The sequence below is a fragment of the Carcharodon carcharias genome, chromosome 13 (genome assembly GCF_017639515.1).
Source record: "Carcharodon carcharias isolate sCarCar2 chromosome 13, sCarCar2.pri, whole genome shotgun sequence".
Taxonomy (NCBI): domain Eukaryota; kingdom Metazoa; phylum Chordata; class Chondrichthyes; order Lamniformes; family Lamnidae; genus Carcharodon; species Carcharodon carcharias.
Window position 1 is genome coordinate 140,820,018 of NC_054479.1, and position 121,896 is coordinate 140,941,913.

Below are 121,896 nucleotides of genomic sequence, written 5' to 3' on the forward strand. Positions count from 1 at the left end.
AGGCGTAAGGGGCCAGAATTGGGGGATTGTACAGGCTGCTCCCGCCGCCTGTTAAATCTGAGCAGTGGCGAGATGAAGACCTTAAAACAGGCATTAATTGGGCCGTGGGTGCGTAGCCTGTAAAATCACAGTGAGGCAGGCATGGCGCTTATTTTACGCTTCTGCCCACCTGCTTTCCCACTCACATGTGGCCCATGGAAACCATTCGTCCAATCTAGCAACAAAAAGACATCGCTTCAGTGCTGTTGCGTGTGCGCTTATAAAAACCCTAAATATCATTTAAAATGAGTAAAATATTTTTTAAATTATAACTTCCACTGTAGAAAATACATTTCTATAACTTTTAACTTAAATAAACGAGCACTTCAAATTGCTAGGTTCGTAACTAAAACGCCGATACCGTTAAGTTAATACAACGCCCAATATCCTGTAAAATCCTGCAGATGTTGAAAATCTGGAATAAGAACTGAAAATTCTAGAAATATTCAACAGGTCATGAATCATCTGTGGAGGGAGGAATAGAGTTAATGTTTCAGATCAATGACCCTTAATCAGAACATTCCGTATATATCCCACTTTCAACATTTCATATTAGTTCATTATGCTACAGTAAACTTTGTGTTATCTGGTACCATGCCAACCGTAATACTCTACTAGCCTGAATTTCCATGCGCTCTACTCTCCAAGAACTCGCTTTAGAACCTTCTCCCAAATCGATGCTTTCTCTCAGACACTTCTGCAAGGGTTTGCCTCCAGGGTTTCAAACTCTCCTTCCGATGTTCCTCTCCCCAGGTCACCACATGCATTCAAGCTGTCCTCCAAGCACTCTCTCTCAATGACTCAGCTGTCAACAGTACACCATTGTTTCACATGCCCATAGCAAAGAGTTACTGACCTTCAGCTGTCTCTTTGGACCTTCTGGCCTCTCACAAGCTGATCTCACTTTAAATCTGCTTTCTGCAGCTTTTATCTATTTATATCTGAAGCTTGGAGCCTGCTTCTCTGCCCCTCACTCTTAACTTCACTTAACAGGACCTTTTCCAGTTTCCTGTCTTTTCCTTTGACGAGAAGCCCTGCTTGGGACTTCATCCTGTTCTACCCTCCTGGATTTTGGCATCTTTTCTTTAGCTGGTACTGGCTACCTGTCCTCTTTGCTCCAGTCTCTACTGGCAGCAACTTTCAAAGCCCACTGAACTCAGTTTCCAAATCAAACTGCTGTTTCTAGTTTCTTCAGTGTGTGTCTGTGGGAGGGACCTGCCTCTCTGGACACCTGTTGCTGGGCAACAGCCCAGTTTCTCTACTCTTGTTTGATTAACTTAGCTGCAACCGTCATAAAACTCTTATTAGAAAAGCAGACACCTTTTAAAGTGAAACTAAAACTCAATTTGACCTTTCTTAACACACAAATAAAGAAATGCAAATCAAACATAAATTTTAAAGCTAAAACTCATTCCTACCACCCACAAATACCAATATAGCTTTACTTAAGCTATCTCCATTTTCTAACAATTGCAACAGGTGACTTTTAGCTTTTCTGACCTATGTTGATCATTTGCTAATTTTGTAATCCAAGCGAATAAAAAAAACTTGGAAATTTAGGATCCATTTCTACAAACAAATCGCCCCATTTCTGTTTCCGGCCTTCAGTTTGCAATTGCAGAATGGGGAACGGAGATGATGGGGGTGCAGAGGACAAACTGTGCACAAGACTGATGCGACGTTAAGCCATGGCAGCAGTTCATGGAATTCCCTTTTCAAATTTACTAGCCCCAGGGGTCAGCCAATGGCACAGGTGGAGCTGGCTGTGGGGTGAGTAATAAGGGGCAAGTAGCGAGGAGCAAAACCAGGCCTTTTTTTTTTAGTGCAGAAGAGACGATCAGGTAAGCAGCTGAGCCAATGTCCTATCACGAGCATATTCCTGTCAATTCAGCAAAACTTATATTCACAACTGTAAAGTGGTGGAGTTAATTTCCAGCAGTTATTTTAGTATCGTAAAAGGTACTAAACCAGGTTTTTAAAAAAGGGTTTAGATTTTTGCTCCCAAATTTCATCCACTAGTTAAAGCTTTTGCATGACACGGGCACACTTGCTGCTAACGCAGAAGCGTTCCACGCACAGCATTTTCCGTTTCTACTGGGTCATGGTATTCTAGGAATGAAGGCACCTCGCCAAGAAAAAGCAAATTGAAAAACAAGGATCAACTGAAAAAAATACTGAGAGAGTTTCAAAGTTGAAGTTGGAGCCTAGTAATTGCTGTTCTTTCACTATTTAGAGGTTACTAAAAAGATTTTTTTGGAATAGTGATGTCTGCTGTTTACGTGTGATTTTGGTGCTTTTCAGTCTGCAGCCAATGAAAAGAAAGAAGCTCTAACTTTCCTACTCAGTATTTCAAACAGCAACTTGGAGTCTATTTATACTCTTAAAGTAGCACTGGAGAAGCAGAGGCAACTGCTTACTGTGCAAGATTACCGTAGAAATTGGACACTGTAGAGTGAGTGACATCAGTTTCACAAGCTAAGCATTGCAAATTCTACCGAACAGTTAGGGAGAGGTGGCACCCGTTGATGGGACTGCTGGCCAGCCTATCCTTCTTCTCCTTCTTCCACCATCCCCTGCCACTCAGTCACAAAGCAGGCATGCATTGAGGCAGCTCCAAGATACTGCGATAAAAACAAAAAAACTGCGGATGCTGGAAATCCAAAACAAAAACAGAATTACCTGGAAAAACTCAGCAGGTCTGGCAACATCGGCGGAGAAGAAAGGAGTTGACGTTTCGAGTCCTCATGACCCTTCGACAGAACTTGAGTTCGAGTCCAAGAAAGAGTTGAAATAGTTGAAAGAGTTCAACTCTTTCTTGGACTCGAACTCAAGTTCTGTCGAAGGGTCATGAGGACTCGAAACGTCAACTCTTTTCTTCTACGCCGATGCTGCCAGACCTGCTGAGTTTTTCCAGGTAGTTCTGTTTTTGTCCAAGATACTGCTGCTGGGCAGTAGAATTGCCTAATTTATTCACAGACATCACTGGGGTTCCCACAAGGTGGCGGTGGTGAGTCACCTTCTTTTCCAGAGATTATAGTCACGTGGATTATAGTTTCTTGCAGCCCTTTATTTGATACCTTCGAGTGGCTGGTTAGACCATTTCATCAGGCGGTTAAGAGTCACCCACATTGTTGTGTGTCTGGAGTCACGCGTAGGTCAGATAGGTGGGATAAGAACAGCAGATTTCCCACTCTTAAAGACATTAGTGAACCAGCTGGGCTTATGACAATCCAGTAGGTTCACGGTCACCATTACTGACACCAGCTTTTTAATTTCACGTTTTTTTTAATTAACCCAGCTTAAGTTCTCCAATCGCCCTGGCAGGATTTGAGCCTCTGAATCATTAGTCCAAGCCTCTGTGATAGTTCTGCAATATAACCAACGATGCTACTGCATCAGTCAACTTTCTGTAGGTCTCAGGAATCCTGTGTCTGAACTAGACTTGTCCACAGTCCTGATGACTGAAGAGCCTAAGCAAGGGTTAGATGTGTGCACATTGGCCTGGAATTCTTCTCATTGGGGTAATGCCGCAAGTCTGATGGATGGGGTGATCCCCACTGTTTCTCATTGCTCAGGTTAGAGAATAAAATAACCCTTAATTTTCAGGGAAACATCAGTAAAATGGAGACTTCCCCTTTCTCCTTTAAGCGGGCAGGATAGGTTTTACTGAGGATCACCAGTGGCATATTAAGTAGGGGCAAACTGAGTTGTGAGATTTTCTAGAGTGAAGATCAATTCAAAGGTGTCCAAAGAGTCATAGAGTTATACAGCACAGAAACAGGCCCTTCAGCCCATTGTGTCCGTGCTGGTCATCAAGCATTTATCTACTCTAATCCCGTTTTCTAGCACTTGGCCCGTAGCCCTGTATGCTATGGTATTTCAAAAGCACATCTAAATACTTATTAAATGTTGTGAGGGTTTCTGCCTCTACCACCCCCTGAGGCCGTGTGTTCCAGATTCCAACCACCCTCTGGGTGAAAAACCTTTTCCTCAAATCCTCTCTAAACCTCCTGCCCCTTACCTTAAACCTATGCCCCCTAGTTATTGACACCTCCGCTAAGGGGAAAATTTTCTTCCTATTTACCCTATCAATGCCCCCCATAATTTTAGATACCTCTATCAGGTCCCCCCTCAGCCTTCTCTGCTCTAAGGAAAACAACCCTAACCTGTCCAGTCTCTATTCATATCTGAAACGCTCCAGCCCAGGCAACATCCTGGTGAATCTCTTCTGCACCCTCTTCAGAGCAACCACATCCTTCCTACAGTGTGGCAACCAGAACTGCACACAGTACTCCAGCTGTGGCCTAACTAGCGTTTTATACAGCTCCAACATAACCTCCCTGCTCTTATATCCTATGCCTCGGCTAATAAAGGCAAGTATCCTAAGTCCAAAGTGACGGAGTGAATTTGTGTGTAGTGAGCAAGGTGGGAGGGAGGAGCAGTACAACAGGCTCTTCAGCTTAAATCTCTGAACAGTTAAATGTCTCCATTTAACACTTAGGCTGGAGTTATGCAGTTGAAACATGTCCTATTAACTTACAGCTGCTTATAAAGGATAGCCAGAGATGAGGGGACGCATTAACCACACAAGACAGATGATGTTGTATGGTAGCTATAAAAACAAAAAAACTGCGGATGCTGGAAATCCAAAACAAAAACAGAATTACCTGGAAAAACTCAGCAGGTCTGGCAGCATCGGCGGAGAAGAAAAGAGTTGACGTTTCGAGTCCTCATGACCCTTCGACCAAACTGAGTTCTGTCAAAGGTTCATGAGGACTTGAAACGTCAACTCTTTTCATCTCCGCCGATGCTGCCAGACCTGCTGAGTTTTTCCAGGTAATTCTGTTTTTGTATGGTAGCTAGTTGTGTATTGAGGTTACTTGTACTGTTTCTATTGTCACGCTGGCTGAGGTTGTGTAACTGATGGCACTTTGCTTACCTGTGTGGCTCTACTTCAGAACAAGCAGTGAGTTCACCAAATCAGCCATGGGGCAGTATTGATAAACCAGTCAAAATATTTAACAAAATTGTTAAAAAATATTCATATGTGGTGTTTCTTCAATTGAATGAGCAATACACTAAAAGGCATGTCTGGATTCAACTAAATTTAATTTTGTATTGACAGCAATATAAATTAACAGATAGAAGAACTGAGAATACTCAATTAAAATCAAACAACAAAAGGACAGAATCGATGACAGTCAGCACCCAGCTGGACACGTCACAGGCATCTTTAATGAGAAACATTCTTTATATTATATCACAGCACTGTTTTATTACCGCACTAAGGATTAATACAGGTAGCAGTGTATACTCTTAAAGGTCATTCTGAAATAAGTAAGGTGCATTCAAATTACACTAAACATGACGAAGTTATATTTTATAAACACAAATAATTAATTAATCATGAGGATGCATGGATGCAAATTTGGTGTAAACCTCCTGCGTTCTCCACTGGTTACTCAGAGCCAAATCCCAGACAATTCTACAGATTGAGTCTCTCTCCCTGCACAAGACGTCCTTTGAAATTCCAGACATCCTAGACAGATGAAACCAAAGAGGTATCAGTACTGGTTCCCTTCAGACCTGACTGCAAGACAACATGGTGCTTTGGGATTGTCATAGATGCCACGTCATGAGGGGTGGGGAGAGGATTTAGACAAGTATGCATACTCATTCTTTATTATTATTTTGTTTGTGATTCCTTCCCTCTCCTTCAGTCTTATGGGGTTACTATTGCTAGCTAAGTCCCCTGGTTCGCCCCTCCTGTCTCTGGAGAAGCAGGCTGCGTTCTCAGCACCTCCTCCAACGTCAGAGCTGAGACCCTGTAATGCAAGTGTGAACCCATATCAAGAGCTTCAACATACAGCAGCAGCACTTTGAAACGTAGAGAAAAGTCAATGAGAGCAAAAATCCTAAGCTGAGCAACCTCATCGTACAAGCAAAACAGTTTTAGGGTGGGGGGGAGATTTATTCAGGATCACTGTTACAGAAGGTTCACTAGGCTGATTCCTGAGATGAAGGGCTGTCTTTTGAGGAAAGGTTGAGCAGTTTGGGCCTATACTCATTGGAGTTTAGAAGAATGAGAGGTGGTCTTATTGAAACATATAAGGTTCTGGGGGGGCTTGACAGGGTGGATGCTGAGGGGATGTTTCCCCTTGTGAGGGAATCTAGAACTAGTGGGGGCTGGCTGGGTACAGTTTCAAAATAAGAGGTCTCCCATTTAAGAAGGGGAGGAAGAGAAAATGTATTCTCTCATGGGGGTGTCATCAGTCTTTGGAATTCTCTTCCCCAGAGAGCAGTGGAGGCTGGACCATTGAATATATTCAAGACTGAGTTAGACAAATATTTGATTGACAAGGGAGTCAAGGGTTATGGGGACGGCAGGAAAATGAAATAGAGGCCAGAATCAGATCAGCCATGATCTAACTGAATGGCAAAGCCACATGGTCTAATCCTGCTCCTATTTCTTATGATCTTAGAGCCAGAGTTCTGGAATTTCACAAGTAGACTCCAGACGTTAACACTGGGGAAAACACAGTAATTACATTCCGCCTATAGAGATCTTCAGTTTGATTTGTAAATATGATCTAGCTCCTTCTTTAGTCAATGTGGTAGTGCCATGTTCAGCAGTGTTGTCCAATAGGAATTGCTCACAAGCCACATGCATGCTTTTAGAACCTTGTTTTGCGAGTAATGCTTCAAGAGACACTACATCTCTATTTGTTGACTTGAGGGCATGTTGCTTACGCTGCTGTGTATTAATATTCAACAAAGAACAAAGAAAAGTATAGCACAGGAACAGGCCCTTCGGCCCTCCAAGCCTGCGCCGATCATATCGCCTGTCAAACTAAAACATTTTGTACTTCCGGGGTCCGTATCCCTCTATTCCCATCCTATTCATGTATTTGTCAAACTGCCTCTTAAACACCACTATCGTACCTGCTTCCACCACCTCCTCTGGCAGCGAATTCCAGACACTCACTACCCTCTGCGTAAAAAACTTGCCTTGCACATCTCCTCTAAAGTTTTCTCCTCTCACCTTAAATCTATGTCCCCTAGTAATTGACTCTTCCACCCTGGGAAAAAGCTTCAGACTATCTACTCTGCCCATGCCACTCATAACTTTGTAAACTTCCATCAAGTCGCCCCTCAATCTCCGTCGCTCTAGTGAGAACGATCCGAGTTTCTCCAACCTCTCCCCATAGCTAATAACCTCCGGACCAGGCAGCGTCCTGGTAAACCTCCTCTGCACCCTCTCCAACGCCTGCATATCCTTCTGGTAATGTGGCGACCAGAGTTGCCCGCAACGATAGCAGCATTTTTCTCTGTGTAGGGGTGCAGGGAAGGAATCCTTACAAGTGTGCTAGAAGTTGCATCAGTCTTCAGGATTGCGTTAACATTTTCAGAGAGTCCCCCACATAGAAACTTTGAAAACTGATGCTTTCAAGCCGTGGCTGTTCATGAGGTGAAAGCACAGGTTATCAAGACAATAGAAAGAACTTAAAACTTGTAGCGACTGTTTTTCTCTGCAAGATAGTTTGTCAGTCTGACAGGAAAACCTACCGCCATAGTTATGTCTGCGTCAACGCCATACTTATTATGTGCTATCTCAAGAAGCTCTTGCTCAATATTTTCCTGGCTGGTGCCCTTTACATCAATGTAGTAGCACTCAGAACTTGCGAAGTGGCAGGAGATTGCCTAGAAATAGGAATGCAAACGCAGAGTGCAGTAATATCTCATAAGTAAACGTACAACCACACAAACAATGACAGGCAGGTGAAGATCCTCTAGTACATCCTGCCCGACTCACATGGTTCTGTTCCCTTGGGTAGAACAATATATATACTGCCCACCCCACCCAAAACTGTGTGATCTCCTGGGAAAGATGAGAAATTGGAAACACCAAGGCCAACTTGGGAGGGCAAATTCTGGGAAATTCCTCTCTGAGCCATCAGAACTAGCTCAGGAGATCACGGGCCCTGAATGCTGTGTCATACCTACCGTTTGTAAGAGGTGATCTCCGCCCCAGTCAGACACAGGTCCAGCTCGTGGTTGAATGATTCCAGCGTCCACTGGACAAGGTGCCAGCCTGTTCCAGAGGTTCAATATTCTGTGGGAGAAGGACCACGACCTGACATCTCACCTCAATCTTGCCCTAAAGGTTATCCTAAGATTAACAATCCCAATGGAAGTTACATGATCCACTGGCATTAAACTGCAAATGACGAGACTGGTGTTCGAATCCAAGCAGCCAATCCCATTTCTATCAGGCGCATTCAAAAACTTCCTGAATCACTGCCCATTCTCTTTCAAAGAAGAGGATTAGCAGGCAACTTGCTACCAGGCTTCTGATGATGTCCTTCAGTTCCTGGCTGCTCGGAGGTGCTTAACAGTACATCAATTAGCCTTTCAGCTATTATTTCATCTTTCTGTGCAAACACAGAATGCAATAACTGCTGTAAAAAAAAAAGTATTTTTCAGTTCCGTGGAACAATAGATGGAATTTCAGGATGTGATCCCTACAACATGAATGAAAATTCCTGGAACTCCCACAAAAGGATGGAATATGACTTATTCAATTCCCTGTAAACCACTGGACCTGAACATTACACAGAAGACTTGACTTATAAACTGGAATTTTTTTCATATATAAACATCAACCAACTCAGAAAATCAAAAGTGGGAGAAATTCCAGCCCAACAGCCCTCCTGACAAACGCATTTGAGAGTTTGGCAGTCAGTCATAACAGATCAGCGATGATCCAGGTTCAAGTTGTGGGGTTAGCTGGTTTTGCACAAGACGGTGATGGAACTTCTCTCCATCTGCTACATGAAGTGTGAGAGAGATCTGATCCATGACCCCCCCCCCCACCCCCATCACAAGCGGCCCCATACCTTTCGGAAGCCTTCAGTCCGATTTGTTCCCGATCCATGGATGAGCAGGGGATGGAAGAATACTGTGTCACCCTTCTCCATCACGAGGTGAACCCTGGGATGATTGTGTTCGTAATCACATATGCCGTGATACATCTTATTGACACCATCCTGAAGATACAGTGGATGGGAAAACAAGCATATTACACTTATAGGTAACAGGAACCACTTATCTTCAGATAGGATTATATGAAGTTGGAGGAATCACAATTTTGGATGTTTATAAGTTAAGTTAGAAGATACTGTTTGTTGAAAGCCTGAGATGAAGCAACTGCAAGGAACAGCAATTTTTTGATGGTTGCAGAAACATTCATAATTCTTGCACCAAAAGTACAAGATTAACTTTTATTAGGCTAATGTAGAACACTAAACTTTTAGTTAAAAATATAACTAATGAATGAGATTTCATAATTAGCAGTGGGATCTTAAAGTAGAGTCATGCTTTAAGCCAGGATACTAATTATCCTTCTTGGGACGGTTTTGTCAAAGGGCAACTAAAGCGGTATTTTATCTCAAGGTGGGAAATCTCCAGTTAAGTGATGCCAGTAAAGGAGAAAGGATCATGCAACAGAAACTATTCCATTATACAACTGAGGAAGTAGCTGAAATGCTTTATTACTGCTGAGTGCCCGACAATCCTCCAAATTCAGTCCCAAATGAGGGAGCTATAGGCTCTGTTCAACACTCTGCTCAAACCTACCTCCTTGTGAACAAATTAAAAAGTTGTTCTGACAACATCTAGGGAGGTCACTATTGGACGGACTTCCAGATCTAAGGAGGAGTGCAAAAATACAGTAAAGAGTCCTTCACCCCATGACGTTATCCCCAGCTCAGATGAAACTAGGAACGTATATTCCCGCAGAAATTAATGAGCGTGAATTGCAATTAAAACTGGGATTTAAAGACTCCAATAGTCTTTCGAAGCTCTGCCTGTAGTTTTGATTTGAGCTGGCTGAACGGCTAGCATGTGGTTCCGGTTAATGCCAACGGTACAGGGTTCAATCCCCATTCCAGCTGAGACTGACTCTGGGTCTGCATCCCTCCCCCTACCCATTGTAAAAATCATGACACTTTGCTGCGGTTCGGTGAATAATCCCAAGGACCTGACTTTGGGCAGGGAACTCAAGGAGAAGGAGGAGTGCAAAATCATTTTCACATGGTTCATCTCTGACACTTCCCTTCCCTTCCTTGACCTCTCTGTCTCAATCTCTGGTGATAGACTGTCCACCAATATCCACTACAAGCCTACCGACTCCCACAGCTACCTCGACTACAGCTCCTCACACCCCGCTTCCTGTAAGGACTCCATCCCATTCTCTCAGTTCCTTTGCCTCCGTCGCATCTGTTCCGATGATGCCACTTTCAAAAACAGTTCCTCTGACATGTCTTCCTTCTACCTTAACCGAGGTTTTCCACCCACGGTGGTTGACAGGGCCCTCAACCGTGTCCGGCCCATCTCCCGCGCATCCGCCCTCACACCTTCTTCTCCCTCCCAGAAACATGATAGGGTCCCCCTTGTCCTCACTTATCACCACACCAGCCTTCGCATTCAAAGGATCATCCTCCGCCATTTCCACCAACTCCACCACCAAACACATTTTCCCTTCACCCCCCCAGTGGCATTCCGCAGGGATCGTTCCCTCTGGGACACCCTGGTCCACTCCTCCATCACCCCATACACCTCTAGCCCCTCCCACGGCACCTTCCCATGCAACCGCAGAAGGTGCAACACCTGCCCCTTTACTTCCCCTCTCCTCACCATCCAAGGGCCCAAACACTCCTTTCAAGTGAAGCAGCATTTCACTTGCACTTCCCTCAATATAGTCTACTGCATTCACTGCTCCCAATGCTGTTTCCTCCACATTGGAGAGACCAAACGCAGACTGGGTGACCGCTTTGCAGAACACCTTCGTTCTGTCCACAAGCATGACCCAGACCTCCCTGTCGCTTGCCATTTTAACACTCCACCCTGCTCTCATGCCCACATGTCCGTCCTTGGCCTGCTGCATTGTTCCAGTGAAGCTCAACGCAAACTGGAGGAACAGCACCTCATCTTCCGACTAGGCACTTTACAGCCTTCCGGACTGAATATTGAGTTCAACAACTTTAGATCATGAACTCTCTCCTCCATCCCCACCCCCTTTCCGATCCCCCTTTTTTCCAATAATTTATATAGATTTTTCTTTTCCCACCTATTTCCATTATTTTTAAATGTATTTCCATCTATTGTTTTATCTCTACCTTTTAGCCTATTTCAATACCTTCCTCCCACCCCCACTAGGGCTATCTGTACCTTGCTCATCCTGCTTTCTACCCTTAATGTCACCATTAGCACATTCCTTAGATAATATCACCACTGTCAACACTTCTTTGCCCTTTTATCTATGACAACTTTTGGCTATCTCCACCTATCACTAGCCCTCTATCCAGCTCTACCTGTCCCACCCCCCTTAATCCAGTTTATATTTCAACTCTTTTCTATTTTTCCTTAGTTCTGTTGAAGAGTCATGCGGACTTGAAACGTTAACTGTGTTCCTCTCCGCAGATGTTGCCAGATCTGCTGAGTTTTTCCAAGTATTTTTGTTTTTGTTTTGGATTTCCAGCATCCACAGTTATTTGCTTTTATCAGGAAGAAGGAGAATGTTTATATCAGCCACTGCACATTCCTCAGGATTATGTAAACTGTTGTTACAGTGTTGATACAACCATGATAACATGGTTGAAAACCATGTTACAATGAGCAAAGAAGGAATATCGAGGTTTTAAAAATCAAACTATTGTACAAGTAACCAAGTGCTGTGTTGCAAATTTAGCTACTGTTTCCTCAGTTATCACATCTATATTCGTTTTCTTAATCTGGGATTCAACTGAAATATTAACATGCAATCTTCAAAGACATAAGCTCCTACATTTACTAGTGACTTTTGTACTGAGGTTTATAAAGACTAAGTACATGAAGATGAGAGACTTCAAAGCTGAGAAATGGTACATTTAATCTACTTCTTATACCTGGTGATTTGCTGCAAGCACTGGCAGCATAGGAGAGGTACAAAGTAAACCCAATTTCCTATCACTCACATGACTGTGATCTTGCTGTGGGCACTAAACAACTCCGCACCCACCCAACTCAAATAAAGTTGCTAAAACCTAAAGAAAGTAAACCTTCATTAATTTGACTGATTGTGCTGCTCCTTATATCTTCTGTTATTCAATCCCCCTAATAGTTTCTTCTATTGCCTGAAATACATTTTTTTTCCCCCCTTTTCCTTGGGCCAGGATTTTCAGCTGGGTGTGTGGGCACGTGCCAACACGCACGAGCGTGACATGGCGCACGCTGACATCGGCCGAGTATCCCGCCCTCATCACACCCTTGCACGATATTTCGGTCGGCGGGCGGGTAATCCCGGGAGTCAGCAGTGCGCCGGCCGGCAGTTAACGAGGGCTGTTAAAGCCGTTAATTCATTCATTAAATCGAATTTTTCCCTGCCCGTCCGACCTTGGGGTTGGGGGGTGGGCAAAGTAGGCCGAAGCGGCCTTTGCATTTTTTGCGAAGCCTCATCCACGGGCCGGGTTGAGATCTCGGCCAGCGGTTAAAAAAGTAAATAAAAACCTTTTTGACGCTCATTTTTGACATGTCCCTGCTCATGTGAGAGAGTCACAGGCGGGGCGCATGTGTTCACCTCAATTTTAAAACCTTTATTTTTAATATTAGAGACCTTCACCTCCGTGGGACAAGCTCTGTGCCTTCAGGGAGCTTTCAGTGTGCGCACCACCCCCCACCCCGCGCAATGCGCTGACTTCCACGCTCGCCCTGCCCCTCCCACCCAGGCAGCGCCGAGAGTTTCAGCCGCAATTCCCGCTGGCTGCCCGTTAATTGACCGGCGAGCATGAAATCGTGGCCGGGGCCTGATCCTTGCAGAGCCAACCCCCCCACGGAGGGGGAAATCCCCCACCTTGGTGTCTTTGGGACACGCAGGACCGGATTATACACTGAGGGTGGGCTCCCTTCACCCCCAATGTAAATGTTGGGGGCGAGCCCCACTTTAATTTTTCGGCTGACGGGGTTTTTAATTATCAGGCGAGACTTTGCCCCCCACCCACCCCCCCCCCCCCACCCCCCACCTCATGGAGCTGTCAGCCAATTGGAGGCCAGCAGCGCTGCGGGGCTGGTGGCGCCATCGAGAAGGCTTTGAGCATTGTAGCTGGGACACCCCAAGGTAAGTCAGGAATCTTGCCGAGGCTGGGCTGGCAGACCCCAGAGAAGTGGGGGGGTGGTGGTGGAGGCGTGGGGTCATGTTAGACAGGATAAGGTGGGGGGAGGGTGGATGTGGGGAGGGGAAGCTGCGGGGGTGGGGTGTTACGAATTGGCACTGGCTCACTCACGACCCAACACCCCCTCACCCACCACTGCAACTTTCAATGGCCGGCATGTGCCAGGCCAAACATGCAGGGCTGCACGTTAGACAGGTTTCGTTCGCTGCTTGTCAAAGCTGAGCGGTAGCAGGTTCAGGCCCTTAAATGGATATTGATTGCTCACATAAGGGCTTCGAATGGGCCCACGGACGAGCAGCCCAACCGACACTTATTCTGCCACTGGTAAAACTGTGGTGGGGCCAGGCATACTGCCAATAACACAGCGCTCTATTCTACAGTTACATAAAAACAAAATACTGCGGGTACTGGAGATTCAAAATGAAAACAAAGCACAGGAAAAACTCAGCAGGTCCAGCAGAATCTGTGAGAGAAAGTAAGTTAGCGTTTCGAGTCCAATGTGTCTCCTTCTCAGAACAAGACGTTCCAAACACCATCTCACCATCCTGAAGAAGCCGCATTCAACTCGAAAAGTGAACCCTGGCTCTCGTTCCACAGACGCTGCCAGGCCTATTGAGCATTCCTGGCACTTTCTGTTTTCATCCCCTGGTTCACTCGGGTTCACCTGCCTCCTCCCCCCCCATCTCCGGCTGGCCCAACCTCTTCTCATCTGTCATTCTAATCTTCCACACCACAACAGCAGACCGTTTCTGTTGAAGCATTAGCATTCTGCACCCGACACTCCCATATCTGCTTCTTTTTTTCAAGAATGAAGGGCTTTAGACCAAAATAAATCAAACCGGGAAAAAAAAGTTTTGCAAAACAAAAATAAAAATGAATGCGTTTCTAACAACGTCTAATATTTTGTTGCACTTTCTGTGTGCTTTTACTGTGCAATAACAGAACGGTGTTATTATTAGTCTTCATGGTCAATGCCTGAATCACCAGAGTGTGAGAGCGTGTCTCGTCTCAAAAACATTATTGTCAGGTTTTTTTATTCAGCTCCCACACTCCCCTCCGTGGGCTCCCTTGACTTTGTATCATCGCCCCGCCCCCACCCCCCTCGTTTTTCTACCCAGTGTGATTTTCTTTACGTGTCATGTATTTGCAGGATAAAAATTGGCATGCGAGCAGCATTGTCGCCTAGTACATACACTCCACTCAGGGTAGTCATGCTGCTTCATCGTGCCCCTGTGTGTCCCTGGTAGCACAACCAGGCACCCATTGCTGCGGTCCACTCTCTCCATAGCAGTCCAGGCACACACGATCTGGTCCGCAGGCCTAAATGGGAAATAATGCAGGTCCTGGTGCAATGGGTGACGAGAGGTCTTCTTTCCTGAAAACGCACACACGTACCGACATTACTTTTACATCGCTGACAAGCTTTTATTGTCCCTCTCGTATCCCAGTGAGTCATTGCCTCGAGATTTGAGGTTCCCAGAATATGCCCTGAGATTAGCACAACTGCACGTGAACCACTGAGATCGACCACGTGCGGGGGAAAAAACAATTGAGAAAGTTTTTTTTAATTTTTATTCGCTTCTCTCTTTATACGTTCATGGGATGTGGACATCGTAGGCTGGGCCAGCATTTATTGCCCATCTCTAACTGCCCTTGAAAACTGAGCGGCTTGCTAGGCCTTTTCAGAGGGCACTTAAGAGTCAACCACATCGCTGTGGGGCTGGAGTCACATGTAGGCCAGACCGGGTAAAGACAGCAAATTTCCTTCCCTAGAGGGCATTAGAGAACCAGATGGGTTTTTATGACAATCCACAAGGGTTTCATGGTCAGCATTAGACTTTTAATTCCATTTTTTAAAAAATCAAATTCAAAATTTCACCATCTGCCGTGGTGGGATTCAAACCTGGGTCCCCAGAGCATTACGCTGGGTCTCTAGATTACTAGACCAGTGACAATACCACTACACCACCACCTCCCTGTTTTAATAATGACTAACCAAATGAGAGCTCACCGTAACATAACATTACAACTGGATTGCAGGTGTTATCAGAAAATTGAAAACAATTCTACAGACAAAGGGGTCAGTATTAAATTAAGGAATTAATTGTTTCAATGCCTCAAAGATTTACAGTTGAAAAGTTTTCTGCTTATGACAATGGAAGAACAAACTAATTACTTACTTAAGAAAATTACCCAAGGGCTGTAAACTGTCACTGCACTAATTTTAAATATCCAATTAGCAAACCTTCACTTCTCTTACCTGTGTCAGGAGGCTTGTTGATTAGCATGGTGTGCATTGCCATGATGTTAGGGCCAGTAAAGCACTCCACATATTTCAAGATCTAAAAGCAGAACCATACTAAATTGAGAAGGAACTTCATCTAAAAAGACACATTGTACAGGTTACATTTCCTGCCACTAAACTGGCTGTGAAGCGATTCAGTTGGGAATTTAAGGAACTAGATAAACCCTTGAAGACAAAAAAAAATAAGCGTACAGCACAAGAGCAGTAAAGTAGTGTTAGATCGGATTCTGCTGATATACAGTTATCCCACACAATGGACTGACTGACAGAATCATTAGAAATTTCAGTTCTGCCACAGAGAAAATAGTAGAAGCTATTATTAAAGACGCTGCGGCAGGGCACTTAGAAAAATTCAAGGCAATCAGGCAGAGTCAACGTGGTTTTGTAAAAAGGAAAATCATGTTTAACCAATTTATTGGAGTTCTTTGAAGGAGTCACATGGATAAAGGGGAACAGGTGGATGTGCTGTACTTAGATTTCCAGGAGGCATTTGATAAGGCGCCACATCAAAGTTTATTGCAGAAAATAAAATTTTAAGGTGTAGGGGGTATAATATTGACATGGATAGAAGATTGGCTAGCTAACAGGAAACAGAGCATAGGCATGCACGGGTCTTTTTCGGGTTGCCAGGATGTAATAAGTGGTGTGCCACAGGCACAGTGCTGAACCTCAACCTTTTATAATTCATATAAATGATTTGGATGAAGGGACTGAAGGTATGGTTGCTAAATTTGCTGATGATACAAAGATAGGTAAGAAATTAAGTTGTGAAGAGGACTTAAGGAGGCTGCTAAGAGAGATAGATAGGTTGAGTGAGTGAGCAAAGATCTCGCAAATAGAGTATAATGTAGCTTAATGTGAAATTGTCCATTTTGGCAGGAAGAATAAAACAGAAGCTTATTATCTAAGTGAAGAGAGATTGTAGAGCTCTGAGATTCAGAGGGATCTGGGTGCCCTAGTGCATGAATCATAAAAGGCTGGTACACGGGTACAGTAAGTAATTAGGAAAGCTAATAGAATGTTATAATTTATTGCGAGGAGAGTCGAATACAAAACTAGGGAGGTTATGCTTCAGTTATACAGGGCACTGGTGAGACCACATCTGGAGTACTGTGCACAGTATTGGTCTCCTTATTTAAGGATGGATGTAAATGCGTTAGAAGCAGTTCAGAGAAGGTTTACTACACCAGTACCAGGAATGGGTGGGTTGTCTTATGAGGAAAGGTCGGACAGGCTAGGCTTGTATCCACTGGAGTTTAGAAGAGTAAGAGGCAACTTGATGAAACATATAAGATCTTGAGGGGTCTTGAAAGGGTGGACGTGGAGAGGGTGTTTCCTCTTGTGGGAGAATTAGGGGTCGCTGTTTAAAAATAAGAGATTGCCCATTTAAGACAGAGATGAGGGGAAATATTTTCTCTCAGAGGGTCATGAGTCTTTGGAACTCTGCTTCAACCGCCTTTAGAGGAAGAGAGTCTTTGAATATTTTTAAGGCGGAGGTAGATGGGTTCTTGATAAGCAAGGGGGTGAAAGGTTATCGGGGTTAGGCGGGAGGTTACAATAAGATCAGCCATGATTTTGTTGAATGGTGGAGCAGGCTCAAGGGGATGAGTGGCCTATTCCTGCTCCCAATTTGTGTGTTTGTATTCATATGTAGAATGTTATGTAAATGTTTCAGATTATTAATAAAACAAAGCTTAATGTTTCTATTAAGAATGGTCATACATATACACACACAATAGATCGATATACACATACAGATATATGATATATATGCACACAGATATTCTAAGGTCTCTTTCATTTATTAATATTTTTAAACATATTAAACATATTCTTTATATTTAGCCTCGAATGCTTGTCTCTCACCTCTGGCAAGCAGCAGTACTTAAACAGTACTTCATCATTCTCAAAATTTTGGATCTTAGAAACAGCCTGTTGATCCTGAACATATTCCATTTTAGTAGCGCCTACATCCCTCATTATCGTTAACATTGGAACCTCAACTTCCCTCCGGCAGATCCTCTCAAACTCATCTCTATAACAAAGGCAAAGAATTTTTATTCCAAGGCATAAAATGTGACAAGGTGTTATATAAATGCAAGTTTTCTTTCTTTAAAGCTTAACATCTTACCTGAAGAGTTTAATATCTTCATCAGAAACCAACTTCTTAATAAGGAGGAATCCATTGTCCTCATAGAACTGCCTCTGCTCAGGGGTGAGAAGTTGGCTTTCCAAAGTGTAGCTAGGAATAAAACATCATTTCAACTAACAAGACTTAGTGCAATTTATTTTTAGATTACAAATTGCACAAAAAACAACATTGTTTTAGGTTGGTGCCTATCACATGATATTGAATATTTTATCCCGTAGTTACTCTGGGATGATCAGGCCATTTTTCAGGGGTATTAGTTGACTAATCCAAGTACAAGAGTCCTTACACTGCAGCAACATGATATTTTACTCAAAGAGGGTAAAATTTCCAAAGACGTAGAGAGACAGAGGAGTAAAATATACACCTCTCCACTCAAGATTCCCACCAAAAAAGTGGGTGAAATTCTTGTTGTTGACAAATTTGGTGAAACAAGTCAACTTGAACATCAAGCTTTCCAACAGCAGGAATTAAAACTCCAAAAATCAGTTCAACGCCTTGACACGCTCACTCAACGGGTTGCTGGGAACTCTAGTTCACCATCCTCTGAGTCAGCAGTGGGGCCTCATTAAACTGCTTGACACATCCTATAAAAACTCTTCAATCATTTTCTTCCACCCCACAACACCCAATTAGACCAAAACTCAGCAAAAAACATTACATTCCTTTACTGGCTAATGAGCGTTCACCAGCGGCAGCAGTAAAACAAGGCTGCACAAGAAAACAGAGTGCAATGCAGCAGAACCGGGACACAGCGCTTACACCAGAAGGTTTCAATCTGTTCTCATCAAGCTTATACTATTTTCTTTAGATTTCTACAACAATTTATACCTCAAAACAACAAATCAAAACACAAGCACTTCTTTTGTATTTTGCAAACCATACTGGTTAAAATCATTAAATAGGAACAAACGTCACCAGACCTTAGATAATATCACCACCTTCAACACCTCTTTGTCCTTTTGTCTATAACATCTTTTGGCTATCTCTACCTATCACTGGCCCTCAATCCAGCTCTACCCCACCCCCCCCCCCTTAAACCAGCTTATATTTCACCTCTTTTCTATTTTTACTTAGTTCTGTTGAAGAGTAATACAGACTCGAAATGTTAACTGTGTTCCTCTCCGCAAATGCTGCCAGACCTGCTGAGTTTTTCCAGGTATTTTTAGTTTTGTTACCAGACCTTTAATGCCCAGCTAATGAAATGGAAAGTATAAAAACACTTTGCAGCTCCCATCAGCCTTTAAAACTGCATTAAAACTACTGATTTTTGGCCAACCCAATCCATACGTCGTAATTGTTCATATCAATCTTTTAAAAAGTTGTTCTTGGCATGTGAACACCGCTGGCAAAGTGTTGCCCATCCCTGATTGCCCTCGAAAAGGTGCCGGTGAGCCACCTTCTTGACCACTACAGCAAATGTGGGGCAAGTACACTGCATTTTCTGTCCGGATTTGATACAGTCGAGTGCCTTGCTAGGCTATTTCAGAGGGCAGTTCAGAGTCAATCAGGGTGCTGTGGGTCTGGAGTCACGTGTAGGCCAGACTGGGTAGAAACAGCAGATTCCCTTTCCCTAAAGGGCATTAGTGAATGCTGGGTTTTCAAAATCCAGTAGTTTCATGACCATTATTAATGAGACCTAGTATTTAATTCTAGATTAATTAATTAATTGGATTTAAATTCCACCAGCTACCATGGTGGGATTTGAACTCATGTCTCTGGATCATTAGTCCAGTAACATTCCCACTATGCTAGCACATCCCTACAGTGTTGCATTACTACATATTATAATTTTGTACATTATCTTTAAAGGTGGCCGAATGGCTTGTATCTCTAATAAAATTACTATAAAGAAATGCAATGAACTTTAATACCATTTTGGATTCTTTTTTCACATTCTCTTATTTATTTTACAGAACCATCTTATTTAAAATGGTGAGAATCGATAACATTCTGGGGGAAATTACCTAGTGGAGTAGAGTGCAAGGCAACTGAATTATGAATAGAAGCACTCTTTGGAACCAATGTCTTTCAGTGACTGCCATTTCAACTGTGAATGACATAGATGATGCAGCATAGAAACTGGCCATTTGGCCCAGTCTGTCCATGCTGGCAACCTTCAATCCAGCTTCCCCATACTGTTGTACATGATGACTTTCCCATGCCAAATCCCCCAATTGCAACTTCAGCAGTTGCTCTTTCAAAATAATAGTAAACAGAAAAAGCCAAAGCAGTATTCTATTAATTAAATTATACTAATCATATTATAATTCCTTGGCTTTTTCTACTGTTTTAAGACAGTAAAGTCTGCATTTCTACGTCAAACTGATTTTTTTGGAGGCAGGCAACAATCAGGGAGTTTAAAGTCTATGTTGTTTGTGGTTCTGATTTGGAGAAAGCAGTATCTGGACTAGAGTTCATGACATTCCACATTTTGTGCAAACATCCATTTGAATTCAGGTGCTAAAAATCCAAAATGAGAGCAGAAAATGCTGCAAACACTCAGCAGATCAGTTAGCATCTGTTGAGAGAACACGTAGAAGTTAACATTTCAGAGGCAGACCCTTGATCAGAATAATTCTGCACTTGAAACATTAATTTATCTGTTCTCTCCCCTGATGTTAAGTAACTTATTGAATGATTTGCTGCATTTCCTGTTTCTGCTGAAGATCATTGTCATTGATAATTCTGCACCTCCTACCACAACCTCGTGCTCAAATGCTATTGCACAACTGTAAAAATACTGTTGAGAGTGAAGGAAGGCACTGACGTACTGACTTAGAGTGGGACCATGGAGTAGATCAGGTGACCCATCAAGCCAGCTCTGCCATTCTATATGATCATGGCTGATCTTGGGCTTCAACTCCACTTTCCTGCCCATTCCCCGTATCCCTTGACTCTCTGAGAGGCCAAAAATATATTCAATGATTGCTCACTCAAAACCCTCTGGGGCAGACAATTCTAGAGATTCCCAACCCATTGAGCGAAGAAATTGCTCCTCATCTCAGTCCTTAAATGATCCACCCCCCCATCCTGGGACTGCGCCCCCTTGTTCGAGATTCCTTAGCCAGGGGAAACAACCTCTCAGTGTCCACCCTGTCAAGTCCCTGTACGTTTCAGTGAGATCACCTCTCAGTCTTCTGAGCTCCAGAGAATATAGGTCCAATTTATTCAGCCTCTCATCACAGGATAACCCTCTCACCCCAGGGATCAATCTAGTGAACCTTTGCTGTACTATCTCCAATGCAAGTATATCCTCCCTTAAATATGCAACAGCAGTCCGGTTTGTACTAATCCTGAAGGAAGCAACTCCTACTTGGGCACAATTCCTTAACTCCTGGACCTCCTACACCTCAGCCAATTAACAGTACCTATTTGATCCTCACAACTGAGCCAAATCCTGTTCAAACTTTATAACATCAGATTGCAAATTTATAAAACATAGGTAATAATATTAAAATAAACTGGACTATTGCACATGTAAGTGTGATTATTATTCTGTAATGGCAGAAGTGGAAATCCTGGCTGATTCTTCACCTGAATGGCAAAGAAAAGCCGCTTTTCACAGCTCACTGCCAAGCCAATTTTATTTATTATTCATTCGTGGAATGTGAGCGTCGCTGGCTGGGCCAGCATTTATTGTCCATCCCTTGTTGTCCTTGAGAAGGTGGTGGTGAGCTGCTTTCTTGAACCGCTGCAGTCCATGTGGTGTAGGTACACCCACAGTGCTGTTAGGGAGGGACTTCCAGGATTTTGACCCAGCGACAGTGAAGGAACGGCGATATATTTCCAAGTCAGGGAGGTGAGTGGCTTGGAGGGGAACTTGCAGGTGGTGGTGTTCCCATCTATCTGCTGCCCTTGTCCTTCTAGATGGCACTGTTAAAGAAGCCTTGGTGAATTCCTGCAGTGCATCTCATAGATGGTACACACTGCTGTTCCTGTGTGTTGGTGGTGGAGGGAGTGAATGTTTGTGGATGTGGTGCCAATCAAGTGGGCTGATTTGTCCTGGACAGTGTCAAGCTTTTTGAGTGTTGTGGGAGCTGCACTCATCCAGGCAGTGGGGAGTATTCCATCACACTCCTGACTTGTGCTTTGTAGATGGTGGACAGGCTTTGGGGAGTCAGGCGAGTTACTCGTCACACTATTCCTGGCCTCTGACCTGCTCCTGTAGCCACAGTATTTAGATGGCTAGTCTAGTTCAGTTTCTGGTCAATGGTAACCCCCCAGGATATTGATAGTGAGGAATTCAGCGACGGTAATGCCACTGAACATCAAGGGGCAATAGTTGGATTCTCTTGGAGATGGTCATTGTCTGACACTTGTGTGGTGCGAATGTTACTTGCCACTTGTCAACCCAAGCCTGGATATTGTCCAAGTTTTGCTGCATTTGCACATGGACTGCTTCAGTATCTGAGGAGTTGCGAATGGTGCTGAACGTTGTGCAATCATCAGCAAACATCTCCACTTCTGACCTTATGATGGAGGAAGGTCATTGGTGAAGCAGCTAAAGATGTTTGGGCCTAGGGCACTACTCCTGCATTGATGTCCTGGAGCTGAGATGACTGACCTCCTACAACCACAACCACCTTCCTTTGTGTTAGGTATGACTCCAACTGATCTCCAATTGTGATCAGTTAATTCAGCACGGAGATGTGACTGAACTGGAACCCCTGTCTTTTTTTTTTACTCATTTACAGGATGTGAGCTTCACTGGCTAGGCCAGCATTTATTGCCCATCCCTAGTTACCCTTGAGAAGGTGGTGGTGAACTGCCTTCTTGAGCTACTGCAGTGCATATGGAGTAGGTACACCCATAGTGCCGTTAGGGAGGGAGTTCCAGGATTTTGACCCAGTGAAGGAACAGTGATATATTTCCAAGTCAGGATGGTGAGTGGCTTGGAGGGGAACTATCTGCTGTCCTTGACCTTCTAGATGGCAGCAATCATGGGTTTGGAAGGCACTGCCTGAGCAGCCTTGTTGAGTTTCTGCAGTGCATCTTGTAGATGGTACACAGTGCTGCCACTGTCCATTGGTGGTGGAGGGAATGAATGTTTGTGGAATGGGTGCCAATCCCCAAGCAGGCTGCTTTGTCCTGGATGATGTCAAGCCAAACTGTGTGTATGGCTCAGCATTGCAAACATTTACCCGTTAATAATTACAGTATCAGGTTCAGCTGTAATAACCCATGTGGTCAAATAGAGCAGAAGAAATGAGTACCTACACTCCTACATGAGGAATGGTTAATCTGGGCAAGATGATCAGCACCATGGAACTGTGCTCCAGCATCAGCCACCACCTTCAACAGCAAGAAGATAATGGGAGAAGTCTGGAGGGGAATTTTAACCAGGGGGCCCCAAGTCAAATTCTTCCCACAGGTAACAATCAAATACACATTTCCTCAAATGCTATAAATGTAATGCTTCTCGTGAAGACTACTTGTGCACTGTACAGAAATATTCCAACTTTAGAGGATTACAGTAAAGTAAACTGGCCCCAGCTCACAGAGATACATCCACCATCCCTCAACTAATCATTAAGCAAATTTGTTATCAGATGTACAGACATCCACAGCTGAGGATAAAAGATAAAGCAAAAACTGGAGAGAATCAGAGTGTTTACTGCACAGGAGGTGGTAATTTGGCCCATCATGTCTGCTGGCTCTCTGTAATACTCATCTAGTCTCAGCAACGGGAAATATTGAGGGGGCCGTGGGAAAGAAGAATAAATACCGTGTCTTGTAAGAAAATGTTTAACAAACTTCACCCTCGACATGTTATTACTTGCTTGTGTTCTCCACTAATACTTATGGAATTCATAAAGATATATATCTATATACAAATGCAATTTAGACACAGAAGGGGCCTGTGGTACTGTTGCTTTTTTTCTGCAGCCTTCACCTTGAAAGATTCTTGTGCAGTAACTTGCTGAAGGGCAAGTTCATAACGATGTAGGGAGGGCATCTGTGACCTTCATGAGTGGCTCAACCAATTAATTAGATTTAAGAAATGAGAAAGCAACAGCGGAGTGATGGAGAAGGTGCGTTAGAATCAAATCAGGTACAGATGAGAACTAAAGGGAGTGGATTGAGAGAGAGAGAGAGAAAGGCTGAAAGGAAAAATAAGAAATAAAATGTAGAATGTAACATTTTTAGAATCCCCAAGAAGAACTTACTGCATTCTTGAGCTAGACTGAACATTTTAAATTGTTCCCTTTCTGGGCCAGAAAAAATCATCAGCATTACATTAACAATTATCTTGTCATTTAAAAGGTACTTACACTATTAATTATAACCTTTATATTTTTGTGCGTGTTTAACAGCTAATTAATGGGCAAATCCAGCAAGTTCTTACAACAGAATGACTGAAGCTCAGATGTTGTTTGTGCAAAGTGAATGGCAGTGGAATGTAAATTGACCAGCAAGTTCTGGAAATTAGCAACTTAGAGCGTTATCTCTTACTGTCCTGAATTTGCTGGCTAATTTGCATATTACCAGCGGTCTGGATAAGAGTCATGCTGATGCCAGCAAGATTTGGCCCATTACTTACTTGAGTCTTCTAGAGGAAGCATGTGTTGTGACTTCACCTGATGTGGGGAAGGCTGTCTGAGATATGGATGAAGGAAAATAAATCAGCTTGAGATTTGATGAGATTTTGTTTGTTTAGTGCAGTTTTTTTGACACTTAAGGTGAATAAAAATGTGATCATTCCTGGATGTAAGAAAGCAAATTTATTTATTTTTTTTTACACAGCAAGCAGTGATCTGGAACGTGCTGCCTGAAAGGACAGTGGAAGCAGATTCAATAACAAAAGAGAATTGGATAAATATTTGAAGAAGAACATTCTGTAAGGCTCTGAGGAAAGGTCAAGGGAGCAGGAATAGTTGGATGGCTCTTTCAAAGAACCAGCACTGACATGATAGGCCAAATGACCTCCTTCTGTGCTGTATCATTCTGTCATGAGGTTTGTTTTTTTTATATAACTTTACAGTGCCAACTGGATCAGCGACCAAGTAATTCAGGATCAGGTAGATTCTAGCCACATGTTAACTTCCATCCTGAATTCGATGACACAACCTCCTTCCATCAAACAAGGAGAAAGAAGTTGGACTTTCTGTTAGCCTAGCAGCAAGCTACACTGGGACATTCAACCCGCATCCACATCTCACCACTTCAATGTAAACAAAGCCAAAGTCCACTTCACTTTGGCTTCAGGTCGGTGTCTTTGGGTGCAGGTTGGGACTGCGCCAACCATTTTGTACTAGAAACAGGTGGGGAAGAGCGAAACTGATGATGTAGTTATAATGTCATTGGACTAGTAATCCAGAGGCCCGGGTGGGGATATGGGTCCAAATCCCACCACGGCAGCTGGTGGAATTTCGTTTCAATTAATAAATCTGGAATTGAAAGCTAGTGACCATGACAACTAGCATAAATTGTGAAAAGCCCATCTGGTTCATTAATGTCCATTCGGGAAGGAAATCTGCCATCCTTACCTGGTCTGGCCTACATGTGACTCCAGACCCACAGCAATGTGGCTGACTCTTAACTGCCCTCTGAAATATTCAGTTCAAGGGCAATTAGGGATTAGCAACAAATGCTGCCCTTGCCAGTAAGAGCCACATTAGATGAAAGAATATAGAAAAAAAATAGCCCAAGTTAAATTTCTCAGCCCGAGATCATTCCCATGACTATCAGAGGGTTGAAGTGAGTCTGAGTCCAAAGCTCTCTGAGGAGCAAGGCACAAAGCTGAAATATAATGCATAAAGAAGCAAACAAAAGTAACCAATTTGTGTATAATCAAATTTGTAATATCATTGCAAATTCTTTGGAAAGAAGTTGAACATTTATATAATACTTTTCAGGACTTCAGGATGTCTCAAAGCTCTTCATAGCCAAGGAAGTACTTCAGTAGTCACTGTCCTAATATAGGCAACATGGCAGCAAACTTGTACACAGCAAGATCTCACAAACGACGACAAAGTAAAGGCCAGATTAAGAGTCCTTTGTAGCCTTGTTGGTTGGTAGCACCTCTGCTGAGTCAGAAGTTAATGGGTTCAAGTCTCACTCCAAGACTTGATCACAAGATCAAGGCTGACATTCCAGTACAGCGCTGAGGGAGTGCTGCACTGTTGGAGGTGCCATCTTACAATCATATATAGCACAGGAGGAGACCACATATAGAATATTGTGAGCAATTTTGGGCCCTGTATCTCAGGAAGGATGTGCTGGCCCTGGAGAGCGTCCAGAGGAGGTTCACGAGAACGATCCCAGGAATGAAAGGCTTAACATATGAGGAACGTTTGAGGACTCTGGGTCCATACTCAATAGAGTTTAGAAGGATGAGGGGGAATCTGATTGAAACTTACAGAATACTGAAAGGCCTGGATATAGTGGACGTGGGGAAGATGTTTCCATTAGTAGGAGAGACTAGAACCTGAGGGCACAGCCTCAGGGTAAAGGGAAGACTTTTAGAACAGAGATGAGGAGAAACTTCCTTAGCCAGAGAGTAATGAATCTATGAAATTTATTGCCACAGAAGGCTGTGGAGGCCAGGTCATTGAGTGTATTTAAGACCGAGATAGATAGGTTCTTCATTGGTAAGGGGATCAAAGGTTATGGGGAGAAGGCGGGAGAATGGGGTTGAGAAACTTATCAGCCATGATTGAATGGTGGAGCAGACTCGATGGGCCGAATGGCCTAATTTCTGCTCCTATGTCTTATGGTCTTATAGAAGGAGGCCATTCCAGAGACGTTAAACCAAGACCCTGTCTGTTCTCTCAGGGGGACATTATGATTGTTGTGGGAGCTTGCTGTGCACAAATGCTACCATGTTTCCACACTGCAACAGTGCTTTCGATCAAAGTATTAATTGGCTACAAAATGACTTCCTGTAGTCATGAAAGATGTTACAGAAAGGCAATCATTTTTTTTTAAATGATTTAGCTTGAGGATAAATGTTGGGAGAAATTGATCATTTTAAAACAGTGTCACAGGTTCTTTAACATTTATCCAGAGGGCATTCGGTTTAATTGTTTGCTCGGAATGACAGCAGCACCACCGACTGTGCAGCACTCCCACCCTCGGTACACCGGGTACTGGAAACTTTCAGCTTTCTAACTCCGGGTGACAGTGCTGCCCACCGAAAACCACAACCGGATCACAATCCCGGCTGCGACCTGCGTACATCGCACAAGTCCTACCTGCTGAGTTTTTCCAGGTAATTCTGTTTTGGTTTTGGATTTCCAGCATCCGCGGTTTTTTGTTTTTATCTCTGTGTTTAATTGACTGCCACTGCTCTTCAAGAAATGCCTACCTTGAAGAAGTTTTGTCCGTCTCTGCGACAAGATTTCTGTATCTCTCTTTTGCCTTGCTCACCTTCACTGCTTTCCATTTCTCTCCTGGTGTTTGACAAGGTGTTTACTAAAACCCGCTTTCACAGGCATATCTCCCTTTTCAGTGCATTCGTTTAGACAATATCACCAACTTCAACACCTCTGTGTTCTTTTGTCTGTGACATCTTTTGATGATCTGCTCCTATCACTGCTTGCTTGTCCCTACAACCACACCCCCCACCCCCCTCCCCCCTCCACTTCTCTCCCCCCACCTTAAACCTGCTTATATTTCACCCCCTCTCCTTGGATTCTGCTGAAGGGTCATGAGGACTCGAAGCGTCAACCCTTTCCTTCTCCTTCAGACCTGCTGAGTTTTTCCAGGCAATTCTGTTTTTGTTTATTTAAGGACGTGTCCTTTCAGAAATGATGCCTAAAAGCATCAGAAAGCGCTTCAAGTGCCAGCAGAACGGCCGCTAACATTCCCTTCCCTAACCCAACCCAACCCTACCCTTGACATAACCTTCTCAGCATTTATAGCCAACCGGTGAACGGGTTTATTTTTTTTTTTGAGGGGGGTGGGGGGTGTGGGGGGGAGGAGATGGCCCTCCCGGTGGAATATCTGCGTTAAAATTCGGGCGGAAGAGCCGCGGGGAACCAGGAAAAGGGGCGAGCGAGAGAAATAACACCACCCCCCCCACCCCACCCCAGGCGAAAATTCATTCAGAAAAAGGATACAACTCCAGGGTTCAGATGTTGCAAAATAACTTTCAGCCGGGCAGCCATTGCATAACACACACACAGACAGAGAGAGAGATGCCCAAATGTACAGCTCAGCTCAGCTCAGCTCAGGGAGAGGCTTTACTCTGACAGCTCACACAGAGACTGAGCCGCCCCTGGAAGTTGCGTACAAAACGCCTTTCCTCCAAAAATGTCAATGGACAAACACATTCAGACAAGCCGCGCCCCTTTGGCCGCAACCCTGTACCTGTTAGCCTATTTTGAAAGGCTGTTCTCTAATTGCAAGAATGCGACTGACCCCAGGGCAACTGTCGGAAAATTCTGCAAGAAAAAGTAAATTTTTAGAAAAATCTTTCGCTCTAGTGAAATTCAGCGTTATAAACTCACAAGTGGAGGTTGCTAAATGAAAAAGACTTGCATTCCAGTTCTGTCGAAGGGTCATGAGGACTCGAAACGTCAACTCTTTTCTTCTCCGAGTTTTTCCAGGTAATTCTGTTTTTGTTTTGCATTTCTGTAGCCCCTTTCACAACCTCAGCACGTTCCGAAGTGCTTTAAAGCATTTTTGAAGTGTAGGCACTGCTGTAATGCAGAGGAGATGCTGCAGCCGATTTGCGCACAGCCAGCTCCCAGAAACCGCAGTGTGATGATGACCAGATAATCTTTTTGTGGTAAAACAAAAACAGAATTACTTGGAAAAACCCAGCAGGGTTTGGCAGCATCGGCGGAGAAGAAAAGAGTTGACGTTTCGAGTCCTCATGACCCTTCCGCAGAACTGATTTTGTTCTGTTGAAGGGTCATGAGGACTCGAAACGTCAACTCTTTTCTTCTCCGTCGATGCTGCCAGACCTGCTGAGTTTTTTCAAGTAATTCTGTTTTTGTTTTGGATTTCCAGCATACGCAATTTTTTGTTTTAATCTTTTTATGGTGTTGAATGACCCCAGGACACTGGGGACAGCTCTCCTGATCTTCCTCAAAATAGTGCCATAGGATCATTTATATCCACCTGAGCAGATATCTCCAAGAATTAGCACCTTTACCAATGCAGCCTTCTTCTTTCATTCCTTAAATAAAAGTAAAGTACTGCGGATGCTGGAAATCCGAAATAAAAGTAGAAACTGCTGGAAAAGCTCAGCAGGTCTGGCAGCATCTGTGGAAAGAGAAACAGAGTTAACCTTTCAAGTCTGTCAAGCGAACCCTCTTTCGTTCTGAAGACATCATATAGACTCAAAGCATCTAACTCTGTTTCTCAAAGCATCTAACTCTGTTTCTTTCTCCACAGCTGCTGCCAGACCTGAGTTTTACCAGCAGTTTCTGTTTTTATTCCTTCAATCCTACATGAGGAGGTCAGTCTCAACTCCATGCTACACAGGAACACCCACAATCCTGGGGTGGGACTTGAACCTGCAACCTTCTGGTGGAGAGATTAGAGTGTTCCCAGTGGAGCCACAGCTGATTTGAAAATGACTTCAGCTCAAGAAGGAGCAGCCCATTATTTGACCAGGAATAAACATAGATCAGTGAGATAACAGTGAACATTTTAGCATATTCACCTAAAATTCCCATATTTTGCTATTTTGCCAAGTGTTAACTCACTTATTACAAAAAGGTAAATGTCTCTGCTGAAAATCCTTTATTCATACAATTATCCCACAGTGTAATTTCAAGGTTATTCACAGAAGATAGATACCAGCTACCGTAGGTGGCAGTCTCACCTGAGAGTCAGAAGGTTGTGGGTTCAAGTCTCCCTCCAGAGACTTGAGCACAAACTGCAGGCTGACATTCCAGTGCAGTGCTGAGGGAGTGGTGCATGGTTGAAGGTACCATCTTTCAGATGAGATGTTAAACCAAGGCCCTGTCCACTCTTTCAGGCAGATGTAAAAAAATCCCGTGGTGCTGCTTTGAAAAAGAGCATGAGTATTCTCCCTGGTATCCTGGCTAATTTCTATCCCTCAAATACTTTATCTTGCCTTTAACACACTGCTATCTTGCCTTTAACACACTGCTATTTGTGGGAGATTGTTGTGCAAAAATTGGCTGCTAAGCTTCCTATATTACAACAATGACTACACTGCTAAAAGGAAGTACTTCATTGGCTGTAAAACACGTTTGGAAGTCCTGACGTTATGCAATATGCTAATTTAATGCAAGTCTATTTCTTTTAGCGGTACTGAAGTTAATTCAAAAGTGTCATTGGCATAGTGTCATAGACATAGTCCTATTTTCCATCAATCAATGACATATTCTATTTGTAGAAGAAATCAATTACTTCAATGTTAAGTGAGCTGTTCAGAAAGTAATTTGCAGCACAGGAGGTGGTTATTTGGCCCATTGAGTCCATGCTGACTCCCCGTGGACCAGTCTGGTCAGTCCCACTTCCCCATTCGGTCTCCATAGCCCTTCGAGTTTATTTCCTTCAAGTGCTCATCCAGATTCCTTTAGAAGCCAATTTTTGTTTCCGCATCCACCACCCTCATGTGCAACAAGTTCCAGGTCACTATCACTTGCTGCATTAAAAAAAAAGTTCTTCCCCCTGCAGCACTTGCCAAAAACCTTAAATCTGAGTCTCCTCACCTTTGTAGGATCAGCTAATGGGAAGTTTTTCCTCATCTACCTTATCTAAGCCTATCATAATCTTGTACACTTCTATCAAATCTCCCACCAATCTCCTTTGCTTCAAGGAGAACAGCCCCAGCCTTTCCAACACAACCTTGTAACTAACCCTCCCCCCACCCCCCCCCAATCCCTGGAACCGTTCTGGGAAATCTCCTCTGCACTCTTTCAAGAACCTTCACATCCTTCCTAAAGTGTAGTGGCCAGAATAGGATGCAATACACCAGCTGGGGCCTAACCACAGCTTTATAGAGGTTCAGTATAGTTTCCCTGCATGTGTTGCTGCACGTTTACTGGTTAGATGTAAAATGATGCATTTTGAGAACTCAGGTTTTACTCTTTCCCAGATGGAGTATAATGTAGGAAAATGTGAACTTGTCCACTTTGGCAGAAGGAATAGAAAAGCAGTAAATTATTTGAATGGAAAGAGACTGCTGAACTCTATGGTACAGAGGGATCTGGGTGTCCTGGTACATGAATCACAAAAAGTTAGCATGCAGGTTCAGCAAGTGATTAGGAAGGCAAATGGAACATGGGAATTTATTGCAAGGGGAATCAAGTATAAAAGTAGGGAAGTATTGCTACATCTGCATAGGGCCTTAGGTGGACAGCATCTAGGGTACTGTGCACAGTCCTGGCCTCCTTCCTTAAGGATATAATCACAATAGAAGCAATTTGGAGAAGGTTCACTGAAATGATTCCTGGGATGAATGGATTATTATGAGGAAAGGCTGAGCTGAGTAGGCCTACACCCATTGCAGTCTAGGAGAATGAGCGGTGATTTTATTGAAACATCTAAGATTCTGAGGAACTTGGTAGGTGGGTGCTGAGAAGATCACAGAATCAATACAGTGCAGAAGGAGGCCATTCGGCCCTTCATGTCTGCATTGTCTCTCCGAATGAGCATTATGACTCAGTGCCATTCTCCTGTCTTTTCCCTAACCCTGTACGTTATTTAAATAGAAACAATCATTTAGTGCCCTCTTGAATGCCTTGATTGAACCCGCCTCCACCACACTTCCAGGCAGTGCATTCCAGACCAAAAGTTTTTTCTCACATTTCATTAGCAAATCACTTTAAACCTGTGCCCTCTCATTCTCGATCCTTTTACGAATGGGAACTGTTTCTCCCTATCTAATCAGCCACATCATGATTTTGAACACCTCTATCAAATCACCTCTTAGCTATCTCCTCTCCAAGAGAAACAATCCCAACTTCTCCAATCACCTCATACCTGAAATGAATCACCTCACACTTCTCTGCATTGAACTTTACCTGCCACCTATCTGCTCACTCCACCAACCTGTTTATGTCCTTTTGAAGTTCTACGCTATCCTCCTCACAATTTACCAGTTTTGTATCATCTGCAAACTTTGAAATTGTCCCCTGCACATCAAGATCTGGATCATTAACATATATCAGGAAAAGCAAAGGTCCCAATACCGACTCCTGGGGAACTCCACTACAATGAGATAAAAGCACAAAACTGCGGACGCTGGAAATCCACAACAAAAACAAAAATACCTGGAAAAACTCAGCAGGTCTGGCAGCATCTGCGGAGAGGAACACAGTTAACATTTCAAGTCCGAATGACCCTTCAACAGAACTAAGTAAAAATAGAATAGAGGTGAAAGATAAGCTAGTCTAAAGTGGTTGGGGGGTGGGGGGGGGGGGTGGGGAACACAAGTAGAGCTGGCTAGAGGGCCAGTGATAGGTGGAGATAATCAAAAGATGTCACAGCCCTCTATCCAGCTCTACTTGTCCCAACTCTCCTTAAACCAGCTTATATTTCACCTCTATTCTATTTTTACTCCCAGAGTGCAGTGGAGGCTGGGTCATTGAATATATTCAAGGCTGAGTTAGACAGATTTTTGATCTACAAGGGAGGCAAGAATTATGGGGAGCAGACAGGAAAGACAGTTGAAGCCACAATCAGATCAGTCATGATCTTATTGAATGGTGAGGTAGGCTCGAGGGGCCAAATGAGCTACTCCGAATTTTTGTATTCCAGTGTTTGTCTGGAGCTTGAAAAATGAGGCCACATCACAACAGGTAAATCTAAATGGTAACAGTATGCGGAATAAGTTTGAGAAACATTATGGGGTACTGTGGCCTACTAATTATTTTACTGGGCTTGTAATGCAGAGGTCTGGGCTAACCATCTGGTGACACGAGTTCAAATCCCACCATGGCAGCTGGAGAATTTAAATTAATAAATCTGGAATTAAAAAGGTACCGTCAGCAATGATGACTTCAAAACTGCTGGATTGTGGTAAAAATCCATCTGGTTCACTGAAATCCTCTAAGGAAGAAAACCTACCCTCTGAAATGGCCTAGCAAACCACTCAGTTGAGTTCAAGAATGCGGCTCAAGTACAATAAATGCTGGCCCTACCAGTGACACCCACATCCCATGAATGAACAAGAAACAGTAACTTCTAGTCTCCTGGCAGTACTAATTTTGCCTGTCAAACAGCTCCACTTTTTGGCGCCCTGTTGTATTGCATCTAAAAGATGGGTAGCTGCAGAGTCAGTGTGGGAGAGGGATGCACCCGAATTTTAGGAATAACTGTACCACCTATTATTAAACAATGTTCTCTTTAGCTCTGAAGAAGAGTCATACGGACTTGAAACGTTAACTCTGTTCCTTTCTCCACAGATGCTGCCAGACCTGCTGAGCGTTTCCAGTATTTTCTGTTTTTATTAAACTGTTATAGATTTTATTTTAAAACGCTTTTAGTTTGTCATTGCTGTTGACTGTACCTTTCTCTATTGATCTTCAATTGTTTCTTGTCCAACTTTTCTAACTTTTTCCTTCATTCCAATTTTTCTCTCCCACTGTTCCCCTGTTGTGATCCACTTCATTAATCACCTGTATGTGCCTTTCTCTTGGCTTCACTCCTCTTCACCCATTGTTACTATCCTTATTTGCAATGATTGGGTAAGCTTCATTCTTCTTGTCAAGTCTTTTCCATACTCAAATTTTTTTTTCCAGAATGATTCTAAGATAGACATGGTTGTTTTAAAATGGGTGGGTTTCCCTGTTGCAGGGCTGCAATATTTAACCTTGGCCCTGCAATATTTAACCTTCACCAAGAGTTGTGGACCCCAGCCTTTTCAAAATGTATAGGTCTCAACTGAGCTGCTTCAGTATTGCAAGGTCATTGTTGCACAATTATCGTGATTGGCTGCTATTTTTATTTGATGCTAACTGCACCTCACAGCTGATATTTAGGAATGCTGCATGCTCCTCAATTGAGTTTCTAAAATGTCTTTGTCACACTGCAAGCATTTCGCATCTGTGGTCACATTTGTGTATTTTCCATGCCTTTCTACTTGTCAGTTCTTCATTACCCTTTCAAAGAGTCCCTCTTGTCCTCACATTCCTTTTCACTAGCCTCATCACTTGCTCAATCTTCCATTTCACAATGCAATTCCAGTACCAAGTGCATTTTCCCCTCCCTTCTCTACTCTTTACAGACATTGGCCCCAGATCACTCCTGTCCACTTCTCCATACCCTGTAAAATATTGCACTGCCTAAACTACTTATATTAATAATGTAAACTCTGTCCATTTGCTTATTCCCATACCATGGATCAGCATTCACATCATACACCCCCTGTCAGTACCCAGGTACCCCTGGGGAAACTAATGAACCTACCTCATAAAGTCATAGTCATAGAGGTCTACAGCACAGAAAAAGGCCCTTCGGCCCATCAAGTCTGCACCAGTCAAACAAGTACCTAACTACTCTAATCCCATTTTCCAGCACAAGACCCATGGCATCACAAATGTACATCCAAATACTTCTAAAATGTTATGAGGGTTTCTGCCTCTGCCATCCTTTCAGGCAATGAGTTCCAAATTCCCACCATCCTCTGGGTGAAAAAATTCTTCCAAATATCCCCTCTAAACCTCCTGCCCCTTACCTTAAATCTATGCCCCCAGTTATTGATCCCTCCACCAAGGGGAAAAGTTCCTTCCTGTCTACCCTATCTATGCCCCTCAATTTTATACACCTGAATCATGTCCCTCCTCAATCTCCTCTGCTCCAAGGAAAATAACCCCAGTCTATCCAATCTCTCCTCATAACTAAAACTCTCCAGCCCAGGCAACATCCTGGTAAATCTCCTCTGCACTCTCTCCAGTGCAATCACATCCTTCCTATAATGCGGATTCCAGAACTGCACGCAATAACCCAGCTGTGGCCTAACCAGCGTTTTATACAGTTCAAGCACAACCTCCCTGCTCTTATATTCTATGCCTCGACTAATAAAGTTAAACATCCCATATGCCTTCTTAACCACCTTAACTACCTGTCCTGCTACCTTAAGGGACCAGTGGACATGCACACCAAGGTCCTCTGATCCTCGGTACTTCCCAGGGTCCTACCATTCATCGTGTATTCCCGTGCCTTATTTGTCCTGCCCAAGTACATTACCTCACACTTATCCAGATTAAATTCCATTTGCCACCTTTCAGCCCACCTATATCCTCTTCTAATATAAGGTTATCCTCCTCACAATTTACCGCCCCACCAATTTTCATGTCATCCGCGAACTTACTGATCAACCCTCCTACATTCAAGTCTAAATCATTTAAATATACCACAAACAGCAAGGGACCCAACACCGATCCCTGTGGAACCCCACTGGACACAGGCATCCAGTCACAAAAACACCCCTTGACCATCACCCTCTGCTTCTTGCCACTCAGCCACTTCTGGATCCAATTTGCCAAATTGCCTTGGATCCCATGGGCTCTTATCTTCGTTACCAGCCTCCCGTGCAGGACCCCATCAAAAGCCTTGCTGAAGTCCAAGTAGACTACATCAAATGCATTGCCCTTATCCACACACCTGGTCACCTCTTTGAAAAATTCAATCAAATTGGTCAGACATGACCTCCCCTTAAAAAAACCATGCTGATTGTCCTTGATTAACCCCTGCCTCTCCAAATGTAGATTAATTCTGTCCCTCAGAATTCTTCCAATAGTTTCTTCACCACTGAGGTTTGACTGACTGGCCTGTAGTTCCCTGGTTTACCCCTTCTTGAATAGCAGTACCATGCTGGCTGTCCTCCAGTTCTCTGGCACCTCTCCTGTGGCCAGAGAGGTATTGAAAATTATTGCCAGTGCCCCTGCTATCTCCTCCCTTGCCTCACTCAACAGCCTGTGATACATTTTATCCGGGCCTGGAGATTTATCTACTTTTAAGCCTGCCAGACCACTTAGAACCTCCTCCCTTTCTATGCTAATTTCTTTAATTATATAACAGTCCTTCTGCCTGATTTCCATACCCACGTCGCCCCTCTCACTTGTGAACACCAACACAAAGTATTCATTTAGAACCCTAACTATGTCTCCTGGCTCCACACACAAATTACCACTGTGGTCCTTAATGGGCCCTATTCTTTCTCTAGTTATCCTCTTACTCTTAATGTACTTGTAAAATAACTTTGGATTTTCCTTTATTTTACCTGCCAATGTTTTTCAATGCCCCCTTTTTGCTCTCCTAATTTCCTTTTTAAGATCCCCCCACACATTCTATACTCCTCCAGGGCTTCAGCTGTTTTGAGCCCTCGATATCTGCCATAAGCCTCCCTTTTTCTCTTTATCCAATCCTGTACACCCCTCAACATCCAGGGTTCCCTGGATTTGTTGGTCCCACCCTTTATCTTTACTGGAATATGTTGGCCCTGTGCTCTCCCTATTTCCTTCTTGAATGAGTCCCACTGCTCTGAAGCAGATTTACCGAAAAGTAGCTGCTCCCAGTCCACTCTGGCCAAATCATATCTGATCTTATTAAAATCGGCCTTCCCCTATTTTAGAACTCCGGGGCAGAATTTTCCTTTTGATGTGGGGAGACTCGCCCAACAACACCGCGCGCCATTGCGATATTTCGCTGGGTGGGCATGCGATGAAGTCCAACGCGCGCCTGCCATTAATTAACAGGCCAGTTAAGGCCCTTTAGTCTCCAATGGAAGCCGATTATTCAGCGCCCATGCCATAAGACCAAAAGACCATAAGAAATAGGAGCAGAAATAGGCCATTCTGCCCATTGAGCCTGCCGCGCCATTCAATCATGGCTGATAAGTTTCTCAACCCCATTCTCCCGTCTTCTCCCTGTAACCTTTGATCCCCTTACCAATCAAGAACCTGTCTCTCTCGGTTTTAAATACACTCAATGACCTGGCCTCCACAGGCTTCAGTGGCAATGAATTCCATAGATTCACCACTCTCTGGCTAAAGAAGTTTCTCCTCATCTCTGTTCTAAAAGGTCTTCCCTTTACCCTGAGGCTGTGCCCTCAGGTCCTAGTCTCTCCTACTAATGGAAACATCTTCCCCACGTCCACTCTATCCAGGCCTTTCAGTATTCTGTAAGTCTCAATCAGAACCCCCCTCATCCTTCTAAACTCCATCGAGTATAGACCCAGAGTCCTCAAACATTCCTCACATGTTAAGCCTTTCATTCCTGGGGTCGTTCTCGTGAACCTCCTCTGGACCCTCTCCAGGGCCAGCACATCCTTCCTGAGATACGGGGCCCAAAATTGCTCACAAAATTCTAAATGTGGTCTGACCAGAGCTTTATAAAGCCTCAGCAGCACATCCCTGCTTTTATATTCTAGTCCTCTCGAAATAAATGCCAACATTGCATTTGCTTCCCTAACTACTGACTCAACCTGTAAGTTTAACCGTAAGAGAATCCTGGACTAGGACTTCCAAGTCCCTTTGCACTCCAGATTTCTGAATTCTCTCCCTATTCTTCACAACAAAATGCATGACCTCACACTTCCCCACATTGTATTCCATCTGCCACTTCTTTGCCAATTCTCCTAACCTATCTAAATCCTGCTGCAACCTCCCTGCCTCCTCAATACTACCTGTTCCTCCATCTATCTTTGTATCATCTGCAAACTTAGCCAGAATGCCCTCAGTTCCTTCATCTAGATCATTAATGTATAAAGTGAAAAGTTGTGGTCCCAACACTGACCTCTGCGGAACTCCACAAGTCACTGGCCGCCATCCTGAGAAGGACCCCCTTATCCCCACTCTCTGCCTCCTGCCAGACTGCCAATCTTCTATCCATGCTAGTACCTTGCCTCTAACACCAAGGGCTCTTATCTTACTAAGCAGCTTCCTGTGTGGCACCTTGTCAAAGGCCTACTGGAAGTCCAAGTAGATAACATCCATTGGCTCTCCTTTGTCTAACCTACTCGTTACCTCCTCAAAGAATTCTAATAGATTTGTCAGGCATGACCGACCCCTTGATGAAACCATGCTGACTTTGCCCTATTTTACCATGCACTTCCAAGTATTCTGAAATCTCATCCTTAATAACGGACTCTAAAATCTTACCAACGACCAAGGTCAGGCTAATCGACCTGTAATTTCCCGTTTTTTGCCTCACTTCCTTCTTAAACAGGGGGGTTTCATTAGCGATTTTCCAGTCCTCTGGGACCCTCCCTGACTCCAGTGATTCCTGAAAGATCACCACTAACGCCTCCACTATCTCTTCAGCTATTTCCTTCAGAACACTGAGGTGTAATCCATCTGGTCCAGGTGATTTATCCACCTTCAGACCTTTCAGTTTTCCTAGCACCTTTTCCTTGGTAATGGCCACCATACTCACCTCTGCCCCCCGACTCTCTTGAACTTTGGGGATGTTACTCGTGTCTTCCACTGTGAAGACTGACGCAAAGTACCTATTCAGTTCCTTCACCATTTCTTTGTTCCCCATTACTACTTCTCCAGCGTCATTTTCCAGCAGCGCAATGTCCACTTTTGCCTCTCTCTTCCCTTTATATATCTAAAAAAACTCTTGCAATCTTCTTTTATATTCATCTTAAGCTCCCTTATCAAATCTGCCTCATTACACATCACTAAATCTAGAATTGCCTGTTCCCTAGTGGGCTCCACCACAAGCTGCTCCAAAAAGCCATCTCGTAGACATTCCACAAATTCCTTTTCTTGGGATCCACTACCAACCTGATTTTCCTAGTCTACCTGCATATTGAAATCCCCCATGATCACTGTAACCTTGCCTTTCTGGCACGCCTTTTCTATCTCCTAGTGTATCTTGTGCCCCACATCCTGACTACTGTTTGGAGACCTGTACATAACTCCCATTATGGTTTTTTTACCTTTGCGGTTCCTCAACTCTACCCACACAGATTCTACTTCATCTGACCCTACATCCTTTCTTGCTATCGATTTAATTTCATTTCTTACTAACAAAGCAACCCTACCCCTTCTGCCAACCTGCCTATCTTTTCGATAGGATGTATATCCTTGGATATTTAGCTCCCAGTCCTGATCTCCTTGCAGCCATGTCTCCGTGATGCCCACCACATCATACCTGCCAATTACAATCTGCGCCACAAGCTCAATTACCTTATTTCGTATACTGCGTGCATTCAGATACAACACCTTCAGTCCTGTATTTCCCGTCCCCTTTCACATTGTCGTCCTTTTATCTGATGTGCTTGAAGTTAGATTCCTAGCCCTTTCCAAACACTCTGTCCTATTTTGTGTTCTGGAGACTTTAATAGCCTCTCCTGGGCTCTCCTTTCTTTTCAGTTTTTTCATAATTTTCCATGAAGTCGAATCCATCCCCCAACACACTAACCTGCTGCTTTGTTTCCCATTAGTCATACTTCTTGGAGTTTTACCCTTCCCTACCTCCCTACCTTCTAGTTTAAAGTCCTGTTGACCACCCTATTTACCCTTTTCACTAGAACATTGGTCCCAGATCGGTTCAGGTAGAGACCACCCCAACAGTACAGATCCCTCCTGTTCCAATACTGATGCCAGTGCCCCACGAAATGGAACCCCTCTTTCCTGCACCACTCCTTTAGCCACATGTTTACTTCCCTTATTCTCACTTCCCTTATTCTCGCGTCCCTATGCCAATTTGCACGTGGCTTGGGTACTAATCCGGAGATTATAACCCTTGAGGACCTGTTCTTTAATTTAGTTCCTAGTTTTTGATAATCCCCAAACAGGTCCTCTTTCCTAGTCTTACCTATGTTATTTGTCCCGACGTGGACCACAACAGCTGGATCCTCCCCCTCCCTCTCCAATATCCTTTCAAGCCGGTCAGAGATTTCTCTCACCCTGGCACCGGGCAGGCAACATACCATGTGGGACTCTCGATCCTGCTTATAAAGGATGCTATCAATTCCCCTAATTATAGAATCCCCTACAACTACCACTTGTCTTTTTGCTCCCCCCTCTTGAATGGCCTCCTGTGCCACGGTGCTGTGGTCAGCTGGCTCATCCTCACTACAGCCCTGTTCCTCATCCACACAGGGAGCAAGTACCTCGTACCTGTTGGACAAGGTCAAGAGCTGAAGCTCCTCTGTTCCTGAACACAGGATCCCTCCACCTGCGTCACTTGCAGTCACACCCTGCTGACCCTGAACACTGACCGAATTTGAGGTACTTAATTTACTGGGTGTGACCGCCTCCTGAAACAAAGCATCCAGGTAACTCTCCCCCTCCCGGATGTGCCGCAGCGTCTGGAGCTCGGATTCCAGCTCATCAATTCTGAGCCGGAGATCCTCCAGCAACCAACACTTGCTGCAGATGTGGTCACTGCGGCTCGCAATGGGATCTGCCAGCTCCCACATCCTACAGCTAGAACACATCACCTGCCCAGCCATCTCGACTTAGTTAATTAATTTATTTTGGGTTGGTGTACTGGAGCAACGGGCAGGCGGGTAAGAGACTTTTCTTTTAACCTCATTCACGGGTGGGATAAGATGGCTCAGTGAGGTCGTCAATCTGTTTTGTGAAGTATTTATTGGAGAAAGTATTTTAAACTTGCCTGTGTGATCTGCAGTACTTCAGAACGCCTACCAGCAGCTTTTTCTGGACTTTGAACCTTCAGGACAGCACTCGGAAGTGAGGAATCTTTTGCGGGCCTATAGCTTTCAAGAAGCCTCCCCTTAGCCCAGGTATGGGATCTGATCTGTCCACTGGAAGCAGATCCTCTGAAGAGGATGGGAAGGCTAGGAGGAGGAGGAGCTCAGGTGTGCACAATCAGCCTCAAGGGGAGCCACCTTTAGGAGTACAGGCACAGGCACAAGGGGCGCAGGGCCAAGAGTAGTCCAAGGTGCAAGGGGCCGCAGAAGATGCCACTATCCTGCTGCCAGGGTATACAGGCGACAAAGCAATTACCTCAATATGACTGAGTGCAGTGCCAAAGGAGGCTCCAACTATCAAGGGAGACAGTGAACTATATCTGTCAGATGATTGGGCCTGTGATCTCCCCTAACTGTGCGGCTCTGAAGGTCACAGCTGCCCTCAACTTATATGCCTCTGGCTCATTCCAGGGCTCGGTGGATGATCCTTCCCAATCCGCTGTCCACACTTGTGTCAAGCAGGTTACAGACGCTCTGTTTAGACGGGCATTGACCTTCATCCACTTCCGCTGCGACCAGGCAAGCCAGACACAGTGAGCCAGAGGCTTCACGGCCATTGCTGGCTTCCCCCGTGTCCAGGGTGCTATAGACTGTACACATGTGGCCATCAAGGCACCAGCAGGTGAGCCCGGTGCCTTCGTCAACAGGAAGGGCTTCCACTCCATGAACGTGCAGATAGTGTGTGATCACAGGATGCAGATTCTACAAGTCTGTGCAAGGTACCCAGGCAGCTCCCACGACGCCTACATCCTCAGACACTTCCAGGTGCCGGGGCTCTTCAGTGCTCCAGCCCGGCTGGATGGATGGCTGCTGGGTGACAAGGGCTATCCCCTCAGAAGGTGACTCATGACGCCTCTCCACCATCCAAGAACAGAAGCTGAGCAGTGGTACAATAGGAGCCAGGGCACCACAAGGGCTGTGGTGGAGAGAGCCATCGGTCTTCTCAAGATGCGCTTCCGATGCCTGGACCGCTCAGGGGGCGCACTCCAGTACCCCCCAGATCGTGTGTCGGTGATAGTGGTTGCATGCTGCGCTCTCCACAATCTGGCGCTGGAAAGGGGGAGCACAGTGGACGATGAAAACATCGACGCAGCGTCTACACACGATGAGTCCAGCACTGATTCCGAGGGTGAGCATGCACAGGGAAATGCTGAGGGGGTAGACACTAACCCAGGGCTACTCCAACGAGGCAGGGACACCCGGGATGCTTTAATCCAACGAACTTTCAGCTAGCACAACACAGATGGATCACCAGGACCAGCCTTGCCTGGCGCCTCGATACTCAACACCTAAGTGCAAAATCTGCCAGGTCATTAGCAGGAACTAAGGGCCTTGGACATAAAGTTGAATGTCCAAAGAAACACTCTTGACACTTATCTTAAACGTACACATGCAGAAGAAACCAGTCAGCCCCCACACATCTGGCATTTAATGTGTGAATCAGAAGTTCTCACAATTTTTAAACGCTAGTGTAAATAATCAAAAATAAATCATAAGGACCCAATCTCGGGCCAACACAAAAGCACCAGTGAAAGACCCATGGTGTGCCTAAGGTGCCTAATGCTTTTGTTTCTGGATGCTAAGTCTTGGTGCTGCCCCCTCACTTGGAGTGGCGTCTGAGATGACCTGCTGACTCTACTGTCCTGTTGGCCTCGATGACCTTGGCGGTTGTCCTCTGGCCCGTGGATCCTGTGCTGGCCCCGCCTGGGAGGGAGTGGCCAGTTCCACAGCTGGCATCTCCCCAGTCATCGCAGCCCCACCGGATGATATGGACACTGGGAAAGGGGTGGAGGAGCCGGAGCGCCCTGAGAGGAGCCCACAGAGACGACAGGCAGCTGCTGCGCCAACATGAGGTCGCTTCGGACTGGGAAGCTTGATGCCCACACCATCACCCACGCTGGCGGTGACCAGTTGAGGTCAATGCCGATGTGAGGGTTTGCTGGTCCGAGCGTATCCCCAGAAAGCCCTGCCTGGTCTCCTGGAGTACGGTCACCACGAGATTTGCCACTCTCTCCATGGAGGACGCATGGCGCTTGGACATGTGGCTCATTGTTTCAGTGAGCGTCCACATAGACCCCTCCACCACGGGGACCGAGCCAAGCATAGCTTCATGTATCTCCCCCAGATGCTCCCGCACACCCGGCCGCATTTCCTGCACCTGCTGCATCGCGGACGACTCCAGACGCACATCATCAGGCACCGACTGAGCATGTGCCTGGTCCCCTGCAGTCCTCTGACTGCTAGCGCCATGGGCACTCTGTCTCTGCCAGCTCCTCCAGCGAGTGTGAAGTGCCCTCACCACTGTGCCCAGGGACAATTCCCAACAAGGTGCTAGTATCCGTGCTGGTGCCTGCCTCGCAGACATGTTGTGATGCTGGAGAGACTTCAGGGCCCTCAGGTGTGAGAGGGGGCATCTGCTGCTCCTCCTCCTGGCCATGTTCGGGTGATGTTGAAAGGAAGAACAAGAATGGTGGATCAGATAGCGTGCACACCCTAACAAACATCAGCCCTGTCCCCCCGGCTCATTCTGTGCTCAATCTTCCAGAAAATTGGTGGGGTGGTAAATAGTGTGGAGGATAGCCTTAGATTACAGGAGGATAGATGGGCTGGTCATTGGCAAATGGAATTTAACCCTGATAAGTGTGAGGTGATGCATTTGGGCAGGACAAACAAGGCACAGGGATACACGATGAATGGTAGGATCCTGGGAAGTAACAAGGATCAGAGGGACCTTGGTGTGCATGTCCACTGGTCCCTTAAGGTAGCGGGACAAGTAGATAAGGTGGTTAAGAAGGCATATGGGATACTTGCCTTTATTAGCCGAGGCATAGAATATAAGAACAGGGAGGTTATGCTGGGAATGTATAAAACGCTGCTTAGGCCACAGCTAGTTTTGCATGCAGTTCTGGAATCCACATTACTGGAGGGATGTGATTGCACTGGAGAGAGTGCAGAGGAGATTTACCAGGATGTTGCCTGGGCTGGAGAGTTTTAGTTATGAGGAGAGATTGGATAGACTGGGGTTATTTTCCCTGGAGCAGAGAAGATTGAGGAGGACATGATTGAGGTGTATAAAATTATGGGGCATAGATAGGGTAGACAGGAAGGAAGTTTTCCCCTTGGTGGAGGGATCAGTAACTAGGAGGTATAGATTTAAGATAAGGGGCAGGAGGCTTAGAGGGGATGTGAGGAAGAATTTTTTTACCTAGAGGGTGGTGGAAATCTGGAACTCAGTGCCTGAAAGGGTGGTAGAGGCAGAAACCCTCGTAACATTTTAGAAGTATTTGGACGTGCACTTGCAATGCCATGGCATACAAGGCTCTGGGCTAGTGCTGGAAAATGGGGTTAGAATAGTTAGGTACTTGTTTGCCTTGCATAGAGATGGGCCAAAGGGCTTTATTCTGTGCTGTAGACCTCCATGACTGTATGACTCTATGACCCAGCAATGTTGCAGCAATAATTTAACAATCATCAGTGCCAAAGCTGTTGGGAGGACCATGTGGACCTCACTGTTGACCTTAAATACCTGGCCGTGCCACCCCAGCCTCACCGACACCAATAGACCTGGGTGCAAGCCGCCTCTCCAGCTCAAGAGCCTCCTGCTCGAACAGGTTTAATATGGAGAGGTGTGCCTGGTTGCCTCCAGTTCTCACATTTCGGAGGCATTGTGAGCATTCTTCTCCTGAGAAAGAGAGAAGAGCATTCATTAGGGCAAATTGCACATGGACTCGGCACGCACATGCCACACCCCAACCAGAGTGCGGCATATCAGGCCTTCAGTGCCTCCTCTCCCCGCTGTTGCTGATCACTCAAAGATGCTAGGCCTGCTCCCCAACCCCCAATGCCCCCTTGAACACATGCTGCGTACATCACATTAGGAACCACATGGTATTTCCTCCCATAGCAAGGAGATGCAACCACGTGCAGATGGTTCTTTGCCATGACACCTTGAGGCTCCCCGTCCACCATCTCATCACCATGAATAGGACATGTGTTGGAGTTCTCAGTATGTGCCTAACTGCATCTCCTGCAGGTTGCCCCCAAACTAAGAGCAACACAGGGCACGGTGGAGAACTCATCTTCTCATAACCCACTCAGGATGACCTCAGCATTGACACTATCTGCTTGGCCACCCAGCGAAGGAAAAACGCCCTACATGATTCAATGCAGTCACGACAGTAAGGCTTGGCATTTGGGGGGGGGGGGTGGTGGTGGGAGGGAGCGGTGGCCTCAGTGGGTAAGGTTACCTGCTGGGTTAAATGCCCGATGCCAACATGGTACTCAACTGCCACAGCGCAACAAATCATTGAAGTGCTTACGGCACTGGATCCAGGTGCATCGCACCATGTCACGGGAGCTCACCACCTCCGCCACCTCCTCCCAGGCACGATTGGTCATGTGGGGGGGCCTCCTCCTCCCATCTGGGGGGGACCAACACCTGCTGTGCTGCCACCTCGCGGGCAGCAAGGCATTCATCAGAAAAATGAGGGGCGCATTGGTCCCTCGCTGGCCTACCCTGCAGCCTGGCCTGCTCCTCTGCCTTGCCCTCCAGCCTGGCCTGCTCACCCGAATCCCTCTGGTGCGCCCTGGAACTGGCCATTGTGAGCAGCCTACAAAAAGGCTGCCAGGCCTTCTTTTAAACAAACTGTTGAGTCGCCATTGGAGCCGGTGGTTTGGGCACGCCTGCTGCCACCTGCACCCTCCCGCTATCCATGGGAAGTCAGCTAATATGCTGGATGCGCCTTAATTAGCCAACCTGTGTAAAATGCTGGCACGGACCCGATTGTAGGCAGCGATTGGGTCAGCGCCCACCCCCTCTCCCCCCAGGGAAACGGAAAATTCTGCCACTGGTCTCTGGCCTACCCTTGTCCTTTTCCATAAAGGGTGTTGAAACTAATGGAGTTATCACTATCCGCAAAATGCTCCCCCACTGATACCTCTACCACTTGGCCGGCTTCATTCCCTAAAATTAAGTCCAGAGCCACCCCCTCTCAGTTCTATGCACAGGATTAAAAAGCACTCCTGGGTGCATTTTAAGAATTCCGCTCCCTCTAAACCTATCACACTATGACCACCCCAGTTAATGTTGGGGAAGTTGAAATCCCCCACTATTACTACCCTATTATTTTTACACTTCTCTGAAATTTGCCTACATATCTGCTCTTCTATTTCTCTCTGACTGTTTGGGGACCTATGGTACACTCCCAGCAATGTGATTGGTCATTTTTTATATTTATGTTCTATATGGCTTCATTGGAGGAGCCTTCAATGATGTCATCTCTTCTTATTGCTGCAATTGGTTCCTTGATCAATATTGCAATACCCCTTCCTCTTTTACCTCTTCCCTGTCTCGCCTGAAGACCCTATATCCTGGAATATTGAGCTGCCAAACCTGCTCCTCTCTCAACCGTGTCTCTGTGACAGCAATGACATCATACTGCCATGTGTTAATTTGTGCCCTCAACTCATCTGCCTTATTTGTCAGACTCCTTGCATTAAAATAAATACCATCCAACCTTGCCAAACTCCCTTGTGCCTTAACTGGCCTTTAATTCCCATGCCTTCCAGACTCACTTGCTATCTCTTCTAACTTTGGCTGTGCATCTGCCCCCTGCTGAACCTCCTCTCAGGATACCATCCCCCTGCAGACTGAATTCCAAGGGAAAATTAAAGGGCCCAAAAAGAGCTCCTTTGCAGAATCCCAGTCCCCCCCCAACCCCCACCCCAGAACCACCAGTCTCAACATTGAGCAGTCCTCTGGCTTTATGGCAATAGGGCATGCTCTCCAAATCTTGCCTATAAGAGACTCATATTGAAACTGAAGAAGCTGGTCACTATTACATTAAAGCTTTGCCCTACTGTGCTACTCCCCTCATGCCAAACACAGTCCTCTAAAACATATCCAATCCGATATTGCCTATGCAGCCACCCTGCCATCAGCCATATTCTGAGACAATTTGGGTCAGCGGTTTCCATTATGCAAATGTGTACATCCCATACCATTCTATCAATCAGTCCCCAGAACTCAGAAGACTTGTGCATATGCTTCCCATAATCTTCTTAAACACGTTTACTAGACAGGACAGCCTTCTCACTATTAAGAAGGCCAAGCACAGATTAAACAAGTGAACAGGACGCTCAGTAGAGTGCATACTGCCGCCACTCAACATTATTACAATTACATAGCCCTTCCTGGAGGCTTTTCCCAGCCTGGTTGATGCTCTAACTGCAAAGCTGAAAAAATAAATCTTTTTATTAAGAGCTTACATCTCACTGAGGACGCTTCTGAAAACTCTGCACACATTTTGACAGCTGTGACAAATTCCTGACTACAGCAGCTGAGTCAACCCACAACATTCAAAATAAACCTTCAACATTCTAAAAAAGAAACAATTTGCCCCATCTCCCAATGTTAAAGGGTGCCATAAGAAATTCCAGGATTCAGATCTGCATCTTCACCAAAAATTAAGCCAGTTCTTCCTGGGCCATATCCTATCAGTGTACCAAGTTTTGTTGGAGTCTATCCATTAATGTTTGGGATATATTGTTTACAAACAGACTAACAAACAGGTGAAGACATTACCTCCGTCCATCTTCAGTGGCGGAGATAATGACTGCTCTGCTGAACAGCCTCATTGGGTCTGCTCCTTTATATAAAAAAAAATTCAATCATGGGGTGTGGGCATTATTGGCAAGGCCAGAATTTATTGCCGATCCCAAAATGCCCTTGAGAAGGCAGTGGTGAGCTGCCTTAGTGGCTTGTTTGGCAGGTAAGAGTCAAACACATAGATCTGGAGTCACATATAGATCAGACCAGGTAAGGATGACAAGTTTCTTCCCCTAAAGGACATTAATGAACCAGTTAGGTTTTTGCAGCAATCCAATAGCTTCTTGTTCACCATCACTGATATCATCTTTTTATTTCAGATTTATTTAACTAAATGAATTTAATTTACAAACTGCTACAGTGAGCTTTGAACTCACATCTCCACAAATTTGTCCAGGTCCTCCATTGCTAGTCATAACATAATCACAATGCCAGCATACTTCCACTTCTCTTCCCGTCACTCCAGCCTATTTTTGACTTTCTACTAATCTCTCTATGACATTTGTGTAACAACTCTTCAAATTTTTATGAAGAACCCGTTCATAGGTTAATAAATCCATTAGCCACCTCTTTTATGAGTTATTTGCATATTTCTAGTTTTTCATTCACTATTCATTCCCCTCTTTTATTTAGTTCTATTAAGTTACAACCACAGAGAACTGTGGATGCTCAGTCATTGAATATATTCAAGACAGTTTGATAGATTTTTGGGGACTAAGGGAGTTTCCTAACAGCACTGTGGGTTTACCTACACCACATGGGCTGCAGCGGTTCAAGAAGGCAGCTTATCACCACCTTCTCAAGGGCAATCAGGGATGGGCAATAAAAGCCAGTCCAGCCAGCGAAGCCCAAATCCCATGAATGAATTAAAAAAAAGTTGAGGAAGATCAGCCATGATGGTACTGAATGGCGGAGAAGTCTCAACAGTCCTGCACCTGTTTATGTTATTCCATTTACTTTAATCAGTTTGACGCTAGCTCATTCAAAACATTAGCCACTTTTTTCAGTTACTCTCAAACCTCTTGGTTCTTAGATTTCCAGAAATTGTATTTTTCTTCAAATCTCATATGTTTACATATAAGGAACACACAAACAAACTCAGAATCTAAACTAAGTGTGCTGATCTCGATTGTAATAGTGCTGATGTCCATTCCTCCAGCACAAAGTTCAAACCCCTTAGGTCATAACTGAGTCGAAACTTACCATTTATCTTACAGACTACAAAGGGACTTTAAAGCAAAAGCTTCTATGGCCCAGGACCAAAGTTTCTATAGCAAGAAGATTTTAAAATCTGTTCTGAGAAAATCATTCCTTTGAATGAGATAAATAGAACAACCTCAGTAGTATTTCTCACTGACCTATTTAAGACATATCAAATGTTAAATGCAATCTTCCATTTATAAGAAGGTCAGTAGAGGATGGTGATCAATCTGATACCTACAAACGTGTCATTGCTGTGTGTGTCAGGCTTAAGGGCATTAAAATGGCTGCAAACATGGGTAAAAGAAAAAACTAAATTATGATTGTACACTTGCATTTGTGACCACAATTTTCAGATTTTATTTGAGATCAGAATTAGTGATAAGTACAATCTTTTCCACTCTTTATTTGGTCTCTTGATTTACAAAGGTGCTTGAAGCTCAACGTGGAGCAAACTGCCAGCATTTGGTTTTCCAAAATCTTCAACAAAATACTGGTCTTTTAAGCAGCTTATTTCAGACAAAAAAACCTTTTAAACATTTGGCTTGCCAGAACTCCTATGCAGGTTGCTGCAGTCCTTTATCCAGCTGCTCCTAAGCTTACAAAGGAGGCTGACTTTTTTGTAAATTGAAACAAATTGCTAAGAACAATTCTGTATTTATTCTCAATAGATGCTTACATCCAGATGGTGTAGATTCACTGCCACTAGACGGCTTCTGGATCATCCACTTTAAATGTGGTTCTCTTCAAACAGGAGGTAGGATTCAGTCTTAATGCTTTGTATAGATTCTTTTTATCTTTAAAACTTTACCTTTTTCAGAAAACAAGTAGATCTGAATCCACTAGATTACCTTTCACAGATTCTATTTGAGAAACTTCAAAGAAAGGTTAGGTTGATTTTTAAAAGGTAATTTTACTATTAGATTCAAGAACTGCAGTATTAATAGCAAGCAAAATTATACAATGGAGAATCTACTGGATTACCCTTCTCAAAAAAACCTACCCAGAATTTAAGATCTCTAAGGCACAGCCATTTTTAAAAAAAAACCAAACATCATACCAACTTTTTCCTATAGCTTTTACGCTATTTAGATGAACATGGATAGCATTCCCTGGAATGCTCTTGGGCATTTTTCCCAGCACTGATGTTAAGGCAAATGGTCTCTACAATTCCCAGGTTTCATGCTTCATTCCTTTTAAAAAAATTGAGGCAGCATTCAGTCTGCTGCAGTCCTCAGTTATTTTGGAAGATCAAAAAAATAAATAAAGCTGCACCAACTTCTTTTCAATTTTGCTTAAAAATTATGGTACGCATAATTTCATTCCTCAGGTTCTCTCAAATACCACTTTAAGTGTCTGGCTTAGTTGACATATTAAAAGGCATAGCCATCAGCACCTGTAAAGAACAAAGTTGAATTCCTTGGACAAGGTGTGCTGAAAGATATTGACTGGTACCATGCAAGCAGCAAACTGGCACTAACTTGAGAATTACAAGATTCAAAAAATTAAAATATGAAAACAGTTCCAACCCATGGGTGTCAACCAGAAAAACACCAGTTGCATCAATGCACAAGTTTTAAAAAAACAAACTATGAATAAAATCAATGTAATGATCCATAAAAGTTTAAAATAATACTCAAGAGATTTGTATCATGATTAACTCACTAAATGGGCTATACTAGGAGCATGCAGCATTGTTCCTTAAAAGCAAAACACTTTAGATACTGGAAATTGGAAACAAAGGGAAGGTAGCATCTGTGGAGAAATAAGAAAAATGTTAACCATTCAGGAATAACACTTTGACAGAACAGGTGATGGGCTGTACCTGAAATATTACCATTTTACCTAACTGAGGAAATGCAAACTCTCTCCCACAAATGGGTTCAGTGTCATCTGACATCAGTGCTTAGTGACATCAAAAAACAGATCACATTTGCCCCCACGTGTGCTTTCCCAGAGGTATGGTACACCTGAAAATCCCAGAAAGGTGCAGAGGATGTTGAATAAACAACTAGATCCTAAATTTGTTAACACCTCATGCAAAAACTGATGTAAGCATCTAGTTTCACATTTGCCATGTGTTGATCCTGTATTATTTCTTTTCCACTTGGCTATCTGTTTGCTTACATTTTGTTAATTCTGGAGAGCTTGAAAAGTCTTTTTTGGGTGCCTATCGTTGCTATCATAGGACAGGCTTATCACTTTTTTAGGGAAATAATAATAATGGTAGAGCAAATAGGCGAAGTAACCTTGTGCTATTACAGAGACACCCTTCAGTTGTTCATGGCAGGACATTAACAGATGTCATAGAAAACTTCAGAGCACATAGACAGCAATACCCTTCTATTTGAAGAGAACTGTTTTTTAAAAAGAACTTAAAATATTCAATTTCTTAAGGACCCAAGTTCTCAAATATGGATGTACAAACACAGACACAATACATACTTCACCATGAAGTTAGCACACATTAGAACAAATAAATCTGTTCTGCTCAAAAAGCTCTACATGGAATTCTGAACCAGCCCAAGTCACAGCTATTTTATTGCATTACTGCGTTGCTGCATTACTGCGTTGCTGAAAATTGCCATAATGAACAAATTAATCAAAATAACTTAATGCGAGAGTGGTAGGGAGATAGGAAAAATAAAATCAACAACCATTTCAACAAATCTCCAATTTAATAAACTGGGTTATTGTGCTATGTGAAATTTCTATTGGGAAGGGGAGGTGGTGAAGCAGCAAATAAAAGGCCCCAAGTAACAAAATCCCAGTCTTAATACACTTTTAACATATACAATACAGAAACAAAGGCATGTGCTTACAAATAAAGTAACATACAAGAAGGCAGGAGGAGGGTGGGGAGAAGAGGAAAAACTTCAAATATTCATCAGAATATTACGTTAAACTTCAAGATGTGACACCGGCAATATAAATCAAGTTCAACAGAATAGCAGGGAATCAATAGAGCATAATTAAAAAAATAAAAGCTAAGCAGCATTATGCTAAAGATTATTTGTATTTATAGAAAAGCAGATGCAGATATCACTTTACAAAATATAAAATGTATTAAACACTAATAACCACAGCACATAATGTCAACATAATTGATTATTATATTTTAAAAAAGTCATAGTGTAGTTCAATCTGAGCTTCAATCTTAGAGTATTTTACAGTAGCCTTTCGTTTGGTCTGCAACATTTTCTGCATGATAAAACAGTGAACCACAGTGTAAACTAGCACATACATCTGTGTTTGCTACAAAATAATAGAAAACATACCATGATAACATTTTGTTTAAGATTTACCATATTGGAAAGAAATATTTCTCTTCCAGGTGAAGTGCTGGCCATGCGGATATAGCACAGGGGACCTACTCGTTTTTACAGACAGATCAACTGAGTAAAGTCAACACTAACATTACATCTTAACTGTGTGTGAAAAAACATTACAAACCAAAGACCAAATGAAATCATGCAAACTGCTGCATTCCATTAATCGTTATAACAACTGTAACTCTTTCTGAAAAGCTTTCAAGGCAACAAATTTGCTGACAAGTAGTTTTCATCTAATATAGTGACCAGACAAATGAAATGCTGCTGCACTGCCGTTGGTAAGATGTGCTCTACATGAAGCACTTTAAGAGAGCCTATGCGGCACAGACAGTAAGTGTCTAAAGATTCAAAATGAATCAACAGTATTGGATATTAAGTTCTCAACTTAGAAGCTGCCTTAGTATTAGGTGCATCTTCAGTTAATGTAACAGAAAAACAAGGCAATGGATTTATTTTTATATCCACGCATGATCTGCCAAAAGGCCGACACTAGGCAGACAAGTTAAATTTACAAAGTTGCTTGGGATGGCATCAGAACTGCAATAAATGTCATCTTTTTTATGTGCATTTTTTCTTTTAAGATGTGGCACCAGGAGTTGGATTGACATTTTGTGTTGCAACTGTTGGAGCTACTTCGATGATCCGTGGTTTGTCTATGATCCTGGCACTACGATTGCCCTTCTCCACTATCCCAATTATCCATGCCTGATAACCTTCGCCATATTTTGGTGATTTTATTTCTGCACAAAACCGAGCTGCTTGTTCCCTTGGAAGACAGATCAAAAGGCCTCCTGCAAGTAAACATGTTTTACAAGTCAGCATCTTATGCCACCATCAGAACATGGTGATAGCTAAAGCTGAAGGAGTATCTGCTCATGCAATTATACGGTCATTATAAGTGGGCTCTCTGTATCTACCCATTGGTTATGGGATGCCAAGAAACAGAGAAAGTTCCTGCTCTCACTCACCATTTCGGGATCCCTACCAGGAAGCTTGCAAGCGCAAACATGAAGGAGGACAGTGTTGGGCTCAGTTGCAAACCCTAAAATTGAAGAGTACTCATGTTTCTCCGGGCTTACATGTGAACAGTGCCCCTTTAGGGCACTAGAGGATGGCCAGCACCGACAAAATTATAATTCAGCAAATGCTCCACCTTCAAGTGAGCAGGTGGAGAGTCAGGAAAAGATTAAAATGTGACTCATTAAAATGAGTCCGTACCACTGATTCAGGTACCACACCAAAGGTCCAATAATTACACAAGTATCACAAAGGCAAGCTCTATGAGTTAAATAACCAGGCAATGTACAATCAGATAAATTTCCCTATAAAAATGCAGTGATACTGTTGGAAAAAGTGTGACGCTAAAAAATTAAAATCAACACAACTTTCAATTTTTTCAAGTCTATAGAAATAAGATACTGGCATTTAAATAGCTCTATCAAATTGTTAAAACTTCAGTGTGCTTTATATTAATTATTTTTTGGAGTACAGTGACTATGTAGACAAATGTGACGGACAATCTGTACCTTTAAGATCAAACAAAAATAAGTTGAATGACCATTTATTCTGTTTCTGACAAAGGGACTTTTGGCCAAGGCACCAGAATTCCGTTCTTCAAACTGTGGGATGTTAAAGCCATGGCTCAGTTGGTAGCCCTCACACCTGAGTCTCAATTCTCACTCCAGGACTTGAGCACCAAAATCAAGGCTGACAGTCCAGTCCAGTACTGAGGGAGTGCTGATTACCTGGTCATTTTCACATTGCTGTTCATAGGAGTTTGCTGTGTACTAACTAGCTGCAGCATTTCTTATATTACGACAATGGCTACAATTCAAAAGTATTCATTGACTAAAGCACTTTGAAACGCCGGTGCTCGTGAAAAGTGCTATATAAACACAAGTCTCTCCTTTACAGGCAAACAGGAATTCAAACAAATTCGTCAGGAGTGCCCTGGGAGAAGAGGGGGTGGGTGGGAATGGCTAGATTATGAACTTAAATCCTGTTATATGGCCAGAGTCAACTAAGCCAAGCTGACACTCAATTACCGCACATTGCAGAAACGTACATGCCAGTCTGCCCAGCTGTGTATGGCATGCTTCGTAGTTTCCAGGAATATAGTATGAATATTAAAAGTCACACATTTTCAAAAATAATATTCATAAAAATTACCTGAGGTTTCAGGGCAAGTGCCATGCATCAACCCAAACATATTCCCACATGCCTTGCTCACAGCTGCCATTTTAGCAAGGACAGGCAGGTTATGGATAACAAATGACACTTCATTTCTTTGCTGTTTTGCCAGGTTCTGAGCGTGCCCAAGAATCCCAAAGCCTGTAATATCTGTGGCTGCATGTGCATTGAAGGTGTGCATAAGGCCAGCAGCTGCAAAACAGAAAATGATGTCAGAAATACTGCTGCATTACCAGGCATATATTGTAACCTGTTTGCAGATATGTTGCAGACTTGAGTATATATAATATACTTGAACATTTAAGCAAATCATAAATTGACTTTAGACAGGACTGTCAGTATTGGTTTATAAACGTCACATGGGAGATCCTTTGCAATGCTGAGTGCCTTTGCAACTCACACCTGTCCTGGGTGGCTAAAATTCTATGGCTAAGTAAAGGATCAAAAATAAGGACATTAAACAGCATATAATTAAAAACAAATTAATTGAATAATTTGAGAAGGGGTTGTTACTGTTGTGATTGTGCTAAAAACTTCATTTTAATCAAGCTGCTGAGCTACAGCAAAATCTCCACATTCACAGAAAAAGCAACATTCAAGATTTTTTTCTAAAATGAAACATCCATTGTTCCTGCAATTTGATTAAATTGGTGGCTTGGCTAGTTTCTCAGATGGATCAGCAGATAAATGTAGTACTGAACTACACAGGAAAGTAATTTTTAGAAAGGGTATGGAGTTTGTGGAAAAAGGCCATAGATCTTCCCAATGTTTAACTAGGGGAAATTCCAGCTGTCCAAGACTGATGTCAGGCAAGTACTCTGACAGCACAGAGGCAGAGCTTGGTGCCATCAACACGCATATGGAAGCTGAACTCATATGTTTGGAGTCTATTAAGAAGTACCATGTGGATAAGGAAGAGGAGAAGGCTAAGGTTTCGCAGGGTACTCCAGAGACAATGGTGTTCAGGTGAGAAGAAAAGATGATGTCCTGGCTACAATCAGATAGGGAAGAGTGAAACCAAGAGCAGACTATAACACTGAGCATCACAATGGTGGAAATACAGAGTATGGTGCAGCCTCAATGGTGAAGGCTGCAGAGAGGTAGAAGAGGATGAGGAGGGATAGAGCAACATGGTCATGCAGTTTATCAGAGAGGATGCCATTTGTAACTTTGATTATAGCCATTTCAGTATAGTGGCAGTGATGGAAACCAGAATAGCTGAGACTCAAACATGGAGTTGCAGGAATGAAGGGCATGGATTTGGGAGGCAAACACAAATTCAAGGACCTGAGAGGAAGGGGAGGTTGGAATTAGATACCATGCAAAGCCAGATGAATCAAAATCGCTTTGTTTTTTTTTTAAAAAAGTGTGATTGATGACAGTGGTTTTCAAGGAAGGGGGACAGTATGAGCAAAGAAACCGTTTACAATGTCGGTTAGCATGGGGGCCCAGAAGGCAAGTTTAGTGGTCAGTATTTTATTGGGAATTGGGTCAAGGGAGCAGGAGGTGGATCTCATGGGTAAGGTGAACTCAGAGCGGGCTTGGGGGAAGGCAGGAAGGAAAGATAAAGATGTAAGTTCAGGATCACGGCAGGAGAGCCTTGGGGGAGCTTTGATTTGCTAGGCAACAGGAAGGGCGATATATACTAAAGGCAGCTAAACAGATTACCTCCATCCTAGTGATGAAAGGGGCTCATGAGCTCCCTGCTCTAGCCATTGGAAGTGATGTTAGCAGGGACAGGGGATTGTTGGTAATGAAGAAATAAGGTGAGGGTTATCTCCAGTCGATTCTGGAGTAGAATCTTAGAAATTTACAGTCCAAAAAGAAGGCATTCGGCCCATTCCCAGATCGAAAGAAGAATCATATCAGACTCAAAAGCGTTAACTCTGCTTCTCTCTTCACAGATGCTGCTGCAACTCCTGAGCTTTTCCAGCACATGGTTATAATTCAGCCCATTGTGTCTGTGCCAGCCAAGACAAAACTATCAAACCTAATCCCACTTTCCAGCTTTTGGTCTATAGCCTTGTAGATTATAGCACTTCAAAGTATGTTTTAAATGTGATGAGGGTTTCTACCTCTACCACCCTTTCAGGCAATGAATTTCAGATCCCTACCACCCTCTGGATGAAAAATATTTCTATCAACATCTAATCCTTCTATCAACCACTTTAAATCCATGCCCCATAAACCTCTCTGCTAAGGGAAATAAGTCCTTCTTAACCGCTCTATCGAGGCCCCTCAGTTTTATAAACCTAAACCTCTCTGTTCCAATGAGAAAAAGTCCCAGCCCAATCTACCCTTGAATGTTTTTGTAGTATCTGGCCAATTCATTTAAGTGCTCGGAGCCTTTAAATTTTTTTGTGCAGTCCTGAACATGTGGTACCTTAAAGGGGGTGACCCGGGCACAGCTTGTAAGTGAACCTGCAGGTAATTGCACAACCGTGTGGCTGAGAGAGAATGCTGCCCCATCCAATCTAGTCTTTTCTCGTAGCCAAAATTCTCCAGTCCCGGCAACATCTTTATAAATCACCTCTCTAGTGCAATCACATATTTCGTGCAATGCAGTGACCAGAACTGTATGCTCCAGCTGTGGTCTGACTATGTTTTGTATAATTCTAGCATAATCTCCCTGTTCTTATGTCCTATGCCTTGGCTATTAAGGGAAAGCATCCCACATACCATATTACTATCTTTGCTAGCTTGAAGGATCTATAAACATTGAATCTAAGGTCCCTTTAGACTTCTCAGTGTCCTACCATTTATTGAGTATGTCTTTGTCTTGTTTTCTCCCACAAAAGCATTACCTCAAATTTCTCCAGATTGAATTTCATGTACCACTTTTCCACCTGCCTTAGCAGTTCACGGATATCCCCCTCCAGTCTGCAACTTTCTTCCTCATTATCAACCATACAGCCAATTTTTCTATCAACTGCAAAGTTCTCAATCATGCCCCTACATTTAAGTCCAAATAACTGATATATGGGCAGGATCATCCGGTCGGCGAGAGGGGGGCAGGGCCTACTGGCTGACAGTAAAATGACGCGGGTCGATGTCGGGTGGAACTCCCGACATCACCGCACGTTACTTCCATTTTCGAGTCGGCTGCATGCCCAGCACTCTGTCAACGGCCTTTTGAGGCCATTAAGAAACTAATTAAAGTCATTAATGGACCTGCCCGTCCAACCTTTTAAGATTGGTGGGCAGGCCAGGAACCCTGGCGGGCTTCGGAAAAAGCATGAAACCTCATCCATGGGCGGGATGAGGTTTCAAGAGGGTATTTAAATTTTTATTGAAGGGACATGTCAGGGAAATTTTTTTCATTTGTATTACAAATTTTAACTCCAAGCCGATCTCCCTGAGGCAGCACTTAGCCTCAGGGAGATCTGTGTGCTCTTTCACGCGCATGCAGAATCCCTCCCCACCCACACAGGGAGCACATAACGCTTCCTGGTGAACATCATGCTGATTAAGGCCCACCCATGTAAAATGGCGGCGTGCCCCTGCCCGCTCCTGCAATTCCCCCCGATGGGCAGAAACCTTTTCCCATATATCATGAAAATCAAGAAACCTGGTATTGAGGCTTTCAGAACCCCACTAGAAACAACATTTTGGTCACAAAAACAACCGTTAACCATTATTAAAACAGAATTACCTGGGAAAACTCAGCAGGTCTGGCAGCATCGGCGGAGAAGAAAAGAGTTGACGTTTCGAGTCCTCATGACCCTTCAACAGAACTAGGTGAATCCAAGAAAGGGGTGAAATATAAGCTGGTTTAAGGTGTGTGTGTGTGTGTGTATGTGTGTGTGGTGGGGGGGCGGAGTTTGGTTGGGGGGAGAGAAGTGGAGGGGGTTGGTGCGGTTGTAGGGACAAGCAAGCAGTGATAGAAGCAGATCATCAAAAGATGTCACAGACAACAGAACAAAAGAACACATAGGTGTTGAAGTTGGTGATATTATCTAAACGTATGTGCTAATTAAGAATGGATGGCAGGGCACTCAAGGTATAGCTCTAGTGGGGGTGGGGGGAGCATAAAAGATTTAAAAATATTTAAAAATAATGGAAATAGGTGGGAAAAGAAAAATCTATACAATTTATTGGAAAAAAAAAGGAAGGGGGAAGAAACAGAAAGGGGGTGGGGATGGAGGAGGGAGTTCAACACCTAAAGTTATTGAATTCAATATTCAGTCTGGAAGGCTGTAAAGTGCCTAGTCGGAAGATGAGGTGTTGTTCTTCCAGTTTGCGTTGGGCTTCACTGGAACAATGCAGCAAGGCAAGGACAGACATGTGGGCAAGAGAGCAGGGTGGAGTGTTAAAATGGCAAGCAACAGGGAGGTTTGGGTCATTCTTGCGGACAGACTGCAGGTGTTCTGCAAAGTGGTTGCCCAGTTTACGTTTGGTCTCTCCAATGTAGAGGAGACCACCATTATTGTTTGCTTCCTGCCACAGAACCAATTTTGGATCCAATTTGTCTCTTGCCCTTGGATCCCATGGGCTTTTATTTTTCTTACCAGTGTGCCATGTGGAACTGTGTCAAAAACCTTGCTAAAGTCCAAGTAAGCTGCATCAAACATGTTATCCTCATCAACCCTTGCTTGATACCTCCTCAAAAAATGCATTCAAGTCAGACATGACTGTCCATTAGCAAATCCTTGCTGACGGTCCTTGATTAATCCTGCCTTTCCAAACGATGATTCATAGTGTCCTACAATTTTTTTTTTCCAATAATTTGTCCAAATGGTTGACTGGCCTGTAACTATTCTGTCTATACCTTACTCCCTTTTTAAACAATAGTACAACATTAACATTCCTCCAGCACTATGCCTGTAGATAGACAGCACTGGATTGGTGCTCCTTCTGCACTGTAACAATTCTGTGATCTTTGGGGTTCCTTTGATTTTACTTGCCAATATTTTTTCATGCCTTCTGTTTGCTTTCCACATTTCCTTTTTGACTTTGCTCCTGCATTTTCTATATTCCTCTGAACATTCTGTAGTCTTGAGCTCTCCATTTCTGATATTAGCTTCCCTTTTTTACATTATCGCCCTCGTATGCAACTTGACATCCTTGGGGCTTTAGGTTTGGGAATCCCACCCTGTTTCTTTATGGGGCATATTTGATCTGAACCACAAATTGTCCTGCATGCCTCCCAGTGCTCCAATGCTGATTTACCTTCAAGTAGCTGTCCCACTCCACTTTTGCTAAATCATACTCAGCTTAGTAAAACTAGCCTCAGTGGAGAACATTTACTCTTGATCCTTTTCATCCTTCATCCTTTTCTATAACTGCACTAAATCCTAACTGAATTATGATCACTACTACCAAAACAGCCTCCCCCATTGATTCCCTTCTACTTGCCCAGCTTCACTCCTTGAACCTAACTCCAGAACTACTCCATCGCTAGTTGGACTTGCTATATGTTACATTGAGTAGTAATCAGTTTTGGCGAAGAAGTAGGAGGCCTGATAATGGATGATGCAGACCAGCCAGTTTTGCTGATAGATGGCTGAACTTGTTGTGTGCTAGATATGCTCAAATTGGCACTCCTTCAATCTGAGGATATGGTATGGTAGTGTATTAGTTATGTGACTGGACCAGTAATCCAAAAGCCTGGACTAACAAAAACATAGAAAACATAGAAACAAAGAAAATAGGAGCAGGAGTACGTCATTCGGCCCTTCCAGCCTGCTCCACCATTCAATATGGTCATGGCTGGTCACCTATCTCAATGCCGTACTCGTCCGCTCTCCCCAACAGAAACATCCAAAGAATAATCCATTTAAATGTGATTACATATAGTCACACCTGATTTGGCAATTGTATTTTAAGTGAATATTAACTTGCACTTCAACTTCAACAGTTCTTCACTAATCTATTTTCAGGAAGGAGAAGCATTTGATTGTTCTGGGTGGACATAGGACAGTGTTTCAATTCTAACAATGATTGGCCAGTGTTTAGCCATACTGCCTATTGTGGCAGAAAGGAGATAAAAAACAAAGAGGCCTACAATTTCAGCAGGCTAAACAGGTTGCTGATGTGTTTAAGGTTGCCTTGTCACTTCAGCAAGTCTACATATGGGGGGGTGATTAGCTGTTTGACCTAACTCAGTGATGATATTAATAACCAAGCTGCAGCTGAAGTTAAATAACCTTCCTACATTCTCACATTACTTATAAAATTGAGGGCGGGGGGGGTAATGTTCTTTATTCTGCAAAGACAATGGCAAAGAATTAGGCAACAAGTTCTGTTTTCACATACATAGAACAGAAGTCACCTATTTATTAATGAAGAGACCAGAAATAACAGCGTACATACAATTGTTCTGAAATTTTAGACTCTAGCACGCATTCTCAAGTAGGATGAAGCTTATTTTCTTAAAGGACAAATTATTTGATATTCTTATTGTATCTGTTATCAACAATGGAACAAATCACTCAAGCATACCGGTTCTGTTCAAACGCGCCATATTCATCATTGCTTCCTGGTAAGCCAACTCCACATCCTCTTGAGTGACAACAAGCTTAATCTTATTCCATTTTTCCGGCTGTTTGTAAAAAACCATGGGGCAGTTATCATAAAACTATACTGAAAATGCCTACTTCATATTAGGAATAATTTTACAAATGCGCATTCCCAAAATAAAACCTTAAAATAAAATGTATTTTTTTAAAAAGTGATAAACAAGTATACACATGTAGAACTATTTAATTTAACAAAAACAAGCTAATAATGTGAAAGATCATCTTGTTGTGTCCATGGCAATGCCAGTAATTTTTCATCAACACAATTGCAAAAAGAATCAAGTATTCTGACTTGAACATAGTTTCAAATTGAATTTTGAAAATTAACAGTGTGTACTTATTTTTTAGTGGCAGGAGGGCATAAATAATTGTTACCTATGTCAAATAACTTAAAAGCAAAAACCTGCACAATATTGGTGTCCAAGTACTCACAATATCAAGCCACTGGTGCACAGCAACTGCTACTTGAGTCCCAAGTGGTTTCGTTAGTACCAAAACATCGCCTGGTACTGCATTGTCTGGCCTGCAAAATATTTAAAACCAGTTTAACGCATCATGAAGAAACACACAATAAATAAGTTGACAAATGGAGTAGCAAGTTATCAGCTAAGTTACATACCTATAACTACTGAATTACATACAACTTTGACAAGTTAGTTAGCTCAAAAAAGAAAGCTTGACCAACCAATTTTGGACGACCAATTTATCTGCCCAGCATGGTATATATTTGTAAGTTCTCTAGAAAAGCTTTAGAATAACATATCACTATGTGTTAAAGAATAAACTATGTGAATTTCACGATTGTTCTCAATTTCACACATTAGTTGTTTTTAAAAAGCTTAGTCAAATAAAATGAGATACCCTGCATGCAATCTAAAAATTATATACTGTTTTTACTTCTACCCATCTAAAGTCACGGGGCAGAATTTTACATCCCACAGGCAGGAACATGCCTGACCCGATCAAGCGTAAAATCGTGTGAGAAGATGTCGGGCAAGTGCCCCAACATTATCACGTACTCGTGCAATATTTCGCTCCGCGGGCGTGTGCAAAAATCGGAAGTGCGCCAACAATTGAGGGTAACTAAGTCCATTAATGGCACAGTGACTCAGATCTTTCATTGTCCGTCCAACCTTACGGCTTGCGGATTGGCTAATCAGCCAGGCGGACTTTGCATTTTTCATCAAACCTAATTCAAGGGCAGGATGAAATTTCCGTGATGAAATAAAATAAATTTCTGTGGACAGCATTTTATCAGCTATATTTTCAGGTGATTGATTATGATGCATGGACACTTTTCTCAGCTTCTTAAACCTTTATTTCAGCCTTTTCAGGTCTCCAGCTCCGAGACAGCTTTCTCACAGCACTCATCTGTGCCCACGGAAACGTCATCGCCCACCCTCTGCCCGCCCCCACCCCAGCAGCGCTGTGCATTTCAGTGCACGTTTCACACTGGCTGGGCATTAATTGGGGGTCAACTGCAGTGAGCGATCCATTTCCTGACCGCGCCCGCCAAAGGTAAAATTCAGGCCATAAAAATTAATATTTTTATCCATTTGTTTAAAGAGTGAAGTCAAGAAAATACAACATTTTATTATATCAAAGTCTTCAATCATGAGCCTGGCTTTAATTCATTTGCACAGAGTTACTTAATCAGCTACAATAAAGACATTTACTACAAATTATATAACAGCTGACAATAACACATCCTCTTTGTGCCCCTCTATGTATCCAAAATCAACTGAATTGCTTTGAGTACAAGACATAACAACACCCAGAGGACTTGTCTTGGAAACACAATGCAAAAGTTCATGCAAAAATTACCCCAGCCTCATCTATTTTACTGCTTTTTCTCATTAAGATAATAGAAGGGTGGCAGACATTTTTTGCTTGCATTGAAAAACATACACAAATTAGAATGGAAAACATCACTGAATAAAATTTTTTTAAAGAGTTAAAAGAGATTGGTCTGAATACTGTGGAGAAAAACAGACTCACCAATTATGTTTCTTAACGGTGCATATTCAATTGGAGTACAGGTTACATTAGAAAACATTATTGCTATGTTGTTGTATTAAGTCATAGGTTTTCCATATTTCGTGTCAATCACAGATCATAAAATATTCACTTTCTTTCACTTAAGGAAGCAACAGTTCACCAACAGTTCTTAAGTTACTTCTATTTTGGAAAAATAGACACAATGGACAGGGTTTTCCACTGCAATTCCCCAACTATTCACTTTAATGGATGGGAAAGCAAGGCCTGGCAAGTGCAGAAGCAGATACACAAGCTAATGACTTCTCTAAGTAGCAACTGAAGGAAGTAGCTGCCAAATGAAAGCAATCTCCCAGAATAGGAAATTGAAAAATTAATCATAAAATTCAGTTGTATCAACATACTGTGAAGTATGTTCTGCTGCACAAAAATTAATTACCAAAACCCTGCTATATGCACTAAATAGTGTAAACCAAAGAGATAAGATCAAACTGTGACCTTTCAGACACACATATGTAGGACTTATCACAAGACTAACAATTCTCACAATGAATAAATGTATTGTGAACAATAGGGGGTATGTTCTGTATTAGGTTCGAGGATGTAAATCTCGGGATCCACGAACGCTGCACACAAAGACTCACCAGCAGCATGCAATATTTCAAAACTTATCCTTGGACTGATACAGTGCTCCTCCAAGTTGAACACCACTCGGAGGAAGCACCGAGGGCAGCAAGGGCGCAGAATGTACTCTAGGTGGGGGATTTTAATGTCCATCACCAAGAGAGGCTCAGAAGCACCACCACAGACCAAGCTGGCCAAGTCCTAAAGGACAGCTGCTAGACTGGATCTGCAGCAGGTGGTGAGGGAACCAAGAGGGAAAAACATAGTTGACCTCATCCTCACCAACTTGCATGCCGCAGATGCATCTGTCCGTGACAGTATCGGTTGGAGTGACCACCATGAAGTCCTTGTGGAGGCAAAGTCTGGTCTTCACATTGAGGATACCCTCCATTGTGTTGTGTGGCACTACCATCATGCTAAAGGGGATAGATTTCGAACAGATCTAGCAACTCAAGACTGGGGATCCATGAGGCACTGTGGGCCAGAACTATACTCAACCACAATCAGTAACCTCATGGCCTGGCATATCCCCCATGTTACCATTACCACCAAGCCAGGAGATCAACCATGGTTCAATGAAGAATGAAATAGGGTATGCCAGGAGCAGCACCAGACATTTCTAAAAATGAGGGGTTAACCTAGTGAAGCTACAACACAGGACTACTTGCATGTTAAACAGCTTAAGCAGCAAGTGATAGACAGGCCTAAGCGATCCCACAACCAACAGATCAGATCTAAGCTCTGCAATCCTGCTACATCCAGTTGTGAATGATGGTGGGCAATTAAACAAGTCACTACAGGAGGAGGAGGCTCCACAAATATCCCCATCCTCAATGATGGAGGAGCCCAGCACATTAGCGCAAAAGATAAGGCTGAAGCATTCACAACAATCTTCAGCCAGAAGTGCCAAGTGGTTGTTTCACCTCAGCTTGCTCTGGAGGTCCCCAGCATCACAGATGCCTCTCTTCAGTCAATTTGATTCACTCCACGTGATATCAAGAAACAGGTGAAGGCACCGGATATTGTAAAGGCTATGGGCCCTGACAATATTCTGGCAATAGTACTGAAGACTTGTGCTCCAGACAGTGCCACATCCCAAGCCAAGCTGTTCCAGTACAGCTACAACATTGGCATCTACCCAGCAATGGGGAACATTGCCCAGGTACGGCCTATATGCAAACAGCAGGACAAATCCAACTCAGCCAATTACCGCCCGATGAGTCTACTATTGATAATCAGTAGTAATGGAAGGGGTCATCAACAGTGTGGCACTTGCTTTGCAATGACCTGCTCACTGACGTTCAGTTTGAGTTCCGCCAGGGTCACTCAGCTTCTGAACTCATTACAGCCTTGATTCAAGCATGGACAAAAGACTGAACTCCAGAAGTGAGGTGAGAGTGACTGCCCTTGACAGCAAGGCAGCGTTCGACCGAGTATGGCATCAAGGAGCCTGAGTAAAACTGGAGTCAATGGGAATCAGGGGGAAAACACTCAGCTGGCTGGAGATGTACCTAGCACAAAGGATGATGGTTGTGGTTGTTGGAGATCAATCATCTCAGTTCCAGTACATCACTGCAGGAGTTCCTCAGGGTAGTGTCCAAGGCCCAACCATCTTCAGCTGCTTCATCAATGGCCTTCCTTCCATAAGGTCAAAGGCGTGGATGTTCCCTGATAATTGCACAATGTTCAGTGCCATTCGCGACTCCTTAAATACTGTAGCAGTCCTTGCCCAAATGCAGCAAGACCTGGACGATATCCAGGCTTGGGCTGACGAGTGGCAAGTAACATTTGCACCACACAAGTGCCAGGCAATGACCATCTCCAACAAGAGAGAGCGCGAATCTAACCATTACTCCTTGACATTAAATGTCATTATAATCGCTGAATACCCCTCTATCAACATCCTGGGAGTTACCATTGACCAGAAATACTGAACTCGACTAGCCATCTAAACACTGTGGCTACAAGAGCAGATCAGAGGCTATGAATCCTGCAGTGAGTAACTCACCTCCTGACTCCCCAGAGACAGTCCACCATCCACAAGGCACTCCACTTGCTTGGATGAGTGCAGCTCTAACAACGCTCAAGAAGCTTGACACCTGCCAGGCCAAAGCAGCCCGGTTTATTGGCACCCCTTCCACAAACATTCACTCCCTCCACCACCAATGGACAGTGGCAGCAGTGTGTACCATCTACAAGATGCACTGCAGAAACTCACCAAGGCTCCATAGGCAGCACCTTCCAAACCCACAACTGCTACCATCTGGAAGGACAAGGGCAGCAGATGCATGGGAACACCACCACTTGGAAGTTCCAAGTCACTCACCATCCTGACTTGGAAATATATTGCTGTTCCTTCACTGTCGCTGGGTCAAAATCCTCGAACTCTCTGCCTAACAGCACTTTGGATGTACCTACACCACATGGACTGCAGCGGTTCAAAAAGGCAGCTCACCACCTTCTCAAGGGCAATTAGGGATGGGCAATAAATGTTAGCCTAGCGACAACCACATTCTATAAATGAATTTAAAAAGTAAAATATCCTGTTGCACAAATTCTTAAAGATGGGAGGATGCCATATCCATACAAGAAAAATAAACACAGCCGATAGGATTATTTCCTTCCCACAAATTTCTTTCTATTCCTCTGACGGCACTGCCTCTTTTCATTGTCTTGGTTTTATAGCTATCTAGACTTTTCCCAACTAGCCATTATTTATGCGCAAGCCTCGAGAGTGTGGTACGGTAGTTTACCACAGAATGCACAACAGTCAAGCTTGGTACACCCTCAGAAGATATCTAGATCCATGTACTTTCAACAAGCCATTTGGCTAATGTTTCTTCTTTTTACTCTCTTGGGCTCTGATGTCAATTGTAGCATCACAACTGCTGTTTTGGCTGAAATGGGGTGAGATTAACTTTAGGACCTTCTTGTTCTTTATGGCTCAATTACTCATGGAATCACAAAGAATCAATATTAAATTTTTCACATTTTTATTAAAATATTAACATTATATAGTCAATGACTATATAAGTGAAAAATGGCAAAATTACAGCAGCAGAGGGCGACATAATACTCTGGTGCCAAGACTGTATATCAAGAATGAGGGTGCAACTTCTTGCCTGTAATTTCCTAAAAGACAATGCTATCATTTCTCCTGTGCTGGAGAGAGACCACACACTTTCTAGGAAGGGAAGAGGAGACCAACATAAGTAAGCAGCATTCTATTATTTCAGATTTCTTTCAGGGCTTGCCCAAATGGAAACTCATTTGTACTTATTACTTATAATTTGATTTAAATGATCAAATGGCAATTATCTACATTTGATGACTAGTTTAACTCTGTGCTATGTTAAAGCCTAAAGTCCCAAAGTAGAGTGTATGAAAAGACGAGGTCTAATACTGCACATATAATTACAGGCAGCCACTTAGTAGTACAAAAAACCACAAAGTATTTGAATTGACCACAAAATTGCCACCCTACTATTTGCAGGCTTATCAACAAAATCAATTGTTGTTTTGGAAGTGCAAAATATACACAATTTTTCAACAATACAAACATGAGCCATCTCGTGATATCAGGATACGTGAAGCATTCATGCAAACATGAGGTCTTTACGGTCAGTGGACTTGAGTGGGGATGCGTATATTGACATCAAACAGGTGTCCTACAACTGTCTTCAGAAGCATGCAAATTTGAATCAGGAGTGTTTACTTTCATTAACATTAATTTAAATCCAAACCAAGCACAATTGAAAGTGCTGCCTAGATAACCATCATGTCAACATTTTCAATAATAATTCTCTAAAGAAAAATATAATTACTTACAAATGGGATGTGCACATTTTTCTATTCCATTTTGGGTGCATTATTATTGTGCCAAATTCCCAATTAAAAAAATATTGCAACTTGAGGCATGAAAAAGGGGTGTTAAGTACACAAATGTGCAGCAAACTGTGACACTAGCCAGAGTGCAATTTTAAGATTCAAAAGTCAAAGCTTTGTTCTGTGAAAATTTTTTATGTTCAACCTGTCAAAACTACAACAATTTTCAATGGATAAAGTTCTGCAAAAAGTTTATATTTCTCCAAAAGACTAGAGATTTTTAGAAAGTGCAAACTAGTTATAAAGTGGTCAGTTTCCTCTATTAGTTTTTTTTTTTGGAAAACTACACAAGCCAAAAGTGAGTAAGTTTACGATTCTCAATACACATTCCTAATTAACATTATAAATAACTTTAAAAAATAAATAAAATTAACTTGGGCAGCCAATACTCAAAAAAAAGCTGTGGCATGTCACAGGGTCATGCTCATAAAAGCTAAATGGTGAGCCTTCCATCTTGACCATAATTACTGAAGGAGACGCTGAATGAAGATCTAAGCTTCAAAAAGCCAGTTCAGAAAAAACAATATACACAAGGAATGAGATGGTAAAGTTTTTTGAATTTTATGTTTTATAAATAAAATTTAAACAAATCACACCAGTAACTTAAAATTGCCAAGGAATCATCTTAAATTCAGATTATTGTTCTTCTAACACACGAAATACAATATTTACAGAAGTCAAACAAACTCGTCAAGAGCATCTCATGATACTGGATGTGCAAAACGTATGATTCTTATTCAAACAGGACTCTGCCCCCTTATTAACACGTCAGTTGCACTTTTTGGGATAAACAATACCTATAAATTGCCATGGGAAGAATGAAATGCTTCCAGTTTTGTCCATTTATGTATGTCTAATTAATACAATGCAAGGAAGAAAGCCATTAGCTGATTTTCCAAGATTATTTTTCTTCTTTATTGAGGACTTGAATACTGATTGTGTGGCATACAAGGTTAGGATCCATTTTGACAATTTTTTTAGTGCTGGATTGTCTGACATCGTGTCAAGTGGAGTGTAACCCTTATAGTGATTGGATAAGTCCTCTAACTGAGTTGTAATGAGTTACACAGCTTAATAGATCCACTAGGAGTGAAAACAACAGTGCAAACTGTTATTCACAGACATCAGTTCCAACCCTTTTCAGTTTATAGTCAACTCATCAACCTATGACTAAATTCAAAAGAAACTTCAAGTAAAGAAACACTGAATAATAAGTAAACACAAGCTCTTCCTTTGAATAACAAAAAATGCTCATAATCTTTGATCCATTATACATTCAAATCATATTCATGTTACAATAATTGAACACACCAAGGATTAAACTTACATGATGAATTCATTCGGTTGACAGACTGTAGTGGCCACACCTCCTAAAATGATCCAAGGGTTTAATACCGTTTGTCCACCAGTAACTGATGTACCTGCCTCATCTGCTGCATCTTTAAAACCCTGTATTATTAGTGGCATTACTTTGTCCCGCTCCTGTATGTGAAACATAATTAAACTTTGAAATTATTTGAATATTTTTAAAAGCCCATTTTAGCTATTAAAAATTCTAGAAATTGATGTACAAATCATGATGTAAAATTTATGCTGCATACCTATCAACTGCAACTTTTTAAAACTTCTTGAGATGCAAGTGACACTGGAAAGCCAATATTTATTGTCCATCCCTAGTTGCCCAGAAGGCATTAAGAATCAACCAGTGTGGGACTGGAGTCAGGAACAAGTTACACTGGGTAGGGTTGCTAGAGTCCCTTCCCTGAAGGACATTAGTGAATCCATTGAGTTTACAATGCACAGCAACTTTCTGCTGCCATCAGCTGGTGATAGCCTGCAAATTAACAGATTTATTGAATTGAATATCACAACTTGCTATGGTGGAATTTGAACTCACTATCTCTGGATTACTTGTCCACCATGATATTAATTAGGCTCCTGTACCCAAATCTCACATCAAACACCTTAACCAAACACTTTAAAAAGTCAAACTGAGATTACTTTCATTTATTAACTCATTACTTCAGATCATAGGATCAGCTCGTGTCAGATCTCCTGCCAACCACACGCAATAACCCCAACCTCTCTAAAGCGCTTCTCATTGCTGATCTAGGCAGCAGCCAACATATAGCCAATGGGTTCTGATAATCCAACCTATGAAACCAAGGTAACTCAGTTCTACTTCTTATTCATTATTTTATTCTATTTGAATTCCAGGAGTCCGAAGATTTGAAAAATGCTGTTCGTGGTAGCGCTGTGTCATTAGTTAATCCTCAGTTAGAACACCATTATCTGTAGATGGCTGCAGTTTCAGATATTTGCAAAAGGAATGTTGATGTAACCCTTTGTATTTAGTCTGCTTGATTCCATGGTAGCATGAGATTGGAACGCAGGAGAGATTTACAAAAATGGTTCCAGGGACAAGAAACTTCAGTTATGAAGAGAGATTGGAGAAGTTGGGACTGTTGTCCTTGGAGGGAAGGCTAAGAGGAGATTTGATACAGGTGTTTAAAATCTTGAGGGGACTGGACAGAGTAGATAAGGAGAAAATGTTCCCATTTGTAAAAGGTTTGAGAACGAGAGGGCACAGATTTAAAGTGATTTGCAAAAGAAGCAAATGCGATGTGAGAGAAAGCTTTTTCACACAGCAGGTGGTTCGGGTCTGAAATGCACTGCCTGGAAGTGTGGTGGAGGCAGGTTCAATCGAGGCATTCAAGAGGGCATTAGATGATTATTTAAATAGAAACAGGGAAAAGGCAAGGAGGGGGAGATTTACCTGGATGCTTTGTTGCAAGAGGCGGTCACACCCAGTAGATTAAGTACCTCAAGTCCGGTCAGTGGTCAATGTCAGCAGGGTGTGACTGAAAGTGAGGCAGGTAGAGGGATCCTGTGTTCAGGAACAGAGGAGCCTCAGCTCTTCACCTTGTCCAACAGGTACGAGGTACTTGCTCCATGTGTGGATGAGGAACAGGGCTGTAGGGAGGATGAGCCAGCTGACCACGGCACCGTGACGCAGGAGGCCTTTCAAGAGGGGGGAGCAAAAAGACAACTGGTAGTTGTAGGGTATTCTATAATTAGGGGAATTGATAGCATCCTTTGTAAGCAGGATCGAGAATCCCGCATGGTATGTTGCCTGCCCGGCACCAGAGTGAGAGAAATCTCTGACCGGCTTGAAAAGATATTGGAGAGGGAGGGGGAGGATCCAGCTGTTGTGGTCCACGTCGGCACAAATAACATAGGTAAGACTAGGAAAGAGGACCTGTTTGGGGATTATCAGAAACTAGGAACTAAATTAAAGAACAGGTCCTCAAGGGTTATAATCTCCGGATTACTACCTGAGCCACATGCAAATTGGCATAGGGACGCGAGAATAAGGGAAGTAAACATGTGGCTAAAGGAGTGGTGCAGGAAAGAGGGGTTCCATTCCGTGGGGCACTGGCATCAGTATTGGAACAGGAGGGATCTGTACTGTTGGGGCGGTCTCCACCTGAACCGATCTGGGACCAATGTTCAAGCAAAAAGGGTAAATAGGGTGGTCAACAGGACTTTAAACTAGAAAGTGGGAGGAAGGGAAGGGTAAAACTCCAAGAAGTATGACTAATGGGAAACAAAGCTGCAGGTTAGCGTGTGCAGGGGGTGGATTCAACTTCATGGAAAATTATGAAAAAACTGAAAAGAAAGGAGAGCCCAGGAGAGGCTATTAAAGTCTCCAGTACACAAAATAGGACAATGTGTTTGGAAAGGGCTAGGAATCTAACTTCACGCACATCAGATAAAGGGACGACAATGAGAAAGGGGACGGAAAATACAGGACTGAAGGTGTTGTATCTGAATGCACTTAGTATTCGAAAAAAGGTAAATGAGCTTGTGGCGCAGATTGAAATTGGCAGGTATGATGTGGTGGGCATCACGGAGACATGGCTGTAAGGAGATCAGGACTGGGAGCTAAATATCCAAGGATATACATCCTATAGAAAAGATAGGCAGGTTGGCAGAGGGGGTGGGGTTGCTTTGTTAGTAACAAATTAAATTAAATCGATAGCAAGAAATGATGTAGGGTCAGGTGATGTAGAATCTGTGTGGGTAGAGTTGAGGAACCGCAAAGGTAAAAAAAACCATAATGGGAGTTACGTACAGGCTTCCGAACAGTAGTCAGGATGTGGGGCACAAGATACACCAGGAGATAGAAAAGGTGTGTAGGAAAGGCAAGGTTACAGTGTTCATGGAGGATTTCAATATGCAGGTAGACTGGGAAAATCAGGTTGGTAGTGGATTCCAAGAAAAGGAATTTGTGGAATGTCTACGAGATGGCTTTTTGGAGCAGCTTGTGGTGGATCCACGAGGGTACACGCAATTCTAGAATTAGTGATGTGTAATGAGGCAGATTTGCTAAGGGAGCTTAAGGAGAAGGAACCCTTAGGAGGAAGTGACCATAATATGATAGAATTTACCCTGCAATTTGAAAGGAAAAAGCTGGAATCAGATGTAACGGTATTACAGTTGAATAAAGGCAACTACAGAGGCATATGAGGGAGGAGTTGGCCAGAATTGACTGAGAGATGAGCCTAGCAGGAAAGACAGTGGAACAGCAATGACACGAGTTTCTGGGAGTAATTTGGGAGACACGGCTTACTAAAGAGGCAACCATGGCTGACAAGGGAAGTCAGGGACAGCATAAAAGCTAAAGAGAAAGCATACAATGCGGCGAAGAGCAGCGGGAAACCAGGGGATTGGGAAGCCTACAAAGACCAACAGAAGACAACTAAAAAAGAAATAAGGAGGGAAAAGATTAAATATGAGGGTAAACTAGCCAGTAATATAAAAGAAGATTGCAAGTTTTTTTTTAGATATATAAAGGGTAAGAGAGAGGCAAAAGTGGACATTGGGCTGCTGGAAAATGATGCTGGAGAAGTAGTAGTGGGGAACAAAGAAATGGCGGAGGAACTGAATAGGTACTTTGCATCAGTCTTCACAGTGGAAGATACGAGTGACATCCCCAAAGTTCAAGAGAGTCGGTGTGGGGTGGGGGGGGGGGGGGGAGAGAGCGAGGTGAGTATGGTGGCCAAGGAGAAGGTGCTAGGAAAACTGAAAGGTCTGAAGGTGGATAAATCACCTGGACCAGATGGATTACACCCCAGAGTTCTGAATGAGATAGCTGAAGAGATAGTGGAGGCTCTGTTGAAGGGTCATGAGGACTTGAAACGTCAACCTTGCTCTTCTTCGCCGATGCTGCCAGACCTGCTGAGTTTTTTCAGGTAATTCTGTTTTTGTTTTGGATTTCCAGCATCCGCGGTTTTTTGTTTTTAGATATTGGAGGGGTTAGTGGTGATCTTTCAGGAATCAATGGAGTCAGGGAGGGTCCCAGAGGACGGGAAAATCACTAATGTAACCCCCCTGTTTAAGAAGGGAGTGAGGCAAAAGACGGGAAATTACAGGCCGACTAGCCTGACCTCGGTCGTTGTTAAGATTTTAAAGTCCATTATTAAGGAAGAAATTTCAGAATACTTGGAAGTGCATGGTAAAATCGGGCAAAGTCAACATGGTTTCATCGGTGGGGGGCATGCCTGACAAATCTGTTAGAATTCTTTGAGGAGGTAACGAGTAGGTTAGACAAAGGAGAGCCAATGGATGTTATCTACTTGGACTTCCAGAAGACCTTTGTCAAGGTGCCACACAGGAGGTTGCTCAGTAAGATAAGAGCCCATGGTGTTAAAGGCAAGGTACTAGCATGGATAGAAGATTGGCAGTCTGGCAGGAGGCAGAGAGTGGGGATAAGGGGGTCCATCTCAGGATGGCGGCCAGTGACTTGTGGAGTTCCGCAGAGGTCAGTGTTGGGACCACAACTTTTCACTTTATACATTAATGATCTAGATGAAGGAACTGAGGGCATCCTGGCTAAGTTTGCAGATGATACAAAGATAGGTGGAGGGACAGTATTGAGGAGACGGGGAGGCTGCAGAAGGATTTGGACAGGTTAGGAGAATGGGCAAAGAAGTGGCAGATGGAATACAACGTGGGGATGTGAGGTCATGCACTTTGGTAGGAAGAATAGAGGCATAGACTATTTTCTAAATGGGGAGAGAATTCAGAAATCTGGAGTGCAAAGGGACTTGGGAGTCCTAGTCCAGGATTCTCTTAAGGTTAACTTGCAGGTTGACGCAGTAGTTAGGAAAGCAAATGCAACATTGGCATTTATTTCGAGAGGACTAGAATATAAAAGCAGGGATGTGCTGCTGAGGCTTTATAAGGCTCTGGTCAGACCACATTTAGAATATTGTGAGCAATTTTGGGCCCCATATCTCAGGAAGGATGTGCTGGCTCTGGAGGGGGTCCAGAGGAGGTTCACGAGAATGATCCCAGCAATGAAAGGTTTAACATATGAGGAACGTTTGAGGACTCTGGGTCTATGCTCAATGGAGTTTAGAAGGATGAGGGGGGATCTGATTGAAACTTACAGAATACTGAAAGGCCTGGATACTGTGGACGTGGGGAAGATGTTTCCATTAGTAGGAGAGACTAGGACCCAAGGGCACAGCCTCAGAGTAAAGGGAAGACCTTTCAGAACAGAGATGAGGAGAAACTTCTTTAGCCAGAGAGTGGTGAATCTATGGAATTCATTGCCACAGAGGGCTGTGGAGGCCAGATCATTGAGTGTATTTAAAACCGAGATAGATAGGTTCTTGATTGGTAAGGGGATCAAAGGTTACGGGGAGAAGGCGGGAGAATGGGATTGAGAAACTTATCAGCCATGATTGAATGGCGGAGCAGACTCGATGGGCCGATTGGCCTAATTTCTGCTCTTATGACTTATGGTCTTATGGAATGGCAGAGTCATAATGCTCATTCGGAGTGCTGGTGCAGACACGATGGGCCAAATGGCCTCCTTCTGCACTATAACAATTCTGTGATTCTGTGTAGTGGTTTTAAACTCCTGATCAGTTTAAATAGTTTTTATTTCTCAATCAAGGCATACACTTGGCCTCTAAATGTGTATGCTATTTGCCAATGGTAGCGGTTTAGTGCTATGCATAACAATTAAAATCTGGGCTCAAGTTACCCAAATCAATTTCAGATAGGATCCCTCGCAGTGAGAAGAAATTTTTAAGCAGCAGTTTGGATTGGACTTGAATCTGGTGGAAAGGGTAACGAAGTAATCACCAGCATGTCTTATTGCTGCTAAAGTTTTATAACCGGCATCCAAATTATATTGCTTTGGTGCTGACCTAAACCAATCCATGCCAACACAAAAATGCAGACAGACCCAGTCCACAATCCCTCCAATTAGCAACTGCATTCCATTTTTGGAATGCTTGCCAGATGGATGCTGGCAGGGGAGCCCAGGGAAAGCCAAACTATCAATAGATACAACCAATAATTCCAAGTCTGAAGAACACAGTCAATTGTAGAATCCTACTAAGAGAGGTCATCATTGATACACAGTTCTACATCATAAACTGACTTGAAGTTTGTACTTCACTCTTGTTAAATGATAAAAATTTTCTGCTAAGTATTTTCAGTGTGTAGTTTTATAGGGGCTAATCTTAAATTTCTTTTCACTTTAATCGAAAAGGAATGATAGTTGTGTTCAAAAGAGCATAAGATTATTCATTATTCATGGGAATAAACTGCAGGGAACAACAGAGACACGGCTCACTTAAGTGTTACAACTGTTTTTCACATGCTCAAAATGAACCAGACAATAAACTAGACCACATTACGAACAGAATCAATAAATTTCAATCTGTTTTTAATGGCAATTTCTACAGTTCATTACTCCATCATAAGAATAAGTGCAGTTAAGAGCTGAATTCAGAACTCCAGTACCATTCAAGTTAGTGTTCCAAACATCCCAGCATACGAATCCATTTTGAATGAGACCAGTCTTATGTCTTCACTACTTTACCTGGATGCCAAGGTGTCAAGACTCTAGCAAGATGCCAACTCAAGCTTGGTGTAAAGGTGAGTTATAATCTCTTCAAGTGAGCCATCTCTTTATTCAAGTGTATTGGCATCATCTTGAAAACAGTTCAGCAGGACAGTTCTTACAAATTAGTACTGAGTCAGTCAATTGGACCAGGAAAGTGCCAAATTTGATCTCTAGCCTACACTGAAATAGGTGATTGAAGCACACACAATGTGGGTGGAGGGGGCAAACAAACAAAGTAACAGATACTAGACCTCCTACTCCCAAGTGCTGTTTTTTGTCGTATACTGATAAGCATGTGTATCTGAACATTGTTGGAGACCAATACCTGATTGGCAGCTGGGACATTTAACTACTCTTGCCAATATTCAGCGTCCAGGATTTCATTAAAAAAAAAGACAGCAAATTACCAAGAACTACTAGCCTTTGTGGAACTGTGCACTTAATATAAGTGGATGCAGCATTAAATTCACATAGCTGCTTTTCCATGTACTAATTTTTTTATCTTGCCCTGCAGCTTTTGACATCCAAACTCTGGCTAAGAAAAAGGAGGATTGGCAGTGACAGCGATCTGTTTCAAGGATTCTGGCAAATTTACCCTGAAACGTGTTTAGATGTGTACAAGAGTAGCCTGGGATAGATTCTCTCTCATGGAGAAGAAGCCACCTCCACTCATTATTCCCTCATAAGCATAAATCAACCCTACAACCTACAACACCTGGAAACTGCAATGTTTTACATCTGTCCTGAAAGACTATTATGAATAATAGTTATATAATTCTATGCTAACTCTGTAATGACATATTTTTAAAGATTTAAAGAAAAATCACCAAACTGCTCTACCAATGTAGCCAGCACTCTTTCCTCTTTAACTGCATGTAACACACTCGCTAAAGTGGCACTAATGTCAAAGATGCTGTAGTATTGTAAATTGACAGTTGGAGCCTGGAGAAACTAATTCTAGTCTCATTTGCATTCTATGATAAACATTGTATTATATTGAAATCTAGGAACACTTTAACTGGACTCAGCAAAACACTGATTATGTCAGCAGGAAATACTGGAAATGCACAGCACACAAGTCAGCATCTGCTGAGCGAACAATTGATATCTTGGACTTGTATCCTTCTTCAGAACTAAAAAGTAAGATGTGCACAAGTCTAAAATGTTAATCATCTGTTTGCTTCACAGATGCTAACTAAGCTGTATCCCCAGCATTTTGGTTTACTGTTCTTTTTACTTTTACCATAAAAAGGTTAGTTTAGCAGCTCAGAATTGTATTTATGTTTTTACTTTGAAGAAAAGTTAAACTTTTGAAGCAAAAATAAATTTAGTAATAGCCTCTTTCTTAATAAAATCCAAAATTATCATGGATTCTGAACTGTACTGTTTTTAAGATATGTTACTAGCATTATTTAGATGCCTTTGTCAATATTGTAGCTTACCTTGTCTGTCATTTTATTGCTGACTCCAAGCAGCATCAACATATTGTCACACTCTGTGACACCCATGGCATAAAGATCACTTAGAACATTGGCACAAGCAATACGACCCTGTAAAAACGGAGGGGAGGAGGGAAAAACAAGGGTCAGAACACAGGTTGGGTAAGGAATGCGAAATCAAAGGGATTCTCCGAAAGGAAAATCCAAATACAAAAATAGATTATTCCTTATCCGAAAGTTAAATTATGATTTATGAATTAAAAATTATAAATTTGAGCAAAATATGGAGAATATGGATCCCAGTCAAAATTCATGTAAATGCGCTAGTTAATAGTTATCTATGCTAAAGTTGGACTAGAATGCGGTCAAAAGCTTTTACTCATCCTTGCTTTTTTAAATGGCGCCATTTAATTATTATGGTTAATTTAATCACAAGTACTTATTGCACAGCGTCAGTAAAAAAACCCATAGTGCAAAAAGTACACTTGAAAAGCAGCCAACACAACCAAACACTACAAACATCTACTGTCCTTAGCAGGTACCACTAAAGAATTCAGTTCGAATAATATACTAAGCAATTTCATTTAAAAATAATGACGACATTAGATTTAACAGCAGGACATCAATAGGTATCTGAAATATGAGCACACTTACTACCATGAGATTCATAAATTTTCAAAATGTTGGTGGCCGTATCATATAAAATGATGGGAAGTGGTGTTCTCCCTACGCAGAAATGCATCCAAACTATGGGACTTGACTTTTACTAATGAGCATGTCATAGAATCATAGGGCAGAAATTTCCCTGTCAGGGGGGTTGTGCCGGGGCAGGTGCGAACCCGATCGGCGCCCCTGATCGAGCCGGCGCTGCCATTTTACATGGGTGGGCCAGTTAAGGCCCGCCCAGCGTGATGCACGCCTGGAAGTGCTGAGTGCTCCTTCTACAGGCAGTGGGGATTCCCTGAGTCAGGGCCTGCGCTTTTCAGCGCACAAATCACAAAAGTGCCTCAAGGAGATTATTTAAATGTTTAAACCATAAACTAAAGAAAAGAAAATATTTAAGATATGTCCCCATTCATGTGACAGTGTCACATGAGCTGAGAAATGTCAATGAATTTTTTCAAAATTTTTAATTTAATTAATAAACCCTTCATGAAACCTTATCCCACCTGTGGATAAGATTTCATGAAAAATGTGAAGGCCACCTGGGCTCTTTGCCTGCCCACCAACCTTAAGGTTGGACGGGCAGCATTCTTAACCACTTTAATTACTTTCTTAATGGCCTTAATAGGCCTTTCACAGTTTGGTGGGCGCGCAGCCGACATGGCTACGCACCCGCCGAACTGAAAATCTAAATGACGCGCGGTGATAATCGCAGGGGACGGAGGAAGAGCAGGCCTAGCGCGCATCCACGTCACTTTACACGTCACCATAGGGCAGAATATTATGCTCAGCACAAGGGTGTTGTGCACCCGACACGCTTGAGTGTAAAATGACGCACGGTGATGTCGGGTGTGTGTACCAACATCATCGCGCAGTCTCATGATATTTTGTTCGGAGGGCACGCGCTGGAGTTGGCTGTATGCCCATTGATAATTAAAAGGCCTATTAAGGCCATTAACAATCTAATTAAATTCAAATTTACACTGCCTGTCCACCTTACGGTAGGCAGGCAGGCAGGCGAAAAGGCCAAGCAGCCATTGCATTTTTTAGGAAATCTCATCCACAAGCAGGATGAAGTTTCCTAAAGCAAATAAACATTAAATAAAAGCTTTTACTTTTAATTAAAAACATGTCCCAGCTCATGTGACAGTCACAAGAGGGGGTGTTTTATTAAATTTTTACTGTCTTTATTAATTTTTTTAAAAAAGTGCTTCAATCTCCGAGGCAGCTCTGTGTATCAGGGAGGTTGAAGTGCTCTTTCGCGCGGATGCGTGCTAGGCCTACTCTTCCTCCTTCCCTCCCTGCACAACTAGTGCTGAGCACTGCCACTCGTGATCCATGCAGGGCGTGCCTTAATTGGCCCACCCGCATGAAATCGCGATGCGGAACCGATCGCGGGCGGCTTCCTAACTGCCCCCGTCGAGCCTGCCCAACGAGGGAAAAGTTCTGGCCATAGAATGATTACACTGCACAAGGACAGCATTTGGCCCATCACGTTTACACCAGCTCTCTGCAACAGCAACTCCACTAGTCGCACCACCACAAACACCCAGACCACCCTTTCCCTGTAGCTCTGTAATTTCTTTCTCTTTAGATTTATTGGCACCTCTTCCACAAACATTCACTCCTTTCACCACCAACGAATGGTGGCAGCAGTGTGCACCATCTACAAAATGCACTGCAGACACTCATCGAGGCTCCTGAGGCAGCACCTTCCAAACCCACGACCACTACCAACCAGAAGGTCAAGGGCAGCAGATACATGGGAACACCACCACCCGGAAGCTCCCCTCCAAGTCACTCACTATCCTGACTTGGAAATACATCACCGTTCCTTTGGTGTCACTAGGTCAAAATCCTGGAACTCCCTCCCTAACAGCACTGTGGGTGCACCTACACCATATGGACAGCCCAGTTCATGAAGGCAGCTCATCCCCAGCTTCTCAAGGGTAACTAGGGATGGGCAATAAACGTTGGCCTAGCCAGTGACGTCAGCACCTCGTAAATGAATAAAAAAGTGTTTATCCAATTGCCTGTTGAAAACCACAATTGTGCCTGCCTCCACTTTCCTCAAGTAGTGCATTCCAGATCCTAAACAATTGTTGCACCAAATGTTTTTCCTCATATCGCCTTTGGCTCTTTTGCCAATCACCTTATATCGCTGTCCTCTGGTTTTTGACCTTTCGCCGATGGAACAGTTTCTTTTTATCTACTCAGTCTGGACTCCTCATGATTTTGAACTCCTCTATCGGATGTTCTCTCAGCCTTCTCTTCTCCGAAAACAACCTCAGCTTCTCCAGTAACATATAAGAAAAATATTCTCATCCAAACATGAGTCATATTGGACTCGAAATGATAGCTCTTCTTCTCACTCCATGGATGCTGCCAGACCTGCTGAGTTTTTCCAGCACTCTGTTTTTAGTCCCAACTTCGCCAATCTATTTAAGTAACTGAAGTCCTTCATCCTTGAAATCATTCTCCACAAATCTTTCCTCCACCTTCTCTATAGCCTTTACATCCTTCCAGTTAAGGTCAAATCAAAGTTTTACAGAGGTTCATCATAACCTCCTTACCTTCGTACTCTATGCCACTATTTAAAAAGCCCAGGATCCCATATGTCTTTCTAACCACTTTCTCAACCAGCCCTGTCATCTTCAACAATGTGTGTACATTTACCCCCAGACTTCTTCATTCCTGCACTCCCTTTAGAATCATACTCTTTATTTTATATTGCCTCTCTTCATTCTTATCAAAATGTGCCACTTCACATTTATCTGCATTAAATTTCACCTGCCACATGTCTGCCCATTCCACCAGCCTGTCTACGTCCTCTTGAAGTGTGTCACTACCCTCCTTACAGTTCATAATATTTCCATGTTTTGTGTCAACTTCAAACTTTAAAATGGGGCCCTGTACATCCAAGTCTAGGTCATTAATATATATCAAGAAAAGCAGTGGTTCTCGTACCAGCCTGTGAGAAATCCCACTTACACTCTAATCCAAAAAGCATCTGTTATGCTTTGTGATGGTCAGCCTTTGGGCAGGGAGAGGAGAAATACACAAAGGAGTATAGAAGCAGCTAGAAGAGGAGGAAACAATACTTAGGAGGCCATATTCACAGGTTTTCAGGGAGACTTCTCAAACTTCAACTTCACTGAGCAAAACTGTGAGATGCCTGTAAAGCCACAAAACAGGGCATGAACAGTATTGCCTGTGGCTGCCAAGGTCACCATGGCTCATAGCTTTTAAGCCATGCGGTAATTCCAGGCTGCAGCTGACAAAAGCTCAAGAGTTTTCTGTGCACTATTCTATTAGGGATGGCTCGCTACACAGAAGGGTAATTCTGGTCTCATTCACATTCTATGATAAATGTTGTATCGGATTGGAGTCTGAGAACACTTTAACTGGACTCAGCAAAACTCTGCTATGCAGGAAATACTGGAAATGCATAGCAGGCGAGTCAGCATCTGCTGAGCAAACAATTAATATTGCGGTCTCGTGTCTTTCTTCAGAAATAAGAAAGATATGTATGAGTCTAAAATGTTGACTGCCTGTTTGCTTCACAGATGCTAACTAATCTGTGGCTGAACTTGACCAGCCATATCAATACCGTGGCTACAAGAGCAGGTCAGGAGCTGGGAATTCTGTGGAGAGAAACTCACCTCCTGACTCCCCAAAGCCTGTCCACCAGCTACAAGGCACAGGTCAGGAGTGTGATGTAATACTCTCCACTTGCCTAGATGTGTGTAACTCCAATAACACCGAAGAAGCTCGACACCATCCATGACAAAGCAGCCCGTTTGATTTACACGCCATCCACAAACATTCACTCCCTCCATCACCGACGCACAGTGGCAGCAGTGTGTACCACACAAGATGCACTGCAGCAACTCACCAAGGCTCCTTCGACAGCACCTTCCAAACCTGCGACCTCTGTCACCTAGAAAGACAAGGGCAGCAGATGCATGGGAACACCACCAGCTGCAAGATCCCCTCCAAATCACACACCATCCTACCTTGGAACTATATTCCGTCCCTTTACTATCACTTGGTCAAAATCCTGGAACTCCCTAACAGCACTGTTGGTGTTCCTACACCACATGGACTGCAGTGGGTCAAGAAGGCAGCACACCACCACCTTCTCAAGGGAAGTCATGGATGGGCAATAAATATTGGTCTAGCCATCGACGCCCACAACCCATGAACAAATTTATGAAAAAAAGAGGGACATAAGTCACATCATGAGTCAGGACAGAAGGGCAGCTGGCTTTCCCTTAACTAAAAGCTTTTCCTGAAGTGCAGGCTTCGTTAGGGTCTGTCAAGATGTGACCTGTGTATCAGTGATATCAATCTAATTTTATTGGGTGATCACACATACATTGAACTGTTTAAAAAGGACTTTTTAAAAGAAAGAAAAGACACTGACTTAAGCTGCCACAGATCAACTGACATCTGGGCTTGAATCTTCTGGTCAGCATGCGCAGGCGGGCCCCTCTTGCCGACGCATAAAATGATGCATGGCGACGTTAGGCGTGTGTCCCAACGTCACTGCGCGTCATTCTGATCTTCAGTTCGGCAGGCGTGCACCAAAGTTGACTGCGTGCCTGCCAAACTGTCAAAGGCCTATTAAGGCTGTTAATAATCTAATTAAGCTGGTTGTCTGGGCTACCCATCCAACCTTAAGATAAAAACAAAAAACTGCGGATGCTGGAAATCCAAAACAAAAACAGAATTACCTGGAAAAACTTAGCAGGTCTGGCAGCGTCGGCGGAGAAGAAAAGAGTTGACGTTTCGAGTCCTCATGACCCTCCCACCCAACCTTAAGGTTGGCAGACAGGCAAAGAGCCTAGGTGGCCTTCGCTCTTATCATGAAACCTCATCCACGGGCGGGGTGAGGTTTCATGAAGGCTTTATAAATTGAATAAAAATTTTTTTATTAAAATTCATTGACATGTCCCAGCTCATGTGACACTGTCACATGAGGGGATATGTCTGAATAATTTTTTTTTTCTTTATTTCAATTCATAATAATCAAACTGTGAAACAGCACAGGCCCTGACTCTCCCTCCTCCCCCTGCCCGCAATGGGAGCCCTCGGCACTTCCGGGTGCGCATCACGTAAAATGGTGGCGCACAGCTGATCATAGGCGGTGATCGGCTGTTTACCCACCCGTGCCCGCTCCGTCCAACTGACAGGGAGAAAATTCTCTCCCTGGTATTGCAAGTCGCCTAGTTTCTGGAATGCTTCAACGTGAATTACAATTCAGACATGCCATGACACCCTCCTGGATTTTCACACTTGCTGATGTGAAGAGCTACTTCAAAAAGACTTACTGAAAACTGTTGTTATGGAAAGGAGTGAGCTTAAATTTTAAACGGCCCTGATTTCTCCTCTTAAAATCCATCCACAAAGAGAAGCGTGCTTTTGATTTTGATTTTTCCATTTTAAGTGGTGGCGAATTTTGCCCAATCCCTCAGTTTTGGAGTGATCTATTATTCTATTAATAATCCCACAGCAAATTTAAGATAGGGTAAAACCAGAGGGTTACTTTATTTTACACACACTCAATGTGGGGAGGGGGTGTCACGACATAATCCTTGGTATATTCACATGATAAAAGAGGGATAAGGGAAAGAAAGAGGTACAGGACAAAGACCACACACACAAAAAAAAGAATTACTGCTTCTTATGAGTCCAGAGTCCAGTCAGTCACTGTCCAAGGAAGGTTTTCAGTTGGCTTCATCTGGCAGGAGTCCTGGTATTTTCCTGGGAGCTCAATTGAAGGGTGAGGCAGGTGAAGGTGCAGCAAAATATTCTTGTGGTCTAGGAATTAGTTCACTTTGTAGGTGAAACATAGGATTCTTTCTGGAGACCAGGCTTTGAGAGAGATGGAGGTCAGAGGCAAACTGCTATAGCCTGGAGTCCTGTTATCTCTTCTGATGTTAAACAGCAACTGAAGGTGGAACCTGAAAGCTGTATAATTAAAGTAATTCAAACAGCTCAAGTCTTGGTCATGTTACAGGGTAGTTCCAGGTCAAGCCATTCAGCTAAGGAAGCCTCTCGTTAAAACCCATTGCACGTGGAACCATTAGCACAACATTGGAGAAGAGGAGTCGCAATAATTTGCCTTGTCCAGAGCTGGCTGGTGCAAACATCTCGTCACTTGTCTTTTGTGTTGGCTGGAAAGTTTATACAATGCAAAGAGCAGAATATTGAGCTCGGCAGGCGGGTGCGGATCCGACCCAGCCGAGCGCAAAATGACACACAATGACATCGGGCAAGCACCCTGACGTCATTGCATAGTCCTGCGATATTTCGTTCAGCGGCACGCGCTGGAGTCAGCAGCGCACCCACCGACAATTAAAAGACCTATTAAGGCCACTAAAAAGGTAATTAAATTCAAATTTATGCTGCCCCTCTGACCTTGCAGTTGGTGGTAGGCGAAAACACCAAGTAGCCTTTGCATTTTTTAGGAAACCTCAGCCACAGTGGGATGAGGTTTCCTAAAGCAAATAAAAATAAAATAAAAATTTTACACAAAAATTAAAAACATGTCCCTGCTCATGTGACCGGGTCACATTTTCATTTAAGTTCTTCAAAGAGCGCTTTATCTCCCTGAGACAGCTCCATGCCTCAGGGAGATTGAAGCGCTTTTTCGGGCACATGCGTGAATTTCGCACTAGACCCGCTCCTCCTCTTCCCGCCCGCATAGGCAGCGCTGAGCGCTACCGCTCACGTTCTGCGCTGCGCGGGCCTTAATTGGCCTGAGCCCCCCACCAAGCACCCCTGCCAAGGGCAAAATCCTGCCCCTGGAGTTTGATGGCTTAGCCATTGTCCATTTTTAAACTTCCGGAACTATCTCGTGGTCAGCTACGCCAGGCATTTATCAGTCCAGGCATTTGTCCTTTTTTTTTAGAAAACAGAATTTAAGCAAGAGAATATGGAAGGGAAAAAATCTTTTAGATTTCTTTTCTTTGCGCCTTCTTGGCCTTATACTGAATTGGATCTCACATTTGCACCTTCTATAAGGCTACATTTCAAGTAGAGACATGAAGTCTGCTAGGATAATAGTTACATGGAAAGGTTGTTTTATCTCATCAAAATGGATAATGAATCTTTCAGAAGCTAATGGTTGGAACATTGTAGACACTAGCTCTATGCAGTTTAAAAATCCAACACAGAGATAGAGAACTTTTCATCAAAAGATACAAAGGTACAAAAATCATTGGCTTCTGGAAGACGGATTACGTTTTAAAAAAGAAATTGTCTCCAGAAATTGCGGTTTTACATGGGTTTCCAATCCTGGAGGTTCAAGATCATCATGGTGAGAAGTCTGCTACAGTCACAAATACCACCAGCAAAGGACACATAAGCAGTGAATTCTCAATTTTTTTTTACCTTTCAGCATTGAACGCCAATTTCTCTAAGAGAGTAACTACCTACTGTACAGCTTGTAACTCTGCATGCTTGTGTGTGTGCGTGCGTGCGTGTGTGTGTTGCGAAGGTCAAGATGTGCAGGTTTACCTTTTTAAATTTTTTCAGATCTTTACCTGGGTGGATTTTCACCTCAATAAAAACTAACCCCATTTTGTTTTAAACTCAAGGAAGCCTGCCAGATTGGTTTCTTTGCAATCAACCTGACAATATTCCAGCAAAAATACTGAAGACTTGCACTCCAGAACTTGTTGCACCCCTAGCCAAGCTGTTCTAGTACAGCTACAACACTGGCATCTACCCGACTATGTGGAAAATTGCCCAGGTATGTCTTGTATACAAAAAGCAGGACAAATCCAACCCGGCCAATTACCGCCCCATCAGTCTACTCTCCATCATTAGTAAAGTACTGGAAGGGGTCATCAACAGTGGTATCAAGTGACACTTGCTTAGCAGTAACCTGCTCAATAACGCCTAGTTTGGGATCCGCCAGGGCCATTCAGCTCCTGACCTCATTACAACCTTGGCTCAAACATGGACAAAAGAGCTGAACTCCAGAGGTAAGGTGAGAGTGACTGCCCTTGACATCAAGCCAGCATTTGACTGAGTGTGGCATCAAAGAGCCCTCGCAAAACTGGAGTCAATGGGAATCAGGGGGAAAACTTTCCACTGGTTGGGGTCATACCTACCTTGCACAAAGGAAGATGGTTGTGGTTGTTGGAGGTCAGTCATCTCAGCTCCAGGACATCACCACAGGAGTTCCTCAGGGTAGTGTCCTCGACCCAACTATCTTCAGCTGCTTCATCAATGACCTTCCTTCCATCATAAGGTCAGAAGTGGGGATGTTTGCTGAGGATTGCACAATGTTCAGCATCATTCACAACACTTCATATACTGAAGCAGTCCATGTCCAAATGCAGCAAGACTCGGGCAATATCCAGGCCTGGGCTGACTAGTGGCAAGTAACATTCGCGCCACACAAGTGCCAGGCAATGATCATCTCCAACAAGAGAGAATTCAACCATCATCCCTTGATGTTCAATGGCATTACCATCACTGAATCCCCCACTATCAACATCCTGGGCGTTACCATTGACCAGAAAATGAACTTGACTGGCCATATAAATACTGCAGCTACAAGAACGGGTCAGAGGCTAGGTGCAACGAGTAACCCACCTTCTGACTCCCCCAAAGCCTGTCCACCATCTACAAGGCACAAGTCAGGAGTGTGATGGAATACTCCCCACTTGCCTGGATGAGAGCTGCTCCCAAAACATTCAGGAAGCTTGACACCATCCTGGACAAAGCAGCCTGCTTGATGGCACCATATCCACAACATTCACTCACTCCACCACCGACGCACAGTAGCTGCAGTGCGTACCATCTACAGGATGCACTGCAGGAATTCATCGAGGCTCCTTAGACAGCACCTTCCAAACCCATGACCACTACCATCTAGAAGGACAAGGGCAACAGATAGATGGGAACACCACCACCTGGAATTTCCCCTCCAAGTCACTCACCATCCTGACTTGGAAATATATCACCGTTCCTTCACTGTCGCTGGGTCAAAATCCTGGAACTCCCTTCCTGACAGCACTGTGGGTGTACCTAAACCACATGGACTGCAGCGGCTCAAGAAGGCAGCTCACCACCACTTTCTCAAGGACAACTAGGGATGGGCAATAAATGCTGGCTCAGCCAACATGCCATGAATGAATAAAGAAAAAATCAGCATGTAAATGGTTACGCATTGGCATCGAATAAGTGCCTTCATCCTTCTAAATTCACAAAAAACACTGTTACAGCCAGACTTGGAGTGGTATGATAGGGGTCATATTTCACCCCTCCTCACATGTGAGTAACAGGTTCAAAGTGCCATAGGCTGCACCCACAGTACCTTGTGTGCTCACCACCTCTAGCCTTGCATCTTTCTCAATAGAAAAAAGGTGCCAGTCCATAAGTGTGCAGCTTGCTTACAAACACAGGTATTGCATTACATGTGTTTGTGCCTGGTTTTCTGGCAGCAGTTATACTTAATCCATCCTGTATCATTTTTATTCCAAAAAGTCACGTCAAAGGCTGACTGCTTGGTGATATGGCTCACGAGTCCTGTCAGGAACCGGAGTACAGATTCAGAGCACGCATACAAAGATGTGAGGTGTACTCAAGCAATGTTTCTGCTGCCTGGAGACTTCAGAAGGTTGTCTGCAATACATCTGCAACTGTGTAGAGAGAGTTTAAGTAAGTTATATTTATATTTTGTGGGTGTTAAAAATGAGTTTTAGCTTTAAAGTTTAAGTATTTCTGTATCTGTGTGTTAAGAAAGGTCAAATTGAGTTTTAGTTCCACTTTAAAAAGGTGCCTGCATTTCTAATGAGGGTTTTTACGACTGTAATTTAAGGTAAACAAACAAGGGTCGAAGAATTGGACTGTTGCCGAGCAACAGGGGGCCAGAAAGGCACGTCCCTTCCACAGAAGAAAAACAGCAGTTTGTCTTGGAAGCTGTTGGTGCGCAGTTGGTCTTGAAAGTAGCAGCCAGGAGGGACTAGAGCAAAGGGGCCAGACAGTCAGTCCCAAGCTAAAGAAAATACCCCAAAATCCAGGCGAGTGGAACAAGAGAAAGTCCCAAGCAGACCTTTCAGTCAAAGGAAAAACAGGAGCTTTTTCAGGTTCCTGTCAAATGAAGTTAAGAGCGAGGGGCAGAGAAAGACCTCAAGCTTCAAGTTTAAAGCTTCAAGCTGCAGAAAGCAGGTTTAAACCAAGAACAGCTTGCAAGAGGCAAGAAGGTCCAAAGAGACAACTGAAGGTCTGTAACTCTTTGCTATGGGCCATGTGAAGCAGTAGTGGTACTGCTGATGGCTGAGTTGGTGACAGCGAGAGAGAGAGTGAGAGCAAGAGCGGCAGGCAGCTTGAATGCATGTGGCAACCCAGGGAAGAGGAACAGTGGAGTTCAAAATCCGGGAGGTGAACCCTTGCGGAAGGGGTTTAGGAGAAAGCATCAATGTTGGAGAAGATTCCAAGGTGAGTTCTTGGAAAGTGGAGACCGGAAGCCCTTGTGTGAAAGAAGGAATACAGTGAGACCGGTTAGCTCTTGGTCTAACAAGCATCTGGGTTGGTGGGGGGGAGTTGAGGAGAGATCCGTAGCATGTGGTTGAGGGGGCATCTGTTACTTGGTTTCAGGTGTGTCTCACCACAGGGTGCCTATTGGTACATGGACTGTGTACTTACTGTGGATGTTAGAGTACAAGACAGCTTTTATAACTTGTGATATCCTTACAAATCTGTATATATTTGTAAAAGTATAGTTGTGGGTGAGGGAGTATTGTAATATAGTTAACCTTTTCTTGTTTAATAAATGTTTTAGTCTTTTGTTAAAAGTTCATCAGCTGACTCCTGTGACTTTTAAGTAGCTACTCTCCATGTATGTAAACAAACAAATTAAAAGTTAGGATCTATCAAGCTGGGTTCCACTCTGGGGTCCGGCCTGTCCAGGGGTAACCTCAGTTGGGGAGCATAATAGTTTCCAGACTTATGATAGTGTCTATCATATCTTCACTTTATCGAGGGACCTGCCCAAATCAATTTCTGAGCAGCAAGAAGTGAAAAAGGGCAGGAGTGGCATTACCACCATGGATCATTTTTTTCCTTCTTTGTTATGCATCTTCAAGCATTCATTAAAAGATGTTAAGTATAAGTTATTTTGTTTATAGTTATGAACAGGTTGTGCAATTTTACAAGTAGATGCTGTTAAAGCATCATCATTTTTGTTACAAAAATTAACCTATCCATCATAAGTAATTTGGCATTTGGTAGCACATCTTATACCAGGTGTGAATGTACTAATATACAGTTATGCTATACTGGATTCAGGACAAATATGTCATTACAAAAAGATGGCTTTTACGCCAAATGAGTTAATTATAAGGGGGAAATCAGATGAGTTATAATATTTGTTGGAGATGCCCAGCTATCTAACCAGGAAACGAGAACTATGCATAAAAGATCAGTGGTACAGTAGGCTAACAAGGTGCCCATATTGAAGGGTATGAGCAACTGCACACAACTGGTCTTCAATTCTATGTAAAATAATGAAATTGATCATCAGAATTAAATTTAAGGATTATTGGTTAATATGGATAATGGTCTGCTTGACCATTTTCTGAATGTCCCTGAGGAACTGTACTGTGAAAAGCCTTACCTATTGTACCATGGCTTTTAAGACATATTTGACAAAGAATGACTATTGATTAAGCTCCAAGCTATTTAAATCCAGAAATGGGTGGGTAAGTAACTGCCCAATAGGTGTTTGTTCGAGGAATTTAAGGAAGTTCAGAGTTGACATCAAGGCACCATTTGACCAAATGCGGCATTCAAAGAGCCCTAGCAAAACTCGAGGCAATGGGGATCGGGGGAAAATTCTCTGCTGGCTGGAGTCATACCTAGCACAAAGGAAGATGGTTGAGGTTGTTGGAGGTCAATCATCTCAGTTCCAGGGCATCCCTGCAGGAGTTCCTCAGGGTAGTGTCCTCGGCCCAACCATCTTTTGCTGCTTCATCAATGATCTTCCTTCCATCATAAGGTCAGAAGCAGGGATGTTCACAGATCATTGCACAATGTTTAGCACCATTCTGAAGCAGTCCATGTCCAAATGTAGCAAGACCTGGACACTATCCAGGCTTGGGCTGACAAGTGGCAAGTAACATTTGCACCATACAAGTGCCAGGCAATGACCATCTCCAACAAGAGAGAATCTAACCATTGCCCCATGGCATTCAATGGCTTTACTATCGCTGAATCCCCCACTATCAAAATCCTGGGGGTTACCATTGACCAGAACTGGATCAGCCATCTTAAATACTGTGGCTACAAGAGCAGGTCAGAGGCTAGGAATCCTGCAGTAACTCACCTCCTGACTTCCCAAAGCCTGTCCGCCATCTACAAGGCACAAATCAGATTGTGATGGACTACTCTCCACTTGCCTAGATGAGTGCAGCTCTTACAACACACAAGAAGCTTGACACCATCCAGGACAAAGCAGCCCACTTGGTTGGCACCCCATCCACAAATATTCACTCCCTCTACCACTGACACACAGTAGCAGCAATATGTACCATCTACAAGATATACTGCAGGAACTCACCAAGGCTCCTTGGGCAGAACCTTCCAAAGCCACAACTACTACCATCAAGAAGGACAAGGGCAGCAGATGCATGAGAACACCCCCACCTGGAAGTTCCCAAGCCACACACCATCCTGACTTGGAAAATATATCGTCATTCCTTCACTGTCACTGGGTTAAAATCCTGAAACTCCTTCCCTAACAGCACTGTGAGTGTACCTATGCCACATGGATTGCAGCAGTTCAAGAATGCAGCTCACCACTACCTTCTCAAGGGCAATAAATCTTGGCCTAGCCAGTGATGCCCACATCACATGAATAAAAAAAATGTCAGGATCGGCTAAGTGCCTGCAGATTGGTGTTTCAAATTTGTAATGAATTCTATTCAAATTCACTGAAAACTTATCACATTTTTTCAAAAGATGCTAAACTAGAGGAGCCATAGGACTGAAAGAGGCAGCTCAGAAATTGCAAAATGCATGTGAGCAAATGTACAGTATTGTACACAGAAGGGAAAATTGTGTGACAAGCACATCATGAACTTTGTAGAAATTGCTAAACTTAAGGGAAGTCTAGGAGTCTTGGTACAATTATCATGCTCAACCAACATAACAATCCCAAAGCCAATAGAATGCTGAACTATATAACCAAAACAAAAAAAGTCCAAATCAAATGTAATCATTAACCTACATCATACACAGGTCAGGCCACAATTTAAGTATTATGCCCAGTTTTGGTCAGAGACAAAGGAGGCAGAGTGCTGGGGGCAGTGCAGAAAACATCTTTAGACAGTGATCCTTCAAGGCAGAAGTATGAGTTATGAGAAAGACTAAAATTTGGATGTTTGCAAATTCAAATTGTCTCCGATTGAATCTAGAAGCTCCAATCTGGAGTCGATAATGCACTAAAGTCAATCAATAATTCTTTTTTGATGTAATACAGCCTAATAAAATCATAAAGGTTGAACAATATCAGGCGGTTTCACATGAACTTTAACATTCTAATATTTTTCAGACAATTGTTTCAAAGTTTTTGGCTACCACAACCCATCCTAGTAGAATTAAAATAATTCTGCACTTGGTGAGATTTTACACCACAGAAGATAATACAGATGTCAAGCTTACTTCATCAGAATTGTCAAATTAATTTGAAGAAAGCTAGATGTGATGAACAATATTGTAACATTCTTATTAAATGTGTTTGTTGCCTACATTATTTTAGTCAAAGTACTTAAAATACTGTCATTCAAATAAGTCTTCCTCAAGGTAAAAAAGATGAAAAGCAACCGCAAATGATTTTTTTTATGGTCAGAATAAAACTGTATTTATAATCATAAAATAGTGGGTTTAATGAATATATCTATCTTATACATACCCTGGCCAACCACAGTCCCATCAGCCCACTCAAACATTAGTAAAAGAAAGGAAGGTGTTATCAAAAGTGTTATCAAGTGGCACTTGGTGTTCATTGTATCAATTGAAGTTAATTATATACAGTTGAAGGTCATTGTTTGGATGGTTACTTGAGCGCAAATAAAGAAACACTTACTGACACAGGAATAGAGTGGAGTCAGGAGATATATACCTGTAATGTTTCACTCTGTGAATAAACCTATTCCAAGTTAAGACTGGCTCTGGTTTCTTCCTTCACCAACTGAGTATAACACTTCCTCACCATTAACCTGTTCACCAATGCTCAGTTTGGGTTCCATCAGGACCACTCAGCTCCAGATCTTATTGCAGGCTCGATTCAAATACAGACATAGGAGCTGAATTCCAGAGATGAAGTAAAAGTGACTGCCCCTGGCTTCAAAGCAGCATTATGAGTAGGACATCAAGGTGCCTGAGTAAAACTAAGTCAATGGGAATCAGGAGGAAAACTTCCCACCATCTTGAGGAAAAGTTGTAATTGTTGGAGGTCAATCATCTCAGTCCCTGGACATTGCTGCAGCAGCTCTTCAGGGTAGTGTCCTAGGCCTAACTGTTTTCAGTTGCTTCATCAATGACATTCCCTCCATCACAAGGTCAGAAATAGGAATGTTCACTGATGATTACAATGTTCAGTTCCATTCATAACTTCTTAGATAATGATGAGGTCTGTGCCCACATACAGCAAGATCTGACATCATTCAGGCTTGGGCTGATGGCATGAATATTATTTGCCACTTAAGTGCCAGGCAATGATCAGTATTACCATTAAATCCCCACCATTAACTTTCTGGGGATTACCACTGACCAGGAGCTGTATTGGGCCAGACACGTTAATACAGTGGCTGCAAGAGCAGGTCAGACGTTGGGTATTCTGGGGCAAGTAACTCCTGAACTTCCAAGGCGTTTTCACTGTTCACAAGGTACAAGTCAGGAGTGTGATGGAATAACTCTCCACTTGCCTGGATGAGTGCAATTTTAACAATACTCAAGGGCAGCATCTACACCCCCCCCCCCCCCCCCACAATGGGGGGAGTTGTGCAGGTGTGGGTGGGCGGATTCCTGATTGGCACCCCCAATTGGGGGCACGCCGCCATTTTACATGGGTGGGCCAATTAAGGCCCGCCCAGTGTGATGTCACCCGGACATCCGCTATGCGCTCCATGTGGGCGGAGGGGAACTCCCTAAGCCGGGAGTGCGCTCTTTCGCACATGTGCACAAAAGAGTGCACAGATCTCCCTGAGGCAAAGAGCTGCCTCAGGGAGCTCAGCTCAAGTTTGAAAACTCTATTAAAAGGGAGAAAAAAAATTCCTGACATGTCCCCTTGTGTGACACTGTCACATGAGCAGGGATATATCAATTACCTTTGTTTAAAAAATTTATACACATTTTAAATCCCTCATGAAACCCCATCCCGCCCGTGGATGAAGATTCATGTTTTTTCTGAAGGCTGCCTGGGCTCTTCGCCTGCTCGTCAACCTTAAGTTGGATGGGCAGGTCCATTAATTGGGATAATTACTTTTATAAAGGCCTTAAGTGGTCATTGACAGTTCAGTGGGCAAGCAGCCAACTCCGGTATGTGCCCGCCAAACTAAAGATCGGAATGAGGCGCGGTGACGTCAGGACGCATGCCCAACGTTGCCCTGCGTCATTTTACGTGTCGGCCCCGTTCCTGCTTGCTGACAAGAGGCTTAACACCATCCAAGACAAAGCAGCTCACTTGATTAGCATCCATCCATCATCTTAAATGCTCACTCCTTCCATTACCACTGAACCATAAAGTATCTGAAGCATGTACCATCTACAAGATGCGCTGCAGCAACTCATCATGGTTCCTTCTACAGCACCTATCAAAACTGTGACCTCTCCCACGTGGAAGGACAAGAAAAGCAGGCAATTGGGAACAGCATCACCTCCAGCTAACGTACTATCCTTATTTATATAATTGCCATTCCTTATTGTTTTTGGGTCAAAATCCTTGAACTCCCTATCTAAAGTACCTACACCACAAGGCCTGCAAGTGATTCACCTCCACACTTTCTCAAAGACAATAAGGAATAGGCAATAGATGCTAGTCATGCCAGCGATGCCCACATCCCATGACTGAAAAAAATCTAATGGATTTCCTGCAGCATTGTCAACACAGTTTGGGTTTTTGAGCGCAGTCGTGATTTTTAGCTGCTAACCTAGAGGTAAACGAGGGGCAAGTAAATTGCTTCAGTTCAATGGCAGACTCCCTCAAAAAATATAATTTTGCATCCATCGTATGAGACAGGCAGGGAGAATTATAGCTTTATTACTGTATTACTCACTGTGAAACTTTACAAATGTCTTGAAAAGTAGTGCCATATTCACTTCTAGAAGAAACTAAATATATTTTTAAGCTAATAGAATTCTTACAACCACCTTTACAACCTAAAATGCTAAAAATTGTCATATAGCTTTATTTGCATTCTCAGTGCCTCCTTCCAGACAAAACAGAAAGTAGTTAAATGCTGCTTGCTAAGATGGAAGTAACTGTACTTCACAACAGAGCTACATTATATTAATAAAAACAGAGAGATCATATGCCAGACACCTCATTTTACGCAACTCTTCAGAGTTCATAGTATTAAGCTAAGCAATTTGAAAAAAACTCAACTCTGAACAGACCAGTACATGTCTAGCGATTTTTCTAGTTACACATAATCCTCAAATCATCAAAAGCAAATAAAGATGACCAGAAGTGCAGGTTGAATGTATTGGATTGTATTTACTACCCTTTCTATACATAGATAAAATTAATTGGTGTATAAAGTGTGGGGCACTTGACAGCTAGTTAAAATTGGCATATTTGATTACAAGGAACACAGATTAGAAATATTGTTTTAAAAAAATCACCTATTAATAGTTTATAGCACCAATAACAGCAGGTATAAACAAAACATGGCTGGTCAAAATAATCATGGTGGTTAAAATGTTATAGCATAAGCACAAAACAAATATGTGGTTTTAAGCTTAATTTGTTTTTGTGACATGACAGATTATTTTCTATCATGTACATATAACAGTAAATTAGTGGAGGTAGGTAGTAAATGCCTATGTTTTGTTCAATGAGTTATGTAAATCATTTTAATGTTACTCATTACATACAAATACATTAAAATTTTCTCACCATCATATAAGGATCATCAACAATGGGATAAAAATAATCTGTTGTCTGAACCAGAGAAAGTCCACCATGTCTTAAGGGAATAACACATGTGTCCATCCCAATACCTACAAAATTAACAAAGGTATGTTAGAAAGAACAAAAACATCTTAAAGGTCTTGAACACAATATTCACTTTTGAAGTAAAACAAACATTTGTGGAAATTAGGTTATATCACAACTGCCTGAAACTACCATGAAACATTGCATTTTACCTGGCAAAATATACCTCCTTAGGCCATGAATTTTCAACTACTTGTATTCACAATAACTTGGAATTTTAGGAAAATGTTTTTGGAATGTTTACGTTGTGGCTGAGTTTTAGCACTTTTTAAATGAAGCAAAATAGAAGTGGATATGCCTTACACAACTTGCTTTATATAGTAAAAACACATAAACACACCTCAAACAGGATGATGACAGGGCAGATATTTCGTTATACATACATGTACATGTATATAGTGTTGTTCACTTCTTTAAATCCAAAAATGCAGTATAGCCAAAGCATTATTCATGTTGTTTATGTAGGCAAATGAGAGACAATTTGCACTCAAAGCTCCACAAAGATAAATGATTAGTTGATTGATATAAAGAGCAGTACACAAGCTCAAAAAAGATTCAATATTTGTTTTATTTACATACCAATAATATTTTGAAATTACATACAAATAGAACCCAGAAATTCTTTGGGTTGGGATAAGAGTTGCAAAACATTTAAAATGTACAATTCATGGAAAAATGAAGAATTATATGCAACAGGACAGCAGTAGATGTATAATAAATTCATAACATTGTCATTTAACTGGTAGCATTAATACAAGGTCTGCAACATGGAACAGTACAGAAAAAGTCACAAAGCACCATGCCACAAAATGCCAGTGATTTAATCCCATAAAGTAGCAAGATGCAGTGGCATGACTACATTCTTCTTGGTAAATTCCAGGTCTTGGTCATATCATCTGTGCAAAGTAAACCAAAAAAATGGAACGTGCTGGGGAAAGAGGATAACCTATAAACTGGTAATGAATTTAAGAGTGACACTGCTAGGTTTAGGACCTGGCTGTTCTCCCACCACCCCTAGGCCAAGAAATTAGTCAATTGAATGGGAAAACCATAACAGAGGGATAAAATAATTTGTAATAAAGAAAACGAAAATTGTTGCAATTTTGTACATTTCAGTTAAACACTGTGAGCCCATAAACCATTTCTAATAGTACTTAAATAGCCTAAATTTTACTATATGTTACCTGCTGCTTCATTAATTTTAAACGAGATCTCATTATGGTAAGTCAAATTAACATCAGACAAAAGTAAGGACGTCTCTATCCAATGAAAGCTAAAATTAAAACTTGCAATTCATCAAGATTTTTTAGGTAGTCTGCTACCATCTTGTTCGCTGGTAATGTAGTAAGTCGTGAACCAGGATAGTAACAGGTTGCAGGAGGACATAGGCTGATGAACAAACATTCAGATGCAATTTGATACAGATAAATGTGAAGCACATGAGGCAGCATAATCTAAATTGTAATATTTTGAGGGGAAGGGAAGATTTAAGAGCAAAGGGACCTAGGGTTACATATTCATAAATCCTTGAAGGTGGCAGGGTAAGTTGATAAGTTAAGAGAGTGTAGGGATATATGACTTTGTAAATGGGGACACTGAATATAAAAACAAGGAAGCCATCCTAAACCTTCACATAGCACTGGCTAAGCCTAAGGTTTTAAGGAGCATCTTAAAGGAGAAAAAGAGAGGTAAAGCGGCAGAGAAATTTAGGGTGGGAATTCTGGAGCTTAGAGCCTCAGCAGCTGAAGGCCTGGTTGCCAAAGGTGGTGCGAATAAAATTCGGGATGCACAAGAGACCAGAATTGGAGTAGCACACATATCTTGTAAGGTTAAAAACAAAAACAGAACTACCTGGAAAAACTCAGCAGGTCTGGCAGCATCGACGGAGAAGAAAAGAGTTGATGTTTCGAGTCCTCATGACCCTTCGACAGAACTTGAGTTCGAGTCCAAGAAAGAGTTGAAATAGTTGAAAGAGTTCAACTCTTTCTTGGACTCGAACTCAAGTTCTGTCGAAGGGTCATGAGGACTCGAAACGTCAACTCTTTTCTTCTCCGCCGATGCTGCCAGACTTGCTGAGTTTTTCCAGGTAATTCTGTTTTTGTTTTGGATTTCCAGCATCCGCAGTTTTTTTGTTTTTATCTTGGATGGTTATTGGGCAGGAGGAGATGACAGAGATAGGGATGAACAAGGCAACGGGATGGATTTGAAAACAAGGATGAGGATTTTAAAATTTAAGTGTCGTTTCACCAGAATGTCAATGTAAGCCTGTGAAAACAAGGGTATTGGGTGACTGGGTCTTGGCGTGAGGCACAGCTCTATTGGGTACAGAGAAAATTCACCTGGATGAGGAAATTATGTGAAGAGTGGAGAAGCTGAGATTGCTCACCTCAGAACAGAGTAGGTTAAGGGGGACTGAATGGAGGCATTCAAAATTATGAGGGGTTTTGATAGACCAATTAGGGAGAAACAATTTCCTCTGGCAAATGAGCCTGTGAAAGAAGTCATAGATATAAAATATTTGGCAAAAAGCTGGAGGAGGGGAAATTTCTTTACACAAAGGATTGTTAAGATCTGGAAGGCTCACCTGAAAGTGGTAAAAGCAGGAGCGGAAGCAGCATGTGATAGCGGCAAAGCAATTCCACAACCAACGGATCAGATCCAAGCTTTGCAGTCCTTCCACATCCAGTCATGAATGGTGGTGGACAATTACTAACTGGAGGAGAGGGCTCCACAAATATCCCATCCTCAATAATGGGGCAGCCCCGCACATCACTGCAAGAGACAAGGCTGAAGAATTTGTAACCATCTTCAGCCAGAAATGCCAAGTGGATGATCCATTGTGGCCCCCAGCATCACAGACACCAGTCTTCAGCCAATTTGTTTCACTCCATGTGTTATCAAGAAACAGATGAAGGCACTAGATACTGAAAAGGCAACTAACTCTGACAATATTCAAGCAACAGTACTGAGGACTTGTGCTCCAGGCCTAGCTGTGCCCTTAGCCAAGCTGTTTAAGTACAGCTACAACAGTGGCATCTAGCTGGCAATGTGGAAAATTGCCCAGGTATGTCCTTCCACAAAAAGCAGGACAAATCCAACCCTGCCAATTACCACTCCTTCAGTCTACTCTCAGTCATAAGCAAAGTGATGTAAGGTATCAGTGACAGTGCTGTGAAGCGACACTTACTCAGCAATAACCTGCTCACTGACGCTCAGTTTGGGTTCCGCCAGAGCCACTCAGCTCCTGACCTCATTACAGCCTTGATCCAAACATGGAGCTGAACTCAGTTGAGGTGAGTGACTGCCCTTGACATCATGGCAGCATTAGACCCAGTGTGGCATTAGGGAGCCCTAGCAAAATTAATGTCAATGGAAATTGGGGGAAAACTCTCCGCTGGTTAGAGTCATACCGAGTCATTCATGACTCCCGAGATATCAAAACAGTCTGAGTCCATATGCAGCAAGACCTGGACAATATTCAGGTTTGGGCTGATAAGTGGCAAGTAACATTTGTGTCACACAAATGCCAGGCAATGACCATCTCCAATAGGAGAGAATCTAACCATGATATTCAATGACATTACCATTGCTGAATCTCCCACTACCAACATCCTAGGGGGTAACCAATGACCAGAAACTGAACTGGACCAGCCATATAAATACTGTGGCTACAAGAGTAAGTCAGAGGTTGGGAATCCTGCGGCGAGTAATCCACCTCTCGACTCCCCAAAGCTCATCCAGTGTCTATATGGCACAAGTCAGGAGTGTGATGGAATACTCTCCACTTGCCTGGGTGAGTACAGCACCAACAACCTTCAAGGAGCTCAACACCATCCAGGACAAAGCATCCCGCTTGATCTTTCAAAAGGCAATTGGATCTGTACTTCAAGAGGTCAGAGTTGAAGGAAAAAGCTGGGATATACAACTAACTTGAATAGCTCTTTCAAAGAGCTGGCAGAAGCATGTCAAGCCAAACGGTTATGCTATGATTCTCAAGCTAGAAGTTAAAGATAGAATTCAGAAGCTGGTACAAACAATATAAAATCACCCACTTTAAAAGAGGACATTGTTTCTTTTCTGATTAATAGATACATATACTTCGAAATCAATATACTGGAGGTAAAAATATCTAGCACACATTTTGTCTGCCATGTGTCAGGCATCATCCTTAATATGCAAAGTACAAACTCACACCTAATTGGTCTACTCCTGTTCTTATGAGCCATTCATCCTGAGTATTATATAAATTAGTATGATGTGATAACCATTACAGAGACATGGCTTCAAAGTGATCAAGATTGGGACCTGAATATTCAAGTAAAAGACACAAAAAGCATCCCAAGAATAGTAGAAAAGCAAGGGGCAAAAGGAAGAGAGGAATTGAAAACAATCATGATCATGAGAGAAAAAGTACTAGGAAGACCGCAAGGCTGACAATCCTCTGGACCTAATGGCTTGCATCCTAGGATCTTAAAGGAAATGGCTGCAGAGATAGTGGATGCATGGGCTGTCATCTTCCAAAATTCCCTAGGTCCTGGAAAGGACCCAGCAGATGTGACACCTCTATTCAAGCAAGGAGGGAGACAGAATGCAAGAAATTATAAACCAGTTTACTTAATACGTATTATTAGGAAAATGCTAGAATCCATTACTAAGGAGGTGGTAGCAGGATATTTAGAAAATCATAACGTGACCAGGCAGAATCTACATGGGTTTGTGAAAGGGGAAATCGTGTTTGACAAATTTATTAGAGCTCTTTCAGGATATAACAAGCAGGGTGGATAAAGAATAACCCTTAAACGTAGTGCATCTGGTTTTGCAAAAGGCACTTGATAAGGTGCCACACAGAAGATTACTACACAAGATAAGAGTTCATGGTGTTGGGGTAGTAAGTGGATAGAAGATTGGCTAATGAACAGGAAACAGTGTCGGGATAAATGGGTCATTTTCAGGCTGGCAAACTGTAACCAGTGGAATTCCACAGGAATCAGAACTGGGGACTCAAATATTTACAATCTATATTTATGATTTGGGTGAAGGGACTGACAGTGTTATAGCCAAATTGAATGGTGCAAAGTTAGGTAGGAAAGCAAGTTAGGAGGATGATACAAAAAGAGTCTGCAAAGGGATATAGATAGGTTAGATGAGTGGTCAAAAATTTGGCAGATGGAGTATAACGTAGGAAAATGTGATCTTGCCACTTTGGCAGGAAGAACACCAAAACAGAATATTATTTAAATGGAGAGAGATTGCAGAATGCTGCAGTACAGAGAGGTCTGGTGTCCTTGTACATGAATTACCAAGCGAGCACTCAGGTACAGCAAATAAGAAGAAAAATGGAATGTCCGCCTTTATTTCAAGGAGGATGGAGCATAAAAGTCTTGCTACAATTGTACAGGGCATTGGTGAGACCCCACCTCCAGTACAGTGTATCGTTTTGGTCTCCTTATATAGGGAAGGAGATACCTGCGTTGGAAGAAGTTCACTAGACTGATTCCTGGGATGAAGGGTTGTCTTAGGAGGAAGGTTGAGTGGGTTGCGCCTATACTGAATGCAGTTTAAAAGAATGAGAGGTAATCTTATTGAAACATAGGCTTGATTGAATAGATGCATTTTTTAATTCATTCTTGGGAAGTGGGCATCGCTGGCTAGGTCAGCATTTATTGCCCATCCCTAATTGTCCTTGTTCAGAGGGCATTTTAAGAGCCAACCACATTGCTGTGGGTCTGGGGTCTGAGTATTGGGTCTGGAGTCACATGTAGGCAGATTTCCTTCCCTAAAGGACATTAGTTTTTAAAACAATGGGTTTTGAAACAATGGTTTCATGGTCATCATTAGACTTTTAATTCCAAATTTTTATTTAATTCAAATTCCACCATCTGGGATTCGAACCCAACTCCCCAGAGCATTACCCTGGGTCTCTGGATTACTAGTCCACCAACAATACCACTATGCCATTGCCTCCCCTCACAGGCAATTCCTCTCACAGGGGAAACTAGGGGGCACAGTTTAAAAATGAGGGGTCTCTCATTTAAGATGGGGATGAGGAAGAATTTCTTCTCTCAGAGGGTCGTTAGTCTATGGAATTCTCTTCCACAGAGAACATTGGATGCTGGGTCATTGACTGACAAGGGAGTCAAGGATTATTGGGGACAGGCAGGAAAGTGGAGTTGAGAACAGGCAGAGCAGGTTCAATGGGCTGAATGGCCTACTCCTAATTCTTATTATCTCAGCACATATTGCCATTTAATTGGGTTATATACTACAATTAATTTAATCATCTTTTGATATCTAGAGATATTCCTTTCTAATAAAAATATATCCTTATTTAAAAAAGGCTCAAATTTCATATAAAACAAATCATAATTGAAATTTGTGCTCTTCAGACACCCTAAACCAAAGGATAGTTATGGAAAGAATAAATTTGAATTATGTAAGTGCATGTGTTAATAAATAACTTTTGCAAGTATTTACAGTCGGCAAGGGACACTATGGCCCAGAATTTCCTGAAAAATTGTAGTAATGCCAATGCCAAAGTAATGTTAGTAAACTAGTAACAGTGCATCCAAGTTGAAGGGACCTCTTTAAGGTGCAGGAGTCCCAGGAAATTACACGCCACATTATAATTTCCTGGGATCTGTGTGCCACCCTGCTATTTCTGCCACTGAAACAGTTAATGATCATAGTCCAACCCATCTTAAAATTAATGGTAATCATGAATTTGTTGAATTAACACTATTATAATAACCACTGCCACTTAGACTATTATATAGTGGTGCCACTAGACTCACTGTTTGGTATCACAGGAATTACATGTTTGTGCAAAATGTGCAGTTTTTAAAAAAGTTGGGATTATTTTAAACAAACTTCTTCCAGTGATAATGTTAAAAGTAAATTATGTGATTAACGTTTGCAAATACTACTACTATGATTTATTTCTGAATATTTAGAAAGTTTGGGAAACCAAAGTTTATTTATATAAATTTTAAAGCTAGCAATGATAGTTATTGGCATACCTTTTGCAACATTTTCTTTACCATTATTCAACGCACCATGACCAATTTGACTAAATGAAATACAACTTCCATTCACTGACTTATTCATTAATTGCTTTTAGCCCACAACTTGCGACTGTATATAAAGTAATACAGGTGGATTAACAAAATCTGTTGGCTATGGTTCCAATTTAGGAATGCCTATTTGTAAGAATTTAATGTTATTCATATCAGATCATTTTATTAAATGTACCATTTATCTTGCATTATGGATGATAGCTGACTAAATTTTAAAAATTAAATTCTAAATGAAATATACTCCAGCACATGAACTATCAAAATCCAGGTCAGGCTGCAGTAATGAAACTAAATTATTTGTTGGTTGCAAGAAACAAAAATGAATATTACTGGGCATACCCAGTTCCAACAAATCAAAGCCATGACAGTAAAACTGTCCAGATTTTGACAATCAATAAGAATGACCGATGTTGAAACTGAAATGTATACACATCAATGTAGTAAAGAGATGCTCTGAAGAGCTTGTGGCTTTATCACGCATATAGTTATGAATAGCTGAACTTCAAAAGAACTTGATACTGACACTAAGGTAGAAACATATACCCTATTCCTCAGCACTCATATTCCTACACAGGTAAGTTAATTTTCTGCTTCCCAAATTTATATTTTGCCAAAATAAAAAACACCGAGCCATTCTTAATTCAAGGAAATAATTCCCTGACTTTGGTCCAAGATAAAATAATTATTATGATGCCTATCAGGGATAAATAAAGTGTTCAAGAATCCAAAGATTGACTGAGCTTCATGCTGATGTAGTTCATCTCAAATGCACAACAAACACTTCAAAGAGCTATATATGGCAGACAAATATAATTAGCAGCACATTTAAGATACATCTTAGCTTCATTAGTAAATAAACAGCACTGATCACAAAGCTAATTATTTAACTTCTCAGATTTTACAATCTTCACTTTCTCACTTCATTTCACTTCTGTTCATCAATAATATATTTTTGTTGCACTTATAAATAATTTCATTGGGCTCAATAACTGAACAGGCACATTGGTATTACTTAGTTATATACAAAAAATTGTTTATGTCATTCAACATAAGAGAAATTACTGAGCTCTTCCCAATTAATGCAATTACAAAACTGATTTTTATCAACAGAGCAACCAATATTGCAACAAAATTGGAGATCATGGGCCTAAAGGAAATATGAATTTTAGCAGCAACTTTACAATTGTAATTGCATCATATAACTGGAGCGTAATGTTATCTGCAGTTTCCAAGAAAAAAAGCCAAGATCAGAAACTCACGATGTGAACATTTCTGGCTACAAAATGCTTCAATTTATGCAAATAAACCAGTGTCTTGTACCATACTGCATTAAAGATACATTCCCGGTTTTTATTCAGCAAGTTAAGATTTTGTGTAAGGCAGTTAAGTTCACAATAACACAACACTTTGCAAGCACAAAAAATACAAAGCTAAAGTTTATCCAATAATCAAAAGTAACCTAGAGGATAACAGGTGCTCACCACTAGTTAAAGTTAGCATGAATCCCAAATTATGTTATTTTGACAATACTGTATTTGATGATATGGAATCAGGTCAATTTCCAAAAGGAACCCATTATAATAAAGACAAAATATCACAAAATGTGGAAAAATATTTTCTGACCATAGTTAGCGAAGTCTGCTTTAGCAACTCAGAGGGAAATAAATGACATCATAAACCTAAAGACATAGGATGAAGAAACAACTAAACAGGATCAAAGTGAAGCAAAGTTATACTGGGTTCCAAAAAAAAGTGGCTTGAGCATTCTTGAGTTAGCACTATGCGCAGTTAAAATCAATACATGAAAATGAGGTGGTATACATCAATGGATCAGCATTATAAAGGGCAGAAGCCAAGAAATCATTAGTTGTGCAAAATGGGACATCAATAATTAAGAAAACAAAAGTTCATACATGAAAGACTGCAATTAATTATCACAACCATTCAACAGAATTGGTTTCTTTTGCTGAAGGTTTTCAGTACGAAAAGCTTGGATTCCTGATAAATAATAGTTCTCTGGGGGAGTGGTAGCTTTCTAGCATCTAAAAGACTTTTTTAAAAAAAGTGATTGCTCCTGTTTATAAACAACTGTGTAACTTCTTCAGTCCTCTGAGTGGAATGCAATGCTAGAGGAAAGGAAGAACAACATGCACTTATATAGCTCCTTTAGTGTAGTAAAAGATTTGAAGGTGCCTCACAGCGATGTTATGAAATCAAATTTGATAGTGAGCCACATAAGGAGATATTAGGGGAGGTGACCAAAAGGTTGCTTTTTAAGAGGTATCTTAAAGGACAAGAGAGGTAGAAAGGCAGAGCCATCAAAAATGGGGCAATTAAAAAGGGGGATGCATAAGAGATCAGAATTAGATGGGCACGAGGGAGAATTTTCTCCCCATTGTGGAGGCTGGGCAGGCTGCGCACCGCCATTTTACGTCGCGGGCAATTAGGGCCCGCCCAGCGTGACACGTACCCGGAAGTGCTGAGCGCTCCCTGTGCATTGGTGGGGGGAGGGGGGAGGTGTGGAGGCTGAGTTGGGGCATGCGCACCAAAGAGTATGGCTCAGAGCTGCCTCAGGGAGATTAGTTTGAGTTTCAAGAATTTGAATAAAGAAAAAAACATTTTTAGGACATGTCTCTCATGTGAAAGTGTCACATGAGCTGGGACATGTCTATGAATTTTAAGGAAAATTTTAATTTCACTTATAAATCATTCATGAAACCTCATCCCGCTCGTGGATGAGGTCTCATGAAAAATGCGAAGGCCACCAGGGCTCTTCGCCTGGCCGTCAACCTTAAGGTTGGACGGGCAGCTATGTTAAGTGGTTTAATTAGCTTTTAAATGGCCTCAAGGGGCCTTTGACAGTTCAGCTGGCACACAGCTGACTCTGGCGTGCGCCCACCGAACTGAAAATCAGAATGACGTGCAGTGATGTTGGGACGCATGCACGACGTCACCGCGCATCATTTTACACGTCGGCTAGTGGGTCCTGCCCCTGCTCGCCAAGCCGAAGGTTCTGGCCATAGGGTTGTAACTGGTGGGCTATAAAAGGTTACAGAGATAGGGAGGGGCGAAGCCGAGGAGGGACTCAAAAACAAAGAAAAGAATTTTAGCATTTTAAAATCTAGATGGTGCCAGAAAGGGAGCCAGTGTAGGTCAGCGATCAAAGCGGTGATGGGTGAACAGGACTGCAAATACAGATACAAACAGGAGGGTTTTGGATGAGTTCATGCTTACAAAAAGTGGAAGGTCACCAGAGGAACACTGGAAGGATCGAGGCCAGCGGCAACAAAGGCATGGATGTGAGCGCCAACAGATGATCTGAGGCAGAGATGGACGATACTATGACGTGGAAGTGGGCAGTCTTGTTGATGGGTTCAGAGCTATCTCATTGAACCAGAGATAGTTGGCAGGGAAAGAAATGAAGTTGCTGGCCAGGGAACGGAGTTGTGGTGCACAACTAAGTTACTGTTCAGCCAAGTACTAAGTCACTGATAAACAAGGTTTTTGTTAAGAGCTGAAAAAACTTTTTTACTTCAATACTTTACGGTATCTTCCATTAAGAAGGTAGACAAAGCTTGAAACTTCTCACATATGCACAGCACTGCTTTGCTTCACAGAAATCTATTATTTCAAAACAGTTTCAGGTCTCTCCAGTAACTTAACAGAAGCTGTATATGATACTGGCAAAGAATCACATGCAAGCAATGGACCAGGACCAGAAATGGCATCGCTCCCCATTGGATGTGGTGAGCCATTTACATCTCCACTCAGTTCAGTGGGACCGTAATATCTCACAGGGCAGGAGGGGCCGTAAAATCCTGGCCATGGTTATTAATAACCACAATGCTGTCCAAATGGTTATAGGGATAACCAATAAACATTTGAAGTCAAAGGATAGCAGGGGTGTAAATACTTAGCAAAAATATTTACTTCTTAAATACTGTGCAATTTACATATAAAACAATTAAACTCACTAAAATGTCCTTATGAAATGATTAATTTACAGTGCAACCCTTTTATTGCCACTTTCTGTTTAGCACCCAAAAAACTCAACAGAGCTTCACTCCAATCCACAACACTACACTAAAGCAAAATATCGCAGATGCTGGAAATCTGAAGCAAAAATAGAAAATGCTGGAAACGTTCAGGAGATTAGGCATCATCTGTGGAGAGAAATACAGTTAACTTTTCAGGTCAATTCTGATGGAAGGTAATGAAGCTGAAAAGTTAACTCTGTTTCTCTCTCCACAGATGATTGCCTGACCTGCTGAGTATTTCCAACATTTTCTGTTTTATTTCACTCCAATCTAGTTCGCAACGATGCATAAAAAAGATGCTAATCTAACATCTTTCTGGCCGAACTAAATAAGGCCTTTTCCAATTAAAATGGTACTACATGCTTCCAAGGCAATCATTTTCACAACACTGAATGTGCTTCAACTTAAGAATGTCCTGAATTTACCACATTAACGATGCCCTTGAAAGTATAACTTAAGTGAAATGACTGATCTCTAATCACAACTGCAGTAACACCTCCAAAAGATCCTGTAAAACTAATAGCCCATTAGAAAAATAATCTGGGTCCTTAGTTAAAGATCAGGACTAAATTTTCAGTGCAGCCCAGATCTAAAGAAACAGTCAAAAGCAGAGAAAGACCTTTCAAATGGACCAAAGAAGTAGTTCTTTTTAAAACAAATTAAAATATTATATAGCCCTAAAAAGTGTTAATGACAACTCATTCCAAATATAAGTGGCATCCTGCAGCCTATAACAATGGTTGAGTAATGTTCAACTTCTGAAAAAAAAATTGTTTTCCATCCACTTATTGACATATTTGGTTCCACACCTTATAATCGCTTTTGTGGCTGCAACATAATAAACAAACACTTTCAAGCAACAAAACGGAAAGGTATAAACTAATTTATAAGTTTCTATAGACATGCTGACATTTAACTTCCCACATCACTACAAGGATGGATGGGGGCTGCCATAAACAATTGCAAGACAACATTTTTCTTCCTATCTATCGCTTCCCCCCCCACCTATTTTTGAAGGCAACAAGTTGTGTCAGATTATAGTTCCATGAGAAGCAGCAGTTCTCGAAGCATACCCACATTCTTTATGCAAGGCTGAGCAGAGTGTGAGAGAAGGGGAGAGAGAACATGAAGAAACAGGAGTGAGAAAATGAGAAAAAGTAACTGAAAAAAAAGCAAGAGGAGAAGTCTTAATTACTTGGCTTTCTGGTTTTCAATTCTTTGTTGGTATTTCATCTTCAAGTGGTTACAATCAGCTGCTCATTTTTGGTGCTTTGTGTCCTATTATCAAAAAAGTAAAAGCCAGATTAAATATTTCAAGATTTACTCACCTTGCAGAATCAGCTGTGCTCAGTCCAAATATATATCGATTGGCAGCCATTAATTCTGGGGATTACAAGTGCTGGAATCAAAAGCAAAGAACGATTCCATGCCATAAATTCCTCTTGATGTGGAGGAAGTTCAAAAACATATTTCAACGTTATTAATAACAAAAATCATTAAAGGAAAGTGTACTCTGACAAAATGAAAGAATGCGTTTTAGGTCTTTTATTAGTGTTAACAAAAAAAAAATCACCAATTTTTAAATACTTCATCAGTGGAGGTGTTCTTAGGATATACTGATATAAACCAAAAAGTCTAATATTTATAGTGAATTAATTACATATGTTTGCTTCTGCCATTTGAGTAACTAATGCTATAATTAAAGTTTGGCACAAAGCATGAGCTGAATTTTAAGAAAAGACTGGATGAGAGAGCATGGAATTTCCCCAAACCTGTCAGCAGTCTCAAGGTTACTGCTGACCCTGCACTACACAGTATTTGCACAAAAATTAGAAAGATGATGCACCATTGGAAACAAGATCAATGTAACTTCAGGTATGCAACTTGCAGGAAGTCTTGATCTATGTTTAAGTTGTTTTTTGTTCATATTTGTAACAACAGACCACAATCTTGTCTAGGCACTTTCATGAACAATTAAGAATGACTGAATTATAATTGCAAGTTAATAGTAATAACCATTAAATACTGAGCAGCTTTATTTAATTAAGCAAGAAATCAGGGAGGGGGATGCAGTTTTGGTGGAAGTTTGAGATGCAAAAAGGAGGGCCTAAAGACTGTAATTGACTTCTGACGACAAGGGAACACTGAAAGGCAAATAGTCATCACCCAATTTTCTTAAACTAATGGACAAACAAAGCACCAAAGAACTAAAATTTGTATTTGTCTAACACTACAACTGTAGCATTGATGCAATGTAGTTTTCCCTTATTATAGCTAATGCTATAACCAAATTGAAAGAAATCTGGATCATGGCAAAGAACGCCTTCACTCTGCTTCATCCCAGAGCAGTCAGTCCTACTCCAGGTTTATATTGCAGAAGCATTTTATTTTTGAACTATATCGTCTGTTCTTTGAATGTGGGCAATATGGCCAGGATAGCATTTATTGGGTACACTGAGCATAAGAGTAAAGAACTGTGTAGAAGAAAGATCAGATGGAGGCCAAAAAAGATTGAAAGTTACCATCCCTGAAAACAATCCAGCAGTTTTTCATGACTAATTTCTAGTGTTAGTCCACAAGTTAACATATATTTTTTGAATTCAGTTTCGCAACTTGCCACCAACATTAAACTTGCAAAGCAAATGCATCCTTGGACTTTGATTCTGTACTATGGTTGTCAGCCTTGGTTCAAGGGTAGCATTTTCCAAAGTCACGTTGTGGGTCAAGTCCCATTCCAGGGACATGCTGACATTTCAGCACAGTGCTAAGGGAGTGCTGCACCAATAATGCTGTCTTTTAGACCTGACAATAAAATGGAGCATCACATACTCATTCTATCAGTGCAGCAACAAAGTGAATCCACATTAGGCTACTGGAGCTTGCTCCAACATGTTGGGTCAATGAACAATTCAGTCAATTCTCCTTTTGATCAGATGAAATTTACTTTTGAGAATAGTGGGGAATAGCGAGTGGAATACTTTCCAACTTCAAGATAACGAATACGGATTATGAATTAGTTAGAACACGTGATCGAAACTACTTGCAGGTGTTAAAAAGAAAAACCACAGCCTGAATTTTAAGGGTGGTTGTTCTCAGTGAACGCATCCCCGCCAACTCCAGCTGCCCTGCAGTCACTTTATGCTTTTATGCTCAAATGGGCATTGATTGGCAGTAGACAGCACTTTGCCCCTCACTCAGGAGGAAGTCTTGCCTTGGACAGCTGCCGGCCGATCACATTGACCAGCAGCTCTCCAGTCACTGCAGAAACAGCGCTGCAGTGCCAGAAGAGGAACTGCACGGAGCTGCCTGAGACTAATATCCGGGAAGCGGGGGCCCAGGTAAGTGTTAGGGGTCCTGGTGCGGGGAGGGTAGGGAAGGCCTGGAGTGGTTTGCGAGAGGGGCGATCGGGCTCTCAGGGAATAAGCTTGGTGTGGGTGGGAGTCTGGAGGTCACCAAGCCTTTAGTGGAGGGTGCCCAGAGTCAAGAGGGGCTTCTGATGGAGGTGCCCACACCCCCCCACCCAAGATCTAACTCTCTTTATTTTCAGGTTTGCCCCATGGGGTTCAATCTGCCCGCCAGCCTAAAAATTGAGGCTGGACAGGAAAGGCCCTTAAGTGGCCACTTAAGGGCTCAACTGGGGCAAGGGCAGGTTTCCTGTCCGAGGCCTTGCCTGCCCCAGCATAAAATCACTGCAAGGTCGGGGCGGGAGGGAACCTGGAGGGAATCCTGTCCACGCAATTTCACACTCCACCCCAACCTAAAAACCTGCCGTGGAGGAGTGTTGTGGAGGGGAAGAGCCTAAAATTCTGGCCCACATCTTAGGTCAATTTATGAAATTACCACTCAAAAGCTAGTATTTCATAAGCAGTATTTCTGCAAGGAACTTTGGAGCACTGCTTAAAAAACAGACACAGACGCACACAATCAATCTCAAGCCTTGAAAAGCAGTTACAGCTTCAATATAAAAATGTAATGTTATATTAGATTGCCCTGCTAGCAGTTGGTTTTCAAAAATTAATTTTGCTTCCTTTCAAATTTTAATTTCAAAGATAATCACAGGATATCTGTAACACCCGAAGAACAAGCAGAAAAATTAATGGCTGAAGAAGTTGAGAAAAACAAAGTTATAATAGATGGGAAGCAAGTATAAAGGTAATAGATCATAAAAAAATGCAATCTGAATTATTTGCATAGAATGAAGTAGTACTGTAGCAGTTATGTTAATAGGAATACACAAACTGATCAATTCCCCCCAAACTAAAATAAAGCTGTCAATGTTTTTTCACTCTACCCCAAACCTCCGCAACTATGCATATTTATTTTTAAGGTAAGGTATCAAAGAGTTACATTTCAATTTTTAGCAAGTTTATCACTGGTTACATAGGACACAGCAATTTGCTACATAAATGCCATATAAGCATTGCAACCTTTTGCTAAGAATACAGCTGAAATCTAAGAGTTTCACAGGTTGTTAATGGGAATAAAGCTTTATAACAATAGAAATTTCAGGAACTAGCAGAGTCTCGATGGTTAATCAGTTCCAGTTGCTCTTGTACATTTCCGAGCAATCAGCTACTGAGTAGAAATGGTGAAAAGCTGGAAGTAAGAGCAAAATGTGTAAGATCATGGGAAAGAGAGCACCAAAAGTGCTTCAAGAATTAACCCACAGGCCAAAGCCAACAGAAAACTCATTCAGGCATCTTTGATTGCATGGGCCATCAAGGTGTCCTGCACATTTCTCCATGCCTCTCGGTCTTGTGCTTTCCTCTTCGTTGCTTATAGCAGCTTCCCATTTTCTAACGTCATCATCATTCTCTTTCTCCCTATTGGTCAATGTCCCTCTAATATTCCTTCACTCAACTCCTGCAGCAAATTCTCATAATTTAGAATATGGCCAATCCAACCTTGTTGACTTTTCTTGATGATATTTACTAACGATCTTTCCTCCTCCACCTTTCTGAGAACTTCCTCATTGCTCTTGTGTTCTCTCCAACTTATCCGTTCTATCCTTCTCCAGAACCTCATTTCACAACTTTCTAGTCTTTGGGTGTCTGCTTTTCTTCAGTTCCACCTTTCAGCCCCATACAATAAGATGCTCCAAATCACAGTCTTGATAATCCTTTTCTTAAGATCTCATTTTATGCGAGCAATTCTTTATGTTTTCAGAATACATTCTTTGCCATTGCTATTCTAGTTGTGATTTCTTTTTGGCTATAACCATCTTCTGATAAGATGCTTCCCACTTAAAAACTGTGATTCCAGCTGTTGACCCATCATGATTTTGCCCAATTTTCATTTTTTTATATCAATTTTCATTCCTTCAACTTTCACCACTTCATTCAATTTATCCATTAGATCTTCTGCTGTGCAGCCACTAGGGCCTGGTCATCTGCAAATCTCACAACCTTCGCCAACTGATCTTCTACCTTGACACCTTTCTGTACTTTATCTGGGGCTTCTTTTAATCATGGCTTCTGCATTGATATTAAAGAACAACTGTGAGTGTAGACAGCCTTGTCTCACCTGCACCCGATTACAAAATATTCTCCAGATTGTAGCAATGTGTTCCACATATCGAGCTACACTCAGTCTTTTATTTCTCCAATTAATTGTCTTTGTCACTTTCAAGAGCTTTTGCCAGTTCATCCATCCTTTCCAAATCCACAAAGCAAGTGTATACTTCTTACTGGTATTAAATGCTTCTTTCGTTGAACATTCTCATCACTGCTATAGCCCCTCTAATCCACAATCTTTCTGAACTGATCACAGCCAATGTAAGGGTTTGCTTTGGTTTCCCATCTATTTCCTAGGATCTTTAACAGTATCTTGAATGCATGATAATCAAAGTTTTGGAGCAATGTTCTTGATATTCACAGCAGCATTTAAAGGTAGCAAGGCAATTTGAAACCTCAGGGAGTGGTCATCCCTGCCTTTTAGCGAGTCGCCCCAGGCCCAGTTAAGGGTCCCACCCTCAGAGTTATGCGCCATGGCCAATGGTGGAACCAGAAAATTTTCAGCAATGATGGCAGAAAAGCTGGAACCTTGAGGGACAACAGCTGTTTAAAGGCAGTAGATCTTTCAGGAAGAGGATTTGTATTTCCTTTAAGCACATGGGAATGGCAACAGGAAATCACCTCATCCATTCTTTTCCCTAGTCATATTGCTCAATCCTGACACAACTCAAAGGTGAGAAGGCAAATGATGTAAACGACTCAAGCAAAGCACTTGGTGCAGTGTTCAGCAGGATAGCGAATAAGGCTTCCCAGGTTGCCAATATGCAAAATCCTTACTGAAAATTGGTGAGAATGGGAGCTTGAAATGTGAGGACAGTGATGCAAAAGGGGAAGCTGGAATGTGTCAGGAAAGAAATGGGAAGATACTGTCTGACAGAAGTGAGATGGAGAAATTAAGATTTCAAAAAAAATGACGATAAACAGTCATTTATGCAGGTGATGAAGAGAGCCAAAGAGGCATTGCTCTCAGGTTGGATAATGAAATGGCAAAATATGTGATGAGAATTGATTAACACAGTGACAGACAGCTGAAGGTGGTGCTCCATGTTGATCCAGTGGATGTTTTTACTAAAGCAGAGTACATGCCCACAGTCATTTTGTACATTTCTGGAAAAAAAAGGTTCAGAAACCTGACTTGGTTGCTATAATGACCTGACTGGATCAAGTTTCAATGATATAGATCCAAAGGCTTACAACAGGTTTATAGAAACACTAAAAACAGGTTAGGTTTACCAATTAAAAACATGATAGACAAAACGTAAAACAAGAAAGGGTATAAGTTAAAAAGAATGAGACAAAAAAGAGAGATTGGCAAATAAATCATGTCTTGAAGTAATTTATCTTTTTAACATTTTCTCAACTGTAAAAGCCAATGCTGACAATTCAAATAGCATTATTGAAGTTATTAAATGTTTCTTCAGAGTTTCAATATGCAAGCTGATCCTTTTTAAATGAACAACCCAGGAGCACCAAATTCCTAGACAATACCAATACTGTATAAATAACAGCAGCACATGGTGCTTGCTATTTACTTCAAACGCAGAACAAAAATACTTAATTTCTCCAAAGAGGTTCAGAAACCTGACTAGTTTAAGGCAATAAAATTTGAAAATGCTCGAACACTAAGCAGATCTGGCGTGGAGGGAGAAACATAGTTAACGTTTTAAGTCCATGACCTTTCATCAGAATTCCAACCTAAAACATTAGCTCTATTTCTTTCTCTACAGATACGGTCAGGCCTGCTGAAAACTTCCAGCATTTTCAATTTTTATTTCAGATTTCCAACATCTGCAGCCTTTTGCTTTTGTTCAAATAGCAAAATAACTTTGGAAAGGGGAATCACTGCTTTTGGAACAGGGGGAGGCCACTTAGCCCCTACAGCCTGTTCTAACATTAAATGACTTTGTGGTTAATTTGCAACTTAACTTCATATACACTTCATTTGTCCCATATCCTTTAATACCTTTGGATAACAAAAGCATATCAATCTCAGATTTAAGATGGGCAATTGATCTAACATCAACCGTCATCTGCAGAAGTTCCACACTTTCAACACTCTTTGCTTGTAGTACTTTCGAACTTCAAAACTGAAAGGTCTGCCTCTAATTTTTTAGGCACAGTCCTAGACTGCCCAATCAGTGGAAATAGTTTCTACCAGTGATGATTCCCCTAATAGTTTAAAAACATTAAATCACCCCTTAACCTTCTAAATTCCAGGGAATAAAACCTCAGTTTGTGCAATCTTGCCTCATAATTTAACCCTCGGAGTACAGGTATCATTCTGGTAAATCTACGCTGTATTCCCTCCAAGGCCAATATATCCTTCCAAAGGGGTGTTGCCCAGAACTGAACACTGTACTCCAGGTGCGGTATAATCAGAGCTTTGCATAGTTAAAAGAACATAGAAGCTATCCCTGGTGTTCTGGCCAATATTCATCCTTCAATCGGCATAACAAAAACAGATCATCCCATCATGAGCACATTTCTGTTAGTAGGAGCTTGCTGTGCACAAATTGGCTGTTGCGTTTCCTACATTACAGCAGTGACCACACTTCAAAAGTACTTCATTGGCTGTAAAGCCCTGTGGTCATGAAAGGCACTATATAAATACCATACTTTTCCCTAACCCCTTGCATTCCAGTCCTCTAGACATGAAGGCCGGCATTCCATTAACATTTTTTAAAAATTCTTTTTTGTACCTATCCATGATATTTTAACATGGTACGTGGGCCCCTAAGTCTCTCTGGAGCTCGGCCATTTCCAGTCTCCACCATGCAAACATTAGTTTTTAAAGCTCCCATTTTTTATGCAAACATACAGTGAAACAACTGCCGTTAGAATGATAGAGAAATGTTTGTATCACACACTACGTTCATTTCTTAAATATGCAAAGGGTTAACAAGTGTATCGTTTAATCGTGTTTTGTCAAAACAAATTCAGAGTTCCAAAATTGTAAAACCTATAATAAGTTATTCTAAATATATACACAAGGCTTATTTGCTGCAAGGGTTTGTAAGGGTTAACAAACTGTACTGCTGTACAACTTTTTTTTTTAAAAAAAAGGCACATACACACGTTAAACAGTGAGAGACAAAAGTTTTGATTACCATCATTTGGAAACCCCTAATGTAGTCCAAAGTGTGCAATAATAGATAAAGGAGGGCAAAACAATGGGGATTTTTTTTTTTAAAACATTTAAAAACTTGGCTGGTCTCTTTAATTAAAGCGAGAGATGGGGAGGAGGAGGAGGAGGAGGAGGAGGGGGGGGGAGAGAGGAAAAGAGTTGGCGTTCACTTATCGCCTCATTTTTTATTATTATTATTATTATTATTATTTGCAAACCCCTGAGCCTGCCGGAGGGGTGATAGTTAAAGTAAAGGGGTGGGGGGGGGGGGGGGGGGGGGAGTGAGGATAAAAAGGAGTATATACACAATGTGCAGAGGGCAAAGCAGAACAGTGCAAGTTGCAGTGCAGATTGTTTTAAGATATATATATATATATATATATAGAGAGAGATAGATAGATAGATAGATATATAGATGTAGATGTAAAATTTTTCTGCAGGAGGAGGCAAGCAGACTCACCCAGACGGGGCATGACTGCCCCCAGGAACTGCTCGTCCTCCTGGTAGTGATTCTCCTGCAGGGCCTCCAGCAGCTTGAGCAGGACATCCTGCGGCACTTTGCACCCCGTCCCCTTCAGCTCGGCGAAGCGGGTCAGGCGGAAATTTTTATCCAACTCGTAGTGCTCCGGATTGAAGGTTTCCCTCACCGACATGGTCGTTTACAAATTCAGGTACGTCGGGCGTGCATGTAGAGGTTAAAAAAAAATATATATATATATATATATATATAAAATAAAAGAAATAATAACGGCAGGGACGTGTAGGTATATATATATATGTATAGATAGATATATATATATATGTGTGTGTGTGTGTGTGTGTTGCATATATGTTCACTCTCAACGCTTTAAAAAAGATGTCTCTTCTGTCGCCCTCCTCCTGCTCTCCGCCGAACCTGTGGGGTGAGAGAGACATTGAGATGGTTAAGGACAGGCTCCTCTGGGCGCCACAGGGTTAAAATGCCGCTTCTTTTATAATTTTGCCGGCGGCTCGGAGGATTTTTTTTTTTTTGGTTAACGGTCGCGGTTTAAATTTTTTAACCCTCGATGGTTCCACTCGGTGCCTTACCTTCGATCCGCGCGCGCCTCGGCGGGCAACCCGGGCACCCACAATCCCACGCGCGGGCTGTGTGTGTGTGTGTGTGTTTTTGGTGGGTTGGGGTGGGGGGGGGGGGGGGGGGGGTGGTGGGGGAAGGGTGGGTAATAGTGAGGAGGGGAGGGTGGGGGGGTGGGAAGAGGGAAGAAGGTTCGTGCACGCGCGACGCGGCGGCGCGCGCACCCCCCTCAGTGCACGCGCCAACCCGCCGTCGCTTTGAGTTGGAGAGGCGGTGGGTGGGTGGGGGGGGGAAGGGGAATGGTGGTGAAGCGAGAGCTGGTGCGCACGCGCGCTAAGCTCCTCCTCCTCCTCCTCCTCCTCCTCCTCCCCCAAATCGGCCGGCTGACTGTCTTGTCTGTCTGATTGCGCGACGGTGACTCCACCCCGCCCCTCCTCCTCCCCCCCCCCCCCCCCCCCCCCCTCACCCCTTCACCCCTTCAGCTCACTTGACTGGCATGGCAGAGGCGCAGGCGCAGTGAGTGGCAGCCGTCGACTGACTGACTGCCGGAGTTCATGCAGGCGCACAGGCCATTGGTTGACCCCGGGGACGGAGGGGGAGGGGGAGGGGGAGGGGGAGGGGAGAGGAGAGCGCGCGCGCGGTAGGCCCGCCGGCAGCGGCGACCGTAGGTTGTCGGAGCGAGCTCCTGTCACGCGCTTGCTGGGTTCCGTTTGCATTTCAAAAAGCAAAACTCATTCGGCGCCCGGTCGCCGACCGGAGAGGTGGGGTAGGTGTTGTCGCTGCGAACCGTTTCCTTTCTAAATATTCTTTTTACCCCCCCCCCCCCCCCTTCCTGCTTTATTTCACCTTGATATTTGTTTGCGGGGGGGGGGGGGGTGGGGGGAGTAGCGGGAAAAGAATGCGGCGGGCAGTAATTTTCTTTTGGGGAGGCCTTGGGTGACGGTGCCTTTAAATTAGCCAAATGGCGCCTTTTATTCCCGTCCCCTTTAAGAAGCCATGGCAGGGAAAAATTAAAGGGATTGGCGCAGCTCAATGGTAAGCAGCCCGCCTTTCAACAGGGCGCGATTCTAGGGCAATGGGACCGTTGCTGCGTGTCTCCTTTTTTAATTAAAATACATAACTCAGATGTGTGGGTGCCAGGCGCCACTTTTTTTTTTTAAAACTCAGCATCTCTCGAGGGTGCCTGCACTCTTAAAGGGAATGTCCCTCCGTTCTTGCGGAGAAGATGCTTTATTGTCGGCCCACTTTTTTTCCCTTTGGACTGAAAGCTCCACTACCAAGGCACCCTCAAAAAAAAAAGCAGCTTTATAGGCTCTATCGATAGAAGTTAGCTGATTAAACTCACTTCGTTTGAAATTTTGCTGTGTTCCAGTTTATGATGTTTTAATTGGAGTGTTGTTTGCTGGCAAAATGCTTCAAATTGTTGAAATTTCAAATGCACCTGTCATGTTCAATGGAAAATTATGCACTGAGATTTGTTGTTTGTGAATCCTGTAGTACTGGTTATTCTGTAATAATACCTTTAATACATAAGTAACTAAATATGCATTTGATTTGGTGATTTAATTCAGTCATTATTTCAAAGGACACCGACGTTGCAATGAGTCAAACTCGGATGACCTGAAATTCTGGTATGTCGAAGTCGTCAACCAATCCCACCAGCGGAATGGCAAATCTCATAAAGTGATGCCCGTGATAAACCGAAATTCCGCACTGGTAACTTTTGGATTTGTTGAACTTGTCTAAGCTTTGTCAAATGACCGTGCCGCCCCAATCAGAGCGGAGTAAGACAAAGTGCGAGAAAAACGCTGGGCAAGCCATCATTTGATCTTGCGATTCCCCTGTGAAAGGCCGTGCAAAACCTGCAGGTATGGATCAACCCGTCAGAAAGTTAAGTGTTGTTGATCGGAGAGAAGGTGAAGTCGATACAGCAAGTGGAAAACCGTGGCGCGAAGTGGAAATTGGACATCGCAAAGGAGTGGGAGATTCCACCATCGTTTGTCCACTATCACGAAACACAAGGTGAACGTCTTGGAACAGTTCAACCAGCAGACATCCTCTCCAGCAAGGAAGAGGATGAGAACGGCTGCCTATCCCGACATTGAAGGAATTCTGCTAACGTGGTTCAAGGCAGCCCAAGCAGAGAATGTTCCCGTCTCCGGTCCAATCCTGCAGGAAAAGGGAGTAGCTCTGGCAAAGAAGCTGGGCTATATGGAGTTTATCTGCAACGACGGATGGCTGGACCATTTTGAGACCGGGCACGGCATAGTCTCCTATGCAGTAAGAGGTGAGGGTGCGGAGGTTACAATAGCAATGACAGATGATTGGCTCCAAGGAGGTCGTGTCCACGTTCTGAATGAGCATGCATCAAGAGACGTTTTTAATCAGGATGAAACCAGACAGTTTTATACTCTTTTGCCAGACTGCTCTTTGATATTTAAAGGTGAAACATATAATGGTGAAAAGCAGAGCAGGGAATGCGTCACTGCTATGGTCTGTGCCAACATCGATGGCATTGAAAAGCTGCCACCACTTGTGATTGGAAAGTCCAAGAAGCCACATTGCTTTTGGAATGTCAAGACACAACCCACACGGTATGAAACTAATAAAACCGCCTGGCTGATCTCCAGAATTTTTGAGGCATGGATCAGGAAAGTGGATAAAACTTATCAGTGAAAGAAAAGGAAGATTGTCATCATTACAATTGCCTCGCACACCCTGACAGTGTTAGCCTCAGGAGTGTCAAGCCAATATTCTTGCCTCCCTAAGCCACAGCCAAGCTCCAACCAATGTATCAGAGGGTGATTAGGAACCTGAAAACCTACTACTGACGGCAGCTGATCTTACAGGTTATCGAAGCAGGAGTTCAATCCAACTGTACTAGAGGCCACCTTCATGATGAAGAAGGCATCACACAGAAGATGGTTACAGAAGCCACATTGCGAACTGCTTCCGCCACACTGGGTTCAAACAGGTTACAACGGCACAAAGTGAGAAAAACGAGGAGGGGCAGGGTGAGGCCAAACAACCGATGACGAGGCACTTTTTGCTCGCCCTGCATGGAAATTCCAGCAGAGACAACCATGGAAACTTGCGTGGACTCAGATGGTGCCAAACGCTGCAGGACGGAATTGACAGATGATGCCATCAGACATTTAGTGCATTCTTCAACCAAGGAGTCCGAAAATGTGAACAAATTGAATAAAAACTTTTTGATCCACTTACTACTTTTGTGTGTTTTTATTTGGCATTTGAATGTGTTTTTTTGACATAGACCATGTGAATAGGCATATCGGGTTACATAGACGCATTCACATGGGAATGAAGCTCCGCTTAACAAACATTTGTGGGTTAATGCCCTAGGATTCGACATCGGGATTTTACTGTATTTGGCCGGATTAAGACAGCGTTAATACTACACTAAGTATTTAATTCACAATTGTACATGAAAATTGTTTTCTACATTTAACTTTGTGCTGAAAAGCTTTTATATTTTACCGAGTACTTATTTACAATGTGCAGTTAATATAGTAAGACATCCCAAGGTGCTTCACCAGAGCAACAACTATAATAACCATTTTTGTCTTTTTTTTTTGTTACACAGGCTATAGAAGGAGAATAAGGAAAGATGACCATAATGATCAGGCAGAAGTTTGGATAAGCAAAGACTTAGGTTGGAAGTTGGGAGGAGCCAGAATAGTAGAATTATCAAGTTTCAAGGTAACAATGAGATTTTCAGCAGCACATGGACTGAGGAAAGAGGGGAAAATGGTTTGATCTAGGAGGTTAAGTGACTTACATTGCCTCAATTTTTAAATTTGCACCTTGGTTTCAAATTCCTTACTGGTTTCGCACATCCATTTCTCTAACTTCCTCCAGACCCACAACCTTCCAAGATCCCTCTGCTGCTTCAATTCTGGCATCTTGCATATCCCCAATTTTAATTGCTCCACCATTGGTGGCCATGCTTTCAGCTGCCTGGACCCTAAACTCTGGAATTCCCTCCAGAAACCCCTCTGCCTTTCTATCTCTCTTTCTTTAATACGCCCTTCAAAACTTACCTTTTAGATCAAGTTTTTGTTCCTCTTCTTTAATATTGCCGTATGTGGCTTGACATCAATTTTGTTTGATAATGCTCCTATGAAGACCCTTTTGAACATTTCACCATATTAAATTGCTATACAACTGCAAGTTGTTCATATCTTGCTGACATGCTGGATGTGTTTGGAGGAAGTGGAAACACTGATCAATCATGTAGTGTCCTGGGAGAGAGAGAGACTGTGCTTTTCTCAGTGAAGAAAATGGCTAAGTAGCTACCTCCCCCTTTCTGCTTTGTGGAAGTTTACCAACAGAATTCTTCAGTGCTGTGTCCTACCTAGAAACAAGGGTGTTCAAAAAGGCAGAGGTAAAACACACAAATAATGGCAATCTGAAAAACTGTGCTGAAGGAGAACCATAGGTCAAACATCATCTGACAGAAAAAATAGTTTAATGTTTGGATGGGATTCTTCATCAGACTGATTCTGTTTTTGAAAGATGGCTTGTTCAATGACAATTCCATATGAACAACTGGAATTGTAATGCTTTACATGACTTTTTTACTTGGGATAAAATATGAAACAGTCAACAAATGAGAGAGGGTTGACTGTTACTTTGTCAGTCAGTATTTGAACCATGTACTGATAACCTATAAAGTGTGTAGTATAATAAATAATCTTTAAAAAGTCATCTTGAGCTCACTTGTCTTAACATATGCCTCCTTTATATAAAAATGTAGAGGTGATCTTGGATCACAAATGAATGTCTCTGTCCCTTTCCTTCAACTAACAGCAGCTGTAAGTTGGTCATTTACCCAGCTCAACAATAAATGCTGCACAATGAACTTTGTTTTTCAGAAGTTGTGTTTCTGTACTATCCAAAAATACTCCGTATTCAGGAATAATATAACACTATGAAATCTTAAATAGTCAGGGAAGGGTTCAAATATTTCCTAAAATCAAAACTGGGAAAATGTTGGTGCTGATGGACGGTTGGAAGCAACTTTTAATACATTTCATTCCCTGGAATGCTACTGTCTTTGCTCTGTTTGTACATAAATATATATGTAGAGACCTATCTGTGATCAATAATGCAGTTAAGATAATACTTTCCATCCATATATTTTTCACCTGAAAACATGTCACAGAAACTTATGTCTCAGAACTGTGACCCTCTAATTTGTGTACACCAGATGACACTGTGATGTGTGTTAGAAAATAAATAAATGGAGCCAATGCCTTCACTTGCCACTTTGCTATTTAAGTGGTAGGCACACACACACAAACGGAAAGGCTTCATTGCTTTCACTCAGTAGCGTGAACTACATTGTGAACTTTAAACAGTCACTGTTGATCACACTTAAGAGCGATTGACTTCTGCAAAAATAATTTGGTGAACCGTTTCTTGGGGAGGGAGATGCAAAATTACATTACACAAGTTATGGTGCAATTTGATGTGTTTTACATGAATCCATTTTTCTTGATTTTCTCTTTGGAATTTGCTGCCTACAAGGATGATGGACACGGAGATGATGAATGAATTCAAAAGGAAATTGAATGGGCACTTGAGGGAAATAAACTTGCTGGAATGTTGGAATAGAGCAGGGAGTAACTGGATTGCTCCACAGAGAGATGGCTTGGACTCGAAGGGCTAAATGGCAGCCTCCTGTTTCATAATGGCTCCAGCTGTGTTGTAACTATGTGAGAATGGTAGCTTCAGACTACGTGATGCAAATAGATACTGCTTCAAAAAATAATGATCAATTCCTTTAATGATGCAGTACCATGCAGCAGAGTGGAACAATTATGATTCTTTACAAAAATAAAAATACCTGGAAAAACTCAGCAGGTCTGGCAGCATCTGTGGCGAAGAACACAGTTAATGTTTCAAGTCCATATGACTCTTCAACAGAACTAAGTAAAAATAGAAAAGAGGTAAAATATAAGCTGGTTTAAGGGGTGGGTGGGACAGGTAGAGCTGGATAAAGGGCCAGTGATAGGTGGAGATAGCCAAAAGATGTCATAGACAAAAGGACAAAGAGGTGTTGAAGGTGGTGATATTATCTAAGAAATGTGCTAAGAATAGAAAGCAGGACAAGCAAGGTACATATAGCCCTAGTGGGGGTGGGCTGAAGGGAAGGGATCGAAATAGGCTAAAAAGTAGAGATAAAACAATGGATGGAAATACATTTAAAAATAATGGAAATAGGGAAAATAAAAATCTATAAATTATTGGGAAAAAAAAGGGGGTGTGGATGGAGGAGAGAGCTCATGATTAAAATTGTTGAACTCGATATTCAGTCTGGAAGGCTGTCAAGTGCCTAGTCGGAAGATGAGGTGCTGTTCTTCCAGTTTGCGTTGAGCTTCACTGGAACAATGCAGCAGGTCAAGGACAGACATGTGGGCACGAGAGCAGGGTGGAGTGTTGAAATGGCAAGCGACAGGGAGGTCTGGGTCATGCTTGCAGACAGACCGAAGGTGTTCTGCAAAGCGGTCATCCAGTCTGTGTTTGGTCTCTCCAATGTAGAGGAAACTGCATTGGGAGCAATGAATACAGTAGACTAATTGGGGTGAGTGCAAGTGAAATGCTGCTTCACTTGAGAGGAGTGTTTGGGCCCTTGGATGGTGAGGAGAGGGGAAGTAAAGGGGTAGGTGTTTCACCTTCTGCGGTTGCATGGGAAGGTGCCGTGAGAGGGGGTTGAGGTGTAGGGGGTGATGGAGGAGTGGACCAGGGTGTCCCGGAGGGAACGATCCCTGTGGAATGTGCCGGGGGGTGGCGGTGAAGGGAGGATGTGTTTGGTGGTGGCATCATGCTGGAGTTGGCAGAAATGGCAGAGGATGATCCTTTGAATGCGGAGGCTGGTGGGGTGATAAGTGAGGACAAGGGGGACCCTATCACGTTTCTGGGAGGGAGATGAAGGTGTGAGGGCGGATGCGCGGGAGATGGGCCGGACACGGTTGAGGGCCCTGTCAACCACCGTGGGTGGAAAACCTCGGTTAAGGAAGAAGGAAGACATGTCAGAGGAACTGTTTTTGAAAGTGGCGTCATCAGAATAGATGCAACGGAGGCAAAGGAACTGAGAGAATGGGATGGAGTCCTTACAGGAAATGGGGTGTGAGGAACTGTAGTCGAGGTAGCTG

At 42.7% G+C, this 121,896-nt stretch overlaps 3 protein-coding genes and 1 long non-coding RNA gene across 8 annotated transcripts; 2 read left to right on the top strand and 2 right to left on the bottom strand.

Annotated features, from left to right (window-relative positions):
- Nucleotides 1–5,131: 5,131 nt before the first annotated feature.
- Nucleotides 5,132–27,991, bottom strand: phyh (phytanoyl-CoA 2-hydroxylase). The gene is made up of 9 exons (XM_041202342.1): nucleotides 27,766–27,991; nucleotides 24,246–24,301; nucleotides 17,684–17,794; nucleotides 17,419–17,587; nucleotides 15,508–15,589; nucleotides 14,441–14,622; nucleotides 8,937–9,086; nucleotides 7,606–7,740; nucleotides 5,132–5,578 (listed from the first exon to the last, which is right to left on the bottom strand). Exons 1-9 carry the CDS (start codon nucleotides 27,811–27,813, stop codon nucleotides 5,525–5,527), a joined length of 987 nt encoding a protein of 328 aa, XP_041058276.1. The 5' UTR covers nucleotides 27,814–27,991; the 3' UTR covers nucleotides 5,132–5,524.
- Nucleotides 27,992–48,444: 20,453 nt separating this feature from the next.
- sephs1 (selenophosphate synthetase 1) lies at nucleotides 48,445–114,818 on the bottom strand. Of its 3 annotated transcripts, none has more exons than XM_041202337.1 (9): nucleotides 114,733–114,818; nucleotides 114,125–114,559; nucleotides 93,819–93,922; nucleotides 76,022–76,129; nucleotides 67,980–68,134; nucleotides 60,581–60,671; nucleotides 60,072–60,171; nucleotides 53,610–53,822; nucleotides 48,445–52,231 (listed from the first exon to the last, which is right to left on the bottom strand). In XM_041202337.1, exons 2-9 carry the CDS (start codon nucleotides 114,315–114,317, stop codon nucleotides 52,017–52,019), a joined length of 1,179 nt encoding a protein of 392 aa, XP_041058271.1. In that variant the 5' UTR covers nucleotides 114,318–114,559; nucleotides 114,733–114,818; the 3' UTR covers nucleotides 48,445–52,016. The 3 variants fall into 3 exon arrangements, with proteins under 3 accessions (XP_041058271.1, XP_041058272.1, XP_041058273.1); XM_041202338.1 differs by lacking the exon at nucleotides 114,733–114,818 and adding an exon at nucleotides 106,356–106,410 and having other exon boundaries at nucleotides 114,125–114,223; XM_041202339.1 differs by lacking the exon at nucleotides 53,610–53,822.
- LOC121285680 lies at nucleotides 114,267–120,534 on the top strand. The gene is made up of 3 exons (XR_005944743.1): nucleotides 114,267–114,335; nucleotides 118,323–118,438; nucleotides 120,269–120,534. It is a non-coding gene; the product is annotated as an uncharacterized LOC121285680 (long non-coding RNA).
- Nucleotides 115,353–117,938, top strand: LOC121285679 (tigger transposable element-derived protein 4-like). 3 transcript variants are annotated; one of them, XM_041202345.1, is made up of 2 exons: nucleotides 115,353–115,479; nucleotides 116,304–117,938. In XM_041202345.1, the coding sequence occupies exon 2, from the start codon at nucleotides 116,795–116,797 to the stop codon at nucleotides 117,392–117,394; it is 600 nt and encodes a 199-aa protein (XP_041058279.1). In that variant the 5' UTR covers nucleotides 115,353–115,479; nucleotides 116,304–116,794; the 3' UTR covers nucleotides 117,395–117,938. The 3 variants fall into 3 exon arrangements, with proteins under 3 accessions (XP_041058279.1, XP_041058277.1, XP_041058278.1); XM_041202343.1 differs by having other exon boundaries at nucleotides 115,358–115,484; XM_041202344.1 differs by having other exon boundaries at nucleotides 115,362–115,484; nucleotides 116,290–117,938.
- Nucleotides 120,535–121,896: the final 1,362 nt, after the last annotated feature.

Bases quoted from the DNA above. Each gene is read 5' to 3' on its own strand.
- phyh (XM_041202342.1), bottom strand. From the start codon at position 27,813: ATGGCTGCCCGGCTGAAAGTTATTTTGCAACATCTGAACCCTGGAGTT. The intron at 17,588-17,683 runs GTAAGATGTTAA...CCTTTGTTATAG, and splicing joins GAAGATATTAAACTCTTCAG to AGATGAGTTTGAGAGGATCT. The intron at 14,623-15,507 runs GTAAGAGAAGTG...GTGCGTTTTCAG, and splicing joins CAACAAGCCTCCTGACACAG to GAAAGAAGACCTCTCGTCAC.
- sephs1 (XM_041202337.1), bottom strand. From the start codon at position 114,317: ATGTCGGTGAGGGAAACCTTCAATCCGGAGCACTACGAGTTGGATAAA. The intron at 68,135-76,021 runs GTAAGCTACAAT...TTTCACATACAG, and splicing joins GCAATAAAATGACAGACAAG to GAGCGGGACAAAGTAATGCC. The intron at 60,172-60,580 runs GTGAGTACTTGG...TTTTACAAACAG, and splicing joins TGCACCAGTGGCTTGATATT to CCGGAAAAATGGAATAAGAT.
- LOC121285679 (XM_041202345.1), top strand. From the start codon at position 116,795: ATGAGAACGGCTGCCTATCCCGACATTGAAGGAATTCTGCTAACGTGG.